This window comes from Eretmochelys imbricata, chromosome 9 (assembly GCF_965152235.1).
Source record: "Eretmochelys imbricata isolate rEreImb1 chromosome 9, rEreImb1.hap1, whole genome shotgun sequence".
Lineage (NCBI taxonomy): Eukaryota > Metazoa > Chordata > Testudines > Cheloniidae > Eretmochelys > Eretmochelys imbricata.
This window is the reverse complement of record NC_135580.1, coordinates 57,849,621-57,974,789: the sequence shown is the minus strand read 5'-3', so window position 1 is coordinate 57,974,789 and position 125,169 is coordinate 57,849,621. Positions and strand designations below refer to the sequence as shown.

Genomic DNA, 125,169 nt, shown 5'->3' with positions numbered 1-125,169 from the left:
GAGGAGATTATATACACACAGACCATGCAAAAAATGGATGTTTACCATACACATTGTAAGGAGAGTGATCACTTAAGATGAGCTATTACCAGCAGGAGAGTGGGGTGGGGGGAGAGAAAACCTTTTGAAGTGATAATCAATGTGGGATAACCTTTTGAAGTGATAATCAAGCTGAATGAGGGAGCCAACCTAGTGACAGAGGATGTGGAAAAAGCTAATGTACTCAATGCTTTTTTTGCCTCTGTCTTCACTAACAAGGTCAGCTCCCAGACTGCTGCGCTGGACATCACAGCATGGGGAATAGATGGCCAGCCCTCTGAGGAGAAAGAGGTGGTTATGAACTATTTAGAAAAGCTGGACATGCACAAGTCCATGGGGCCGGACGAGTTGCATCTGAGAGTGCTAAAGGAATTGGCGGCTGTGATTCCAGAGCCATTGGCCATTATCTTTGAAAACTCGTGGCGAACGGAGGAAGTCCCAGATGACTGAAAAAAGGCTAATGTAGTGCCAATCTTTAAAAAAGGGAAGAAGGAGGATCCTGGGAACTACAGGCCTGTCAGCCTCACCTCAGTCCCCGGAAAAATCATGGAACAGGTCCTCAAAGAATCAATCCTGAAGCAGTTACATGAGAGGAAAGTGATCAGGAACAGTCAGCATGGATTCACCAAGGGAAAGTCATGCCTGACTAATCTAATCGCCTTCTATGATGAGATTACTGGTTTTGTGGATGAAGGGAAAGCAGTGGATATATTGTTTCTTGACTTTAGCAAAGCTTTTGACACGGTCTCCCACAGTATTCTTGTCAGCAAGTTAAAGAAGTATGGGCTGGATGAATGCACTATAAGGTGGGTAGAAAGTTGGCTAGATTGTCGGGCTCAATGGGTAGTGATCAATGGCTCCATGTCTAGTTGGCAGCCAGTGTCAAGTGGAATACCCCAGGGGTCGGTCCTGGGACCGGTTTTGTTCAATATCTTCATAAATGATCTGGAGGATAATGTGGATTGCACTCTCAGCAAATTTGCAGATGATACTAAACTAGGAGGAGTGGTAGATACGCTGGAGGGCAGGGATAGGATACAGAGGGACCTAGACAAATTGGAGGATTGGGCCAAAAGAAATCTGATGAGGTTCAATAAGGATAAGTGCAGGGTCCTGCACTTAGGACGGAAGAACCCAATGCACCGCTACAGACTAGGGACCGAATGGCTAGGCAGCAGTTCTGTGGAAAAGGACCTAGGGGTGACAGTGGACGAGAAGCTGGATATGAGTCAGCAGTGTGCCCTTGTTGCCAAGGCGGCCAATGGCATTTTGGGATGTATAAGTAGGGGCATAGTGAGCAGATCGAGGGACGTGATCGTTCCCCTCTATTCGACATTGGTGAGGCCTCATCTGGAGTACTGTGTCCAGTTTTGGGCCCCACACTACAAGAAGGATGTGGATAAATTGGAGAGAGTCCAGCAAAGGGCAACAAAAATGATTAGGGGTCTGGAACACATGACTTACTGGGAGAGGCTGAGGGAACTGGGATTGTTTAGTCTGCAGAAGAGAAGAATGAGGGGGGATTTGATAGCTGCTTTCAACTACCTGAGAGGTGGTTCCAGAGAGGATGGTTCTAGACTATTCTCAGTGGTAGAAGAGGACAGGACAAGGAGTAATGGTCTCAAGTTGCAGTGGGGGAGGTTTAGGTTGGATATTAGGAAAAACTTTTTCACTAGGAGGGTGGTAAAACATTGGAATGCGTTACCTAGGGAGGTGGTAGAATCTCCTTCCTTAGAAGTTTTTAAGGTCAGGCTTGACAAAGCCCTGGCTGGGATGATTTAATTGGGGATTGGTCCTGCTTTGAGCAGGGGGTTGGACTAGATGACCTCCTGAGGTCCCTTCCAACCCTGATATTCTATGATTCTATGGGCCATTTCCAGCACATTTCCAGGAGTTAACAAGAACTACTGAGGAACAGTGTGGGAGTGTGTGTGGAGGGGAAAGGAATAAACAAGGGGAAATAGTTTTACTTTGTATAATGACTCAACCACTCCCAGTCTCTATTCAAGCCTAAGTTATTTTATCCAATTTGCAAATTGATTCCAATTCAGCAGTCTCTCGTTGGAGTCTATTTTCGAAGTTTTTTTGTTGAAGAATAGTCAGTTTTAGATCAGAAATCGAGTGACCAGAGAGATTTAAGTGTTCTCCGACTGGTTTATGAATGTTATAATTCTTGACATCTGATTTGTGTCCATTTATTCTTTTACGTAGAGACTGTCCAGTTTGACCAACGTATATGGCAGAGGGGCATTGCTGGCACATGATGGCATACATTGGTAGATGTGCAGGTGAACGAGCCTCTGATAGTGTGGCTGATGTTATTAGGCCCTATGATGGTGTCCCCTGAATAGATATGTGGGCACAGTTGGCAATGGGCTTTGTTGCAAGGATAGGTTCCTGGGTTAGTGGTTCTGTTGTGTGGTATGTGATTGCTGGTGAGTATTTGCTTCAGGTTGGGGGGCTGTCTGTAGGCAAGGGCTGGCCTGCCTCCCAAGATTTGTGAGAGTGATGGGTCGTCCTTCAGGATAGGTTGTAGATCCCTGATAATGTGCTGGAGAGGTTTTAGTTGGGGGCTGAAGGTGACGGCTAGTGGCGTTCTGTTATTTTCTTTGTTGGGCCTGTCCTGTAGTAGGTGGCTTCTGGGTACTCTTCTGGCTCTGTCAATCTGTTTCTTCACTTCCGCAGGTGGGTATTGTACTTGTAAGAATGCTTGACAGAGATCTTGTAGGTGTTTGTCTCTGTCTGAGGGGTTGGAGCAAATGCAGTTGTATCGTAGAGCTTGGCTGTAGACAATGGATCATGTGGTGTGGTCTGGGTGAAAGCTGGAGGCATGTAGGTAGGAATAACGGTCAGTAGGTTTCCGGTATAGGGTGGTGTTTATGTGACCATCGCTTATTAGCACTGTAGTGTCCAGGAAGTGGATCTCTTGTGTGGACTGGACCAGGCTGAGGTTGATGGTGGGATGGAAATTGTTGAAATCATGGTGGAATTCCTCAAGGGCTTTTTTTCATGGGTCCAGATGATGAAGATGTCATCAATATAGCGCAAGTAGAGTAGGGGCATTAGGGATGAGAGCTGAGGAAGCGTTGTTCTAAGTCAGCCATAAAAATGTTGGCATACTCTGTGGCCATGCAAATACCCATAGCAGTGCCACTGATTTGAAGGTATACATTGACCCCAAATGTGAAATAGTTATGGGTGAGGACAAAGTCACAAAGTTCAGCCACCAGGTTAGCCATGACATTATCGGGGATAGTGTTCCTGACGGCTTGTAGTCCATCTTTGTGTGGAATGTTGGTGTAGAGGGCTTCTACATCCATAGTGGCCAGGATGGTGTTTTCAGGAAGATCACCGATGGATTGTAGTTTCCTCAGGAAGTCAGTGGTGTCTCAAAGATAGCAGGGAGTGCTGGTAGCGTAAGGCCTGAGGAGGGAGACTACATAGCCAGATAATCCTGCTGTCAGGGTGCCAATGCCTGAGATGATGGGGCGCCCAGGATTTCCAGGTTTATGGATCTTGGGTAGCAGATAGAATACCCCAGATCAGGGTTCCTGCGGTGTGTCTTTGCAGATTTGTTCTTGTGCTTTTTCAAGGAGTTTCTTGAGCAAATGCTGTAGTTTCTTTTGGTAACCCTCAGTGGGATCAGAGGGTAATGGCTTGTAGAAAGTGGTGTTGGAGAGCTGCCGAGCAGCCTCTTGTTCATATTCCAACCTATTCATGATGACAACAGCACCTCCTTTGTCAGCCTTTTTGATTATGATGTCAGAGTTGTTTCTAAGGCTGTGGATGGCATTGTGTTCTGCACGGCTGAGGTTATGGGGCAAGTGATGCTGCTTTTCCACAATTTCAGCCCGTTCATGTTGGCGGAAGCAGTCTATGTAGAAGTCCAGTATGCTGTTTTGACCTTCAGGAGGAGTCCACCTAGAATCCCTCTTTTTGTAATGCTGGTAGGAAGGTCTCTGTGGATTAGTATGTTGTTCAGAGGTGTGTTGGAAATATTTCTTGAGTCAGAGACGTCGAAAATAGGATTCTAGGTCACCACAGAACTGTATCATGTTCGTGGGGGTGGAGGGGCAGAAGGAGAGGCCCCGAGATTGGACAGATTCTTCTGCTGGGCTAAGAGTATAGTTGGATAGATTAACAATATTGCTAGGTAGGTTAAGGGAACCATTGCTGTGGCCCCTTGTGGCATGTAGTAGTTTAGATAATTTAGTGTCCTTTTTCTTTTGTAGAGAAGCAAAGTGTGTGTTGTAAATGGCTTGTCTAGTTTTAGTAAAGTCCAGCCACGAGGAAGTTTGTGTGGAAGGTTGGTTTTTTATGAGAGTATCCAGTTTTGAGAGCTCATTCTTAATCTTTCCCCGTTTGCTGTAGAGGATGTTGATCAGGTGGTTCCGCAGTTTCTTTGAGAGCATGTGGCACAAGTTGTCAGCATTGTCTGTGTGGTATGTAGATTGTAATGGATTTTTTACCTTCAGTACTTTTTTACCTACAGGACAGGCCCAACAAAGAAAATAACAGAACGCCACTAGCCATCACCTTCAGCCCCCAACTAAAACCTCTCCAACGCATTATCAAGGATCTACAACCTATCCTGAAGGATGACCCATCACTCTCACAAATCTTGGGAGACAGGCCAGTCCTTGCCTACAGACTGCCCCCCCAACCTGAAGCAAATACTCACCAGCAACCACATACCACACAACAGAACCACTAACCCAGGAACCTATCCTTGCAACAAAGCCCATTGCCAACTGTGCCCACATATCTATTCAGGGGACACCATCATAGGGCCTAATCACACCAGCCACACTATCAGAGGCTCGTTCACCTGCACATCTACCAATGTGATATATGCCATCATGTGCCAGCAATGCCCCTCTGCCATGTACGTTGGTCAAACTGGACAGTCTCTACGTAAAAGAATAAATGGACACAAATCAGATGTCAAGAATTATAACGTTCATCAACCAGTCGGAGAACACTTCAATCTCTCTGGTCACGCAATTTCTGATCTAAAAGTGACTATTCTTCAACAAAAAAACTTCGAAAACAGACTCCAACGAGAGACTGCTGAATTGGAATCAATTTGCAAATTGGATACAATTAACTTAGGCTTGAATAGAGACTGGGAGTGGTTGAGTCATTATACAAAGTAAAACTATTTCCCCTTGTTTATTCCTTTCCCCTCCACACACCCCCTCCACACACACCCCCACACTGTTCCTCAGTCGTTCTTGTTAACTCCTGGAAATGTGCTGGAAATGGCCCACCTTGATTATCACTTCAAAAGGTTTTCTCTCCCCCCACCCCACACTCCTGTTGGTAATAGCTCATCTTAAGTGATCACTCTCCTTACAATGTGTATGGTAAACATCCATTTTTGCATGGTCTATGTGTATATAAATCTCCTCACTGTATTTTCCACTTTATGCATCTGATGAAGTGAGCTGTAGCTCACAAAAGCTTATGCTCAAATAAACTGGTTAGTCTCTAAGGTGCCACAAGTACTCCTTTTCTTTTTGCGAATACAGAGTAACACGGCTGCTCCTCTGAAACCTGAAAATATTTTTAGTCACCAATCGACTTAGAGTGGAAATATTGAAGCAGAGAGCTCCTCTGATGAGGATGCTGACTCCGAATTTGCTTCATGGGTCCTTGATTGACTGATCCCAGATGACCTTATTTCTTCTTATACCAGGGTTGATTCAAGGGTTAGACAGTGCACATTTCTCTGCTGGAGGGCAGGGATAGGATACAGAGGGACCTAGACAAATTGGAGGGTTGGGCCAAAGGAAATCTGATGAGGTTCAATAAGGATAAGTGCAGGGTCCTGCACTTAGGACGGAAGAACCCAATGCACCGCTACAGACTAGGGACCGAATGGCTAGGCAGCAGTTCTGCGGAAAAGGACCTAGGGGTGACAGTGGACGAGAAGCTGGATATGAGTCAGCAGTGTGCCCTTGTTGCCAAGAAGGCCAATGGCATTTTGGGACGTATAAGTAGGGGCATAGCGAGCAGATCGAGGGACGTGATCGTTCCCCTCTATTCGACATTGGTGAGGCCTCATCTGGAGTACTGTGTCCAGTTTTGGGCCCCACACTACAAGAAGGATGTGGATAAATTGGAGAGAGTCCAGCGAAGGGCAACAAAAATGATTAGGGGTCTGGAACACATGACTTATGAGGAGAGGCTGAGGGAACTGGGATTGTTTAGTCTGCAGAAGAGAAGAATGAGGGGGGATTTGATAGCTGCTTTCAACTACCTGAGAGGTGGTTCCAGAGAGGATGGTTCTAGACTATTCTCAGTGGTAGAAGAGGACAGGACAAGGAGTAATGGTCTCAAGTTGCAGCGGGGGAGGTTTAGGTTGGATATTAGGAAAAACTTTTTCACAAGGAGGGTGGTGAAACACTGGAATGCGTTACCTAGGGAGGTGGTGGAATCTCCTTCCTTAGAAGTTTTTAAGGTCAGGCTTGACAAAGCCCTGGCTGGGATGATTTAATTGGGGATTGGTCCTGCTTTTGAGCAGGGGGTTGGACTAGATGACCTCCTGAGGTCCCTTCCAACCCTGATATTCTATGATTCTATGATTCTCATCAGCTCCAATGGGCATTCAGAGTGCGCTGTACTAGAACTAGTCAGAAAATCATTTTTTCCCCGCTGCAAAAAATGTCAAAAATGTGGGTTTTGTTTGAAAATTTTCTTTGCAATTTTTTAGATTTTTGTTGAAAAACTAAAAGCTGTGTGTGGGGGGCAGGAGAGAAATCACAAAACCAGAAACAAGTTCCTTTACACCAACAATTTTTTACAAAAGTGGACTTTCATTTTTGGTGAAAATATCTGTTTCACCGAGAAGCCTAAAAAGACTTCTCTCCCCTTTTAAATACCATCCAGCTTGAGACCCAGGGTCTGCTGCATTCCGGCAGGTCAGAGCGTGAAACTTTTAGAGAGTCTGGCAGAGGATAGAGGCTGCAGCGATAAGAACCTAGTGAGATTAGATGAGCTAATGTTGAGGCGTTGGGGAAGGAAGTGGGTCCCTCTCTCTCGAAAAGTGATCCACCGTGTGGAAAAGCACCCAGCGTCCCTTAACCAAATGCAGTGATTCAGGGGAAACAGGTGATGGTTCACCAGCTAAACTTCCATAATCAGCCTGCTCTTTGGGGATCACTGCAGACTCTGTCCAGCTGCCAAGGATTCGGGATGAAGGGGGTGCAGGGGTGAGAGTACAGGGCAGCGAGATGGAGGGGGAGCTCCCCCTCCTCTCCCTGGCTTGCAGCTCCCTGTCACGTTAGGCCTCAGGCTGGCCATTTGGGTGAGGGTGGGCGCCTGGCTCACCTCCTACATAGTTCTCTGGTGCGGTTCTGAGGTGCCCCCTTCCATTGGTGTCATGTAAGCAGGCCTGCCCCCTGCCAGGGGATGGCAAGCAGGCCAGACAAAAGAAAACTAGTTCCACGGTCCTTGCCTCATGCATAGGAGAGGGGAGCAGGCTTTCAGCACTGCAGGCTGTTGCGGCTCCCACTCTCCTGGGTGGCTAAACAGGGTCTCAACAGCAATAACAGCCCAGCCCATCTTCGTCCTCAGAGGGCTGAAGCAAGCGGTGCGTGCACACCATACACCAGCTAATAACAACACAGTGCCCCAGTCTGGTTTGGGTGGCACCCCAATTTGTTGCATTCCTCCCTTTCATAGACCCTTGTCGGGATCTGACAAGCCTCATAGATGCTTGGGTGGGGGCTGATCCTTAACCCCCTCTTGACTGATGTGTGTATGGGGGGGGTCAACTCAACTCCCTCCCTCCACAGCTGGATAGTGACATGAGAGCTCCCCCGTTTGTTTCAATCTACTTTAACCAAGGCAGGTATGGGGAAGAGAAGGGGGGCGGGGGTGATGTCATAAAGACAGCAGAGTTCCACGTGGCAGCTTTAGAACCCCGAATGGAAGACTCCGAGATCAGATGTGATCAGGTGTGTGCGTGTGCACGCGCACACGAGCATGTCCTCTGGGGCTGGCACTCTGCAGTTTGGCCATCACCTGGAACCAGCAGCCTGGTTTGTTCCCCCGGGGTTTGGCCTCACTGCCCTAGGGCTGCCTCTGACAGTGAGTACCTGGTAATTTGCTCTCTACAAAAACCTTTTTACGGACCTGATGGCCTGACAGCAAGAGGATCTCAGTCCTTGCTCTGTAATGTGGCACCTTTGTATTGCTCTGGTAAAAGATGAGAATACAGCCTTGACATTCTGGAGTGTGTCTGTATATGCATGTGCAGATACAGATGTGCGTGCCTGTGTACGTGTGGGACAGTGATTTTCCTGGGGACTGTAATAACAGCTCTTTGCATGGGCGGTGTAGCGAGATTCCGAGACATTGCTGGCCAGCCAGGACAACCACTCCCTTGGAGGAAAGCAACACGAAGCCTGAAGCAGGTTGGTCTCAGTGGAGGAATGTCTCTCCGTGCCACTGGGTGACTAGCTGGGCTGTAATAGACAGTGATAAATGCATCCCTCAGCAGTGCTAGCTCAATGGCACAAGGCAGCAGGACAGTAAAAGAGTATCTTCAGTGGGTCCTAGACACCCTAACAAGGATGACAGGCCTGAAGACAAGGCCTGCCAGCTGGTGGAGGCACATGGAACACCCTTTCTCTGTGCCCTAACACTTGTGAGCGGTCAGCTGTGGATCGAAACACACAAGCATCCTGCTTTTACAGTGCTGCACAGGGCAGGATTCCTGTGCGTTTCAATGGGCATGAAGGATGTGCCATCGCATAGGCCATCAGTGCATCCCCCTGGTAATCCACATTCAGCAGCAGCCAATATCTGACACTTCAGCTGACAGGAGGATTCAAACATAATGCCACCAGGTGGTGCTGCATTGCTGTATGTGAGTGGCCAGAGGATCCCCTCCTCGTTGGCCGCTGCAGTGACTTATTGCCCAGAGTAGGAGATCCGATTACCCTTCAGTCCAACTGCATCATAACAATAACAACCTGCTCACAGGAACAGAGTGACCAGACTGAAGGACGGCTCCTCATGCTCATCAGAGCAAGGAACTCCTGCCTGTGTGGCTGGTGACGTGGATCTTAACAGGGTCATTGCCCTCATTAGGGGAAACAAAGAGCACTTCAAACTCAGGGCTGGAAACCTAAGGATTCCCAGGGCTCGGAACGTCTGTCTCTCAGTGGCTTGCAAGCTGATCTTATCTTTTATTTTAGGAACAGGAGACCAAACAATGTCCCTTTCCAAGGTGATCTTTCCAGAACCCAGAGCAGCTGCAGGATATACACTGAATCTAGGTACTCCAACTCACTCAGTGTCAGAACACAGCTGGCTAGGCCACTGCACCACTCAGTGATTTTTGCTCCATGATACCATTTCATGATGGACCACCCTCCTCATATCAACCAGCAGCTCACAAGCTAGTGCCAAAGAAACCCTGGGTGCCATCTGACATGCCCTGCAGGGATCCATCTTGCACTGGCAGAGAGATGGACCAGATGGCTAGGCAGCTCTGTAGTTCCTGTCATACTAAGCCACCCTGTGGGGAAAGTGGGGTTGGGTCCCCTGGGAGGTGTGGCCTACAGTGACAGGTACCTCCTCCAATGATAAGCCTGCCCTTGCCAGCTGTGTTCTGAAGCTGTTAGACTAGGGCCTGGGCTCCCTATTCCATATAGTCACTGCAGCTTCCTTGGCATTGGTAAAATCAGCAGGAAAGGGGTCAGGAGGCCAAAATGGTTGGTCTTGGCTTGGAAGGTGGCAGTGGCCAGAATAAAGGTGCAAGGGGGGTATAATCAGGGGCACCTGTGGAGAATGGACCAATCCACTCAATCGCACCAGCCTCCACCACTGGCACATCCCAGAGCCTCTCTTTTGTATCTGCCTCTCTTTTGTGAGGCCAGGGTCTCTTGGGCTGCAGGGCTAGTGAGATGCATTGAAAGGATGGTGGTGCTCTCTCACCAGCTTCAATTCATCCTGCTCAAAGCAGGAGTTGCGACTTAGAATCATAGAATATCAGGGTTGGAAGGGACCCCTGAAGGTCATCTAGTCCAACCCCCTGCTCGAAGCAGGACCAATTCCCAGTTAAATCATCCCAGCCAGGGCTTTGTCAAGCCTGACCTTAAAAACCTCTAAGGAAGGAGATTCTACCACCTCCCTAGGTAACGCATTCCAGTGTTTCACCACCCTCTTAGTGAAAAAGTTTTTCCTAATATCCAATCTAAACCTCCCCCACTGCAACTTGAGACCATTACTCCTCGTTCTGTCATCTGCTACCATTGAGAACAGTCTAGAGCCATCCTCTTTGGAACCCCCTTTCAGGTACTTGAAAGCAGCTATCAAATCCCCCCTCATTCTTCTCTTCTGCAGGCTAAACAATCCCAGCTCCCTCAGCCTCTCCTCATAAGTCATGTGTTCTAGACCCCTAATCATTTTTGTTGCCCTTCGCTGGACTCTCTCCAATTTATCCACATCCTTCTTGTAGTGTGGGGCCCAAAACTGGACACAGTACTCCAGATGAGGCCTCACCAATGTCGAATAGAGGGGAACGATCACGTCCCTCGATCTGCTCGCTATGCCCCTACTTATACATCCCAAAATGCCATTGGCCTTCTTGGCAACAAGGGCACACTGCTGACTCATATCCAGCTTCTCGTCCACTGTCACCCCTAGGTCCTTTTCCGCAGAACTGCTGCCTAGCCATTCGGTCCCTAGTCTGTAGCGGTGCATTGGATTCTTCCGTCCTAAGTGCAGGACCCTGCACTTATCCTTATTGAACCTCATCAGATTTCTTTTGGCCCAATCCTCCAATTTGTCTAGGTCCTTCTGTATCCTATCCCTCCCCTCCAGCGTATCTACCACTCCTCCCAGTTTAGTATCATCCGCAAATTTGCTGAGAGTGCAATCCACACCATCCTCCAGATCATTTATGAAGATATTGAACAAAACCGGCCCCAGGACCGACCCTTGGGGCACTCCACTTGATACCGGCTGCCAACTAGACATGGAGCCATTGATCACTACCCGTTGAGCCCGACAATCTAGCCAGCTTTCTACCCACCTTATAGTGCATTCATCCAGCCCATACTTCCTTAACTTGCTGACAAGAATACTGTGGGAGACCGTGTCAAAAGCTTTGCTAAAGTCAAGAAACAATACATCCACTGCTTTCCCTTCATCCACAGACTTGCTGCCCTAATCCCAGATGCTGAGTTTTTAAAATATAGTGATAAAGAGATTTAAAAGAATCAATCAATTGGACAGAAGGTCCACCCAGAAAGTGTCCAATCTGGAGTGTTCCCAAAGTATGAAGCCAGCCTTGAAATTCCAGGCACCAGGGTATGAACAGGGAAACTACACTACACCTGCAGTCCGTGGGCAAAGTCACAAGTCCCTTGCGGCAACTCCAGCTGCCCAGAAGTCATGTGACGCAGTAATGGCTGTGGAGTGCTGGATTGTGGGCGGTGGATTTGTAAAGCCTGACAGGCTCCTGAACTAGTTTCCAGAACGGTCTTGTTAAATGTATCTTCTTCTTGGGAATGGAAACAAGAGCTGGTTTCCCCTTGCCATATGAGTCAGAGCTCCCCAAATCCCCGGCCCCCATGTCATCTCGAAACAAGAATTCAAAGGTTCTGCAGAGTTAAAGGGCCCGATCCTCAGCTAATGTAAATTGTCGTAGCTTTGTTGCCTTCAGTAGAATGGTGCCACACAGTTTACACCAGCTGAGGATCTGACCCAAAGTGCTTGCATGGTGTAAACTGGTAGCAAGTGCTAACAGTGCAATTAGGTTGATTTGGGGATAGAGGATCTTTCCTGCAATAGCATCTCAGGATTACAGAAACCTACTCAGTTTAGGGTCAGGGGAGTCTGATAAACTGTGTTATGAAATAAACCCTGGTCATTCTTTCAAGAAACAGCATGGAGGGATTATCCATCACCCGGAAGCTTCTCTGAGATATCTCACTGATGGTTTCATCCCCCTCCCCCACAAAGCCATACCTCAGGTTATCCATTTTCCTCTTTTCTAGCCTCTCTCTGTCTTTCTGCCTTTTCTTCCTCTCTTCTCACTCTCTCCTTTTTTCTTGTGGCTGATCTTGCTTAGACTTCAGGTATCCATGTGAGTAACTTGGTTCCAAACAGCAAACCCAAACCCTTTGCTGCTTTGTGCTGCACTGCTGGTGGATTTTGGGTCCACAGGAGTATCACATAGGGCTCATCAGTGGCATAGAGCTGGTATATTGGCTCCTACATCACCCCTACTCCTACCTGTCAGCACAGGGGGCATAAGAGGTATTTTGTACACCCTGTATTGTTTACAACTGCCTTCAGGCTATTCTAAATTATGCCAGGGAATTGGCTTGTCAACGCAGCTAGCCCAGGATTGGGAGAGCGCAAAGACCACCTTTGCAACCACCTCTTGAGCTGAAACAGCCACAGCTTGAGGATCTGGGTCACAGAGTCACTCATGTGACACAGAACTACCCTGTCTATTGCTTATGTACAGGCTACCCTGGATCCTGCCAAGAGGCCAGTGACGTTTTTGTGGGTGTCTTTGCTTTGGACTTCTATTCCTGTCCCTAGATACATTTTAATTTCTTAAAGCATTTAAAAAGAAAAATATTTCCCCCACACTGAAAGGCACCAGAATAAACATTTGTTACAATGTCAAAATGCTGGCTAAAAAGCGCTTTTTCCCCAAATAAAATGGCAAATGACAAGAGAATCAGGGCAAATAATGGGACTCTAGAAACAGCAGAATCCAGACCCAGCCATCTCTGGGAGCCCCTGATATTGAGCACATGGGGTACATCCGGGGGCCCTGCAGGCCCAGGAAATTGACCAGGTGAGGGACACTTATCTGATCCTAACAGACAGACCCTCAATACTCCCAGGAAGGCATAACCCACCCCCAAGGTCCTTCCTGCTATATCCCAAAAGGGAATTATTTTTCAATCCAAAATGTGCTGCTCTTTTCAATCCTGTGCATGAGCAGGAAGCACACTGTCCAGGGGAGACACTTGATACTGGTAATGTCAGACCCTGCTGCTGTAATAGTGGGTTCTCAACACCAATTCTATGAAAACAGATATGGGAGACTGATATAAGGGGACAGTTAACATTAATTAGCAACAATTTGTTATTGTCAGAATGAATCCCATGCTGCATAAAATCGATCACTTGATGATTACCTCTTCTGTTCATTCCCTCTGAAGCACCTGGCATTGGCCACTGTTGGAAGACAGGACACTGGGTTAGATGGACCGTTGGTCTGACCCAGTTTGGCTAGTCTTATGTTTTTACAAAATACAGGACCAGACCCAAAAATGGGAAACAACCCAGAGGGAGGGGGCAGTGTAGCCTAGTGTATAGGGCACTGAACTAGGAGCTGGGGTCAATTCCCACCTACACTGATCTGCTGGGTGACCTTGGGCAAATCATGTCCCCACTCCGTGCCTCAGTCTCCTTTTCTGTAAAACGGGGATTATGGCATTGCCCTCCTGTGTAGAGTACAGCTGAAAAGCGCTATAGAAGAGCTCAGGATTATTATTATTACATGTATTCAGGTACTTACAAGCCCCATCTGAGCCCCTCCCAAGTATTCATTCTCACAAAACCTCCATCAGGTGGGGCAGTGCTATTATCTCTGCTTTACAGGGGGTGGGGAACTATGGCAGAGAGAGATAAAGTGACCTATCCAAGCCTATGGCAGAGCCAGGAATTGAACCCAGCTCAGTACTTTAACTACATGATCAGCCTTCTTCTTGCATGGGCTGAATCAGAGGGCTATTAATTACACTGAAGATCCCCCATGCTGTCTGAACGTATTTAATGCCCCCATGAGTGTCAGATATCTGACAAGTCATTGTCAGTTGTATCTTCCATGCAGGATCTGAAGCTTGTGGGGGACAGGGTAAAGAGGACACACTGCTGTTGTATGGCAATCTATGTCCCCCAGGAATATTTGTAATGCTCAGATGCAGTGTCAATTTAATATCAGATATATTCTCTGGTGGGGGACTCCATTTGCCTCTGGCAGGGGTGTGGACTCGCTGATTCAATAGGGTCTTTTCTATCTTGGCTATGATCCTAAATGGTTCTCTTCATATTTCAGAGTAATTCTCCTCTTCCCTGCTGTTTATACCGTGGTTAGCTGCAGGATTGTAGTTTGCTCTCTGCATTTGTAGGCTCCCACGGTAGCATTTTCATTGTTATGAGCCTGTCTCATGCACTATTAGGATAAGGGAAGCATGAATCCAAACAGCCCTGCTTCTCCTAGGGATGCACAAGAGAGTCTTTATAATAATTGCTCATAACAGCACAGTTCCTAGCTATGCCTGCAATCAGATGACAAAGTGTGATTCCATGGATCATCCTGGATCCAGACTTCCTCAAATGATGGGGATGTTGGAATCCCAGCTTTATAGCTCAGGCCTTGCCTCTATATTTATAAATTCAGAATCTTTCTTAGTGAGATGCTCTTTCTAGCAAGAAATACACTTAAGAGCCCGTCTGACTGGCTAGAGAATTAAGGGACTACTTTCAAATGTGGGCTGCAATTTGCATCCACTTAAGCCTGCATGAGCACATCCAAACAGGCACTACGGCACAGTTGTGCATTATTTGGGCCTGTTCCAAAGGCCACTGAAATCAGTGGAAAGGTTCCCATTGACATCACTGGGCTTTGGATCAGGCCCTGTGTGGACAGTTACTCACCAGCATGTTGGGTTCATACCAATTTTTCTGCTGTAATAAAGGGAATTGGTCTGGGAAATTTTCCCCTTAGTAACTGACAAGTCTTTTCTCAGAATAACAAATCCCTAACCCCTTTTACACTTTTCAGTCTTCTTGTGGTCAAAGGATCCCTAAAGATCAAGACTAGGGCAAGGGCAAGCGTGTGAGGGGCCAGGTGGAACCAGGTGAGGAGAATCCAGCCCTGTGAGAAGTCCCCTGGCAGGAAGAAGCCATGGCACTGCTGTTGCACAAGGCTGTGTTTCCTCTGCTGGTCTGGCTGATTGCCTCTGCCTCCTGCTACCAGCCCACCTCCAAGCCTGAGGCCATCTCCCATCCACGCAGGCACCTCTTCAGGATCAGAGAGTGGGGAGCCCAGAAACCAGTCCCAGGAAGACTTCTGGCTTGGCAGAAGGGGAAAGTTTACCCCTTTGCTGTGGGAGAGAGAGGAGACCCAGGCCAGGAAATCCAACGTAAGTAGCAAAAGCAGCAGCTAAAGAGAGACAGGCCCCATGCCTCCAGCTCAATGGGGTGGAAGTAGAGAATGGTACTGCCAGATCCATTGGTAATGCTCGTAGATGACATATTTTTAAACCTCTCTCCCAGTGTCTGGAATCTGCAGGGTGAGGTACAGGATGGATGTGAGGCTTATTATTCCCTAGGAGTCAGTTCAGTGCTGGAGAAATGGATAGGATTTGCAGCCCTGAAACTATAAATTCTCCGTGTATCCCTAAGAGCATCTACAGCACTGGCCCTAGCTATGTACCCCAACTTGGGCCTAGGAGGAACCCAGTTTTAGAGACAAGAGAGGAGTTCAGGCACCATGACCCATTCAGTTCTTGGTCACTCTGCTAAAACTGCTGCCAAGGGGGAAGGTTAGTGCCAACTGGGAGGGGGATGTGTGATGAAACTGTCATAGCTAGTTCCTCCACCCCGCTCCCGTGCCAAAGGGGTACGTGGATGTTTCAAGAGGGCAGAATATGATTTGTTTACCCTGCCACCAAATGACCCTCCATTTCCTTTGTAGGAAGGGCTAGGGGTTCAGGGTTGTCTCTCTGATTGCAGATTATTTTTTACTTTTATACAAAGCATCGAGGGCACTGACACTAGACTTATCTCCTCCTCGAGCTCTTGTGCCTTACAATGGCAAAGGACAGGAAGGTGAGGCAAGTGAAGAGATAAGTGTATTCTTAGTTCTAATAGTTGATCCTACATATCTCATAGTGTTTAACAGGGGCAAATGGAACAGGAACTGAATTATTATACTATTCATGCTTCAGAATAAATTCTGATTTATTGGTCCTTTTCTAAATCTACTTTTATGAAAAATCTCACTAAGACTGAAACTCCTTGGGTCAGTTAAAATGGGTCCTCTTGGTCTCTGTTCAAATAACTATGAGAAAACTCAAACATTTAACAATTAATATTGGGGTCTGTCTACATGGGAACACTCAGGAAAGTTAATCTGAATTACCTAAAGGTGTGGATTTAAAGTGGATTAGTTAAACTGCATTAAATTCCTGTGTAGACTCTCTCATTCAGAATTGAAGTGACTTTAATTCCATTTTGCTTAATTCACAGAATTAAATTAAACCAAATTAAAGCCACATTAATTCTGAATGAGAGAGTTTTAATGAAGTTTAACTCATTGACTTTAAAAATTAATTTGAATTAACTTTCCTGAGTGTCCCCAGGCAGATGAGCCCTTAGAGATGTTCCAGTCTTTCTGAAGGCTATTCAGGCTGTTTCAGCTTTCCCCAAACCTGCCTTTCAGGTTCCAAAACCTAATGAGATAGAGCCCACCTTCTCCCAAGTGTCTATGTTCAGCCCAGGGTCCAATCCTCATGTGACTCTGGGACCCAGGAGTCTGCCAAGAAAAGACACACGGGATCTGGATCTCTATTGCTTCACAGATGTCAGGAGAATGTGTCTATAGGTTCTACTGTACCAAGTTAGAACCTTCTTATATTACCAGACAACCAGCTTGTTTCATGTAGGCTACTAACAAGCCATCAGGTGGGCACTACCAGCCTGGTCTGCACTGAGACAAGCGACCTAGAGATGCAAATTGCCCTGGACCCTATTCTGTTCCCATGGAGGTCAACTGTGTTCACTGGGAGCACAGACAGGTGCTATATTCCATCACCAGTCCTCAGAGCTATCCATTCCTCACTCTCTGGGCTATGGAGAGACAAGGTGGGTGAGATAACTGGCTGGGCATGTGGGGAGGCAGCAGGGACTCGCCAATGTGATACTTTACTGGCTCTCCCACAGACAGAAATGCATGTAAAGGATCAGGTGCCACATACCTTCTTCCCCTGTGGTGCTTTTAATGAAGGACATCCCTGTAGCAGATTTTTTATTCTATCCCTCCAGCACATTGCTCCTTTTGCTGACTAGAATGTGTCACCTCTGCAGGAGTCCGCAGGTCCTGGCTGGCAGACTACATGGATGATCTCTGGACCCACATCCGTGGATCCTTCCCCCGGGCAGCTCTGTATGCCTTCCCTTTTGCCTTGGGGATCATGCTCCTTCTCTGCTGCATCACGTAAGTGTGCGCATAGCCTCGTGCTCAGTGCATATTACACATCCCCCCTCTGTGCCCCAATACTGTAGGGCTGATGGTTGTATAAAAATCAGGTAGTCTTCTCTTGGAAGAAAAGACTAGCTTCCTCTTGTCTAGAGCTCTGGGATGAAGACCATGGTTGACAGCTTCATTCCTCTACAGAGGTTCTCAGACTGGGGGCACGCCGCCCTGCAGGGCATGAGAAGCTTTAGGAGAGTGGTGACTGCTGGCCAGGTGCCTGGCTTTGAAGGCAGTGCCGCCACCAGCAGCAGCACAGAAGTCAGGGTAGCAATCATGCCACCCTGACTTCTGCCTTGCTGCTGGAGGTGGTGCTACCTTCAGAGCTGGGTGCCTAGCCAGCCATCGCTGCTATCCGCTCTGCCTTCAGAACTGAGCACCAGTATATGTACTTGTGTGGTGGGAGGGGCATAAACGACTACAGACTCAAAGAAGGGGGGTGTGATCAAATAAGTATGAGAACCACAGCTCTGGCACAATGGAACTCTCAACAACAACGGTTAAGTTCATCTGTGCGGGAGAGAGCTTTCTTGGGGGGCTGGTCAGACTGTGGAATGAATTCCCCCAGGAACCACAGACCTCCCTGTGGTGGGTTGGATCACAGAAACCCCCTTGGGGCTGCCAATTGATGTGCCAAGACTACTTCTGCCCCTGCTTTCCCTGCCAGCTTGGGACTTCAGTGCCCTGCCTGGTTTGTACCAGACCCGCTAGACTGCTGCAAACCCAGACCCAGGTCTGAACCACATCTCCTAACATCTGTAGACTTAAACAGAAAGCAGCTTAAGAAGCGTTCCTGTCTTTAACACTCAGATGCCCAAACAAATCCATTTTACCCTGTATAAAGCTTATACAGGGTAAACTCATAAATTGTTCGCCCTCATTTAGCGTCTACTGCATTTCCCATTTCTTTGTGCCCCCGGTAGGCACTCTGATGCAGATTCTTCTGTCTCTTTGAAGAAGGCTTTTAATTCAGGCCTGGGTTTGAGGCTATGGCAAGGAAAGGGTGCACTGCAATTACGCCTGCCCTCGGCCCCTCCCTCTGGAATTTCTCTGGGCTGGACCCCACTCCCTTGTGAAGTTTCACCCATACAGAGATTTTTTCCCTCCTGCCTTGAAAAGACAGTTTTACCTCTTACAAGCGTAGCAAGAACAACATCTTTCAGTGGGGTGCTTTGGATTGGTAAGACTCCTTTGGGCACCCCACTTTCTGTTCCCAAAAGGTTAGCTGGGGGGGGTCACCCCCTTCCGAGAGATCTGACCCCCCAGTCTTCCCTTAAACCCTGATCCACAGGAGAGGGGTCTGACATTTTAAATACAGATTCTTCACCCTCCTCCTGGGAAAGATCCTCCCTAAAAAAGGTGGGCAGACTCTCCGACCCCCCCTTCACCTTCCATCTGGGCTTCCCTCTCGGTCAGCCATTCCTGTGTCCCCCAAAAGGACTCACAGCTACCAGCTATGACAGACCCTTCACTGGCCAGCAAATTCCCCCCCTTTCACTCAGGTTGGGCTTGCTTCCGGCTACAGAGTCCTTGGGGTCTGTTCCCACCGCAGCGGTCACTAGGACCCCAAATTCCACCTTCAGGACATGTCTCTGTGCACCCCAGTGCAGGCCCTGCCCCCTGCTGACCTGCAACTTCCTGGCAGTCAGCGGCTGGTGTGGCCCCCCTGCTACAAGGTGGTGCATCCCCCTCCCCTGGGGAGATGATTAAGGGACAGGAGCTGGCTTTGTGCAGCCCCTCCCTCTGGAACTTGCCTTGAGCTCCCGGGCTACAGGAACTGTCCACAACCATCCCTGCCCCCAAAGCTGCATTCTTTACTACTACCGAAGAGACACCCTCCTAATCCCCAGCAATCCATGTGACTTTCCCCCCCAGCCCCGTGGCTTTTAGCCAAGATTCCTGCTCACTGCTAACCAACCCTGGGACAGATTCTGCCACATTAAAGAAATCATTCCCCAGTAGAAACGGTGCAGAATTGTGTGCCACTGTTGCAACGGTCAGCTCAGCCTGCAAATCCCTAGTTTGCATGTGTACTTTAGCTAAAGGGGCAAGGACTTTGTGACCCCCTACCAGCTCCAATTCTGCCAGTTTCCCTGGCAATAAATCCTTCTCCTGGATCAGGTCCCTCCTGACCATAGAAATCTCGGCCCCTGTGTCCCTCAATCCAAGAAGCTTGTTACCATTCAGTTTACCAGCACGCATATGCTCACTACTTGGTTGTGTGGAAGCAAGCTTTATAAATCCTGTGTGGAAAGAGGCAGCAGCTGGGCTCTTAGGAGCAGCAGCTTCATGTGTTACTTGCTGCCTGTTTCCACTCAGCAAGGGACACTTATTCCTCAGGTGCTCAGTGGACTTACAATGGTAGCACCTCTTGGGCTCCTCTGCTTGTCCAGGAGACTTGGGACGAGTAACAGGGGAATGGGGACGTGAATACCCAGCCTCCTTTTCCCCAGGCGTAAAACGGTGATTCTGCTTTCCCCCAACCTTGCATCCCTCTGCCAGTGGTTTGTGTTTAATTGCAGCTTGTGATTGCTCATAAGAGTCTGCAAACCCAGCTAATTCACCCATCTTTTTGTCCCACAAATACTGTTTTACATCATCACTGCACATATTTAGGAATTGTTCCTGAGTAACCAAATCACACATTCCTTCTAAGCTTGTAATGCCTTTCCCCCTCACCCATTTATCTACCAAATCTCTCATTTCATTTACATAAGCCACGTTATTCAATCCAGATCCCCTCTTAAGACTCCTGAATTTAAGCCTGTAGGTTTCAGGTGTAACCTGAAACTGTTTCAAAACCAGTTCCTTAAATTTACCATAGTTTGAAGTATCATCAATAGGCATCTTATTGAATATGTCCAGGGCTCTGCCAGTCAATTTTGCAACCACAGTGGTCACCTTTTGATCTTCAGGGATCGCATGGAGGAGGTACAGTCTCAAAGATGATGAAATATTCGGCAATATTGCTGGATTCATCATACTGTGGACGTAGTCACTCCCATTTGTGGATTTTTGGGGAAGTGGAGCCAGCAGCTGGAGGGTTTTTCTCTTCAACTCCATAACAGCCAGTTCATGCCTCTGGGCCTCCATAGCTCTCTTGTGGGCAGCCTCCTCCCTGGCTGTTTCTGCCTCCATAGCCTTTCTGTGTTCAGTTGCCTCTGCTTCTTTGTGTTTCAGTTGAAACTCCTGGTCCTTTACCTTCTCTTCTGCTTCCAGTCTAGCCAGCACTAGTTTAGTAGCTGCTTCACTGGTAGTCATTTTCCTGCTTTCTTGTGCTGGGCCACGCCCCCTGTGCAGTTCACTGAAACTGGGATGTACTCAGCTCAGTGGCTTCTTAGGTAACAGAGACTTTCCCAGCACCCTGTGTTCAGGCTTTCTGGGTAATTTGCAAACTGTGCAGTTCTAGCTTCTTCTGATCCTCACTCTCATTTATTTTGCTTCCTTTTCTGTCCCTATTTCCTTTACGCGAAATAAGCAAACAGAAAATAAGAAACCAGTAACCACTTTGTCTGTTCTCCAGCCACCACATTTAAAACTCACTTAAAATCACTACCAGTGTCTCAAAGCAATCAGCTGTACACAGATCCTGTTCGCGATGCCACTGTGACAGGTTGGATCACAGAAACCCCCTTGGGGCTGCCAACTGATGTGCCAAGACTACTTCTACCCCTGCTGCCCCTGCCCTCCCAGCTTGGGACTTCAGTGCCCTGCCTTGTTGAGCCAGACATGCCAGTCTGTTCCAACACAGACCCAGGGTCTGAACCACGTGCCCCAAACCTACAGACTTAACTGAAAGCAGCTAAAGAAATGTTCCTGTCTGACACTCAGATGCCCAACTCCCAATGGGGTCCAAACCCCAAATAAATCCATTTTACCCTGTATAAAGCTTATACAGGGTAAACTCATAAATTGTTCACCCTCTATAACACTGATAGAGAGATATGCACAACTGTTTGCCCCCCCTTTCCCTCCAGGTAGTAATACATACTCTGGGTTAATTAATAAGTAAAAAGTGATTTTACAAAATACAGAAAGTAGGATTTAAGTGGTTCCAAATAGTAACAGAGAGAACAAAGTGAATTACCAAGCAAAATAAAATAGAACACGCAAGTCTATGTCTAAGAAAACTGAATACAGATAAAAACCTCACCCTTAGAGGAACTCCAGTAAGCTTTCTTTTACAGACTAGTCTCCTTCTAGTCTGGGTCCAGCAATCACTCACACCCCCTGTAGTTACTATCCTTCGTTCCAGTTTCTTTCAGGTATCCTTGGGAGTGGAGAGGCTATCTCTTGAGCAAGCTGAAGACAAAATGAAGGGGTTTCCCAGGGGTTTAAATAGGCTCTCTCTTGTGGGTGGACACCCCTCCCTCTCCATGTGTAGAATCCAGCTACAAAATGGAGTTTTGGAGTCACATGGGCCAGTCACATGTCCATGCATGACTCAGAACTTACAGGTAGCAGCCATGGGTCACATGCTACCTTGAACATCCTCAAGTAGACTTCTTATGTGGATTGGAGCATTCCAAGATCCATTGTCCCTTAAATGCTTCTTGATTGGGCACTTAATTTGCACATTCCTTTCTCAAGAAGCTGACCAAATGCTTTCCAAAGGCTACTTATAAATCAAGCCAGTACACACCCAATATTCATGACTTTGAATACAAAAATGATACATGCATACAAATAGGATTAATAGATTCAGTAGATCATAACCTTTACAGAGATAAGTTACATGGGCTATGTAGCATAAAACATATTCTAGTTATGTCATATATACATTCATAAGCATATTTCCATAAAGCCTTATGGGGGGCACTGTCACACTCCTCACCTACCTTCTGCTCCAAGTGGAAGGTGAACTTCTTTGACCTGCCTCTCTAACATAAATACATCACCCCCCCAAACCACCCCACCCTAACAAGACACTCCACTGCACACACTTTGCCCCCTGGGAAGAGGCTGAGAGAATCAACACCAAGTGCCAGGTGTTAGTCACCCTGCTGAATGTGCTACTCAAGGTATTCAGCTATTACAGGGAGGAGTGTGATATAAGAACCTCCACAGAACAGCAATGGCTGATGCATCCCCCCCACTCTCTATGGAGTATGTTTCCAGTGAGATGGTTTGATTGGGGCAGGGAGAACAATTAATTTCCTTTCGTTGAAAAACAGCATTTGCAGAGCCAGGGCATTGGATGCCTTGTTGTGGAGAAGCCCTACACTTGGTCCCTTAAGCAGTCTTGCTTTATTCCATTCAGGAGGTGTGACCGGTGGCCCCCGCTGCGGACCTGGCCCATCCTCTGAGAGATTTATGGTTCTAGTCACCTAGAACAGGCCTTCTCTTCTTCGTCCCCACCCCCCACAACTCACACTACTTTCTGGCTTTTAAATGCCACGGCCAGAAGCCTTATTCCATCAAGCAGGAGAAAGTTGTAGTTACAGCAAGTTGAGTCTTATTTTCATTACCCTTCATTACCCTTATTTACCTTCCCCTTCCTGCCTCCTCCTCCTCCTCTTCTCCCCGTTTCCTTTCTTCGGTGACTTACATTCTTCTCCTCTCTCCTTTGGTTTCTCAGGGTTCTTTTGGACTGAAGAGTCAGAGGAACTTCCAGACGTGTCTATGTCCTCTCAGTCCAGCGACGAGCTGCCAGTTGGGCCGAGGTGCACATGGCCCCACTGAAGGAAGCCTCCCCAGGAAGTTCTAGGTGTTTGTGTTCCACAGATAGAAGATTAGCCTGTGCTGTTACTTATTTCCTTTTCACAGTGGTGGTTTTATCTTAATGAAAAACATTTTCCCAACACCCACATTGAATTTCATATTTCCAAATAACTCTTAGAAAAGCTAATCTGAAAGTATGTCTACACTAGGAACACTATACTGGCATAGCTACATCACTGTACCTATGCCAGTATAATTTCACAGTGTAGACACAGCCTACACCAAGAGAAGGGTTTTTTCAGTCCGAGTCAGACCACCACCTCCCCACACAAGGGCAGCTATGTCAAATGAAGCTGCATGTACACTGGGACTGAGGTTGGCCTAGCTCTGTCGGTCAGAGGAGTGGAGACCTGTGGTGACATCAACTGTAAGTGTAGACCAGGCCTGAGAAAAGTTTAAAGTGGATTAGTTAAATTGCATTAAGCCCCTCTGTGGATGTTTTTATTCAGAATTAAAATGACTTTAATTCAGTTTAGCTTAATTCACTTGAGGTTAATTAATTCACTTGAGGGGAATTAAACTAAACTGAATTAAGGTCATTTTAATTCTGAATAAGAGCATCCACACAGAAGTTTAATGTGATTTAACTAATTCACTTTAAATTCACACCTTGAGTTAATTCAGATTAATTTTTCTGAGGGTCTCTGTATAGATAAATCCATAGATCTTCAGTTTCTACTTTCTGATAGTCTGTTATTAATAGGGATCACATTAAATGAGCAAAATGGTTTGTCAGCTCATCTTCCTCTGGTGCCATTACCAGTACATAGATCTTCAAACCCTGCTCGTGTCCAATGCCTTCATCTGTGGGCAAGCACACTGACAGATTTGTCTTCTGTCAGTCGGGACATGGCTCTGCTACATAAAGGGGAGGGTTTCTTACCACACATTGCTCAAAGGCACTGATTGTGAGCCCTACAAAACTGTATACAAAAGCTTTGATTAATTCTTGTTTAAAATATTTATTTTTAAAAGATGCCATTTAAATGGGATTAAACCTTCCTGGCTGCAGTTTTGAGTCTTGCTGCTTGTCCCTCCCAAGCAGGCTGCACTGTGACATGAGGGACTTTTAGCAGCTAGAGGTCCCAGCCAAAATCAAGGTCTCCTTGTACTAGGCACTGTAAGCTCTTCAGGGTATCAGCTGTCTCCTACTATCTAAGCAGACAAAACAGACAAAGAGTGGGAGCGGGAACAGGGGGAAATGACTTGCACAAGGTCAGTGGAGGGCTGAGAATAGAAGCTAGGTCTTCTTACTCTCCATTCAACTCCCACTCTCCCGGACCAAATGCCTCTCAGCATTGAGCAAGGTGACACATGTGACCAAAGAGGCATGAAAGCCCTATCAGCTTGCAGGGAGATGGTGCAAGCACAGACTTGCTGACTTTGCATCTAGAGATGAGCGTGAACCAAAACACCAGATCTGAATACCTCCAGACTTCAGGAAAGCTGGGCTTAGCATCCAGACCTCATGGCTGGGCCTGTCTGTGGGATGGGTGGGCAAATCTCAACACCCTCAGACTTTGCGTTCCAGTTTTACAGTTGATTCCTATCTATGGCCATACATCACGCATGTCCATATCACGTGCCTGAAGGGTACAGAGCAGTGGGCTTGTTTTGTTCGGGTCTCTTAGCCTGAGGGTTGAAATGGTAAGACCGTTGTGACTCTCATTTCAGAGGCTGTAGCTTTTTCATTTAGTGCTGGGCAAAAATTTTCAAACTAAACTTTTTTCCAATCAGAAAATGCAGGTTCGGACCTATGGAAACATTTCACAAATTCATGGCTAATTTCCCAACTGTTTTGGTGAAAAAAAATCCAGAAAGATTGAAGGGCTCATTTTGACATTTTCAGAATAAAAAGCTTTGATTTTTTCCATTCAAAACAAATGGAATTTTGAATTTTACTTCAGTTTAAAAAAAAAAAAAGGTTAAAACACCCTCAAAAATTAAATGAAACATTTCATTCGACCCAAAGTAGTGATGGGGCTGGGCTGGGAGTGCAGTCAAAAAGTGGCTGCAGACAAGGGGTTTAGACACTCCCACAAGGGGTGAGCTGGACTCCTGCTGCCCAGGCCCTGTGCTTCATGTGTCAGTGCGAGCACCCAAATATCTGCTGCTTGTGGAAAGGTTTTAGCACGGTAGGGGGTGAGCCAAGCATATCCCAAGGGAGTGGGACCTCACATTTCTGGGCAGGTTATTAGATTGATCTCACCTCGTGATCTCCTCCCATTTGATGAGACATGTAGTGGGAGACTGCAGGCCCAACACACAGGTTCTGCATCAAAGGAGCAAGAGAGATCCAAGTGTCATTCACCAAAGAGCAGAGCACAGCCTGGGGCTTAGTGCCAGAGGGACTAGGGCCAGGTAGTAGTGGCGAGCCCAGGACCACGAGCCCAGGACCACACTGCGTTAAGGGGTTGTACGAACACAGAGGCAGTTCCTTCCCCAAGGAGCTCACAGCCTAAGTAACTTACTGTTGTCTTGCTTCCTCCTCCCCCCCCCACCCCCCAGCTCCCATCTAATCCCCTCTTGCACAGTACATCCGTCTCCCTGCTCGCACTGGAGCACCCACTTACCCCAGCTCTCTCTCTTTCTCCCATCCCCCCATCATTTTCTTTCTTTCTCTGGCACACAGAGCTGGGGACTGTTTTGTGTCTTCCTTCCCCTCCGGGAGGGAGTGGAGGTAGATGACTGGATTTGGGGGGTATTTGGAGATATGGATGGATTGATATTTTTGGGGAATTGGATGTTGGAGGAGTAGATATTATCTGAGCTGTGGTGATGGTTTTTGTGGGGGGCACCTGGCTGACTTGGGGGCACATGGGTTTTGGAGGAGCAATATTCAGGTGGCAGTGGTTGGATTTACGGGTGCAATAGCTGGGGGATTGGGGATATGAATGAATGTCTGCAGGGTGGAAGGATTTCAGGGTGCATTTTGTGAGACTAGAGGGGGGATGTCTGGGAATAGAGGGCAGTAGCAGTGGGTTTGTGGATGGGACTTGGGGGGTGCATGGCTGTGCAGGGGATGAGGGAGATGGGGCTGGAGGAATGGGGATTGGAGGGGGTGCATGATTGTTTGGGGGTGCAGGGGATGGGGATTGGAGGGGGTGCATGGCTGTTTGGGGTGGGGGAGACGGGGCAGAAGGGTTTGGGATTGGAGGGGGTGCGTGGCTGTTAGGGGGTGGGGGGAAGCTGTGCGTCCCCATTTGCCTCTCCCTGCCCGTTTGTTTGTTTTCCTTCCCCTCTGGGGCACGGAGGAGGAGCGCAGGGAGGGGAGCCATTGCGTGGGAAGAGCGGGCATCCCCTACCAGCCGCCTCTCTCCGGGTTCCTGGGGTCTGTCTCTCCGCCCGCAGCAGGAGCAGGGGCCGCGGCCTCCCCCGCCTGGACACTCCTCCTGTAGGGCGGGGAGGGGGAGTGACAGTGACAGCTCGCCAGCTCCCTGCAGCCCGGCGCTTCCTTTCCCCGCCAACTCGGCTCCGCACGCTGCCCGGCTGGCTGCAGCACCCCGAACCCGCAGGCAGGGAGCGCAGCCGCCCGGCCAGCCCCAGAGCCCGCCCCCCGCAGCAGCTTTACAGGCACCAGTCGGCTCGAATGAATTAATGTCCCGGCGCTAGGCGGCCGGGGTGGGCAGGGGCTGCACCCAGGAGCTTGCGCACGGACTGGAGTCGGCCCTGGAGCCGTTGCTGCAGCGGGGAGCCGGCCCGCTCTGCTGGAGCCAGGGGAACCGGCTCAGGTGGCTGGAGTCGGCGTGGGAGCGGCCGCTGCGCAAAGGAGGCGGCTCGGGTGGCAACAGAGAGCTCGGCATGACCCTCAAGTCGAGCCGGGGCCACAGTGTGAACAGCATGCGGACGGCGCTCTCCGACCTGTACCTGGAGCACCTGCTGCAGAGCCGGCCCAAGCCTGAGGTAAGAGGGTCGCTTCCCGGGGGACAGGGAAAGCAGCAGGCAGCCGCGATAGGGTAGCATGGCCCGGGGTGCTGCGGCAGCCAGGGAGCAAGCAGCCGGGCACAGTGCCTAGGGCTGCTAGCAGCCAGGTCTCATACAGTGCGGGGTGATTGCCCCAGGACACTTTATGTTTGGGGGCTCCCTTCACCCGGACACACTATTTCAAGGGGGGAGAGGGAGATCAGTACACAAAGCAACTGGGCACAACAGGATCTGTGCCCCTCATCCCAAGGCCTTTGGGAAGGCGGTAGAAGTTGCCACAAATGTTTCCCTCTCCCAAATGTTCAAACCCCTATTTAGGAAAGATGCAATTAAAATGCTTATTTTGGATATAATTTTAGTCTGTTATGGGGGGTACCTTCCAAGGGTTGGGGACCCTCAGCCTATAGCATCATACATTTCCCCAATTTACTAGAGGGGCGGGCACTTATTGAACAGTGAGGGGAGATGGGCCAATTGTACTGCCAGGATGTTTAGAGGAGGGGTTCTCAAACTGAGTGTCGGGACCCCTGAGGGGGTTGAGAGGTTATTAAATGGGGGGTCCTGAGCTGTCAGCCTCCACCCCAAACCCCGCTTCATCTCCAGCATTTATAATAGTGTTAAATATATAAAAATGTGTTTTTAATTTATAAGGGGGGTTGCATTCAGTGGCTTGCTATGTGAAAGGGGTCACCAGTACAAAAGATTGAGAACCACTGGTTTAGAGGGAGGGTTTTATGCCACCCCTAGCTCCCTTGTGTGACCCAGTCTGCTATGAGAGGGGTGGGTTTGTGGGGACTTGAGATTCCAGAGCGTCTGTGTCCCAGCAGAGGAGCTGTGTGCAATGGCACTTCAGCATGCCCTGAGCAGCACCAGTCAGAAGTATAGTGAGGGAAAGCAAACAGCAGTGACCGAACAAATAAAGCAGATGCCACTTTCCACAGCTTCTCCTGCAAACAGGGACTCTCCTGAGCTTTGTAGGCTGGGCTCTGGCATTCTCCTTAGGCAAAAATCATGGAGAGAGCAGAGGACATGGAGAGAGCACAGGTCCCTGCAGGCTGAAGGTGTCACCAGGCAAAGACGCTAACAGCTTCCCTGTGGGGCATGTCTAGTGCTTGTTAACCTCGCTGGTGCTTCCATTGCCTTCACTTTGGACTGGATGCTGGTGGTGCTGGCTGGCTGACTTTTTCAAGATAGGAATTTATTGTACTGGAGAAGCCAATGTATTTATTACAGTTCCAGCCCAAATGACCCCACAGCAGAAGGCATCTCGGCCTTAGCTACTGTGTTCTGAATCAGGTGTGTAGATGGTGCACTAACTACTAAGTTCCCTAGGGTAGAATTGACGTGACCAAGCAGTTTGATGTACATTTGTGGTACAGCACCAATCACATTTCACTTCCCTCCCTACAGCTGGCAAAGCAGGGGCATGGGGAGCTAAGAGGTCTGGATCTCCCAGTCTGAATTTGGGCAAGTCTCTGCACCGCTCCATTTCTCAGTGTCTACATCTGCAAAATGGGGATAACGATCCCTCTCCCGGTTCAAGATCCACAGATGGGAGGTGCTTATTGCAAAGTCTCTGGGTTCTTATTCACTCCAGTCTCTGGCCCTTGGGCATGTGTAGCCTTTTCTGTGAGGTCACTGAAGGGTTGAGGCTGGCTTTAGTGAAGCTGCTCTTCACAACACCAAGGATATCGGTGTTTAGGAATTCAGTTCACTTGCCTCCCCACCCCATTCCATCCCTGGGGCTGGCAGAGATTGTGGCCCTCATCCTGCTCTTGCTTGCTCTGATTTGACTCCGAAGTGACTCCCTTGAAGACAGTGGCATTAGAGCAGTGTAAAACGGGTGTGAGTGGGATCAGGGTTAGAGCTGGGGCGTGCTGTGGCTGAAGATCTGGGAGCAGGGAGGGAGGGAGTGCTCGCTCTGTGTTACTCCTACGCTACCTCCCTGGCTGACATGGGGGCAGCATTGATTGGTTCTGGAGCCCCCAGCCCAGGGTACAGTGAGGAAACCCTAATCTGAGGGTAGGGAGAGCTGCAGATGCAAAAGCAGGGTGTGAGGGAAGGAGATGGTATTCACTGCCCTTAGATGGGGCTGGGGGACAGCTGAGGGGCTGACAGCTGTATTTGAATCTGTAATGAACTGTCCTGCTCTGTTTCCTTGTTGTCATCACACTGCAGCATTTCATGGGTGTTTCTCCTCTCTGGGTGGATAGGAATGGGGCCCGGGGGGGGGGGGGGGGGCATGTGAAGCTAGTTTGGAAGAGGATTTGCCATTTTGCCCTGGGTAGGGAACGGGTAGCTGAGTGGGAGGAGGAAAGCTGCAGCTCCAGGCTAAAATGAGGCTCTTTCTTGTTTTTGCTGCAAAGTTGTAGCTGGTCTGAACTGGAACTGCTTGTCACATGAGCTGATTTAGCTGCTGAGCAACCTCAGTTAAGCAGGTCCACACATCAGGCTGAAGGAGATGTGGCAATGGATTTTAGCCCTGGGAAACTGGGGCAGGCCAATCTTGCACATGCCTCCTAATTCCTGCTCCTGAGACAATGATCATTGTGTGGCAGGCTTCACACACAACTAGCGTGACCAGATGTCCCAATTTTATAGGGACAGTCCCGATTTTTTGGGTCTTTTTCTTATATAGACTCCTATTACCCCCCACCCCCGGTCCTGATTTTTCACATTTTCTGCCTGGTCACCCTACACACAACAGCACTGGCTGAATGGCAGTGGCATTGGTTAAGAAAACATCTGCAGTGTGCCCTCCTGCTTCAGGGCCACATTATCAGCTGGTGTAAATTGGGGTATCTCCAGTGCAGTCAATGGAGCTATGACAATTTACCTCAGCTGAGGATCTGGCCCGTTATCCCCAGAAATGCTCAGAAATCTCAGCACTCTTAGGGTGTGTAGCTTTCAGGCTGTAAAGCCGCACAGTTGAGCAATGACTGCTTCTCTTTTTAAACCCACAGAAGCAGGGAGGAAATTGGAGACCAAACTGAAACTTTATCCTTAACCCACCCTGTTGTTCAATAAAGCAATAGAAAGAAACACAACCACCCATCATGAGTGAGTTAAATGTGAGCTTTCATCCAGAACTCTGGATTCTCTCTCTTTTTGGTGGCTGAAATCTGGCACCATGAGGAAAGCTGAATGATCTTGTATGGAAAGAGGGGTTTTGGTACTTCAGTCAAACCAAAGAAACGGTTTCACATTTCGTGCTCCCCATCTCACCAGTCTGGAATCCCACAGCCAGCTCCACAGCAGGTATAAATTGTTGTGGCCTCAGAGACTTCATTGGAGCTGTGACAGTTTATACCCACTATGAGTCTGCTCCCAGTCTTTCCTTTTTATGCCCTGTTCTGCATCAGAGTGTCTTTAACCCTTTAACCCAGGAACCTATCCTTGCAACAAAGCCCATTGCCAACAGTGTCCACATATCTATTCAGGGGACACCATCATAGGGCCTAATCACATCAACCACACTATCAGAGGCTCGTTCACCTGCACATCTACCAATGTGATATATGCCATCATGTGCTAGCAATGCCCCTCTGCCATGTACATTGGGCAAACTGGACAGTCTCTACGTAAAAGAATAAATGGACACAAATCAGATGTCAAGAATTATAACATTCATAAACCAGTCGGAGAACACTTCAATCTCTCTGGTCACTCAATCTCAGACCTAAAGGTCGCAATATTACAGCAAAAAGACTTCAAAAACAGACTCCAACGAGAGACTGCTGGGAATGGATGTGTCATTACACAAAGTAAAACTATTTCCCCTGGTTTATTTTCCCCACCGCTCCTCAGAGGTTCCTGTTATCTGCTGGAAATGGCCCACCTTGATTATCACTACAAAAGGTTTTCTCTCCCCCCCACCCCACTCTCCTGCTGGTAATAGCTCATCTTAAGTGATCACTCTCCTTACAGTTTCAGAGTAACAGCCGTGTTAGTCTGCATTTGCAAAAAGAAAAGGAGTACTTGTGGCACCTTAGAGACTAACCAATTTATTTGAGCATAAGCTTTCGTGAGCTACAGCTCACTTCATCGGATGCATACTGTGGAAAGTGTAGAAGATCTTTTTATACACACACAAAGCATGAAAAAATACCTCCCCCCACCCCACTCTCCTGCTGGTGGGGTGGGGGAGGTATTTTTTCATGCTTTGTGTGTGTATAAAAAGATCTTCTACACTTTCCACAGTATGCATCCGATGAAGTGAGCTGTAGCTCACGAAAGCTTATGCGCAAATAAATTTGTTAGTCTGTAAGGTGCCACAGGTACTCCTTTTCTTTTTGTAAAATGCTAATAACAGATCCAACCTCAAATGCATTCAACGGTCTCATCCTGCTTCCACTTAAGCCAATGTCAAAGCTCTTAGGCCAGAAGTTCTGAGGTTGGGTGCTGGGTAGGGCTGTGGAGAAACTGGGTACGTCAAGGGGAGTTTCGTGATTTCAAAATGTCTTCTCTTCTGGATCGAAAATAAAAATAACAATCTAAATTCCTTGTGAGCTGAAATGCTGAAAAAAAAATCACTTTGAGTCTATCAGAATGTTTTGTTTTGACAAAATCAAAGCATTCCAATTTTGCATCTTTAAAAATTTCATACTATTTTTCAGAATAAAAGGAAATTGCAATGAAAAGTCATTTTGAAAACGAAAATCAAAATGTTCTGCTCCAAAAAGGTCAAAATGGGCAGTTTTGCCCTCATTGCAACACTTTTTTAAATTGAAAGTGCTTTAAATAATAATTCAATCGCAATGGGCTCCCTGATGGATCCCAGTACTGGTGGTGAAGGGAGCGGGTCCTTGGCCCCTCATACACTGATGCTTAACCCTTTCACCTGTGCTTACTGCTGTGGGCATATTGGTGTGGTCTCCATGGTTTCTCCTGGCTCCATGCTACCTCTTCTTCTCTCTCTAGCTACTGGATCGTGCATTGCAGCCAGGTGCTCTTCCCACCTCTCGACCCGTGAAACCACGAGCTCTCTGTCCCAGTCTGCCAAAGCCCTCCTGCTGCAGTCACATGCAGACACAGGAGATGGCTGTGGAGCACTGGCCCTTTGGAAGGGTCCTATGCCTCCAAGTAACCCCTTGTTATCAGTAACCAGATGGCAGGGTAAGGTGTGGGGAGGTTCTACTGTCTTTGCGCACAGATAGCGGGTGCCACGGGGATGTTGGGGAGGGGCAGGAGAGACTGGCTGGGTTGTCCTATTGTGGATTGCTTGGTCACAGCAGGTGGTGGGGGCAGCCCGTGCTCTTGACACTAAGCTTTTGAGGCTGGGCTGGTCCAGTGGTCCTCTGTTAGAGGGAGTGGAGGTTGGTGTTGGGGCTCTCCCCTTGCCCTCTGTCCCAGGTGGAGGCCGGGATTCTGGGATGAGTGGCTGTTGGGCTGTGTCTCTTGTTGGAGAAAGGTGCCAGGCTGGCAGCCCAGGGGACCATCCTCCTGCCTGGGATCTGAGTGGCTCCCCAAGAGGATTATTTGTATCCTGTAGAAGGCAAGAGGAGGTCCCTGGAGACAGAATGCCTTTCCTAATTCACTAGGGTAAGCACAGTGGTCAGGCTTCCCCTACCTGCCTTGCCCTGCCAGCATGCCTCAGCCCTGAGCCAGGGGGCTCCAGCAAGAGGGAGTTCTGTCTCCATTGCCCATTTGTTCCTTGGCATCTGCTGGGGCTTCTGTGAAGGGGGCATGTGTGGAGGATAGGTCCCTCAATGGCTATTAGCTAGGATGGGCAGGGACACAGCCCCATGCTCTGGTCTGGGTGTTCCTAAGTCTCTGACTGCCAGAAGCTGGGACTGAATGACAGGGGATGGATCATTCGATTGCCTATTTTGTTCATTCGCGCTGAAGCACCTGGCATTGGCTGCTGTCGGCAGACAGGTTACTGGGCTAGATGGACCATTGGTCTGACCCAGCGTGGTTGTTCTTATGGTCTGATGTGCCAATGGTGTTGCTGGTTTGTAGGGTGCTTGGTCATGTGGCCCTGGGCTGGGATCCACAAAACACCCCTGGCAGCAGCTTCCAGCCTCCGCTGGCCTGGGCTGGGTTTGAACTGGGGAGCTTAGTGCGAAGGGCTCTGTGTCCCTTTAACCATCCCCTGAGCAACACCATCCATCCCCCGCATGGCAGTTTAATTCCCAGTGCCTGATAGGGCTGCTGGCTGACAGCTGTGGTGTCTGTGTGTGGCCACGGCCCGTTGCAATGAGGCAGCAGTGAGGGTGCTGTGAAGGGAGTAGACACTGTGCAATGGAGCCTGCTTCCTGTCCGCAGCTGGCTGTGCAGTGATCCCTGCCTGGAGGTGAATCCAAGAGAGACCTAGGCCTGTGTGTGTCTTTGACCTCATTTGTTGCTGCACAGCTGTTTCCTTGGGTCCCTGTGCCAGCCTGGAGTGGGTAGCGGGCCAGCATCACCTTTGGGTTTCTGCTGGGTGACTTTATATCTGCCCTTGTTAGTCAGGGCTTCCTCTGGGAGTCCAGTTCTTTCAAAGTTGACCTGAAGAAGTAACTGAGAGCGAAGCAGGTAGTGGAGGCAGATGGCCCTTATCCCCTTTCGTGGAGTAGGGGCATTAGCAAAGTGTACCATTCTCTGGTTGATCTTTGGACAAGGATGATGGCTGTTCAAATTATCTAATTGCTGTGAAGTTAATGTTTGATTGCCTGCTAGCGTGTTTGTTCCCTGCCTGCTGCAGCAAGGGTGGCAGCATTTGGCTGGAGGAGCTTGGCCTCCTTTGCTAAGCTGGGGCTGCTTACGCCTCCCCTCCCCCAGGACCCGTGTGAGCTGGAGGGGTGAGAGTTCTTTGGCCTTTCCAAGGAATATCCCCTCTCCAGCCTGGGATCTGGGTTCAGCCCATTTTAGAAATGGGAGGCCCACTGCAAAATTCAGGTCTGGATTTCAGACACTCCAGCGCTTGGGTCCAGATCCAGAGGGTGATCTGGTTGGTCTCAGTGAGGTGCTGGGGGCAGGGTTGGTATATTTAGTGGCTGAGTAGATGCACTGCTCCCCCCATCCCTTGGAACATGTGGTCCTAGCAGGGCACTTTTCCACCAGCGTGCCCAATGCAACATGGCCCATCTGCAAAGCACTATCAAGGCCACTTTGTACAGAGTAGCGGCTCCTGGTGCCCCCTCCTTTGCCACCCATTACACAGCTATTCCATTCACCTCAGGAGCTGTCGTCCCAGAGGAATTGAGCCTGAATCTCCAATGTGGGACAAGGTGACCCTGGGCTCTGACCTGACCTGGATCCCATTTCCAGCGAGGTACAGAAGTAACCCTTGTTCCCTCTGCCTGGATTCTGCTGAGCTGGCGTTCAGTCTGTATTTTCACTTCAGCTGGCTCCTCACAGTGCTCCTGAACTCTGAGCCCTCCTGCAGATGTTTCCTCTCCCTCAAAGGGATTTGAGAGCCCTGCATTAAGCAGCCGTCATTGCCCTGACTCTCGAAGGGTCGAGAGGTCACAAGCTACACAAGGCCAAAGCTTAAGAACAACAATGTTGCGTGTGTGTGCTAGGCAGGAGGTTTACACTGAGCAGGCTGTGGCACTGTCCCTATGGTCAACATCCCCCTAACCCAGTCAGGCCTGGTAAGGCCATTACACACGATCCCTTAGTGCTTCTGTTTCATTGCTAGCACCAACTCGGAACAGAGGCTGTTTGTAACGCTGAACAAAACATTCTGGTTCTTTCCAAAGTTTACAACTGAACAGTGACTTAACACAGCTTTGAAACTTTACTCTGCAGGAGAAAAATGCTGCTCGTAACCATCTTAATTTAAATGAAACAATCACAGAAACAGTTTTCTTACCTTTTTGGAGTAACAGCCGTGTTAGTCTGTATTCGCAAAAAGAAAAGGAGTACTTGTGGCACCTTAGAGACTAACCAATTTATTTGCGCATAAGCTTTCGTGAGCTACAGCTCACTTCATTGGATGCATACTGTGGAAAATACAGAAGATGTTTTTATACACACAGACCATGAAAAAAATGGGTGTTTATCACTACAAAAGGATTTCTCTCCCCCCACCCCATTCTTCTGCTGGTAATAGCTTATCTAAAGTGATCACTCTCCTTACAATGTGTATGATAATCAAGGTGGGCCATTTCCAGCACAAATCCAGGGTTTAACAAGAACGTCTGAGGAACAGTCGAGGGGGGGAAGGAATAAACAAGGGGAAATAGGTTACTTTTTATAATGAATCAACCATTCCCAGTCTCTATTCAAGCCTAAGTTAATTGTATCCAATTTGCAAATTGATTCCAATTCAGCAGTCTCTCGTTGGAGTCTGTTTTCGAAGTTTTTTTGTTGTTGAAGGAGTGTCACTTTTAGATCAGAAATCGAGTGACCAGAGAGATTGAAGTGTTCTCTGACTGGTTTATGAATGTTATAATTCTTGACATCTGATTTGTGTCCATTTATTCTTTTACGTAGAGACTGTCCAGTGTGATCAACGTACATGGCAGAGGGGCATTGCTGGCACATGATGGCATATATCACATTGGTAGATGTGCAGGTGAATGAGCCTCTGATAGTGTGGCTGATGTTATTTGGCCCTGCAATGGTGTCCCCTGAATAGATATGTGGGCACAGTTGGCAACGGGCTTTGTTGCAAGGATAGGTTCCTGGGTTAGTGGTTCTGTTGTGTGGTATGTGGTTGCTGGTGAGTATTCGCTTCAGGTTGGAGGTCTGTCTGTAGGCAAGGACTGGCCTGCCTCCCAAGATTTGTGAGAGTGTGGGGTCGTCCTTCAGGATAGGCTGTAGATCCTTGATAATGCGTTGGAGGGGTTTTAGTTGGGGGCTGAAGGTGGCGGCTAGTGGCGTTCTGTTATTTTCTTTGTTAGGCCTGTCCTGTAGTAGGTGACTTCTGGGAACTCTTCTGGCTCTATCAGTCTGTTTCTTCACTTCCGCAGGCGGGTATTGTAATTGTAAGAATGCTTGATAGAGATCTTGTAGGTGTTTGTCTCTGTCTGAGGGGTTGGAGCAAATGCAGTTGTATCGCAGAGCTTGGCTGTAGACAATGGATCGTGTGGTGTGGTCAGGGTGAAAGCTGGAGGCATGTAGATAGGAATAGCGGCCAGTAGGTTTCCGATATAGGGTGGTGTTTATGTGACCATCGTTTATTAGCACTGTAGTGTCCAGGAAGTGGATCTCTTGCGGTGGACTGGACCAGGCTGAGGTTGATGGTGGGATGGAAATTGTTGAAATCATGGTGGAATTCCTCAAGGGCTTTTTTTCATGGGTCCAGATGATGAAGATGTCATCAATATAGCGCAAGTAGAGTAGGGGCATTAGGGGACAAGAGCTGAGGAAGTGTTGTTCTAAGTCAGCCATAAAAGTGTTGGCATACTGTGGGGCCATGCGGGTACCCATAGCAGTGCTGCTGATTTGAAGGTATACATTGTCCCCAAATGTGAAATAGTTATGGGTAAGGACAAAGTCACAAAGTTCAGCCACCAGGTTAGCCGTGACGTTATCGGGGATAGTGTTCTTGACGGCTTGTAATCCATCTTTGTGTGGAATGTTGGTGTAGAGGGCTTCTACATCCATAGTGGCCAGGATGGTGTTATCAGGAAGATCACCGATGGATTGTAGTTTCCTCAGGAAGTCAGTGGTGTCTCGAAGGTAGCTGGGAGTGCTGGTAGCATAGGGCCTGAGGAGGGAGTCTACATGGTCTGTGTGTATAAAAACATCTTCTGTATTTTCCACAGTATGCATCCGATGAAGTGAGCTGTAGCTCATGGAAGCTTATGCTCAAATAAATTGGTTAGTCTCTAAGGTGCCACAAATACTCCTTTTCTTTTTCCTTACCTTGTCAATCTTTTTGAAACTTTCCCTTTATTTATTTAGTAGTGTACATTTAACACAGCACTGTAATGTATTTGCCTTTTTTTTTTTTTTGGGTCTCTGCTGCTGCCTGATTGTATACTCCCAGTTCCAAATGAGGTGTGTGGTTGACCGGTCAGATCATAACTCTGGTGTTCCTAATTCTGAGGTTACTGGATTGCCAACCCCAGGGCACCCAAAATACAGGAGCCAGGCCCTGAAAAATCAGGAGATTGGCTTCAAAATAATGAGATTTAAAAAAAATAACACCTTTGGGGTCTTTATTTGCTTCTGGGTTTTAAGCCTTTATGAGATCACTTTTCCAAACCCTTCTCAGGGACCACCAGGGCTAGAAATGTTCTTAGCTGACATTCTCATGGAACTCCAGGAACTGGGGCTTTAAGAAACACACTGAATATTGCAAGACTCATGAAAGCTTTGAGAGTTGGCAACACAGTAACTGCTTTGCATTACAGGTCTCTTTATTAACCCACAGCTCCTATTGCTTTTACCTCTGCTGATACTTGGGCATCGACTTATTTAATGCCAATGCTTAAGGTAGAAACAAGCTGGCCTAGTGGTTTAGAAAGGTTAGTGCTCCTGTTTAACCCCAACATGGCTGGTCCTGGCTGTGGCAGCCCCTTGGAGTGCTGATGTTAGTAAAGAGGATGTATCTGGGGCTGTATTAGCCCCATCTGCCAGCAGTAGAGCAGTTAGCATGCCTGTTTCATCTTCCCTCTCTATCCTGGTGCCTTGGCCTCTCTTGTAACTTTTCCTTGTTTGACTGTGGTTTCAACAGGCGGCGGTTAGAGTCTAGGACAGGGGTTGGCAAGCTTTCAGAAGTGGTGTGCCGAGTCTTCATTTATTCACTTTAATTTACGGTTTCATGTGCCAGTAATACATTTTAACCTTTTTTAGAAGGTCTCGCTCTATAAGTCTACATACAACAATAGTTTAGTTATATAATATATAAAATAAACAAGGTTTTCAAAATGTTTAAGAAGCTTCATTTAAAATTAAATTAAAATGCTGATCTTATGCTACCGGCCCGCTCAGCCTGCTGCCGGCCTGGGGTTCTGTTCACCTAGGCTGGCAGCAGGCTGAGTGGGGCCTGCGGCCGGGACCCCGGCTGGCAAGGGGCTGGCAGCCAGAACCCCAGACGGGCAGCGGACTGAGTGGGGCTGTCCGCCAGCTCCTGCCAGCCAGGGTCCCGGCTGCCAGCCCCACTCAGCCCGCTGCCGGTCTGGGATCCCGGCCCTGTCCACATAGTGCGTACCTACCTTCTCCCTGGTTCTAGCCCATTCTCTTCCTCTCTCTCTGCACTGAGCTGAGGGTGGGAGTGCACTGAGCACAGGGCTGGGGGTGAAGGAGCAGGCTGTGGGTTGGGATGTAGGGTCTGGCCAGGAGCTAGAATAAGGGAGGGGGCTCAGGGTTGGGGCAGGAGGCTTGGATGTGGAGTGCTTACCAGGGCAACTCCCATTTGCAAGGGGTGCAGGTGGGAATGTGTGTGGGGGGGTGTGTGTGCAGGAGCTCCCGTTTGGTGCTCAGGATGGGGGTGGAAATGTGGGGGGTGCAAGAGTCAGGGCAGGGGGTGTGGGGGGGCTGGGTGTGTGGGGGGGTGCAAGAGTCAGGGCAGGGGGTGTGGGGGGGCTGGGTGTGTGGGGGGGTGCAAGAGTCAGGGCAGGGGGTGTGGGGGGGTGCAAGAGTCAGGGCAGGGGGTGTGGGGGGGCTGGGTGTGTGTGGGGGGGCACAGGGGTCAGGGCTGGGGTCGTGGGGGGGCACAGGGGTCAGGGCAGGAGGCTGGGTGTGTATGAGGGGGGTGCAGGGGTCAGGGCATGGGGGGACTGAGTATGTGTGGGGGGTGCTGGAGTCAGGGCAGGGGGCTGGGGTGTGTGGGGAGGTGCAGGGGTCAGGGCAGAGGGCTGGGTGTTTGTGGGGAGATGTAGGGGTCAGGACAGATGGCTGGGGGTGTGGGCTAGGGTCCTGGGGGTGCTTCCAGCCCCCTGCCCAGAGCGGCTCATGGCAGGGGGCTGGAGGGGATATGCCCCGATTCCACCCCCCTTCCCCACAGCCCCATCCCCGGAGCAGAAGAGCAGAGCGGGCTCCGCTTCTCCCCCTCCCTTGCAAGGGCCATCAGCTGATTGGTGGCAGGGAAGGAGAGGAGGAGGGGCAGGAACGCAGCATGCCAGCAGAAGAGGCTGGGGAGGGGGAAGCTTGCCTGCCCTGCAGCAGGAGTCTGCAGAACCAAGCTTCTTCACCCTGCCCCCATAGGGGAGGGTGGGGGAGGAGAAGAGTGGCCCGGGATGGGCAGGATTTTTAATGGCATGCTGCTGCCTGCTGGGTTCTTGGCCTGGGTTCGGCAGTGGGCTGAGTGGGGCCGGCGGCTGCGACCTGGCAGGGAGCAGCGTGCCATCTTTGGCACGCGTGCCATAGGTTGCCGAACCCTGGTCTAGGAAGACGATGAGAGGTTTGGAACAGGTGTGCCAACCTCCTGCAGCTGGCTCATCATCAGCTGCTTCTGCCCCTCACTGCCCACTCCTGTCTCTGCTCCCTCCATTCATCTAGCACTAACCTCCCCAGGGATCTCTTGCACATTCCCACTGTGCCTTCTCCTTTGCAGCCCCGTGGTCCAGCACAGCCTCCCTGTGTGTCTCTGCCTCATCACTTCTCTGTCTCTCTTTAGATTTCAGCTGAAATCCTTTTTTTCTCTCACCTATATGCTCGTGCCATCAATGGAGCAGTAACAAAGAGGAATGTACAAACAGCAGCTTAATTCTTCTGAGATGGGACCCAACTCTCCCACAATGCATCTGTGCACCAGCTGTAAAAGACCCGTGGTCACTCCTGCCTCTTTTGTCTCAGTCTCTATTGTCACTAATGGGCAGGTGGGAGCTGTAATCAGAGTGGGGTGCTCCCTTGTCCTGGCCATAATACCAGCTGTGCACTTTCTTATGTCCTAATGCTCCCCCTGTAGAGTCCACTGATGTTCACTTCTCAACCAAAGCTGTTGTGCAGTGTTGCAGTGTTCTGTGAAACAGCTGCTGAGCTCCACCCCCGAGGTGGCTGCATTTCAGGAGGAAGGTGAAGTGATCCACTGTATTTGAGTGTTCGTAAAGTTTCATAGATTCCAAGGTGAGAAGGGATCATTATGATCACCTAGTCTGACCTCCTGTATAGTATGGGCTAGAGAACTTCCTCAAAATAATTTCTAATGCAGATCTTTTAGAAGATCCCATCTTGATTGAACAATTGGCAGTGCTGGAGAATCCACCACAACCCTAGGTAAATTGTTCCCATGTTTAATTACTCTCGTTGTTAAAAACGTACCCCTTATTTGCAGCCTGAATTTGTCTAGCTTCAGCTTCCTGCCATTGGATTGCCTAGACTGAAGAGCCCATGATTAAACATTTGTCCCCCATGTAGGTACTCATGGATAAGGTTATGATTTAGCCATGAGTATTTTTAGTAAAAGTCACTGACCTGTCTGTGACTTTTACCAAGAATACCCCTAACTAAATCTTACCTGCTTGGGGTGGGGTGGCGGTACTCCAGCGGACGCTGCTGCTCCTGGGGATGGGGGACAACCCAGGGCCCCACTGCCGCCGCTGCTTCTAGGGTGTGGGGGCAGCCTGTGGCCCCACTACTACCACCGCTCCAGCCAGGGCAGGGAGGCCTGTGGCCCCACTACCACCACTCTGGGCCCAGGGCCCTGGTGCCACTTCAGGTGGGGGGGTGGCCTGGGGCACCGCTGCTTCTGCTCTCAGACCGCTGCTCCAGGGCAATAGGCCCAGGACCAGTTGCCTGGGGCCACTGGAGCAGCGACGGTGCAGCTGGCCCCAGGGCTGCCCCAGCTGCTTGGGCAGCCCTGGGGTCAACCTCTGGAAGTCACGGGATCTGTGACTTTCGTGACCTCCATGAAAGATTCGCAGCCTTACTCATAGACTGTGATCAAGTCACCTCTTCATCTTTTCTTTAAGCTGAACAGATTGAGCTCCTTGAGTCACTGTATGGCTTGATTTCTCATCCTTTAATTGTTCTCGTAGCTCTTCTCTGATCCCGCTCCCATTAATCTACATCCCTCTTGAATTGTGGGCACCAGAACTGGACACAGGATTCCAGCAACGGTCATACCAGGGCCAAATACAGGGGTAAAATAACCTCCGTGCTCCTACTTGAGATTCCTGTGTTGATGCATCCCAGGCTAGCATTAGCCCTTTTGGCCACTGTAACAGGGCACAGACTCACCCAGTGGCACCTCCTGCTGGCTGTCTGGGAATTAGCCCTTTTTAACAGCTCCGGGGCACCCTCTGCTGGTGTCTCGCTGTTGCTTGCCCCCATGTCCCTCCCTGACCCTGGTGCCCTTTTACCTGGGTTGCTGCCCCTCCGGGCAATACCCCACAGATCTGGGTCTCCCTTCCCCGGAGAACCCGCACCCTCTATCCCCACCTTGCCTCAGCCTATGGGCTACTGCCAGTCACATCTAGCCTCCTTTCACTGGGGCTAACTGCAGTGTGTATAAGCCAGTCATCATAGGCAAGGGGGGTTTGGACCTGCTGCCTTCCCCTGCAACCCGGTACCTCCAGGGGCCTTGTACAAGGCCCTGTAGCCTGGGGAGTTGCTGGCCCGGAGCTCTGCAGCTCCTCTGGCCTTTCCCCAGCCCTGCTTCACTCCAGTACCCTTTAGCACTCAGGCAGCTAGGCCCATCTGCCTCCTCAGATAGAGGGAGACTCTGCTCCTGGCCCACTGCCCTCTTATAAGGGCCAGCTGGGGCCTGATTAAGCCAGCTGGGGCCTGATTGGGGCGTGGCCCCCAGCTGAGGCTGCTTCTTCCAATCAGCCCTGCTTTTCCTTTCGTGCCACAGCCCTCTCCGCTGGCTGTTTTAAGCCTTTTAAGGCAGGAATGGGTGACCACCCCTCTACAGCCACCGTGTCACACTGGGAGCTCCTGTTCAGCTGATTGTCCACCAAGACCCCCAGATCTTTTTTAGAGTTACTGCTTCCCAGGATAGAGTCCCCCAGCCTGTAAGTGTGGCCTGCATGCTTTGTTCCTAGGCATAGACATTTTCATTGAGCTGTATTCAAATGCGTGTTTTGTCCCTTCCTCAGCTGAAAGCAAAGGTTAGGGTTGGGGAGGGGCCGAGGTTCCTAGGCTGTCCCAACCTTCGTGACAGCGCCTGTGCTCTGCTGACTGGAATGTGCTGCTTTGCTGAGCCTGGCGTTTGAGGGTTGCTGATGTGCTGGAATCCTGCTGTGTCATATATGCTGAGGAAGGCAAGGAGAGATAAGAGGGGAAGCCATGCTGACTCTGTTCCCCTGGAGGTACTTTGAACTCTGACTGGGGCCACAGTGAGACTTCCTCCAGCTTCCCAAAGGTTCCTGCTGGCTCTGCTGGAGAAGGCAAACAGGGAACAGCATGTCTGCTTGCTGCCTCAGAATGGTTCCGTTCCCCCTCCTCTGTCCAGTGGCCCAGGGCAATTTCACCGTGTGTCTTTCCTCATCTCCCGCCATCTGTCTGCTCCCTGAATCTAGAAGCATCTGCATGGGCGGCGGGTATTGTAGGCCAGGGGAGGCTAAGTCTCCCCTAACCCAGGCTGTGGCCTCACCCATGCTCCACCCCGAGGCCCCTCCCCTGAAGCTAGCGGGGGCTCTTCCGGCCATGGGGGGGGCCCTTGGGGCTCTGGCAAGCGGTGCCTCAGGCGGAAGGGGCGAGGCTGGGGGCTTGCCTCCCCAAAGGGGAGGTTCACCCACCGCCCCTGAGCATCTAGTTGTCCCTCTGTCTCCCCAGTCTGGATTGCAGACCCGGCCCCCTACCTGATATTCTAGCTATTCTCCCTTTCACCATAAGCCAGGCTTTCCTGGGGCTTGTAACAGCAATGTGCACGACCTGGGGCTGAGGCTTGGCTTCAGGATCTGTAGTCTGAACGTATTTAACAAATTTGGCAGGAGCAACCTGTTCAGCTCTTTTTAATTTCTTGGAGATTTTTTGGGCTTTCAAAGATGGCTTTTTTCAATAAGTCTGGTGTCCTCCCTAGCTCTGCCGTTGCCCTGCAATCCTGACCGCAGCGCTCTCTGGGAGTCCAGGCCTGGCATCTGCACAGCTCTCCCAATGCACCATAGTCCTGATTTGCAGCACTGCCTGCTATTCCAGTGATGGATTCTGCCCCCAGTTGTGCCAGAGCATTGTATTCCCCTCGGTTCCAGTCTGGGGGTCCCCACATGGCTCTGCTGATGCACCCTAGACCTGATCTGCAGCATCACCCCTCAGTAACTCCCCCAGTGTACTTCAGTCCTGAAATGTGTCCTGTCCCACCCCACCCAGCTATGCCAGCCCTAGACACCTCATCCAGCTCTGCCCATGCAGCACAGCCAACCCCAAATGTTCAGAAATCATAAGTCAGGTTCCCTCCCTGAGTCACAGGACTGGTGTAAAATTCATGAGATTTGTTTTTAAAAACAATACCCTTTGGCTTCATTTTCTTGCATTTAGTTTCTGAGCCTTTACGAAAAAGAAAAGGAGTACTTGCGGCACCTTAGAGACTAACCAATTTATTTGAGCATAAGCTTTCGTGAGCTAGAGCTCACTTCATCGGATGCATACTGTTGAAAGCGTAGAAGATCTTTTTATACACACAAAGCATGAAAAAATACCTCCCCCCCACCCCACTCTCCTGCTGGTAATAGCTTCTCTAAAGTGACCACTCTCCTTACAATGTGTATGATAATCAAGGTGGGCCATTTCCAGCACAAATCCAGGGTTTAACAAGAACATCTGGGGGGGGGCGGGGGGTAGGAAAAAAACAAGGGGAAATAGGTTACCTTGCATAATGACTTAGCCCCTTGTTTTTTCCTACCCCCCCGCCCAGACGTTCTTGTTAAACCCTGGATTTGTGCTGGAAATGGCCCACCTTGATTATCATACACATTGTAAGGAGAGTGGTCACTTTAGAGAAGCTATTACCAGCAGGAGAGTGGGGTGGGGGGGAGGTATTTTTTCATGCTTTGTGTGTATAAAAAGATCTTCTACGCTTTCAACAGTATGCATCCGATGAAGTGAGCTCTAGCTCACGAAAGCTTATGCTCAAATAAATTGGTTAGTCTCTAAGGTGCCGCAAGTACTCCTTTTCTTTTTGTGAATACAGACTAACATGGCTGCTACTCTGAAACCTGAGCCTTTAGGGTTCATTCAGATTCGATTTTCAAGCTCTTCTCTTTGACCATGGGGGTTAGAAACGTCCATTCTTTTTTAAATTAAACCTCAGATTCTCACCTAAGCACAGGACTCCAGGAGCTAGGACTTTGAATAAGGCACCCAGTATCACCAGGCTCGTGGTAAATGTTGAAACGTGATTGAGAGTTGGCAACACGCCTCAAACCTGACCCACAGCCATTCTCCTCCACTTTCCCTCCCCCACCATTCCAGTCCTGGCACCCAAAACAGCTCTGCCAATGTCCATCAAACCTGACCTGCGGCCCCCATCTCCCACTAGAGCTCTGGGCTCCCCACACAGCTTTGCCAGTGCACTGTAGGCCTGCAGTTTTCCCCCCTCCGCCCCTTTGCTATTGCAGCCCCTAGCTCCTTTTGTCCAGCATCTGCCAGCGCATGCTGAATTGCATTGTGGTTTTGTGGTGGAGATGAATGTGAAGTGTGTGTGTTTGGTGGGGGGAGAGAAGTTGCTACATCCCCACACACATCCTCTTAAAGACAGGAAGCTGCACCCAGCTGATTCTGCATTCTCTATGTACAAGGCTGGTTCCAAAACAGGTCTGGTCCACACTAAACACTCTTGATGGTATGGCAATGCCGGTTCAAGTGTGATTTATGATTCTAACTGGCAGAAGCCCTAATGTGTAGGTAGGTTAAAAAAAATGCTTCTGCTGGTATTGCTTATTTCATTCACCAACCATAAGTAAGGCTCCGTGATTGTCACAGAGGTTGCAGAAGTCATGGAATCCGTGACTTTCAGCGACCTCTGTGACTTCTGCAGTGGCTCCTGTGGCTGATCACAGGGCCACCCAAGCAGCTGCCCTGGGAACAGCTCCTCGGGCGGCGCTGGGGACAACCACACCGGCTGCTGCTGGAATGGCTCTGCAGCCAGCTGCACCAGCCACTGCTCTGTCAGCCCTGGGCAGCGGGCCCCTGTAACTGCCCGAGCAGCACCTGATGTGACTTGTCCTGGGGACCGCCTGAGCAGCAGTCCCAGGAGGTAGTGGGAACAGCCACAGCTCAACGGCTCCCAGCAACGATCTTGGGGCGGCCAGAGCACTGGCTGGCCCCGGGGCTTCCCCCCCCTGCAGTGGTGGCCAGATTGGCAGCAGGCTTCCCGGGGCTCCCACCAAGGCAGCGGTGGGAGCGGCAGCACACCCTCCACAGTGCTCCCCCCTCACAGCGTCCCTCCCCCTCTAAGATTCAGTCAAGGTATTTATGGTATAAGTCATGGACAGGTCGTGGCCTGTGACTTTTTATTTCTTGCCCGTGACCTGTCCATGACTTTTACTAAAAATACCGATGACTAAATCATACCCTTAAACATAAGGGTTACCAGAAATGGCACTTTGATGCTGGTATAAGCTGCAAACCTCTCCCTGCGTAGACATGTCCTTAGTGTTTACCTGTAAGGTGAAAGGAGGGGAGGGTGCAGGCAAGGTGTCAGATAAGTTGCAGAAGGAATCCAAGGTCAGTTGAAAAACAAAGAACAAAATAAGCAAAAATCAAGGAAACTAGAGAAGAACAATTTCCCACCAGAGTCTGATCCTGTGTTTTCTGAATGTGCTCCGCAGCTGGGACTGAGGGTGGAGTGGAGCAGAGCAGTCGTGATGGCTGAATCAGCTGGTTGAAGAGACATTTTGAGTTCAGAGCAGAAATGTCCTAAAACAAATTGATATAAGAGCAGGGGTCTCAAAGACGCGGCCCATGGGTTGCATGTGGCCCGCAGGGTTATTTTCTGCAGCCTGTCAGCTCCCCATGGCCCCCCGCCCCCCCAGCATTTACCTAGAGTGGCTCTGGCCCAGCGCGCACGGGGGGGCAGGGAAGGCTCCCTGCCTGCCTGCCCTGCCCCCGCACCACTCCGGGAAGTGGCCGGAACCTGGGGGGGAGGGCACAGGGGTCTGTGCAGTGATCAGTGGACTAATATCTAATCTGGAACAGCTGGGGGTGTTCGCTTTACCCTAGCGAGTGCTGGGAGCTGGCTAAAGGGGAGGTTGTGTAGTGCCAGCTGTGGGGGAGAGATGTCTGACAAGCTCACAACCAATGGATGTGTCATTGGGGCCCAACATGGGATAGCAGGGGCTGCAGGTCTGCAGTGAGCTGCCCAAGCAGGGATATGGACTGGAGTAGCAGGGGGAGCTGTGGGTCAGGACTGAGGAGCGTTGACGGGGCTGAGTGGGGCCCAAGACTGGAACTGAGAAGGGGCTGCAGTGCTGAAATGAGGTGCCACTGGCCCCTGGCACTTGCAAGTGCCAGGGGCCAGTGGCACCTCATTTCAGCACTCTGGGTGAACTGCACTCTGGTGAACTCATTTCAGCACTCTGGGTGAACTGCACTCTGGTGAAATCCTGGGTTCCTAGCTTATTTCCCAGCATCCCTCACCATGCTGGCCAGGGGCCTAAGTGGTGTCATTGCATCAACTTCGGTGGAGTTAGGCTCACTTTGTCCCAGGAGGAATCTGGCCCTCTATATACTGTTTACAGATTTCTGCTGATGCTTTGTGTAACATCCTCCAGCCAAGGGGAGATTAAGTCTCCAGAGCTTCACACACATGATCTGCAACCTGGCTTTGGAATGGTTCCTCTTCTCATCTGCTTATTGGCCAGTGGAAAGCATCATTGTACTGGGACCAGGTCGGCCATGGGGAGTGAGAATGCTGTTGAGAATATCTCCACCTTTCCAATATCCTGCTGCAGATCTCTCTCTCTCTCGCACACACACTCTTGCACACACACACAGCCGTCTGACAGCCAGCTCATTTGTAACTATTGTTAAATTGGGAAAATCAAGTGTTTCTGGCTGGTGTTGGGGTTTAAACCCTCTCTTCTGCGCTGCCTGGACAGGACATGTTTCTGTCCCGCCTCTTCTTTATCCAATGTGCTGTTCACAGCTTTCAGCACCTGCAACTGTGACATCCATGGATCATAGTCAGAATGGTACCAAGAGTCCTGGAGCTGCGAGGGCCTGACAAGCAACCCCAAAAGCCCGAGGTGAGGCAGGTCTGGTCCTTTCATGAAGCAGGACCCAGCCGACAGGCAGGGGAGATGTTAGATTGCTCTGTGGGGTACGTTTGCAAAAGCTGGCCTTGTGGGAACTAGTTCAGTGGTTCCCATGGTTCCTACTGACCAGGTATCAGTTCTTTAACTATTTATGTGCTGCCGAGTACTGCTCGAGAAATATCCTCCATCTAGTCCTATTAATTTGTGATACTGAGGCGGTTGTATAACCCTCCCGGCTGGATATGCCATCATGGGTGGCACAGCAGGAGTTACAGGCGAGCACTAGGACTTGCAGTGTGTGTGAACAACTCTGGGTACACAGGTTCATGCTTCCTTGGAAATCCTTGGAGTGAGTTTTGGAAGGCCTGCTCTTGATGTGGTAGTTGCTACATGGGGTTGCTGCGTCTATGGGTGGAGAGAGAGCTATGATTTGTGTCAGTGATCCATCAGTTTTATCCCACAAAGTTTAGTGCTTAAAACCCTGTGGGACGCTGGGGAGAATGGGCACTGTGAGGAGCTTAGCCTGCAGACAGCTGCGTTGCTTGGATCAGAGGTGAGAGTTGGTTCAAACTAATGGAAACCAGAGTCCAAGTTCTGCTCCTAGTTACATTTGTGTGGATCCAGAGTAACTCCATTTATTTTAGTGAAGTTACTCTGGAGTGATTCTTATGTGAGAAAAAGTAACATTTAACTCTAGATTTGTAATATTCTGCTGCGCCATCTTATTAAGCTTTGGAACTCCTTGCAGCAGGCTCCTGGGAACCCTTTGGCCACCGTGACCATTTCATTTTTCCTTTCTCAAGTATTGCCAGACCACCAGTGCTGTTTGCACGCTAGACATTTGGATCAAGCTCGTCTTTCTCTCTGGTTGAAGCCCTTCATGTTTCTTTTTCTTTCTTTTTACTTTCCCATCTCTCTTGGACACAGGCCCCACCTGCTGTCTGGGCTAGAATGAGCTCCACTGATGTTTACTACTGAGCTGGCCAGCAGGGATCACTGTGGAGCTTCCTCCTGAGAGCTGGGAGTGCCGTTTTCCCAGCACTCCTGGACCTTGCCTCCCCAAGGGCAGTGATGTTCAGCAATCCCAGCTCTCCAGCTTGGTGCTGGCTCTCCGACCAGCTCTGTTCACAGGAGAGGCATCAATAGCGTGGCCAGAAAGTGTATCTTGAGGCTGAGGGGTTCAGCAGAACACAGCAAGAGCCACCAACAGTCCCTGAGCACATAGGGGATCATCATGGATACACTAGGAAGTTCCAGATGGGCTCATCTCCCACAGAAGGGCATGTTGCAGGGCCTCCAATGCTGTCCCTAACCCTGGTCTGTGCTTTGCCCTGATAGGCCGTCGTGTATCCATCAAACACTGTGACCGAGGACATCTACACAAACGGCTCAGCCATGCTGGGCAGCCCGGCTCACATGAACAGCCGGGAGGTGCGCAAGATCCGGCTGGTCCAGTTTGAGAAGGTCACCGAGGAACCCATGGTGAGCTGGCAAGAGTTTGGTAACCCTTAAGGCCCCAGGGGTCAGGGTGAGTCCCACCAGTGCATTGGCATGCATAGTGGGAGTGACAATCCAGTCCAGCTCCCAGGTCTCTGGGTGGGGTAGGGACGATCTTGAATTTTGCAGACTTCAACCAGACTATTGCCTGTTCCACTGGGACAAAGGTGCTGCTTTGTCCAGTGCCCCACTAGGAGCCTGAGGGGAGCTGCACAGGGCATAGTGGGACCGGGAGGAAGCTGCATCGGCTGTTGATTTATTCTGCCAAGAGGAAATTAACCTCGCTGGAATTGAGCCAGGAGAGGACTCTGAGAAGTGAGACAGACCATCTTGGATACCGGCCAGGCAAGGCCTTTACCTGGAGAAGTGGGTGTCTACCCTAGATATGTAATAGTCACAGATTTTCCTGTTTTCCAGGGAATCACACTGAAATTGAATGAGAAGCAGAGCTGCATGGTGGCCAGGATTCTCCATGGAGGCATGATACATAGACAAGGTAACAGCAAATGGCAGGAATGTGAAGTCATCTTTGACTGAGACCTAGACACACAAGGCTTCTGTTTAGTCAGAGATTTTAGCCCTTTCCTTCCACCCTGGTGCTGGGTAGGGCCTGTTAGTTTCATCTTTGGAGCTGGGCAATTTCAGTGCAAAGGGATTAAACAGTTCCATGGTGCCGGTGAATTTTCCCTTTGATGTATATCATCGGTGCCCTTCCTGTACCTCTTGTATCCCCTCCATCTGCTCTTTACATGTGGCTGCTGCATTAACGCCCTGGAGGTTTCAGGATGTTCTCTGCTGGGAAAAGTGGGAGGGGAGATGGAGCAGGAGCAGTCACTAAGCTCATGCCTGCAAACAGAACCAGAAATCATTTGTGTTCATCTCACTGGATTCTTTGCCACTCCATGTGGATCAGATCCTACAAATTTTGAAGGACATTTTTTTCCATTGCTAAAATGCACAAACAAGGCAGAATTTCTGTGCCAATGACCTGCAAACAAAAAGAAGTTGCCAAAATAAATGAACTTGCACCATTTCCTTTTTTTTTTTTTTTTCCTGGCACCTGCAGATGGTGTGGTGGCTACATGCAAAATAGATGTCCTGTATGTACAAAAGGAGTGCCCTTCGATGGCCTTGGGTCCAGTTAGAGGGCTTTATAGGTCCATGTTGAAAACAAGAGCCTGATCCTGATCTAGCACCAGAATAAGTCAAGACCAACTCCAGTGATGTCACTGGAGTGCTGGCTTATCCCTGTGTATCTGAGATCAGAATCCAGCCTTCGTTACCTGTACAGACATCTAAAACGAGTATCTAAACGAGACATCTAAAACGAGTAGCTGGGTTAATCTGTATCCCCAAAACAACAGGGAGTCTGGTGGCACTTTAAAAACTAACAGATTTATTTGGGCATAAGCTTTCGTGAGTAAAAAACCCACCACTTCTGCATCTGAAGAAGTGGGTTTTTTACCCACAAAAACTTATGCCCAAATAAATCTGTTAGTCTTTAAGGTGCCACTGGACTCCCTGTTATCTAAAAAGAGAGCACTTAAGGTAGAGAATGTTTATATACTTGGTTCTGTAATGAGGTTACCATTCAGCTTTACATTACATATTGGCTAACATTGTGGATACCACTAAAATAGAGTGCTTTTACTGCAAACTAAACTACAGAATGCAAGATCAAAGGCTAGTATTAATGGCTTTAGTTTTTGATCAATTTTTAAAAAATATAACAGAAAGGAGTGTGCATGGAGGGAGCGAAGCTGTGTTCCCCTCATGTATGTATTTCACATGTATGTGCACTGATACACACCATGACTCCCTGGTAGAATCATGCTAAATGAGCCAATCTGTATGTAAAATGGCAGGAGATGGTTGCATGCTGCAAAGCAACTATGCCTATGCATTGTGAATGCAAAAGCCATTTGGTCTGAGATTCGCAAACAGGCTTGCGATCCAGAATTTTTGGGGGGTTGTATTTTGCCTGCTTGTGCATTTCATGGGTTCGTTTCTCCTGTCACCGGCAGGCTCCCTTCATGTGGGTGATGAGATCATAGAAATCAATGGGCAAAGTGTGAGCAACCACTCGGTCGACCAGCTGCAGAAGATGCTGGTAGGTATTTTGGGAGGCTGCTCCTGAGAAATGACCCATTTGGCCACATAACACACATGTTGCCTGATTTGATTGTATTCATTCTTAATATGCAAATCACGACAGATCTTGCAACACCTCCTGCACTACGAGGAACTATTGTTGTTCCCCTTTCTACTGGAGCCTCATCAAAGGCCAGGCCACTTCTCAAGTGCAGGCCATCTCCGCTCAGAGCACTGGACGGGGCTGTGCATGCTGAGCCCATGGTGGGGCTCGGGTTGCTCGGTTGTCTTTTTAATTTAAAATTGCCCCCATGCAGTAAAACCAGAATCCGCCCTCTGCCATGGGAGCTAGGGGGATGGTGCTCAGTCAGGCTCTGATTTCCAGCTGCTAGGGCCACAATTGTCCTCTTGCACCATTCAGTAGATGGTCACCTAGCTTCAGAGAAGGACCTCTCTCAGGGTACCCTGAGCACTCACTTTGTCCATGGTTAAAACTCTAGCCTGTCAGACCTGTTAGAGGTGCTAAGGAGTCACTCATCCCCTTCCTGGAAGGAGCAGGAAAGGGCTGTCTGGAGTTTGTAGATTATTCGAACACCACCAGTCTCAGCCTCTGATCCACAGAAGCTCCCATCCCTCTCCCTGCTCTCCTGAACTGGTTCATAAGGCAATGGCAATACGGAGGGTGGGCAGGTCTCAAGGGTTGGGAGAAGAATTAGTTCAAATTGCCCTCCTCTCCCCAGGCTGGTCTGTCAGTGCCCCATAGCCCCGAACCCTCTCTGTGGCTGGAGAGAGGGGGTGAATTTAATTCTCTCTCCTAATTCATTCTGGTGACCCTTTTAAAGCTACAAGAGGATCAAAACCCCACTCTGTGTGGCCACCTAGATGCAGCTCTAGGCCCGAGTTAGTTAAGTTAGCCACTGTGGCTTCAACAGTGCAAAAGCCTTTAGCCACAGTGATTCTGGCTCTGGTGAGCTCCCATCAGCTCTTCGCTCCCCTGTTGCTTATTGCCACCATGGCTCCAGATTCCCAGCTCTCTGTAGGTTTCCCGGCACCAGTGGGGAGTGCCTGTGCACCCGGAGGTTAACGATACACTGGGGGCCTTGAGCTGGTTTCTGGGTTGATCTAGAAGCCACATTCTCCAACTCTTCTCTCTTCCCCTTCCTTCTATCCACTAGAGAGAAGCCAAGGGGACGGTCTCAATAAAAGTCATCCCCAACCAGCAAAGCCGCCTCCCTGCTCTACAGGTAGGTGCAGCTGTGTTCTCTCAGTGGCCCTGCAGACCAGATGTCTTTGAGCTGGTGAAAAGTCACCGGGGTGTCACGGGGTTGGGGTGCGGGTTCAGTGGGCTGAACTGCTCTGCTACACTGATGTAAACCCCACACAGGTAAATAGAGCTGTTCTGCATTTACATGGGGGAAAGGAGAGCAGCATTTACCCAGTCTGAGGGTCTGTCTGCCCTGCAAAGTGAAGATGTGATGGTAGCACAGGTGGGCATACCTGTGCCAGCTTAAATCTATCTAGCGCGGGTAACTTTAGCCGTGTAGACGTGGTCACACAGGCTGCAGCCCCACACCCTGAGGACAAGACGGTCAGGGAGCCTGGTTTGTACTCTGGCTGCTAGCCCACTCTGAGCCTGTGTCACTGTGGCTATGCGATCATTGTTACCCATGGCTGCTACATTAAAGTGTCACCGTGGCTACGCGATCATTGTTACCCATGGCTGCTACATTAAAGCCAACCCGTGCTACAATCACACCTTGTCTTGCAGTGTAGACAGACTCTGTATAACACTGCGCAGCATGGCCCCTCTCTGTGCCTCAGTTTCCCCATCTCTAAAAAGGGGACAGCAATATTTACTTCCTGTGTTAAGCGGTTTGAAAGGGGGCTCGGTAGGTACCAAGGGCTGGACTCCACTCTCAATTCCATGGACGCGATTCCCATTGGCCTCAGTGGTGGTGGGGCTAGACTGCAAAGACCCTTTGCAGACATGGGCTCCTGAGCCTGCAGGATCCAGTCTGCTCTTTGGCTGGAGGAGAGAGTGACAGACTCTGCCCTGTGTTGTAATGCCTTAGCCTCCTTGGTGAAATGCTGTCACTCTGCAGTCAGGCTGGGTCGCAGCATTTCTGCCACCACGGGGGTGCTGATGTGATAGTCGGAAGGAAACGGGGGTGGCGGGAAAGCAGAGCAGAACACCCCAGCTCTTGGCTATGCAACCACACTGCCATTGCCATATCAACAGAAGTGCATGTTTTTATGAGGCTCCTGTGCTCAGTACAGGGATTCAGAAGCCAGGGCTGGTCCATTCATCTCGCTCATTTGGCTTCTGGAGATGAATGAGGCCAGAGGGAAGAGGGTGCTGGCTAGGACTGATGGGTCCCAACTCATTCCAAGAGGATACAGTTTCCTCCCTTCTCATAGCTACTTGAGCTTTTCTTGTGGCTTAATCTAGGAGCAGCTCACTACCCCCCAATATCTCTAGGGCATGAAACCTGTCACAGATGGCACCAATCATACATGTGTGATACCAGCTATACAGGCTAACAGAATCTATCTAGTTACAGATGGCAAAAGTGTATCTCTTCTATGCAAAGAGTCTAAACTAATTCATCCCAGCAGAGTGCTAGTTATTCCACACAAAAACTGCTTTTCGAGGTGGCGATTGTGTCTCCAGTGATTCGATCTCTTTCACATCCCATACGTTTAAATTGCAGGAGTTAACATAACATTTTCCCTCTCTCTGATCTCAAGTTAGTTCAGTAAAACTAGCAACATGAAACACCCTGATCTGACTCTATGCCACCATTTCCACGGAGCCAAATATTCTGCTCAGGCAGATTCTCCTTAAAAAGGATGATTGGGTGAAGTTAATTTAAAAAAATAACATATGTGGCCCTGGAGCCATTCTGCCCCCCTTTTCTGTATTTCATCTTTATTCTTCCTTTATCACATATCTCCCATTGGAGTTGGTTTCTCTAAGCAATGAGGTGAAAGACGAATATCTCCTCCTCCCCATCATCTCTGTTGCTACCAGGATGAGCTCTGATCTCTGCTTATTTATTAAGCTCTGTCCTCTTTTCCCTTCTCTAGCTAGAGACTTACCCTAGCTGACGCTGTGGAAACCAGCTGTAGTGCCACTGACTTAATAACAGACATGTGCAGGCACCTCTGCTGAGAGGGGACACCAGGGCAGTGTCTTGCACGTGCTAGCCGGTGTCAAGGACCCAAACCCTCCTCACTGAGGCATTGTTCCCCAGAAGACTGAAATTTTCTTCCCTCTGTGTGAGGTTGAAAGCGTGGCTCTTTCACCAACAAGTTGCTCAAATAAAAGATATTCCCTCCCCCCCCCCCCCCCCGTTTCTCTCATTTCTCCCTTATATCATTTTGGCTAGGTTCTGGAGCAGTCTATGCCAATAAACGGCCATGCACACATGCTCTTGCTGCCTTTCCTTGTGACATTTCAGTGCTAGGAAGCCTAATGACTTCCAATTTTGCCTGCCCATTGTGATCAATCTCTCTGTCCTTCACGGTTGCTATCACTTCACAGATAGGGTTACAAAGTGTGAAGCAAATCCCATCACTTTTTCTGGAGCTAAACCATCCCTTCCCAGCCCCTGCCCAAGCTCCTCCCCCACATCTTGTAAACAGCCAACCCCAAGCAGAGCAATTAGTTTGCACCAATTAGACTGCTGTTTAGAGATTGCGAGGGTGGTTCCATTCTGAACTAAACCACCATGAATGATCTGAATGGGAGGATAAGAGCAAACAGGTCCCACCTGTTGTAACCTCATAACCAGAGCTAGAGGCAAGCTCTGAAATTCAGACTTGGCTTAGATTTCAAACTCCACCACTGGGATTTGGGTTACACCTCTGGGGGAGACAGGACCAACATGCAGTTCAAATCTGGATTTCACTTCCTAGATTCCAAGGACAGAAGAGACTATGTGATCGTCTACTCTGACCTCCTGCATAATGCAGGCCAGAGAACTGCCCCAAAACAATTCCTGTTTGAACAAGGGCCCTGATAATGTTTGAGGTGTTTAGATCCAGTGCTCTGATTTAGGCCCACTTTGCAATTCGGTTATTTCAAAAGCAGAATTAAATATCTCTCCACACACACCCCACTCCCTCATCTTTGGACAACTGGGAGTTCTGAGAGCTGGGAGGTTCAGCCCCATGTGACATTCCCCATGGTACAATTTGGACTGCTGAAATGCTGTGTCCCCGTAACTTTTTAGCCTGAGTTGCCTTTTACACAGCCACTCCTCACCTGCTCATGCATAGCCACTGGCATGTAAAATCACTCCCAGATGTATATCTGACTGCTCTCCCACCATCCATGAGTAAATACAGGGTGATACTGCATATCTCCCCAGAACTGTGCATTTTATGCTGCTTGGTAGACCCCTGGATAGTATAAGCTCATAGATAGTCTGACATTCTAACAAAGGGTAATATTTATGCACCAGCCTTTGTTATCCCAAGTAGAGGTTTCCCAAACACTTCAAACAAACACACTGGCTTAGATAAAAAAATTAAATATGTTTATTTAACTAGAGAAATATTTTAAGTGATTATAAGTGATAAGGGATAAAAGTTAGAATTGGTTACAAAAGAAATAAAAAGTTAAAATTAAGCTAATTTCCCTAAACTTTACCAAGGTAAATAAGATTAGAGGCAAATATCATTCTCATTGCGCCAGATGCTGCAAGTAATTCTCAGTTCACAGACTTGATTTCCTTTCAGCCTGGGACCACTTCCCTTAATTCAGTGTTCTTCAGGTATCCATTGTTGTTATGAGCAGAGAGATGTAAGGTGACAAAGAAAGGTAATTTGTGTGTTGTTTGGTCTCCTATCCTCCAAAGTACTTGCAACCCCTCTCAGCTTGGTATCATCTGCAAACTTTTTCCCCTTCTTTGAGGATTGCCCCCAGCTGGGAGTCAGGCGACAATCTGTTTACGCGGGACCTCCAATTGTTTTCCAGTGCTAATATGTAAAGTTCTTGCTTATACCTTCCTTCCTGCCAAAGGATGGCTGCTTATCTAGGTGACAGTCCCTGATGGTTCATTTGATTATGATGATACTTCAGTGTGTCTTTCTCTCTCAGAAACTAGTTTGTAGGCATTACCCAGAACTACAACATATTTCAGTAATAATCCACAGAGCAAAATCTCATAATTTGACATGCAGTGATGTTACACATATTTCAAAGAGATGATAATATTCAGCAGATTGAGTTTTCAAACAAGGTATACTTTGTACAAAATATTTTATAGCCATATAAAAGTAGTGAACATGGGGTACAGGGTGTCATAACCCGCTGAGCTCTTATATTAACAAGAGATTGGCCAATGTCACTGGTATTTCACAGGCTCTTCTCAGGTTGGTCCATCCAAATTTTGACAAATGGAAGGGGCTGCACTAGCGAATCTGGAGTCTGGGAGCCTCACTTGCAGGGGCAGTTGTACCCTTTATGGTCTTTAATGCTGAGATGTGGCTCACACAAGTCCCAGCATGCAATACTCCATCTTGATCCCCAGCATTCTGGCCTTCTGGCAACAAAGGGATACTGTTTACTACATGCTGGGACCTGTTATCTCACAGGCCACAGCTCCATAGTAAAAGTGAGGACAGTCATGGACAGTACTTTGCCAACCCCTATTTTAATATGTTGCAAAGAAAGTCTGGTTTATCCTGCTCAGGAAGAAAGATCTCCAAGGCCCTGCTTGTCAAGAGCTCTGATCTGGCAGGGTCTAAAGATGGGACAAAAAAGAATATTTTACTCCAGACATCATGTGGGAGTAGTTTCTTTTCCAAGCATGAATTGCACTGTTCTCTGCTTCCACATCAGAGAATCGTAGAAGTGTAGGACTGGAAGGGACCTCATAGGTCTAGTCCAGTCTCCTGCACTCAAGGCAGGACTTCGTAATAACTAGGTCATCCCTGACAGGTGTATCTGTTCTTAAAAAGCTCCAGTGATGGAGATTCCACAACCTCCCTAGGCAATTTGTTCCAGTGCTTAACTATCCTGACAGTTAGGAAGTTTTCCTAATGTCCAACCTAAACCTTCCTTGCTACAATTTAAGCCCTTTGCTGCTTCTCCTGTCCTTGCTGGATAAGGAGAACAATTTATCACCCTCCTCCTTATAACAACCTTTTATGTACTTGAAACTGTTATCATGTCTCCCCTCAGTCTTGTCTTCTCCAGAATAAACAAATCCTTTTTTTTTTCCCCCCAGTCTTCCCTCAGAGGTCGTGTTTTCTAAACCTTTAATCATTTTTGTTGCTCTTCTCTGGACTATATCCAATTTGTCCACATCTTTCCTGAAATGTGGTGCCCAGAGATGGACACATTACTCCAGCTGAGGCCTAATCAGCACGGAGTAGAGCAGAAGAATTACTTCTCGCGACTTGCTTACAACTCTCCTGCTGATACATCATAGAATGATGTTCACATTTTTTGCAACAGTGTAACACTTTGACTCATATTTAGCTTGTGATCCACTATGACCCCTAGGTCCCTTTCCTCAGTACTCCTTTATAGGCAGTCATTTCCCATTTTGTATGTGTACAGCTGATTGTGCCTTCCTAAATGGAGTACTTTGCATTTGTCCTTATTGAATTTCATTCCGTTTCCTTCAAAATGCGTCTCCAATTTGTCCAAATAATTTTGAATTTTAATCCTATCCTCCAAAGTACTTGCAACCCTTCCAGCTTGGTATCATCCGCAAACTTTCTAAGTGTCATGGCTTTGCACTTCCAGGGCAAATAACTTGCAGCAATAACAGTTGAGTGAACTCCACACTTGTGTGGAATGGAGGTAAATTTCATCTCAAACAAGCGTCCTCCCTTGGACAGTAGAGATCTCCTACTCATGGCTTTGCTGCTCAGAGATGATCATCTCTACATGCAAGCTGTGATTTATGGGGTATGCTATCACACACTTCAGGTTTTCCATGGGTTGTAGATTTAGCTACCACCACCCTTCAGCACGGTGATCAAATGTTTGGTGCCTGCAAAGCTGCCCCTCAACTGCAAAATCCCAGCTGTGCTCAGCTTCCTCTCTCAGCCAGAAAGCCCCCGTGGGTTGAGCTTACCAATGATATTGCTAAAGATGTACTTCCTCATCTGCAGTTGCTCTGGGCTCTGCAATGCTCACAGAACAGACATGCCACAGGAGAGATGCAGGGAGCTGGTATGGACAACGGTATAGGACTGTACTCCCAGATGGAGCCCTTTCTATCTGTAAAGGTCCCCAGTGCTGAGCCCTCTGGGTTGCCCTGCCTGCTAAAGCCGATGTGATGGGTTTGCAAAGCTTAGGTGTGAGTTTCCTAGATGTGGCCAGGGAGCAGCTGGAGAAGTTTACTCAGCAAAGGTAAAATCCCAGGCAAACCGCTGCTCCTGGCGAGGTGTGGACACAAAAACCCAGCCTCTGAGACCTGCTGTCTTGGGCAGAAGATGGGAGAAGATATCTGGTCATGAGGGATCAGGTCATCCCCTTCTCTGGAAACTTTTCCACTCCAGCCCCCACTCCCCAAATCAATGCTCATGCAGAGACCTTTGTGCTCAAAGACGTTCCCTGTCTGTTCTGTGGCTTCTGGCACCTGACTTCTAAGCCAGTTCCCCTGCCCCCTTGGTTCAGATAGCTGAGTCAGTGCCTGCTAGAGAGCTCTGTATGTTTGGTATATAGAGGAATTCCCCTGGTCCTGCCTGTTGTTGGCTTACTGCACTTTATCTGGCTGGCTCCAGGCCAAGTAACCCTGTCTAGGCCCTGCTCTCAGTGTCTTGCATTTAGGTTTTGGACTAGCTCTGATTGATAGTGAGAGTCTTTGCGTTGGGAGAGGGGAAATAGCGTGTGTGGAGGGACTGACCAGTGGCAGGGTGAGAACCTGAGACAACTAGACCACAAGGTCCTGATCTGCTCCAGCTCGTCCCGTATTGGAGGGACTAGAAATGGGAAGGAGAATTGGTCCTGTTTTGAAGCAATGGCTGTAGCAGTTAATGTTCAGTTCAGGACTCTGTCTTCCCTCTGCCCCGCTCATCCCACCTTTAACTACCTGTTCACCACAGTTCACCCCCAGGAGATGGTTTCTTTCCCCATTTCTGCCCCGACCTCTGGCAGCGCTTGCCTCACACTTGCTGTCTGGATTCTTAGCTTTCCCCAAGGATGATGCCATTCCTCCTTCCCCAGGAGATTCCCAGAGTCAGAGGACACGCAGTTTGCTAGGATGGCCGGGGAAGGCATGGAGTTAGATTTTGGGTGGATCTTCAGGTAGAATTAAAGCCCCTCAGACTGACTGTTGGGTTGGCAGTTGGGGGAGTGTGTACGTAATCTAATGACTGGCATTTCTAAATGCCTGGGCCCCTTCATCTCTAGGTTGTGGCATCTCTTCTAGCTCATCAGGTCTGCAGATAAGACCTGAAAAGGGGGTCATGGACAGGGGAGACAAGATGGGGATGTGCCCTACACTTGCAGCTTAGGTTTGGGGCAGTTAATCTCTTATCCCATCTTGTATGGTCACTGCTGGGGGACGTCGCAGGAGCCGCGTAGCAGAAATGGCAGAGCCAAAAACACGTGGCATTGACTGACTGACCTTCGGCTTCTTCTCCAGATGTTCATGAGGGCCCAGTTTGACTATGACCCCAAGATGGACAGCCTGATCCCCTGCAAGGAGGCAGGGCTGAAGTTCAAGACAGGGGACATCATCCAGATCATCAACAAGGATGACAGCAACTGGTGGCAGGGCCGGGTAGAAGGGTCCTCCACGGAGTCAGCAGGGCTGATCCCCTCCCCTGAACTACAAGAATGGTACGTTCCAGAGTTGCTGGTGAAAGCAGCTCGGGGGGCCGGGGGACTCCAGGCTCTGTGCACAGCTCCAAGTGCTGCATCTCCAGTATGGGAGCTGCCCAGGGGCTCGTGGCTCAGAATCCCTGCCTTGCATCCATGTGGAATATGCTTCAGAGATGAAACTGGTGTAGGTGCTGCTCCTTGGAGAAGCTGGGCCCAGCTGCTCAGTGCAGAGAGCTAGGTAGACTGTGTCTTTTGGGATGGGCTGTTGGCACCCTCTGACCTTGGCCACAGTGACCCATGGGTCTAGCCCGGTGCTACCCTGATCACCTTGGTGTGGACACTAGATCTGGCAAGGAGATACTCTCTGACCCCTTTGGTGTGAGCCCTGACTATCCTTTCCTTACTCTTGTGCATTGAGGAAATCCTGATGCTTCTGGGGGTCACTAGGTTTGGACCAAAACCTAACCTTACCTGATCTGACTCCCTCCGTCGCTCGTGTGTTTTCCCCCTTATAGGCGTGTGGCTAGTATAACCCAGTCCAGTCAGAGTGAAGCCCAGAGCTGCAGCCCCTTTGGGAAAAAGAAGAAGTGCAAAGACAAATACCTGGCCAAGCACAGCTCAAGTAAGCAGCCCCCTTCCTTGTCACAAGCCCCTGTTCGTTGCTGCTCAGGATCAGCCCTGGCAGCTGTCGCTGCAATGCACCTTCCCATCGGGCAGCAGGACAGGGGTGCTCGCAGGACTCTGGTGCTTAGAACAAGCACTGGACTCTGAGGTTGTTTCACTGGTTGGACAGCGTACGCAGGATGCCGCAGCCTGGTGACGGGGCTGTGATCCACATGTCCTCTGCAACAGGCTCCCTGGTCATGTGAAAACTGCCTTTCCTGTGGTCTCTTAAATTCCCCCTCCTAGGAACAATGCAGTCAGAGCTGCACAGCATGGCAGTGTGCTCTCTGGTAGCTGTCTCCTTATTGGAGGCTACCACAACTACCTCCAGTGGAGCATGAGGAAAGGCATCTTGCCCCGCGCCTGGTGTTGGCTTTCTTGGAAGAGTCCCATCATGTACAAATCAGTCAGATGACCTCGAGTCATCTGGTAAATGACTCTCCATTATTTTCCCCTCTGGGAATCTCTTTACATTGTCTCCTCCTGTTTGCAAAGCAGCTTGCAAAGAGCCCGACCTGCTGGCTTTGTTTACATTGCTGCTGTGGAGTCACAACAGGTGTGGACTTGGGGTGCACACAGGAAGGAGAGAGGATTAAACACGCTGTGTTCCCCGCCTGACTGGAAGGAAAGAGCTATGTAGGAACAGCTCTGCCAGCAGCTGGTGCCAGGGGAGGCGGGGGTGCTGCCACTAGGCATTCAGCTTTGTAAGAGCCATCTGTGTTTTTTTTTTTTTACAGCTGTTCTAGGCCCAAGTGTGTTAGCTGGGAATGGGTGCAGAGTTAAATCCCATTTCAGGAGGGATGGGCAGAGACCCATAACTAAAGATAATGTAAAGCCTGTTGTCCTGCCAGAGGGATGGTCCCCAGCCCAGTCCTTCCTGCAGGCTCCCCCACCTGGTCTCTGCCCACTTTGCTCCCTCTGCCCTGGGATTTTGCTCTCCCAGAAGTGTAGCTCTCTGCTCTGCATTAGGAATTATGGGCCCAATTCTCCCCTGCACTGTGTGTCGTCGTTTACGCTGTGCATAGTGACATCTGAGCATTGCCATGGTGCCCCAGTGACGTGTTGCACCGGGAAGCAGCTCTCTGGCTGGAATGCTCAAGAAGGGCTCAGCACCCACAGCCAGGGCCAGAGTTTGGCACAGTGGGTACATAATGAGTGCTGAGCTCCTTTAAAATCTTGGTCCTTATTTGGTGCTGAAATGTGTGCTGAGCTGCCTCAACTGTAGGAGCTGAGACCTTGGAAATCTGGCCCTGAGCTAATTTATGGCCCTCATCATCAGATGCATCAGGACAAACACAGACTCTGCACTCAGGTCCTGGCAAGTCAGAGGTTTTCAGTTCACCTCTTAAAACTTTTAACAGATCAAAAATCTGTTCCTCGATTAGGGAGAATCCTCCCTATTCACCACCTTCATCCAGGGGCCCAGCCAAGCAAATAAACCCTGCTGGTTAAATGATTGTACTATTGAGGTTTTAATGCACCAGGACCTGAAACTGACCCATAATAAGCCAGTGCCAACAATGCACCAGAGAACTGAGTGATGGGGGGGTGGAGAGTTGTGTGACCAGAGCCTGGGGACATGCTGGCACCTGGCCTGGCCTGTAGTCTGGGAGACAGTGACAAACAGGGCAGTAAATCAAGGGGATAAATAAAGATCCTCACTATTCCCTCAGGAAAATAAACCAAGATCCCCATAACTCCTTCAGCTAAGAGTTAGTCTTGCAGCTTCCAATTTGGCTCCTCTGGGGTCCAGACTCCTGGGCAGAACTGAATGGGGAGAGGAGCCATTTATTTCACACCTTGTCACTACAGTTTCCCCATATTAATCCCCAAAGTATGTTACCATTTGCTGATTTCTCTCTGCGGCTGAGTTTGTAAGGGATGCAGTGTGACCTAGGAGCGAGCCTCAGGAGCAGAGCTGGGTAATTGATTTTTTTGGTACATGGGCCAAATAGAAAAATCTAAAAAAAAAATCAGATTTGTTTGAAGCAAGCCTGATTTTCTTTTTTTCTTGCCAAAACAAAAATGGGGGAAAAAATCCTTCTGGGTTCATTGCTTTGGGGTGTTTTTCATTCTTGCTCTCTCGTGCGCATGCTCTTTTTATTTATTTATTTATTTATTTATTTATTTATGGTTTAAAAAATTAGCTAAATATTGAACTGAAATGCCATTTTGGAAGGAAAAGTCCAATTATTTCATTTTCACTTTAAAAAACCTCCATTTTTTTTTCAGCCCAGACTATTCACTGAATTTGCAAATAGTTTGGTGCCCTCCAAAAGGCAAGTCACTTCCCCTCTCTGTGCCTCAGTTTCACCATATTTAAAAGGGGGCTAATGATACTGACCTTTGTAAAGTGGTTTGAGATCTACTGAAGCAAAGTGCAATATGAGAGCGATGTGTTGGTGGCGGTATTATATACCGATGCCAATATGTCCCAGTGGCCTTGGACAGGGATGTGCCCTGATTTTGCATCTGGACTGATTCTGATCCTCTCTTGGATCCATTTCCCTTCTCTCCCCCCAGTTTTTGACCAGTTGGATGTGATTTCATATGAGGAGGTGGTGAGGCTGCCAGCCTTCAAGAGGAAGACCCTGGTGCTGATAGGTATGGCCCTGCCCTCTATGTACATGTTGTGCTTTTCTGGCCATTGTCCCTCTCCACCCTGACAACGGCCTGGACAGAATGGAACCTGATAGAGCATTTCCACTGGGGAACGCTGCCAGCTGAGGGTTAGGTCTGTTACTTCTTTAACACGGGTTTGATCCCAAGGCAATGGGAGTGTTTCCATCAACTTTAGTGGACTTTGGATCAAGCCCTTGATCCTTAAAACAACATCAGCTGGTGGATTTATGACCTACATCTGGCCTGAATAAAATGTATTCTCCTCGGATTGAGAGTCCTACTGGATTCTAGAGAGATTTGTGTGGGGGCTTGGGGTGCTGCAAGAGTCACCCCAAGCTCCCGCTCTCCCTGTGTTTTGAGCTGCCCCTGCTGGCTGTGCAGTAGAAGTTCAGAAGAGCTGAACTGGCATCCTCAGGCACAGCTGTGTTGGCCGGCTTGGGCATTTAGAAACTCGCACGGTTAGCAGTACCCGAGTCATGGTGTGAACTGTGCTGCAGAGGGAACCTGGAGGAGGAGCAGTCAGCCCTAGGTGGGAGGGGATGGGTTTTCAAAAACAATGCAGTGGTTTTTTTTTTTTAAAAGAATGATAAAGCTGCCTTTTGTTTAAACCTAAGGGTGGGAATCAACCCCTGTCCTGAGCCTTGCACGGCACAGACCCCTTGGTATGAGACTCAGGGCATGTCTGCATGGGGACACTCAGGAAAGTTATTCTAAATTAGTTTTTAAAGTGGGTTAGTTAAACCACATTAACTCCCTGTGTGGACACACACGTTCAGAATTAAAGTGGCCTTTAATTTGGTTTATCTTAATTCACTTTAAACAAAACCTAATTAAGACCACTCTAATTCTGAATGAGTCCACATGGGGATTTATTTTAATTCATTTTAAATTAATTCCTTTTGGTAATTTGGATTAATGTTGCTGAGTGCCACTGTGTAGACACTAAGGTCAAGATCCTGAAAGGTATTTTGGTGCCTAACTTCTATTGGTTTCACTGGGCGTTAGACGCATAGGAGGATCCAGACCTAACTCAGTAGTGCCAAGGCTGTGCCTTGCCCAGTCCATGGAGAAGCAGTGGGCTGGCTCTGGGACTGGAAGTGCATTGCCCTGCATTATGGCCATATTGAAAAGAACAGGGTCTCCCATTTTGCAGAGTCTGGTCCATTCCAAAGGGGCGAAGAGGCTCCACTATCTGGTCTGGGCAGCAGTTATCCCATTCCTTCTGGGGGATGGGCTCAGTGACCCAACAGGGATGGAATTTCCTTGGCTAGGTCATCCTGCTCCATCCCTACTCGCTCTCTCTGCCAGAGCTCCTTCCTCTGAAGAGGGGTTCTTCTCTTACTCCTCCCGCATGGCTCTTGTGATTCCCCTCTCCCCTTCTCCAGTACAGGAAAGGCCTCTCTTGGGGGGCACTGATTTCCCATCCCTCTCTCATCCTCTTTGCACAGGTGCAAGCGGGGTAGGTCGTAGCCACATTAAGAATGCCCTGCTCAGCAAGAACCCGGAGAAGTTTGGGTATCCAGCTCCATGTAAGTAGTCACCCATAGTGGGGTCGAGCTCTACCCACCCCCAGTGCCTGTGTCAGCAACCAGAACTAGCCATTTTAAAGCCCTAGGAAGGCCAGCTTCCCAGCACTCACTCCTAGCCTTACCTGCATAGAGCTGGGGGAGGGTTAGGTGCAGAAAAGCTGTTTCAGAGAATGTTCAGAGATTGTTCCAACTCCCTCTGAGCCCTGCACAGTTTGGGTTCATGGTCACTGAGCACCTGGCATTACCGGGGGAGGGTTACCAAAAATAGTCCCTGTTTTAAAAAAAAAAAAAAAAAGATAGGGAAGCTCTAAGCCATTCTGTACTGTCCGTGGTGCATGCAGAACCCCTGTGGGGATGAGGTGGCAGGAAGATGTGATAGATGCTCCTTTGGAGTGACTCACGAGAGTAACGGGACCACCCCAAATGCCGTCAGAGAATGTCACAGCCCCATGTGTTCATAGATACAGGAGTGCACAACCTCAGTTCAATCAGCCTTGAAATCAGACCCGAGCTCCTGCCACTGGACATTTCAGTGACCCACCACATTGGGCGAGGTTTTTTTGGTCTGTTTTGCTAGTGTTGCTAAAGTGGCTCTGGAGGTTGCCCAAAGTCATGTTTAGGGAAGATGTTGTAGTCCCACAGGGTGCATGCTGGGTAAATGGGGCCTGCCTCGACCAAGGCAGCAGTGTCTCCAGCACACTTGTACTTTCCAGCAAGATGGCAGCTTGTCTGTCCTGGAGGCATGTTTCCTTGCCATCGGTGAATGCAATTGGGCTCAGATTACCCCATGTTCCTGCCAAAACTCCTGAGCAGCGCCAGTGCTGAAAACATGGCAAGGCCAGCTGGAGAAGAGCACATCCAGCCAAGCCCATGCTGGGAATGGCCTGGTGTGCACGCAAAGGCTGGTGGAGGTTGCTTTCATTGGGGTATCTTGGCTTTTCGGAGCCTCCTGCCAGCGGCGGAGAAATAGAAGAAGAGGTGCCAGGAGCCTGGCCTCAGAGCTGGTAGATCAGTGTTTTCCCTTGGCTTTAAAGGACACCATCAACATGAAACCTAGTCAGTTTCAAAGCAGGCCTCATAGGTCTTGCTGGGCCTGATTTTTGTTGCCAAAACTGTTTTGGGCTGGCAAAGAGTTTACAGTCCAGTCCAGGCTCTAATGTGAGCCCTTGTTCCCAAGTGATGCTGCTTTCAGTGACCTTGGCTGGCCATACTCATCACTAGGGGCAGGGCTTGGTGGCCCTTGACATAGGCAAGGAGGTCGAGAGGCAGGAATGCTCCAGATCCCCTCACCTGAGCAACAGTCAAGGCACTACAGGCAGCAAATCCATGCTCTGCCCACCCTTGTTCTGAGCAGCAAAGGGTTAAAGCTGATGGAGGCTCTGCCTCTCTTCACCAAGTGCTCACTTCTTCTGACTCCCCCCTCCTGGCATTACTAGGGCCCAGCTTGGGAACACGTGAGGGCTTCCTATGGTGCAGAGTGGCACAGCAGCCACTCTCTCCACAGCCTTCCTGCTCAGTGGTCATGTTGGCCCAAGCTAGCTGGCCCCTTTGGTTCCCTTGTGAGGTGGCAGCACAGGTCAGTCACCCAGCTCTCTCGCCCATTCAGACACCACACGTCCCCAGAAGAAGAACGAAGTGGACGGGAAGGACTATCACTTCATCTCCACTGAGGAGATGACCAGGGACATCTCCACCAATGAGTTCCTGGAGTTTGGGAGCTACCAGGGAAACATATTTGGCACCAAGTTTGAAACAGTGCATCAGATCCACCAGCAGGATAAAATCGCCATCCTGGACATTGAGCCCCAGGTGAGGGTGAGGGATGGGGGCAGCGTGTTAGGGGTCAGAGTTGGAAAAAGTACCTCTAAAATTTTCGGGGGCAGCTTTGCACCCACATTTAACTGCACTTGCATTTGGGGGTGCAAAGGAGGATTTATCCCTCTGTCTTCCCAACTGTGCCCACCAGTTGCGCAGGCAGAACGCTGGGGCCCGTCACTCGCGGGCATGATGTTAGTGGCTGGGTGCAAAATGTATCCTTTAAAGCATAACCCAAGCTGGGGCTGGGTGAAAAGGCAAGGCAGTGAAAGAGCAGGCCATTTGGCTAGGAGAGTGGGGCACTGTAGAGGGCAACTGAGCTGGACTGAGCTATGCACCTGCCAGTAGCCAGGGGGAAAGGGCACGGAGGGAGGAAAATTAAACACAAGAGATAAAACCAATGGATGGACTCCACCTAGTGCCCCCGTACTGGGCAGATACCTTGGGCGAGACTGCTGCTGATGGCCCCACACCTTCCTGCTGCACAGGTATTCCAGAGAGCACCCGCCTCCTAGAAGGAGAGCATAAAGGCAGATGGCAAAGCTGCCACGGGATTGGCATATCCATCCCCCAGGGCGCCCGTGGAAAGGGCAGGGAAGTCTGCGCCCCAACTTGGCGACTTACTGCCTTCAGCTAATGACGAGGGTATGGAGGCAAACCTCTCCCCTCAGTGAGAGCTGACCGTCCCAGCCCTTAATGATGATGGCTGTTCTGTGGGTCCCTTAGAACTTTCCAATGGGATGAGAGAGGATAATTACAGCTGCGGAGGTCACCAGCTGCTGGCCTGCAGCGGTAGATTGCACTAGTTCTGATCTGCCTTCAGGTGTCACTATTTCAGATCGGCACTGTCTAGCTAGCAGAACATCAGCTGCTCCTGCAGCCAAGGGCCAGCATCCCCGTGGCAGCTTCTGAAAGGGTGCAGCTGGAATCCTTTGCTGCATCCCAAGCTAAGGATTTTTAAAGTGAATTTATACTTAGCTGATGTGACAGGCCTGAAGCCCAAAGACCTCTGGCAGCAGCAGTGCAAGCTGTCCGCAGCCCCACAGAGCCAGCCTTTGACCCACCTCTGTGTGAGGCTGTGACATGGGCCTGTCCCTGGCAGACACCCAGGGTGTGATTTTCGGGGATCCTGGCCTCCAGCCGGGACCCAGCAGAACTGGCAGCCCTCTGGAAGGCAGGAAGGGCCTTGCACTCTGCTCCTGAGCCCTCTCTCTCCCTGACTCCCATCTGCAGACCCTGAAGATTGTGCGCACTGCCGAGCTGTCCCCATTCATTGTCTTCATCGCGCCAACAGACCAGGCCAATCAGGTGGGTGCCATGGTGTGGCGGGAGATGGAGCGATTACACAGGCGTGTTCTCCCATATTCACTTTGCAAAAGGAATTCCTTAGGAGGTGAGATGAGGCAAACCTGCCCCTCCTCCAAGGCTGCTTCCCCTGCCCTTAGAGGGATTGTGGTGGCTGGAGGAAGTGAAACTGTCTAGCATGTGTGCTCTTCCATAGCTAGCGCCTGGCTGCCTCCAAGCCTATAGGAATAGCGAAGGCAGCAAGACCTTCACCCCAGACAGCAGCATAGCTGGGGAGGGTGCCCCCTGCTACTTCATTCCCCTCCCGCACCAGAACTAGGGAGGGGAGGGCTGTCTCAGGACTGGAATTACAGGGGATGTGGCAGTGTGGGTGGGGGGGACTTTGCCAGCAGCTTCTCCCCAGCAACCCCTCTCCATTCATGTATGAATCCCAGCTAAGCTGCTGAGTTTCCAATAGGCAAGGACACAAACCACCCCACAAATGGCTCCTTAAGGGGCCCAGTCCCTGGCATTCATGGATTCTGACTTTGCCCTGCCTGGGGCTCGCCCTGCACAGGTCATTTCACTTCCCAGAGCCAAAGCGCTGTCAACTTGCAGCAGTTTCAAGCTGCAGAGACCTTCCTGCTGTCAGTGTGGCTCACGCTGATTAGATGGCAGCCAGCCAGCCCGAAACAGTAACACCTGGATCAGCTCCCCTCTCCAGTCTCTGGTGCTGTGCAGCAGCCAAGTGACTGGTATTGTACGAGAGACTGGCTTAGGTGTGCCGCTGGATGGGTCCCTTTGTCCTGCCCTTGAATAGTCTTGTCTATGCAAATAGCACATGGCAACAGCAGATGTTCTCTTGATTATTTAGCTAACTGAGCTGCTGCCCTTTACCACTGAAGATGAAAGGGGGGTTTATGCAGCAATCTGTTCAGAAAGCGCTGGGATCCTAGGCTGCAGCTTGCAGCAGGCGCATGTCTTTCTAACCCACTTGGTTCACTCGTGGCCTGGCTAAGCTAACCCTTTGCTAAGCAGGGTGCCTGCATGGCAATGGCAGAGTAGAGCTGAGAAATTCCACACAGCTGGACATTGAAACCAGGGGGCGAGAGGAGCAGGGTGACCACATGTCTCATTTTGGCCAGGACAGGCCCCTTTTTAAACCCTGTCCCAGCCATCCCAACTTTTTTGGCAAAACTGGGCATTTGTCCCATTTGCTCTTGCCAACTGATCAAACTGGACAAATGCAATTTTTGCCAAAAAGGTGGGGTGTGACCCCCTAGCGGGGAATGGAGGAACATACAGGGGGTGAGTGGTAATGCCAGCCCTGCGCGGTAGGGGGGACTCAGGCTGGCCCTGTGTGGGGGATGGGGAGTGAAGGGGGCCCTTGGGGTAGCCCTGTGGGGTGTCCCATTTTCCCTTTGTTTACTCCCTAGAGGAGTAAACAAGCCCTGGAAGCCCTGCCTGAACTCAGTCTTGGCCAGGACCCCTGCTCCATGCTCTTGGACAGGGCTGGCTCAGTCAGTCAACCTGTAGCTGGGGATTAGGTTGCAGACAATTTGATCAGGAGGCTGTAACAGGTGGAGGGTTTATGTAGCCTTTGAATGAAGTGCCACCCGCAAACTGATTAGTCTGTGTTTATGAGGTGCTGTCCAATGGAAGGTGTTATGTAAGGGCTAACTATTGTGCTATCTGAAAAAGTTGTGGGCCAGCTGGCTCCATGGGCCTGCAACCCACTGCAGTTGCTGAAGGTGCCAGTGTGAAGCAAGGCTGAGCTACTATTGATAAAAACTGTCTTCTGCCACAGGGGACAGGCCCGGGTGGTGAAGCAAATGCTATATTTAGCCTGCTTTCACAGTTCAGGTAACTGCTTAGTAAGTCAAGGGCAATGGCCAAAACATGACCTCCAGCAGCTCAGAGAGCAGGGGTATTTTTCCCCTCTAAATACGCTCTGGCTGCTGAACGCCACACAGAGAGCGGGGTGCAGGCTGCAGCAATTCACTGTTGCCCAGAGCTGAGCTCATGATGCTGGTAAACAGAACAGCCATGTTCATTTCAAGTGCTACTGGGGACAGAGATGAAAAAACAATGTTAGAGCGACTCAGAAAAACAACAAGGAGTCCGGTGGCACCTTAAAGACTAACAGATTTATTTGGGCATACGCTTTCGTGGGTAAAAAAGAGGAAGTTACTCACCTTGTGCAGTAATGATGATTCTTCGAGATGTGTGTCCCTATGGGTGCTTCACTTTAGGTGTGCCCCTTCACCTCTAATCGGAGATTTTTGGTAGCAGTGTTCCATTGAGCCTGCGCATGTGCTCTCCATCCCTAGCACGGGCGAACCTCCCTCACTTCCTTCTCTACCACAGAGCCCTATAGAGAACTCCGAAGTAGAGGGGAGGAGGGTGGGTTGTGGAGCACCCATACAGGGACACATCTCAAAGAACCATTGTTACTGCACAAGGTGAGTAACTTCCTCTTCTTCGAGTAGTGTCCCTATGGGTGCTCCACTTCAGGTGACTCCCGAGCAGTACCCACCACTGGACGCTGGGACTTCAGAGTCGAGTCTTTTACTACAGAGAGTACTGTGGAGTCGAAGATGGTGTCAGTGGCCAAATCTTCAATGATCGCATAATGTTCTGTGAAAGTATGGGCAGAGGCCCAAGTCATTGCTCTATAGATTGCTGAGATAGGGGTATCCCTAAGGAATGTGATTGAGGTAGAAACTGACCTCGTGGAGTGCATATGGACTCTGGACGGAAGCAAGTTGTGTCCTTGATAAGTGATTAATGCAACTAGAGACCCATTTGGATAGTCTTTGAGGCAATATCACAGAACTTTTGGATCTTTCTGTGGACAAAAGGAAGAGTTTAGGGGATTTCCTGAAGTCCTGAGTCCTGTCCAAGTAGAATGCTAATGTCTTTCTAATATCTAGTATATGCACAATTGTCTCCCAGTTGTCGCTATGTGGTTTTGGGAAAAAACAGGGAGATGGATCTGTTGATTGTTCACGTCCATTCCACATTAGGTGTGCGCATGCTGCGTGCACGAGCGTCGGAAACTTTTTCTCTTAGCGGCTCCCGGCGGGGCTCCCCAAGTGGCACCACTGCGCCGTTCATATATACCCCTGCCGGCCTGACCCCCTCCAGTTCCTTCTTATCGTCCATGGCAGCGTTGGAACAACCTCTCTCTCTCAGAAGAGCAGTCCCTTAGCCTTTTCAGAGTAGCTGTTATCAGTTAGTTAACATACCTTGATGGTGGACACTTAAGTGATTTAGGTGCTTGGAGGTTTCCAGCACCCGCCGCAGGGCATGCCGCAGGCCCATGGCTTCAAGGCTTGCGCCACATGCCACAAACCTATGCCAGTTAGTGACCCCCATGACTCGTGTCTATGTTGCCTGGGGGACGAACATCAAACTGAGCGGTGTAGGATTTGCAAGGCGTTTAAGCCAAGAACAAGGAAAGAAAGAGACTTTCATTTAAAGCAGCTGTTGATGGAGGCTGCATTGCAGCCACCGGGCCCGAAGCACCCGACTCTAGCTCAGGCTTCCTCGGTGCGTAGTGCCCCGGAGCTGTCGAGAGACCTGGCACTGGCTATGCACTGTAAACTGTCAGCCCCAGAGCGCCAGACTAGGCCCCGGCACTGCTCGTCCTCTCCGGTGCGGCCCCTGGCACAGCCAAAAGCAAGGTGCGGTCATTCCCCTCACAGGAGGCCAGCGCCTCCCAAGGCCCCGAGCGCTGATAAGAGCGGGAAGGCCGCGGTACTGGTGCTGACACTGGCGTTCCCAGCAGCACAAGCCCCACCAAGCCCAGACCTAAGTGAGCTCAGTGCAGACGATGGGCTCGAGGGCATAACGGATCAGCCCTCCACGCCTGGCCCCTTTGAGGCTGCAAAGGATCTCATTGAGCTGTCGGTGGCGAGCCCACTCCCGCATAGAGAGAACCCTCCAGCACCCATGCCGCGGATGCCATTGAGGGGTAAGCTGGCAATAGTGTGCCACTTGAGGACACTGTCCCAGCACCGCTCCCAGAGTTGGTCCCGGTCGAGCTCCGACTCCGTGGACTCATTTACCAGCAGCCTAGAAGGAAGTCGCGGCACTGGGAGTGGTTCGCGCGAGGAAGCACCGGAAAGGGCACACCGCTCTCTGGCACCACCCAGAGACTGGCACCGGGAGGAATTGAAACGGCCCTCGCCAGAGGACTCCCACAGACAGTCCCGGTTCAGGGAACGCCGGCACTGGCACTGGTCCTGGTCCCGGGGATACCGGTACTGCTCCCGCTCAGCCAGGAGCTGCTCGTTCTCCTGCCGGCGCAGATCGTTGGCACCGCTATGGTCGTCGAAATTGGCATCGCTACAGTCTGGCGCCGACTCAGGCCGCTATAGCTACCACACCGGGCCCTGGACAGCAGGGACCCTCAGGTGGGCTAGCAATCCCAATGGGGGCCGCCAGGCCATTGGCCCTTCTGGACCCCCTGGGCCTATCAGGGGCACCAAGGGGCCCCGTTCAGGGCAAGTTACTCGGTGCAGTGATCCCGGTCCCTGCACCGACGCCAGACGGTGTCAGAGGCTACAGTATCCAAGCCTCCAGCATCCCCCCAGGATAAACCGGAGAGACCGGCACCGAGTCCAGTGCTGTCCCATGGACTCCTGCCCCGGCCGGAGCCAGAGGCCCCTCCCACGGGAGAAGGGGAACAGGAGGACCAGCCAGAGGGGGTCGAGCAGCAGCTAACCTCCTCGTCATCCCTGGATGAGGCGTTGGTGGGTACAGCGGTGTCCGGCCCTCCACCGATAGACTATAGAGCCCACCATGAGTTGCTGTGCAGGGTCCCCCAGAACTTGGGGTTGCAGGCCAAGGAGATGGTTGAGCAGGAAGACCCCATGGTGGACATTTTGAGCCCCAAAGGTCCATCCAGAATAGTGCTCCCGCTCATTAAGACCATTCTGTCCAAATATAAGACCATATGGCAGACCCCAGCCTCCAGCGCTCCAACGGCCAAAGGAGTGGAGCGTAAATACTTTGCCCCATCTAAGGGCTATGAGTTCCTGTTCTGAGTCCATGCTCCCTAGTGATCTCAGCGGTAAATGAAAGAGAGTGCCATGGACAGCAGGCCCCGGCCCCTAAGGCCAAGGAGGCGAAACGTCTGGACCTTTTTGGAAGAAATGTGAACTCATCTGGGGGCCTTCAGTTGAGGATTGCGAACCAGCAGGCCATCCTCAACAGGCATAATTTCAACTCCTGGGCGGCGGTGGGGAAGTTTAAGGACAACCTCCTGCAAGGTTCCCAACAGGAGTTTACGGTCCTGGTGGACAAGGGTAAGCCAGTAGCTAAGACCTCTCTCCAGGCCTCCTTGGATTTGGCAGACGCGGCGGCCAGAACAATCATGTTGGGGGTGGTCATGAGGCGCTTGGCATGGCTGCAGGACTCAGGCCAGCCGCCTGAGGTCCAGAGTACACTCCAGGACCTCCCCTTCGAAGGGTCCGGGCTCTTCTCAGACCAGATAGACACGAGGCTGCACAGCCTTAAGGACTTGCGAGCTACGCTTAAGTCGCTGGGTGTGCACACCCCGGGGACCCAGAGGAAGCCCTTTAAGCCGCAGCCTCCCCCTCAACGCCAGTACCAGCCTCACCATAGGCATGAGCCTTACCGTAGGCGAGGCAGGGATAACAGGCAACGGTGCAACAACAGTAACAATAATGCACCGGGCCAGAAACAAGGCCAGCACATACCCCAGCCAGGAAGTAAGCCAGGCTTTTGAAGGTGTGCTCGAAGACAGCATACCAAACCAGTCACCAGAACCGTCCCTTTGTTTCCTGAACTGCCTGCCCTGTTTCTCCCGTGCGTGGTCCACCATTACCTCAGACCTTTGGGTCTTATGCACGGTGCAGAACGGGTACCGCGCTGCAATTCTCTTCCTTCCCTCCCTCCCCACCCCACTTCCCTGTCCCTCTTCAGAGACCTCTCTCACCAGCATCTCCTAGAGAAGGAGGTTCGCTCGCTGCTAGAGGCGGGGGTGGTAGAGGTGGTGCCGCACGATCTAAGGGGGAAAGGGTTCTACTCCTGGTACTTCCTCATCCCCAAGGCCAAAAGGGGCCTTCGCCCCATCCTAGACCTATGCAGCCTTGACAAGTTCCTGGTCAAGGCCCAGTTCCGCATGGTCTCTCTGGGCACCATCATCCCTTCCCTGGATCTGGGGGACTGGTTCACTGCCCTCGACATGAAGGACACATACTTTCATATCGCCGTCCACCCAACACATCGGCAGTTTCTGCGCTTCACCGTGGGCCAAGAACATTACCAGTTTGCGGTTCCCCCGTTTGGTCTAGCCGCGGCCCCACAAGTGTTCACGAAGTTCATGGTGGTGGTGGTGGCCTTCTTACAGAGGCAGAGAATCCGGGTGTACCCATACCTTGACGACTGGCTCCTGGTGGGTCGATCCGAGGCAGAAATGGGGGGTCATGTGGAGGTGGCCCTGAGATTGTTCCGCGAGCTGGGGCTCCTGATCAACTTCCCCAAGTCCATGCTCGTACCCACGCAGAGAGGAGAATTCATAGGAGTGGTCCTGGATGTGGTGCAGGCCAGAGCAAGACTTCCAGTATCCCGATTCCAGTCTATCCAGCAAGTGATGGCCTCCTTGCGCCAGTCTCTAACGACAACGGCCAGGTGCTGCCTGTGGCTGCTGGACCACATGGCAGATTGCACGCACGTGGTCAGGCATGCTAAACGGAGACTCAGGACTCTGCAGGCATGGCTCGCTCGGATGTACCACCAGGCAGGGATCCCCTGGACTTGGTAGTGACAGCCCCAAGGGACGTGCTGGACTCCCTGCGGTGGTGGCAGTCCCAGCCCGTGGTTTGCGAAGGCATCCCCTTTGCCGCCCCACAACCGGATCTGACGCTGGTGACGGACGCGTCAGACCACGGATGGAGGGTTCACTTGGGGAACTTCACGACGCAGGGGTTGTGCTCCGGAGCAGAGCAGTTGCTCCATATCAATGTGAAGAGCTCGGGGCGATTTGTCTCGCCTGCCAGACCTTTCAAGCCATTCTGAGTGGTCATAGCATGACAGTTCCGACAGACAATACTACTGCCATATTTTATATAAACAAACAGGGCGGGGCCCGTTCCTTGCCACTCTGTTTTGAGGCTGCTGTCCTCTGTGACCTTTGCATAGCCCATGCAATTCACCTCAAGGCGTCCTGTCTCCCGGGGGTACGAAATGAGCTGGTGGACTCCTTCAGCAGGTCATACTGCATACATGAGCGGAAGCTCAGAGCGGACGTCGTGTTTTCGCTCTTCCACAGGTGGAGGTTTTCCCGGGTAGACCTGTTTGCCACCATGGTCAATGCCCAGTGCCCACGGTTCTGCTCGTTCCAGGGCCACAGCCCAGGCTCGCTCACGTACGCGTTTGCGATCCCGTGGAGAGGGGGCTTGATGTATGTTTTTCTCCCGCTCCCCTTAGTGCATAAGGTCCTACTCAAGGTGTGCAGGGTCAGGGTGGTGGTGATACACTGGTACAGCACTGGTACACATCGCTCCTAGAGCTGTCAGTGGAGGCCCCAGTAGTCCTGCCCCTACACCGGGACCTCATTACACAGGACGGCTGCCAGCTTCTCCACCCCGACCTGCAGTCACTGCACCTGAGGCTCTGTGGCTAAACACCCTGGAGAGCCAGTGCTCCCTTCCTGTGCAGCAGATTCTGCTTGGAAGTAGAAAGCCCTGTACCAGGGCGACCTATATGGCCAAGTGGAAAAGGTTCTCATGTTGGTGTGAACCCCAACAGGTGCGGCCATGCCAGGCCCCGGTGCAGGCCATCCTGGAGTACCTCCTGCACCTCAAGCAGCAAGGGCTAGCCCCCGTCCTCACTCAGAGTACACCTGGCGGCCATCTCCACCTTCCATCCGGGGTTCTCGGGGGGCTCAGTGTTTTCCCACCAATGGTGGGACGGTTCCTTAAAGGGTTGGAGAGGATGTTTCCGTACTCACGCCCCCCAGTCTCTCCATGGAACCTTAAGCTGGTCCTCTCTAAACTCATGGGACCCCCGTTTGAGCCTCGCTTCCTGTTCTCTCCTCCACCTTTCCTGGAAGGTGGCATTTCTGGTTGCCATTACCTTGGCCAGAAGGGTGTCCGAACTGAGGGCCCTCACCTCTGAGCCACCGTATACAGTATTTCACAAGGACAAGGTGCAGCTCCGACTGCACCCCAAGTTCCTCCCTAAGGTGGTCTCCCAATTCCATTTGGGCCAGCACATTTGTCTGCTGGTGTTCTTTCCGAAACCCCATACAGACCCGAGTCACTGCAGCTTGTACACCCTGGATGTGCGTTGAGCGCTGGCGTTCTATTTGGAGCGCACCAGGCCCTTTCGTAAATCCGCGCAGCTGTTTGTGGCTGTAGCGGAGAGGATGAAAGGCCTCCCAGTGTTGGCGCAGCGGATGTTGTCTTGGATTACAAGCTGCATCTGGGCATGCTGTGAGGTCGCAGGTGTTTCGGCCCCGGCAGTCACTGCCCATTCGACCAGGGCGCAAGCGACTTCCGCGGCGTTCCTGCCACAGGTCCCGATCCAGGAGATCTGCAGAGCAGCCACCTGGTCCTCAGTGTGCACCTTCACAACCCACTACGCAGTCAACAAGCAGGCCAGAGCGGATTCGGCAGCTGGCAGAGCGGTCCTCTGAGCAGTTGTTCCATGACTCCTACCCTCCTTTGGAGGTAAGCTTGTAATTCACCTAATGTGGAATGGACATGAACAAGCACTCGAAGAAGAAAAAACGGTTACTTACTTTCTCGTAACTGTTGTTCTTCGAGATGTTGTTCACGTCCATTCCACCACCCACCCTCCTACCCCTCTGTTGGAGTCGCCAGCAAGAAGGACCCTCCGGGGGTCAGGGCGGCAGGGGTATATATGCACAGCGCAGTGGCGCCACTTGGGGGGCCCGCCGGCCCGACAGGAGCCGCTAAGGGAAAAAGTTTCCAACGCTCGCGTGCACGCCTAATGTGGAATGGACGTGAACAACACATCTCGAAGAACAACAGTTACGAGAAAGTAAGTAACCGTTTTTTCACATGGAAAGTGCAGAGAAAGTAGGGAGAAACTTGGGACATGGCCTTAGAGTTACTTTGTCCTAAAAAAAAAAAAAAAAGCTGTGAATGATGGATGTGCCATCAGGGCCACTATTTCTCCTATGTGCCTAGCTGAGGTGATGGCAATTAGAAATGCTGTCGTCATGGACAGGTGTAAGAGAGAACAAGTTGCCCTGGACTCGGAGAAAGGTCTAGTCAACCACCGCTGCCACCATGTCAAGGTTCCTCCCCCACTCTGAACTCTAGGGTACAGATGTGGGGACCTGCATGAAAGACCTCCTAAGTTTATCTTTACCAGCTTAGGTCAAAACTTCCCCAAGGTACAAAATATTCCACCCGTTGTCCTTGGACTGGCCACTACCACCACCAAACTAATACTGGTTACTGGGGAAGAGCTGTTTGGACGCGTCCTTCCCCCCAAAATACTTCCCAAAACCTTGCACCCCACTTCCTGGACAAGGTTTGGTAAAAAGCCTCACCAATTTGCCTAGGTGACTACAGACCCAGACCCTTGGATCTTAAGAACAATGAACAATCCTCCCAACACTTGCACCCTCCCTTTCCTGGGAAATGTTGGATAAAAAGCCTCACCAATTTGCATAGGTGACCACAGACCCAAACCCTTGGATCTGAGAACAATGAAAAAGCATTCAGTTTTCTTACAAGAAGACTTTTAATAAAAATAGAAGTAAATAGAAATAAAGAAATCCCCCCTGTAAAATCAGGATGGTAGATATCTTACAGGGTAATTAGATTCAAAAACATAGAGAACCCCTCTAGGCAAAACCTTAAGTTACAAAAAAGATACACAGACAGAAATAGTTATTCTATTCAGCACAATTCTTTTCTCAGCCATTTAAAGAAATCATAATCTAACACGTACCTAGCTAGATTACTTACTAAAAGTTCTAAGACTCCATTCCTGGTCTATCCCTGACAAAGACCAGCATATAGACAGACACACAGACCCTTTGTTTCTCTCCCTCCTCCCAGCTTTTGAAAGTATCTTGTCTCCTCATTGGTCATTTTGGTCAGGTGCCAGCGAGGTTACCTTTAGCTTCTTAACCCTTTACAGGTGAGAGGAGCTTTCCCCTGGCCAGGAGGGATTTCAAAGGGGTTTACCCTTCCCTTTATATTTATGACACGCCCCCCAAATCTCAGCTAGGGTGAAACACTGGCTGGGATTTCTTCCTGGAGCTCTAGGAAAAACAGAGTTAATAAGACACATGCATCTCTAAATATACTACCAAGTACATAAAGACTAACAATATTTTCCACATCTCAAGGACGATTTTAACCAGTTGATTCTGGGAAACTTTCACAGGAGAGTGCATCAGCCACTTTGTTAGAAGCTCCTGAGATGTGTTGGATGTCGAAATCAAAATCTTGGAGAGCTAAACTCCACCGAAGAAGTTTTTTGTTAGTTTCCTTGACGGTGTGAAGCCACTTCAGTGCAGCATGGTCGGTTTGCAGGTGGAAACGCCGTCCCCAAACATATGGGCGTAGCTTTTCCAGAGCGTAGACAATGGCGTAACATTCTTTTTCAGTGACTGATCAGTTGCTTTCCCTCTCAGACAGTTTTTTGCTGAGAAACACTACAGGGTGGAATTCTTGATCAGGTCCTTTCTGCATTAAAACTGCTCCCACACCACGCTCGGACGCATCTGTGGTTACTAGGAACGGTTTGTCAAAGTCTGGGGCCCTTAGTACAGGGTCAGACATGAGTGTCGCTTTAAGCTTGTTAAAGGCCTTCTGACACTTCTCGGTCCACTGAACAGCATTTGGCTGTTTCTTTTTGGTTAGGTCTGTCAGTGGGGCGGCGATTTGGCTGTAGTGCGGTACAAATCGTCTGTAATAACCGGCCAAGCCTAAGAAGGATTGAACCTGTTTCTTTGACTTTGGGACAGGCCACTTTTGGATAGCATCCACTTTGGCCTGTAGGGGGCTGATAGTTCCTTGACCCACCTGGTGTCCAAGGTAAGTCACTCTGTTTAGGCCTATTTGACACTTCTTAGCCTTAACAGTTAGTCCTGCCTCCCTTATGCGCTCAAGGACTTTTTGTAGATGTTCCAGGTGGTCTGCTTAGGAATCCGAAAATATGGCCACATCGTCAAGGTAGGCGACTGCATATTCTCCTAATCCCGCTAGGAGACCATCTACAAGTCTTTGGAAAGTGGCGGGTGCATTTCGCAGCCCAAAAGGGAGTACATTAAATTCATATAGCCCGAGATGTGTGATGAAGGCTGACCTTTCCTTGGCAGATTCATCTAGCGGTACCTGCCAGTACCCCTTGGTTAAGTCCGAGGTAGAGATGAACTGGGCCCGTCCCAGTTTCTCTAATAGTTCATCTGTGCGTGGCATTGGATAGTTGTCTGGGCGAGTTACAGCATTTAGCTTACGGTAGTCCATGCAAAAATGTATTTCCCCATCTGGTTTGGGAACTAAAACCACTGGAGATGCCCATGCACTTTCAGAGGGGCGGATTACACCCATCTGTAACATATCCTGGATCTCCCGTTCTATAGCAGTTTTAGCTTGAGGAGACACCCGGTAAGGTTGGACCCTAATTGGGTGAGCATTACCTGTGTCAATGGAGTGGTATGCCCGTTCAGTCAGTCCTGGGGTGGCTGAGAACGTTGGCACATAGCTAGTGCACAGCTCCTGGATCTGCTGTCGCTGCATACACCCAAGGGTCATGGAGAGGTTCACCTCTTCCACACCACCACCACATTTCCCTTCGTAGTAGACACCTTCGGGCCACTCAGCGTCGTCTCCTCCGTGGGCTGTAAACTGACAAACCTTTAATTCTCTGGAATAAAAGGGCTTTAGAGAATTAATATGGTACACCTTAGGCTTTCGGTTGGAGGTGGGGAATGCTATGAGATAATTAACAGCTCCCAGGCGCTCCTGGACTGTGAATGGCCCTTCCCATGATGCTTCCATTTTATGGGCCTGGAGCACCCTTAAGACCATGACCTGGTCTCCTACTTTGAAGGAACGCTCTCTGGCATGTTTATCATACCAGGCTTTTTGCTCTTTTTGAGCATCCTGTAAGTTTTCTCTAGCAAGGGCTAAAGAGGTTCGGAGGGTGTTTTGTAGGTTGGCTACAAAGTCCAGAATGTTAGTTCCTGGAGAAGGTGTAAATCCCTCCCATTGCTGCTTCACCAACTGCAATGGCCTCTTAACCTCACGGCCATATACAAGTTCAAATGGGGAAAACCCTAAACTGGGATGTGGTACAGCTCTGTAGGCAAAGAGCAACTGCTGCAACACTAGGTCCCAATCATTGGAGTGCTCATTTATGAATTTACGTATCATGGCCCCCAAAGTTCCATTAAACTTCTCAACCATGCCATTTGTTTGATGGTGGTAAGGAGTGGCAACCAAGTGATTTACCCCATGAGCTTCCTAAAGGTTTTTCATAGTTCCTGCCAGGAAATTAGTCCCTGCATCTGTGAGGATCAAGTGGGAAGCCGTTTTCGCCACAAAATGTACCTTAAGGGAGCTGAGTGAGCGTTTAAAAAGTAACGCAAAATCAAAGGGAGGAAAGATGAGGTTGGGTCTGTGTGTTTGGAATAACACAAACTTGGAGTCATTTCCATTTTGTAGATCAGTATGTTGCGTGGTCAACTTGTGGTCTTGTTGCAACCCGTCTTTCAGCTCGTCATTCTGCCTCTAAGCCTTGGAACTAAGAAGGAACCAAACCTGGAGGCAGAGGACCTGCAGTTTGGGGTGAAGGGTCAGCCCATTGTTTTGAGGGAGCAGGTGAGGAATAGGCTGAATAGAAACAGAAGGGCATATAGTGTGATGGTGGGCAACAATGAGGGGCCAGGGAATGATCTCCTCCTGGCCAGTGTCAATTGGTAAGGGTGCTGCTGACTGGGGTATTGGCAGTAGACAGCCCGGTGCCAAGAGCAATTCTGGGTGTAGGGATGTGCTCAGTACCGGGGTCCTGGTACCAAGTAATGGGGATTGTGGTTCTTCCCCAATCATCAGGTCTCCAGGGTACCAGAGCTCGTGCATCACCATGGGTTCATTTGGTACCACATAGGAGTGTCCGTGGTACGTTGTCAGTACCGATAGATGGGCAGAGCACTCCCTAAATGAATGTTGTTGTCCCCAGTATAGAAAGTTTGTTGGTGCCACTATATTTTAGAGATGGTACAGTAATTGTCCCTCCCTGGGTACTGAGACCACAGGTTTCCAGAGCACGTGTGTTACCATGGGCTTATGTGGTACCACAGAGGAGTGTCTGTAGTATGTTGTCAGTATTGATGGCTGGGAAGGTGCAGAACACTTCCTAGATGGGAGTTTTGTTACACTTGATACCAAAGGGTTTCTTGGTGCTGCTCTTTTAGAGATGGTATGGTAATTGTCCCCTCTCTCATCTCAGAGTATGACTGGAAGCCCCTGGCGCAAGACAGTGCCATGGGGACTGTGCTGCAGGGCAGCACTTACAGCAGAAAGCCCCTTTCAGGTGCCTGCTTCAGAGCTGCCATAGCAGAGCTCACAGCAGGAGGTCCCTCTGCTGGTGTCTTACCGAGGTGGCCGCTCTGGGGAGCCCCGCTGGCTGGCCAGTTGCTCAGAGGAGCTCTTTTTACAAGCCTTTCTGGGGGGAGTCTGCTGGTGGCTTTTCTTTCTTTCCCCTCTCTCCTCCTCTTCACCACTTGACCCCTTTTGAATTGAGGGCTCCGGGGATGATCGGTGGGTGCTGACCCGGGGAGTCCCCTGTAGACTGAAGTGTTTTCTCTACAGGGAGGAGTTTTAACTTCAGCTCCTGCGAGACTGCTGTTTTAGCTGTGGCAGGTAAAGCACCTCTATGAGGCTCTCCCAGGCACAGAGAGTGTCTGGCCATTACAGGAACTGACTCCTGGCAGGAGAGGCACCGCTTGGAGCAGAGAGAGCCAGGCAAGCTCCTGGGCAGGGAGGAATGCAGAAGAGCGTTGTCTTTTATTTTCATAATTTTTTTTTCCAGTTTAAAAAAAAAGTCTACTAGATGCCTGGGGGGGTGGGGGAGGAGGAGGAGGAATGTCCCTGGAGAGGGCAGAAAACTGAAGTTCTTTTCCCTTTTTTTTTTTTAACCCCAAAGGAATAAAATAAAGAAACACTAGCTTAACAAAACAAACACTACTTATGCTAATGACATAGATAAGGAAGAGGCTGCTTGTTCCCTCAGAGGCCAAAGGTGGAAGAGAAAGAAGAGAGGGGGGTTTGCCCATGCAGTGCTAAATAGCCTCTAGGCAGACCATGAGGGAGGGAGAGTACATGCGTGAGCTCAATGGGGACACTGCTACCAAAAAATCTCCGATTAGAGGTGCAGGGGCACACAGACACCTAAAGTGGAGCACCCATAGGGCCACTACTCAAAGAACCACCCCACTTCTTCAGATGCATCCACAAAAGCTTATGCCCAAATAAATGTCAGTCTTTAAGGTGCCACCAGACTCCTTGTTGTTTTTGTGGATACAGACTAAGGTGGCTACCCCTCTGATAGAGAGAATCAGGAAGGAAGTTGTAGTGGAGTTCCTATTTACAATATTTATTGGATGCTGGAGCAGGCTCCTGTGGGCCTGCAATACCTTCAGGAGCTAGGTGTGCAGCAGAGTGCCATGTAGCCATCTCTGATGTCTGCCATTACCAAAGGTAACCCTCAGCAGTAGAGGTACAAGGAAAGTGTGAACAGAGACTGAGACTCGAGCCTGCTGTCTGAATAAACCGAGGAAGGGAGGGGAAGTAACTTCCCTGAGCGCATGCCGCTGGCTGGCAGCTGGATTGGGAACAGAACTTTTATCCAGAGTCCCAGGCCAGCACCCTCATCCCTCAACCCCCTGTCTTTGGGGCTCTGCTCCAGAGGCAGGTTGAGGAAGTTTGTCTCCCTAGGGAAATTTACCAGCAGAACTGTATGGGTGTAATCTCCCTGCCAAGGGCCACCTACGGTCAAGATAGTATGCCTTCTTCTGCTGTAGCTGATAGCACATTCAAAGTGTCGTAGGGAAGAGGCACAGGTTATTCTTAAGTGCCCACCTGGGGAGTTAAACCAGTATAACGCTGCTGGGAAAGTGTCCCACTAGCCCAGCCCAAAGAGATTTCTTTTCACAGGGCTAGAGTTAATCTTAAAGATACTCTGCAACTTTTTAGGGTAGAGTCAGTAGGAATTGCAACCTGCAGTGAGGTGTATAGGTCCTCTGCAGGCCAGCCTAGGGAGCTGGCACCTATGCACTCTACTGGGACTGCCACGAGCCTATTGTGTGTGGGAAACATAAAACAGAGCTAGCTTTCTCAAGTAGGGAGTGATGCTGTATGCAGCAGCCCCTGTGCTGCTTTGGGTATTCAGCACCCAGAATTTTAGGAAGCACCTGCGAGTCCCTAAATAAGCTGCTATCATTTCAGTTCGCACAGCAATAAGGGCACACTGCAGTATCCCCGTGAGGGCCATTATGGCAACATGCTGTAAGAGTAGGGGGTGCTGCCTAGTGAGACCAGTACTCGGTACAAACCACTGCACTAAGAAATGGGTGCAATGTCTCATCTGGGCCAGAGGCCCTCCTGCAGTGCATCATGTACTTCCCAAACCAACAGGGGCAATCCACCAGCCTCAACCTCCTTGGCCTGGGGGTTCTGTATGGACACACTACCCCTCGCACAAGCCCCAGCTCACTGGCTCTCTTCTGTTGCAGTCGGAGGCCTTGCAGCAGCTACGCCAGGAGTCGGAGACCATTTGCAGCCGCTACGCACACTACTTTGACCTGTCACTAGTCAACAACGGTGTGGATGAAAGCCTCAAGCTGCTACAAGAAGCTTTTGAGCAGGCCTGCAGCTCACCCCAGTGGGTGCCTGTCTCCTGGGTCTACTGAGCAGTTGTCCAACCCTGGCAGCTTCCTGTTACTCCCATCCTGCAGAATGGAATGGTGGGAAACCCCTGATCTACATAGTGCAACACCCAGTCCCCTTTCCTTTTAACGTTCTATGGCCCCAATCTCACTTGGTCTATTATGCACAGGGTAAGTGCAGGGATCTCCAAGCTCAAGCCACCAGTCCTTGTGCATCAGCACTACTGTAGTGTGAAGCCTTCTCCCTGGCATGTTGTTTGGGGGAGAAATTCTATTTTATCTTAGGGTTTGCATCCTAGTGCTACACAGGTGGGGCTATATAGCATCCCTCCACTCAGCAACACTCCTATTGATCACACAGGGATGCTTTCCCAGTGACTGAGGGGGAAAATAGGGGCCTGCTCCAGTAGCTATTTTGCACTGTGCTTCACTCTTGAGGAAGACAGGATGAAGGCACTTCTAACACCATGAGCTCGGAATCTTATTTGGCCATTTGCACATTATCTGATGCAGCTGGGCAGAATGCACTGTTTGAAAATCCTGGCCCTAGGCTTCAGAGTCTGCACATGCTTGAGCCAAGGGGGCAGTTCAGATTACACAGAGCTGTTCTTTCAGGCTAAGCCAGTGCTACCACAGCTTGTATTCCAGGGGTTTTCTTCACAACCAGAAGGGCTAATTATTTTTAACTGTGAGCTGGAGTTGTTCACCCCAGGGGCTGGTCTTCCATGCTGGATGTGTGGAGTTCCTAACTCAGCCTGTGCAGTTATAACTTGACACCTCTGACCATAGACACCACTAAGGCAACAATGATTAAAATAACCCCTGGAGTCAGTAAATTAGATTGTCTGGACCCAATCATCTATCCATTACATAGCAACAAGAGAGACTATCCAGGCACATTCACTGTGTCCAAGGAGTGCACCTACTCCATGCACATACCCCAACCTCCACTTGTGGGGCTGCTTAAGCCCAAGACCCCATCTGGTGCCAGAACTAAGTGTTGCCAGCAGGATAGTGCTAGGGGCCCCTTTGGAGCAGCAATTCTTCAAACCATAATCAATGTCTAGCTCAAAGGACCTTTTTGGGTGCTTTATTGTCAGGAAGGGTAGAGGGAAAGGGGATTAACATGTCTGAAATCTACAATTTTTAAGAATGCCAAAAAACCTGATGATGTGCAATAGGGACCTTTATTCTAGTCCACTGCAGGGAAACACCACATAGCAATAAAAGTGTTGAAGTGTTTGCTTGGTTTCATAGTTTGTACTGAGCTCAATAGGTCACTGCAGCATCTGTCCAATGAACTGCTCCCCAAGGAAACAGCTGAACTACAGTGAGGTATTCCCTGCCCTTAGGACACTGCCGTCTGAGCTGCACACCTCTCTGCCCTTCAAGAGCAGAAAAGCTACAGGACTGCTCCACACTGGCCCTTAAAGGGGCAGGGAATCACTGCTCAATTTATTCTCTGACACAGGACCAGCACAAGCTGGCTTTACTCCCTACACTTAACAAGAGCACTCACCCCTGCCCCTTTCCCTCCCACCAAACAGCAAAAGTCAGCCTTATTATGAAGGAAGTTAGGGCAAAGCCAGCAATATGCATGTGTGGGTTGGTTCACAAACAGTCTCAGTGCCCTTTTAAAGGAATAGGGCCTTCCAATGCAAAAATCCCATGTTCCAAGCTGGCCAAGGTAGGTGCTGACCAAAACAAATTGGTAATTTAGTCAGTTCCTATTAGAAGATTCCAGAGCAGTACCATCATTACCTTTGCAATCAGCCCTAGCAGCCAGCACCAACCATCCTCTCCCCTGCAGCTCCTTCTCCCTGGGAAAGGAGGCACAACTAAGGACAGAATGGGGAAGAGGCCTGTCTCCTAGTAGCCCCCACCTCAATGCAGAGGTGGCCAATTAACTGAAGCACTGCCTCCTACCCAGCTTGAACAGCAACAAGTCAACACTTGAAAAATAGTTTATTTGTTACGTTTTTTTTTTAATAAAAAGTAAATAAAAATCACAACTTTCTTTTCCCTTAAATCCCTGACAGCCCCCAGCTGTGCTCACCACATGTGTGTCTCCCTAGTACTGGAGAAGGGGAAAAAAGAGCAACACACAGTTAGGCAACTTTAGGCCTTTACTTCAGATGGTATTTGCTCAATGCAGAGCATCCTACCCCTCCCTGAAGGGGTTAAAATAGGTATAGGGATAAATCCAGTCACCCAGTAGCACCAGCAACCCACCACCTCCTGCCCGTGAGGCACCCCAGCAAGAGAACCTCGGTGCTTTGTTTGGAACAGACCATCTGCTGCCCACAGCACATTCAGCTTCAGCCAGCCGAGGGCTGGTGCCAAAGGCCTCCAATCGCCATACGCACTACCATTTAGAGAACACATGACCAGCCGACATTTTCCAGATCATACAGGGCCTCTGGCCCCAGAGATCTGTCCTGTCTCTCCATTCCAACCCCCAGAATTGATTACGTGCCAATACTGGGAAGGAGGGTTGAGGCAGTGGTGGACATGGCCGTCAGAACATGTAAATGGGAGTTTGATGAACAGCAAATGGAGCCAGGTCCCTGCACTTTGAAACAAAATGGGAGAAACCTCAAATACAAATTCTAAGCCTACACAAACTGAAAACATGTACCTAAAACATCTACCCTCCTGGGGGAGACACTGGGACTTGGCTAGTCGAGACTCAAGCCAAGCACTGCAATTTAAAACCAAAGAACTTAAAATAGCCAGTGTGATCATCCAGACCCCGGACGCTGCTCCAAGAGGGCGAGTTGCTCAGGCCAATTCCTTCAGCTGTAAGAACATTCTCTGACTGTCAGGGTAATGGCTCCCGGACCCACGAACAGAAGGAAAGGCAGGACTAGGAAGGGAGGCATTATCTCCATTTGTGGAAATAGCTCAAAACACTGGAGGTTAGGAGGGCCCATTTTTAGCAGAAGCTGCTGGTTCCCTGAGAAGAGTTTTATACGTATTGAGGCAACCAGCTTAGCAGAGCAGAGTCCAGTGCAGTGGGTAAGTTTTACACTCTTCCCTCCAGCCACCCTTAAAACAGGATGAGGAGAGGCTTATGGTGAGCTTGCTGAGCCACACTGCAGACATGCTTTTGTTTGTGTAAGCAACGGATTAGAAGCCTCATCACCCTTCTGCAGGCAGTGTTTCTGCATTGCTGGGGAATAGCTTTTGTTATTTCTGTCTTCCATCCAAAGCAGATGGCCTTGTCTGGCTGGGAGGGATCTAGCCACTTACTCCGAGCTCTCTTCAGCTTGCTTTTGTTTCTTCTTCTTCTTCTTCTTCTTGGTGCTGGTGTCACTGGCCTGCAGAGAAGATGGATCTCAGGAAGGGTGTCTGGGAAGGAATCACTGCTGATTTGTGACACCTTTCAGCAAGGACTAATGAGGTATTTATATAAGGATTCATCTTAACTACCCCCCAGGAGCTCTCATCCATGAGGGAAGAGTGACATACCATGCTGACACTCCCCCATCCAAGGCTCCCCAAAACAAAATCTGCCTGGCAGGGTGCATTGCATGTTGGTAATTACCAAGTCCAGGAGCATGTACACTGGAGAAGCAATTGCCACTCCACATGAATAGGCATCTAGCCTGGTGCCCTATCTCCAACTGTGCACTACTCCAGAGGCACCAGAAGAAGGCATAATAATCTCTGCCAGACAATTGTGAAAAAGCTACCCCAGGAGCAGATTATTCCTAACCCATTAAACAAGGGCAGTCTGTAACAGCCCCTTCCACACCCTGCCCTACAGATTAATCTGTTTATCCATGGCAGGCCAGCCCCCAGGGACAGACAATGGTGCCAACTAAGCTTAGCTATATTGAGGCGGCTTGCAGTGATGTAACTCTATACTGATGGGGGAAAGCAGCGACCTACATGGACAAATTAAATAGGTGTCTCAGGGTTTGTAAGTATCACTAAGAGAGGTGTACAAGTAATGCAGTGCAGCCACACTCCTAGCTCTGCAGCACCATCAAGTTACCTACCACTTCCATTAGCTCCCCTCCGCTCTCTGCAGCTTCTTTGGCCTTCTTCTCTTTTTTCTTCTTTTTCTTTTCCTTCCTGCTCTGCTCCTCTGGTTGCGGAGTGGCCGGAGAGGATGGAGCCACTGATGCCTCATTTTCACTCTCTGTCTCCCGCTTTCTCTGTTTAAGATTAAAGCCAGCATCAGATCAGCTCTCTGTAACAGGAGGCCTGTCTCAAGTTCAGATGACAGACCCCACATACAGCTTAGGGCTCCACATTCTTCCAGTCTCTGCTATGTCATCTGTACGCAAAGTGACAGAGCCCAAAAACAGGTCCAGGGTTGGCTCCCCAAAGATAACCTGCTTCCTTTGGTAACACGCACATGCTGGTTGGGCTTTTTCAACTGGGATGAACTGCATCAGACTAGGATGGGGGCTAGTGACCCTGGCCTCTGGAATCCCATGAGCGCAGCTCTGCATTCAGATTCTGGGCCATGGTCTTGAGCCATCTTAGGGCTCTTGTTCCCAGATCTTGTCCCCCAATGAATTCAAAGCCTGGCGACATAACACTAACCACACAGGTGAATATGGATAACATATGAAAGTCCACTCTGCTGGACAAATTGAAGGAGACTCCACATGTTAACTCTGCCTCCCCCAAAGAAAACAACATAGGAAAGCATAATTCATGGGATCAATCTGCCAAGGCAGAGATGTTCATTTGACAATACACAGGTCTGAAATGGATGTTACACGAAAGCAGCCTGTGGTACTTACTTTTGGTACTCTCTCAGCCATTGTTGCTGGGGCTTCTGCCTCTTTCTTCACAGCAACACTGAAAGGAGGAAAACACCTCTGAGTTGAATGTGTGAATACTGCCAATCAATCCTATACGTTCAGATTTACTGTCCTCCCTCCTAGATGCTTGCTGCAAACCAAGCTACATCCCTCAGCCTCCTGCTGCTACACAGTTGACACACTACAGCTCCTTTTTCTGATTGCTATGTTATACAACACTCGGCAGTGTACGGAAAGCCTGCAGCCCACATCAGTGCCTAACTGTGCTGGACAAAGGCAGAGCCTCCCCTGTTTAATTTGGCAGACTGACTCCCTCTAGAGCCACAGGTATCAAGCTAGAAAGGGATAACTGTCTGCTCACTTGGTTTGTCTGGAATAGCACCTCCCGTTATTCCTCCAGGGCAGTGCTCCCTAGGGATGGCAAATAACTGCATTGCAATTAACATACTTTGAAAAGCTATTATGTTGCTTGACAGTATTTTTAACATGCTATATTCAACCCCCGTGACCTTTTATACCCCAAACTGACATTTTCCAGCAGAAGTCAGCAATATGCCCTAAGGAAGTGGCACTCTAAGATGCCACAGCAGAGACTGAACACATGCAATTCACCCCTCTGCCCTGTCCCTCAAACAGGTCTCTGGAGCGCTGTGCATTACCTGTAGTCCACATACTCCTTCTTCCAGGAATCTGGCGTGCTCTCATTGGGCTTGCCATGCTTGCTCAACAGGCCCTGCTTGATCATCATCATCTTTTGACTTGCCTGGCGTGAAAATGCAGAGAGAAAAGGTCACATTCTAGCTTCAAAGGAGCTATCATTTCTAGTTGGAGAAGTCACTTGGCATGTGATGACACACTGTGGAAGAGAACCAAGTTCATGATGAAACCTTTACCAGGTCAGAGAGAGAGACAAATATGTCCTCAAAGAGCCTCTGATAGCACATCGCAAATTATCATTGTTACTTAGGAGTTTATTTCTTGGCTGATGTCATTCTTCTATTTGCAACACCGGTTAATTAAAGTAGTAGTATTCCAGAAAAGATTATTTTACCCTCCCACTGTGTCACTGCATGAGAAGGAACTGCAAGCAAATTGGAGCAAGTCTTCTACTGTTACAGACCCAGCTATACATAAATGCTAATCATATGTGCATCAGGCACATGGGTAAGTGGAATTGTGCAAGAGAGATGGAAGTGGTATTTCTGCTGCTCCTGGAGCCCCTTTCAACAGACTTTAGTACTCTGCCACATGGCCACGATATACTGCGTCTCTAATGCTATTTTGAATTTCAATGGCACCTTTCATTAGAGCACTTGAAGCATTCTTACAGACACTACTTCAGCCTCTCAAGAGTGGGGGGCATGGAGCATCTTCTAATTCTTCCACGAGCCATCAGTATTGGGTGATAGATTTAAGTCATCTTTGCACACAGTGCTAACGTCAGCTACATCACATCATTTGGCTCTTCCTGGAAGAATTTGCAGCACAGACTAAAATCAGTCTGATCCTGGCTTAGCCTAGTCAAGATCTAGTCTACACCACCAACTGGAACCAGACTTTTAACCAGGTTAGGGACATCCCAGTCCTCGGACATGGTTATAGCTGTGCAGACATAGCCCAAAGAGCCCTACAGTCTCACAGCAGGAGCAAAACTGATCAAGCCTTTTTCATCTTCTTGGCTTCAGAGGGTTTAGACAAACTACATATGTTTGTAAATGGTGGTGACAAACTGGAAGCCTTTATCTAGGACCTGCAACTTTGTAAGAGGCTGCTTTGAACCAATTTCCAACACCACACAGCCTCCCACCCTTAGTCTCACCTTGGGACCAAGACCCCATTTGCGGGGGTAAGTGTCTCTTTCCATAATCACCCTCTTGATCTTTGCCACTATACCGTGGTCACAGGTAGAAATCACTGCAGTGGTCATCAAGGCAACAGCTGCATTAGTGGAAATGAAAAGAATGAACATTTAGGCACAAAAGAGCAATACTGGCCAGCTATTGGATTCAGTCTCCTATGACTCAGCGTTATGGTGGTGCAGAGATGGGCTACAAAGATGGTATTCCCAAGACTGACATCCAAAGGGATGCAATTTTCATCAGCCCCCTACACAATTACCCAAGAAGTCCATCCAACTCACGCCCTGGACAGGCTTCCACTTGTAACTCACTCCCTGTCTGGTTCATCATCAGGGAAGTACAAACTGGGGAACTCTAGATCTAAAAGCAGGAACATCTACTGCCTGAGCTAAAAGACTCAGATCTCGTAGCTAAGATGGTAGCAGGTTTACCAACCACTATGTGGCTCAGCCCCCAGCAGAGCAACGGATGCGGGTTCACAGACTAGCTAGGAGTGAATTGTTACGCCACCCAGTGGTGTCCTGTATTGGATACAGGGCATAAGCAACACACACACACACCACTGCTCATTGCCAGACGTGCGCCCAATCAGGATGGCACTTTAGTCCTTATTACCTAGGCAAATTCTTTGCTGCAAGTATCTGGTAATAAAAAAGACATTAGTACAAAATAACAGTGCACACCCATTCAGCAGCCATCCAAGATGCATCATTTCTTTATACTAGATTTGTTAGGAGAGAGAAGTTCACAGGCAGCAGTATGTGATCAGAGAGCATCACTCTTCTTGGTCGAGATGGAGCCCCCATGGAGAGGGGCTCCAGCTCTGCTGGCTCTGTCCCGCTCCTGCAGGCAGCCAGCCACACCCTCAAGCAGCCCCCAGTAGAACACTGAAAGGCTGGAGGGTATTTGGAGACTGCACAGCACAGAGACCCTAGAACAGGAATCTAGGTGCTGCAGGGAGGGCAGTGCAGCAGTACTCAGAGAATGGATAAACTTCATCATCATTTCACATACAGTGGTGTGCTTGAAAGCCCAGGACACAGGAATGGAGTGATATAGCTAGGCTTGGAAGCATTAGACTTTTACTGCTAAGTGTCGATAATTGTCAATTTCACTGTATACAAACTAACCAAAATATATTTCCATTGATTTCTTTCTTTGCCTAAGAACTTAAGAATTTGATTTAAAGATATTTATTTTGTACATTTTGACATATAATGTTGACAATGTGTTTTAACAGTTGTAACACTAACTTTTTGAATCTTAACGTGTCATTAAATTATCTGCCCTACCACAATTTCGCACAACTGGGAAAATTTAAATTGATAAAAATAGAAAAAACACATTATAGAGCAATAAAATCTGTTACTGTACCAGATACCAGAGTTATAACTAGGCCATTATTTCTCAGCTGGTATCACTGACCTCTCTAAGCAATGTTGTTCTCACACTTCTAAGGGTAGCAAGTCAGTTATTCCAGTGACAGCATCCCATCATTTCCCACCACGAAACACAGATGAAAGATTCCAGCCATGGCGAGTGCCATCCCGCCCCCCATGAAATGCTCAAGCCACCCATGTTTGTTACAAGCTTCTGAAGATGTTCTATTGCTCTGGCTTTACGGCCAAGTAGCTAGCTCAGTGGCTGGAGGAAGAACATTGACCTCTTCTTACCCATGCAGATGGCCTCCCCTTTAGTGGTGATGACGACAATCTCCTGATTAATCTCAATGCCATCTTCATACCTCAGAACACCAGGAAGCATGATCTTGGCGCCGTAGCAGATGGCATTAACCTGGAAAGGTGTAAGACGAAGGCTGAAAAATCTGGTTGAGAATGTAAAGTTACATGGTCTTAACCAATGCATAACATTGACTCTGCAAATTTATTCAGCCACTAAATACCAATTGGTGCTGCCCCACTGATAAAATAATATTTTTTCATGTATGACTTAAGAGCACCTCCTCCCACGCTCCAGGATTTGGCCATTGCTCCTCTACGCCGATTCAAAGCACCCCCTGCTATTCAGACCTGCACACTGCCTCCTTGAAAGAGATGCTGGTGGTTGTTTATAAGGATCTGGATCACCACCACTAAAATTATTTGTTACTTGTTGTCCAAGCTGGAGGTGAAGTTAGGGTGAAATGCATTAGTGTCACCCCACTGTCCCACCACCTGCTGATATTTTCCAAAGCCATTCAGGAACTCACCGCACTGTCCTTCATAACCAGCCGTTTGTGTGAAGTCAGCAGCTTCTCCAAGGGGAAGATAACCCGCCTCAGATAACTCTCATCCTTGTTGTTGTCATACTGCCACTGGGCATCCAGTACATCGTGCATTGTCACCATGTGGTCCTGCAGAGAGAAATGCCCACAAAGTTTACCCTTGGCCCAGCCACCCAATCAAATCAGACCGAGAAAAACTGGCTAAAACAACGGTGAGAAATACATTGCAGAAAAAGCAGTGATGAATTCTAGGGTTCCCAAAAGGGGTTGAAGATAAAGTTACCGAGAGCTATGAACAAGGCAGGTAAGTGCAACTTAAAGTCCCCCCACATAACTCTGCTAGCACCCCTCTGCTCTGACCTCTGCTGTTCCAGTCCTGGGACCCTCCTGACCACAAATTGCCACGTTTGTATATAATGTTTACCACAAAAACTCATTTGTGACCTGACCCACGAATGAACTTAGCTTCCCACACATGAAACATCAACACGTGAAAGGCTGAGCTACCTAGCGCCCCAAATCGCACACACAACAACGCTGTCTGCAATGGCAGCAAGCACCCTGTCAGAAACCTCAGTACTCTGGATGCAGTGTATCAGGCACTAAGATCACAGGCTCTTAGGAAAAGTGGCTGCATCAAGAGCCTCCATGCTATGAAAAGAGCAAAGAATTTGTTCCACAAATGAAGTGTTTCTCCAAAACTCCAGGACCATCTCGGCCCATGCTGGAAAGTCTATCTAGGCTTTTATACCACCCCCAGCACAGCAGTAGCCAAGGACTTTACACAGAGGTGCTCATTTTAATCCAAGTATGTTTCCTACATTAGATACCTTGAAGAGCCCAAAGCCAGAGTGCAAGAAGAAAGCAGTTAAGCTCTTTCAGTACATGGACGTTTTGTGGGCTGAGTGACGGAAGTGGCAGAAAGCGAAGCTTCCCATCATCTTGACATGACTCCCAGCCACTCACTGTCCCAAAGTTTAATTACCAGAACAGGGACAGCAGCCCTGAACTGAACTCAACACTCTGGGTTAAGATAACTTACAGCAAGGGCCTTTCAAAAGAAAGCCAGGCGTACCCTCCTACCTTCTCTCCCATGATCCCCGAGCGCACTCGCCGGAGCTCTTGCATCTGACCTCCAACCCCCAGCAGCAGGCCCAAGTGGACACACAGAGTACGGATGTAGGTGCCAGCTTCACAACTCACCCAGAAGATACCTGGAATGCAATATAGGGAGGGGAGAGAAGAATTTTGAGCTATCCAGCAGTACCATAATTTAACACACTTGCCTGTGGGGATTAAAGTGAGCCCTGTGATTGGCTCCACGTTCAGTGCCTCCAATGAGCCATCAGTATTGGGTGATAGATGTAAGTCATCTTTGCACAGAGTGCTAATGTCATCTACTTTGCATCATTTGGCTCTTCATGGAAGAGTTCAGCAACTTTTATCATGGGGAAAATATGCAAGACAATTTCAGCTCTTGCAGAGGGTGGGGACTGGCAGTCTCAGGGTATTTCTCTGTACTGGGAAGAAGCTCATCCCACATGGAAGTAGGTGGGATTTCGTCAGTCATCACAGATCACCATAATGAGGAATTCATCACATTTCCCCAGGAACATCAACAGAGGGCACTTTTCCTTTCCTTAGATGGCTGCAGTGCAGTGCATCCCCTTTGGAGTTCAGCCTGGAACACAGACCTCTCTTTTAAACCAGTTTCAATTAACAAGTTAAAGCCTGGATTTTAAAATGGGACCATCAAGTGTCTGCACATCACTGCACTTGGAAGAGGAACAGCAAGTCCCCTCTAGTGGTATGTTCACTAGATCCTCACAGGGAGAGCCCATAACAGCACTTTCATGCTTTGAAGTGCTAGCGGAGAACCTATGAGGCGTTTTACCTAATCTCCTCTCAGGGTCGTATTCTACCAGTTTGCTCTCATAGATGGTTCGGACCCTCAGCTGCCTCTTGACAGCTGCAATGAGGGGAGGTCGCTGAAACAGGGCACCGGTCAGAGTTTCTATTGCCTAGGGGGAAAAGCAGAAGAGCTGTCAGCCTTCACCTTTACAGAGCCCACACCATCCCATCAGCACATCTCGACAAAAAAGCATGCTGCTATTTGGACAATAAAAATCATTTTCCTATTGTATATCACATGTTGTATCTGATCATACAACATTAAAGCAAGCCCCTCTGAGCCACTCACGCACCCCCTAGATAGAAATTACTCCCCCAGCTACCAATGGGGCTACTTTACCAGGCAGCAGCATGTGATCAGACAGCATCACTCATCTTGGCTGAGACAGAGCCCTATGAAGAGGGGCTCCCGCCCTGCTGGCTCTGCCCCTCTCCTGCACAGAGTTGGCCAAACCAGCGGCTCCCAATAAAACAATGAAAGGCTGGAGGGTATTTGGAGGCTGCACAGCACGGGGACCCAAGAACAGGAATCTGCATGCTGAAGTGAGGGCAATGCAGTAGCACTCTGAGAATGGATTCATCATCACTTCACATACACTGCATACCTGCCAGGAGGAGACTTAAGGTCTTTTTTAAAATGCACAATCACAGCATTTGTGAAATAGCAAGGGCATGTCAACATCTCAAGGCCTGAGGGAAAATTGCAATTGTTATGGACAATCCTACTAACACACAGACAGCAAATATACAGTGAACCAATGCAAATTAAGCATCTGATTAAGTAACATGATGTCATGCTGCACAATTTTGATTTTATTAGGGGCAGTTTATTCTATTACCTCTACCGCAACAAAATGCTCTCAATGGCTCTTTAAGGAATGCTCTTACCCACATCTCTAACGTACACTGATAAGACAACACAGCAGGAAGCGAACGTGGGTTCAAGCATGCAGAGACTTACCCTGGAAAGCTGAATCTCGCTTTCAATAGCATTGTGCAGCCGAATGATTCCCACATACTCTTTGCCTGAAAGAATGACAGAAGAGTAGTCAGGAGCGGCCACTTGCATTTTATTGTTCACCGCCATGTCGGTGTTATTACAATTCAAACATCTATAGAGGCCAGTCTTCTTAACAGCCACTGACTTTTAGAAACGGCTCAAGCACAAAAAGCTCTAACCCCTTGAATCTCTCAACAAAGAAACACAAGCTGCAGGTTTATTTATGGAGCAAGGCAGCGCAGCACAGCACAAGGCTGAATAAAAGCAATGGTAACCTCTTGTGTGTAAATTAAAATTTGCAGTTCTGAGACCTGATCAGCTAAAAATGGTGACACCACAAAGCTCAGGAAAACAATAACTTGCCAGGCCTCCAGTTCATCCCAACTTTGTATTCTGCTATAATGGACAGCAAACCTTAGTTAGAAATAGGCAGGCTTTAGAGGCCTGGAACTGGAATCCTCTGCTCATCATTAAAATGCAGACAGTCAGTCAGTCTTTCATCTGACCACTTAAAAGAACTAGAGAATAAACTACCCCAAAGCAGTAAATGACATGCCTGCACTCTGCTGAGACTTGACCAGCCGTGTTGCTCGTTCGATGCACACAATCAAACATCCCGTCACTTTGGGGTCAAGCGTCCCACTGTGCCCTGTCTTCTCAACCCGGAGGATGCGCCGGATCCAGGCAACCACCTCATGGGAAGAAGGGTTGGATGGCTTGTCGAGGTTAATGAAGCCTGTCCTGGAACACAGCACACAGATGATTAGAACCTTCAATGCCATTTGATAACCTGGCTTCTAAAGAGAGAGATGTTTTGCAGCCAAGAAAAACTACATCCAAGATTTTTAAGAATAGGAGCTCCTCTTAATATGGAGCATTTTCAAAAGTGCTGAGCAACCAACAGCTCCCATTTAAGTCAAATGAGCTGTTAGGTGCTCTATATTTAAAACAGGACTTTTATTAAACAGCTTAACTCTAAACTCCTGTTTTTGAAAATCTTGGCCTTACCGCCACCTTGGCCTGACTGCATCAAATTTAATAATTTTATTAAGATAATGTTGAAATAAGAAACGGTACAGAGTTCAAGCATAGAAGTTTCTGGTTGTCAGGAGATAAGGTACAGATTATCAAGGGGTGCAAAATTCGATTTAGGAGCTGGTGGAGCAAGGATGACATAAAAATCTGCAATCTCCCCGACTGGGGGAAAAGTTTAACCAGTCAGGGTACAGACATCGAGATATGGGGTAAGTTATCCACACAACGGCTATGTTCAGTATGCTGGGTATAGTGAGTGAATACGGGGGTGGGGATGGGTCTACCCTCATTTGGTGGGGTTTAATGTTCAGTGGGTTTATGGTTCCAGTTCATACGGTCCGATGGGGAAGGCCTCTCAGTCTCCTTCCCACTACTACAAGAGAAAACTCCCCCAGCCTGGCAAAACATCTCCACTAAAGTCTTCACATTGGATGTACATTTACTTGTGCCTTTTTATCAATACCCACTAAACAATGACAGAAAGTGAACCATGCTGGGAAAGGGATGTTAGGATATAGATATTCAGGCCTGCCTGTAAAGGCCTGTACTTTAAGAATTTAGGTGTATTCTTATCACTTGGCTAGTTAGAGGTATAAAAGAAAGAATCAAAATCACTGTCTGCCAATGTAAGGTCCTTCTCTTACTGTGACAGTCTGGGGCCCTGTTCTTAGGCTAAGGCCTTTGGCTAAGCAGCAGAGGCAGCCATAAGCTGGGAAGTGAACAGTCACATCCTTACATTCCAAACTAGTCACATTGAAATAAGGTGCTATTGGGCTGTTAGGTACTATCAGGACAAGATTGTATTCCTATCACCTCCAGAGAAAGGGAAGTGCCTAGAAAATGTAAAAGAAAACTTAGTTTGATAGCATCCTGTCTGGCAAGAACTCACTTATCAATACTGGGATGTGAAATCCTCACTTCTGTATTGTCTTGCCATTATAGTTCCCACTTTGCTATTGTTTGTCTGTATAATCTCTGTCTGGTTCTGTGATTGTTCCTGTCTGCTGTATAATTAATTTTGCTGGGTGTAAATTAATTAAGGTGGTGGGATATAATTGGTTACATAATCATGTTACAATATGTTAGGATTGGTTAGTTAAATTTTAGTAGAATGATTGGTTAAGGTATAGCTAAGAATATTACTATATAAATTAGAGGCAAACAGGAAGTAAGTTGGGATTCGGAAATAAGGAAAAGGAACTTGTATTTAAGCTTGCTGGAAGTTCACCCCAATAAACATCGAATTGTTTGCATCTTCGGACTTCGGGTATTGTTGCTCTCTGTTCGTGTGAGAAGGACCAGGGAAGTGGGAGAGTGAAGGAATAAGCTCTCTAACAAGGGAAGCTATATTGCTTTCAGACACCATAACATTACTCTACTTTTCATTTCTAAATCTACCCCAAAAGAATCTGACTAGAATAAATTGAAATGTAGGCGACTGGTAACCAAATTTAAAGACGAATTTTGTATAGCCAACAACAGTGAAGAAAAAGTAACTGTTTCCAGACCTACTTAAACTGGGAGAGTCACCAAACTCTTTGAGGATGTAAGCTGTGACAGAAGTTACAATTTTCCCCAACAAACATACCTAACATACTCAGCGATGTCTCTCTTCAGGGGATTGCAGCCAGAGGGAAGGGGTGTGTAGTGTGTTGTCCTCACATTTAGCTTGTCAAAGTTCTACAAAATTCAAACAAAATGTACTATAAACAAAAATACTCTAAGTCTTTAGAAACGAATCCCATTTTACCTGGAATTTTTGATCCCCATGGAGATCTGCAATCACATAATCTGACCTAGTTTAAATTACAATTAACTGAAAATGCCTCTCCCATACTGGCAGCTCTAGAAACAGACTTTCTACAGCAAGAAAAGGCCAACGCTATGCAAAGAAGGTTAAAAGCTCTGTAGAACAACAGAGCTTTACAAAGTAGAGCAAACCCAGTGTGTCTGTGTACAGAACTAGGGTCTCTGTGGAGACTTATGCAAACATTATCCCTGCACAGAAAGAAGGGATGGGTGTAAATCCTGTAGGGATGGTTATACGGCAGGTCAAGATCATATGCAGTTTGACAGATCAGGCACACAATGAGTGAAAGCCCTTTTCAACATTTGGGTCATAGAGCCTGGTGCGAGATTGGTTGCCCTCTGCCTTAGGTTCCCATCTAGGGTATTTCTTTACAGGCAGGCTAAGGAACACATGTGAATCAAGGAGTAATGTTTTTATATCTGTACACACAGACGGAATCCTATAATCCTCTTTACCTTCAGCAGCAAGGGCCACTGAGATGTGTCCAGCTGAGCCACTCGGGATTCAGGTTTGATGAAGAATTCCTCTGTGTGCTGTATGTCCTGGGGAGAGAAATCACAGATCAGAGAAGTGGAGTTGACATGCAAAGTGTCTTATCTCTTTTTTACAACTGAAAGTCTTTTGTATTCTATTGCTAACATTCACAAATTATTGCTAACACATCTTACACAATTCCCTTCAATGACAGCTACACCAAAGCAACATATACCCACAGCACCACAAATTCACTGCAAAACGATCATTGTCCAGAGAGATAATGGCTATAACACCAAGTAAAACTGAAGACTTCTGGAACTGAATTAATGAACCATGACGTGAAACAGCCCCCCAGAGCTCCATGGCAAGTCTAAAGGATACTAAAGGATGGCTACATGTTTGAATGCAGAATAATGATCCCAGTCTGCTCCCTTCACTCACTAAAACAGTAGCAAAGTTTCAGTTCCAAAAGACCATAGGAGGCAGAATCTCTTTGGTGCATTGCAAAAGAGCAAAAGCTAGACTTAGACTATGTCTACACTAGCACTTTTGTTGGTCAGAGGAGCCAAAGAAACCACATCCCAACCAGCATAAATTTCACCATTGGAAGTGTTGGTGTAGACAGCGCTATGTTGGCAAGAGCCCTTCTCCCAGCAACATAGCTATTGCTGCTCGTTGAGGGTGGTTTAATTATGTTGATGGGAGAGCTCACTCCCATCAGCATAGAGTGGCTACACGGAAGACCTTAGAGCGGCGCAGCTGCTGCAGTACAGCTGTGCAAGGTCTTTAGTATAGACATGATCTTAGTTAAGCAACTTCTCCAAAAAACAAACCAAAACACCGGCTGATCACGTCTTAATGCATGCATCACAATTTGAAAGGAAAGAAGTGCTATTTTGCTCCTCTCAACTTCAGGTGACTCAGTGAATGGGTGAAAAAAGACTAAATCCCAATCCAATAATGGATTATTTCTATTTAAAAATGAATAAAGGCCAATTTAGGACAGATTCTCTTTTAAATGACACATTCTAAGCACAAGCATCTCCCTCCACCCCTTACCTACCAGAATAATTAATTAAGCTGATAAGAACAGATTTAAAAAATGTATTAAAGCTAATGTTAAAATTATACAATATACAGGTTGAGAAAAGACTGTTTGTACACCTGGATATAGTGCTTAGATTATCCCCAATACAAAGTTTGTTTTTAAAGTCATAAGATACACAGTGCATAACCAGCAGTAATCCAAATTTAAGTGAATGAATTTAAGAATACAGTTTAGATATTTAGCATCCAAGTATTCAGGTACATTACTCATGAAAAAATTTATACAGAGTTGGTGGCGGAAGGCGATATACTAAACCTTTAGTCAGTTGTAGTGCAAATACATCACTCCATTGGATTCTAAACAGCCATTTTAGTCTCAAGAGATTTATTAGGAAAAAAAAAGTAGTTTTACTCCGAGAGACACCGACACTCTAAATTCTTGGGGATCAAAGCTGATAAAGAACTTAAAAATCTGCTAAAATGTGTTTATTATTAAAGAAATTCACAGTTTTTTGCCCCCAGTCAGGGCAATTCTATTTTTCTATGGATACTTGGAGCAAGGAGAGGTGCTGATTCAGGACAAAGACTTCAACTGTCTTTCATTCTAAGCCATAACACTGTCCCATCTTAAGTCTCTGAGCTCCCATGGACAGCATTCACCAAAACCAAGGCAGGAAACAACACCGCTTGCCTTCTGTCCTGCTGCTTCTCTCCCATCCACCCCCCAACTAAAGACCTAAAATTGCAGGTGAGTAACATTGTTAAACCATTACTCAAACAGTAAAAGATTCCAGAAGTGGGCCATTGAGTCCTTTTCTTGAGATACTTAAAACAGGTGAAGGTTCCAAGATCTTCCCAAACAAGAGTTTTGCTCAACTTGAAATCAAGTCAAGGCACCAAGCTAGCCTGGAGGCAAACTCAGTCAGACAAATGGAAAAACAACTTCACTCACAGCAACATCTGCATCTGGTAGAAGTTTCTTATCCTTTTTCTTCTTCTGCTTCTTAGCTATACAGCCTATATTTGAAACAGAGGTACGTTAAATATTTTTCATACCAGAACTCATCCAAATCCAAACTGGCAGCACTACAGAATTTTATACACAAGCAAGATGTATCTCCTAAAAAATTAGATTCTTTAGTTCAATATCAGGTTCAAAAGCAACTTAATTGTTATTTGTTCAGTACTTTGTTACATTCAATATCAGAGGCAACATATGATATTTAAGAGCAACTATTTCCACACTGCAGTTTTCTTCCTTCTCCATTGTCTTTTCTCTTTTTCTCCCCTCCCCATCTGTCTCTTTCCTACTTTTAACCTCTCTGCATTTTCTTCTCTACAGCAACGCCCAATTCCAGGAGCTTCACTCCTCCCCCTCTCCTGACAAAAACTGACAAAGAAATGACCATTGTTGACATGAAAACTATCTTCATTAGGCTTTAGACTCAGTGCTGAAGTGAGATTAACGGGGCAGGAGCGGGAGGAAGCTTACACCTCCCTGTCTCCGAGCCACGTGCCAGGATGCCCACAGTCAGGCACACGCCACACTGGCGGACAGGTTTCCAGCACAGATCGGGTGACTGGAGCGTTTGCAAACGAAAGCCGAGAGGCTGCGGAGCTGGCACACGCCGGGGCGCGCCCACATCCCGCTGGGCCTGGGTACGGGGAAGCGGGTGTTGCCACCACGGCACCAGGTATTTGGCCCCGAGGTAATTCCAGGAGCTCCCGGGTTTCTGAAGGGCAGCAGGAGCCACGTGTACGCGGAGCGGCCCCGTTGGTGGCAAGGCTCGGATCGCGGCCCAGGCGGCGGAGCAGGGCCGCGCCCGGGACAGCCGGAGAGACCGAGACCTGCCCCAGGCCACGTGCTCAGGCCGGACAGAACCACCCCCCGGCCGGGACAAGCTCCCCACCTTCCCGGTCAGCCATCTTCGCCCCGCGCGCTCCAGGAGCCGCGTGCTGCCGCCACCCGCCGCCGCGCAGAAAGAGAGACTCGAAGGCCGCCCCTGTCCCGAGATGCACCGCGCGCAGGGCCCTTCCCCGTCACGTGCTCAAGGACCCGCCCAGGGAAGGGGGGGCGCTGCTTCTCCGCCACCTGACAAGGCGGCGTGCGGCCCGCTCCCCATCACGTGACGGACTACACCCCCCCCCCGCGCTCACTGGGGGGCCCGGCCGCCGCAGCCCGCTAGCCCCGCGGCAGGCCCTCATGACTAGCTCCTGCGGGGCGCTGGGCACCCCCACAAACTTCCCGGGCCAGGATGCGACACTGAACGTGCCTCCCCCGCAGTAAGCGCACGCCACGGGGATGGCCGTAACTGGAGCGTAGGGGGCACAGCGACCCTGCCAAGCGCTAACGCCAGACCTCCTCCTAAGGCAAGCAAAGACTATTTGACTCTTGGGCACATGGGAAGCAATCACACCCTTTTAAAAAAAGTTACTGCTACAGGAAAGCTGTGCCAGAGTCCGTAATTACACTGCATATGCTCATTCCGCTTTCTTAGGGGAAAGGAGTACCACAGCCACAGAAACGCCTCAGCCCCTCTAAACAGCGATGTGATTGCCAGTTCATAGGGCTATTACAAGCATGCTGCTGCAGGTAGTAGTGTACTCCAGTGAAGAAGAGCGAGCTGTGGCCGAGGTACGCAGGCTCCAGAAGGCCTGTCAAAACTCAAAACCGTTCACCCAACAGATGTGGAACGGAGGAAGGAGGTAATGAGTAGTTTTCCTTTTTTAAAAGGTCATAATACTGATTAAAAGATTAGAAAGAAAAAGGTATGAGTATTTTACAGAATCAGACACCATGGAAAGTATGGAATAAGCAATCTCTAACCAGGGACAGAGTTTTCTATGTTTAGAATAGCCCTTAAACATTTTCAGCCCTAGTAGGATAGTTCAGAAGGCTAAGCTTTCTTTTTGAAGCACTCTGTTCCCACCCATCACCAGTTCAGTACATGGTTATGAGTCTTCCCCCCAGGAGGAAGACCTGGAGCTTTGTTTTTGCACAGTTTTATCTTAAAGATGTAACATACAATAGTAGCTCCCTTCAATATTTTTTTCCCTGTATCCTGCCCTCTGGCACTGCACCTAGGCTCAAGCCCTGCAGCACATACACAAGCTTAGAGAGCTGAAGACTACTTCAGGACAATAAAGACAGGAAACTCCATTCTGAGTTCCAGTACATAGATGCTTCATTAGTCATACATCAGTGAATGAACTGATGATTTCAAAACTTGCCAGTAAAAATTACGTTTCAAAACATTTAAGAAATAATGTAAAGTTCACTTTTATATGTATAAATCAGTTTGCAGTTGCACATAAAGCAAAATACCCATCAATTTCCCATGTTTTACAGGGATGTTTCGTCTCCACTTACTACAGTATAGGCTTGAAGTATTTTTATGCAACTTCCAAAACAGCCTCACTTTTATTCACCCAGAAGACCATGTTAAGTAGGAACACTACTTAGCTTAAGGTCCACAAGGTTCTATTTGTGTAAAAGGTAATCCCACTCGCAAAAAGAAAAAAACATCGTATTTATGCATCCTAAAGAAACAATTAAAGGGAACCCACCCCAAAAAGGGGCAACTAAAGTTTATCCTCAGCAGGAAAACATTCTTTCCAGAAGATGGCCAGCAACATGCTCTTCTCAGGGCATTATCATTTTTCAGCACATAAGAAGTGCCATACAAACATTAAATTTACATCAGCAATTTGTAAAATGGAAATAGAAATTCAAGTAGGAAAGCTGGCCCACAAAGATTAAATGATTTGTCAGACTACAGAGTCACAGTGCAGAACTCTATGGCTTCTAGGCCCAGGTTTAGTTCATTAGACCACAGAAAGGGTCTTATCAATTCTCTTTATCATTAAAATGGAAAAATTAATGTTAAAAGTATTAAACTAATCAAAGTTCACGTGCTTTTCAGATATACATCAAGGCTCAATTTTGCACAACTCCTATACACCTTAGAAGGAGTTGCAAAAACATATCTGAGGGCCAAAGTTATAGGTAAATGTTCCCCCTACACCAATACAATCCTTTTAAACTGCTGTAACAGGCCTGATATGTAAAGTAATACAGTATCCATAGCAAATGCTAAAATTAAACATATTACATCCATCTTTACCTACTTGTTGAATGAAACCAACAAGGTAGTGAAGCTAAAGAGCCAGCAGCAATGACTCCCCACATTGCCTAGGTTGTAGCTAGTGATATTTGCTTTGAGCAGTAAACAATTTTAAAAGTCTACAATATTTACTGAATTACATCTTAAAGAACTAGAAGGCTTCAGGATACATTGGTGTCTCCAGAGTTCTAGCTACAGCATCATATTAACAGAGGAAGAGCGAGGACCGAGAGCCAGGTAGTTAGAAAGTACAACTCTTAGGCAACAGCTGCCAACATTGAAACAGAACCAGGAGCAGAAGGTACAGAATAAAATTTTAGCTTCCAATTTAGTTTTTAAATGGAAAGAGTTGAGTTTAGTTACTTTTTTTGAATTAGCATCTTAAAGAGAAACTGGTATTTTTACCAGCTTGCTCACATGTCAATTACACTGATACAAAACCAGTCTCATTTTGAAACAGATACAGAAAAAATGCACTAGTCATTACATCTCCAAATGCGAGAATTTTAAACTAAAAGACTGAATCCTGGCGTTTGTGGACTGTTTAGAAAATGAGTGCCATTTGTAGTATCTTCATAAAAAATGGCAAGAATCCAGCCTCTTACTACCTTAAACTGTAGTAGTTTACATACACAGTTTCTAATGGATCAGGTCATCTCCTGCAGTAGCAGGTGTCTCAAATCTGTGAATGAGAGGAGAATGGCAAAGAGGCTGCACTGGGGCTGAGAAAGGAAAGGTCTCTATAACGAGAAGTAGTTAATAGGAAGTGCTGGCATGTCCAAGTTCCTTGTCCCCAATAGGAAAATAGTCTTTAGTTCACATAGTCCTTTCCTACATGCGGATAGTAGCAGGGAGATGAACCAAGGCTTTGTAGTGGTGATGAGCCAAAATGGAACAACCCTCTATGTGGCTACTGTGGGAAACAGAATCCCATGGTGGGTGAAACAAGTCATGTTGGTGGTGATCCTATTGGGATTAGACTCCTGTGGCTGGCAGCACAGGGGAAAGGCCATTCCTCAGCGTAGCAGATGGGTCTCATCTCTCCTGTGGATGGTTGGAGTAGGTGTACAAGGTTAATTTCTCTGGTGATGCTTGGTGGGGGTTTCAGGCTATATGAGGGAGATAGCAACAGATCAGTGAAGATGCAGTTAATCTCTGTGGAGATGGCAGATAGTGCCATAGAGATGGCAGCTGAAGATGGACAAGGCCTATCTCTCTAGTCCCACTAAGGCAGCAGCAGGTGGGTGGGGCAGGCCTCTCTTTCTGGTGGGAGACTGACTCCCCTATGGAAGTGGCAGCAGGCAACTGAAGCCAGTCTGCCTGGGGGGACTCAGGCCCCCTGCCCAGAGGGGCTGATCATCTCTTGAAGCACCAGGTGGAGCAGGTGGTTCTGTTCAGGGCTGAGCAGCGGCCAGAGCTCTGCCTGCAGCACCTTGAGCGCCTCCAGGTCCTTCTCCTGACAGGCCATGACAGTGGACTGCAGCAGGAGGAAGAGGCCAGGGGGCAGGTACCCTGCCTGGGGGAGCTGCCCAGCCCCCGCCCCACTCTCGAAGGCCTCCCAGCAGTATTTCTCCAGGGTCTGGGCATGCTCGGGCAGCAGCTTGGGCGGTGGCGGCTGGAGCAGCAGGAGGAGCAGCACCCGGGACACCTCGCAGCGCACCAACACCTCCAGAAAGGCACCACTGGGCGGGCTGGGCCCGGCCTGGGCCAGCAGCTGCGCCTGGGTGAGCGCTGCTAGGGCCCCGTCGTAGTCGCGGGTGAGCAGCAGGCAGGAGGCCAGCTCGCCCAGGCAGCGCAGCGCCTCCAGGGGCAGCTCGGCGGCTGCCAGCAGCTCGGCAGCGCGCTGGAAGTGCGGGGCGGCCTGGCCAGGTTGCTCCATGTCCCGTAGCGCCGAGCCCAGCTCCAGGCAAAGGCCTGCCGCCAGCGCCGGCTGCCCCAGTTCCAGGTGCAGGCGGGCGGCGAAGGCGAAGCAGCTGTGCGAGGCCTGCAGATGCTCGGCGAAGCCGCCGCTCAGGCTCAGCCGCTGCTGCAAGTCCCGCTCCTGGCGCAGGAAGAGGCGAGCGGCCTCGGTCAGGGCCTGCGCCTCGCCGGGCCCGTGGAAGAGGCTCTGGGCGCAGCGGGCCACGGCCAGCTGGCACCAGGCGGCGTAGGGCAGGCTCTCCTGGGCCCGCAGCTCCCGGGCCAGCACCCCGAACTGCTCCGCCGCCTCCGACACGTTCGGCTTCCGCAGGAACCTCTTCCGCAGCTTGGCCGACACCAGCCGGTACCGCGCCAGGAAGTCCCCGTCCCAGCCCCCGCCGGGGCCGGCCGCCCCCAGTCCCCCGGGGCCAGCTGGGCCCGAGCCACCCGCCGCCGCCATCCGCGCACCGGCTGCCGCCTGGAAGTGAAACCGTCGCGTGCCAGCCAATGGGCAGCCGCCTGATCGGAAGAGGCTGCGCACGACTCCTGCAGAGAAGGGGCGTGGCTAACGGGACTGTGATGCCCCCCGGGAGCAGGCAAGAGGCGGGGTTGAGGTTTCCGCCGCTTCGTGAGAAGGGAGGGGGGAGTCGGTCCCCCGTCTGTTGAGAGGGGATGCACGGGGGGAGTTGGCTCGGGTCCCCAAAGCCCTGGGAGGCTGAGGGGTAGCGGCTCCCTGGGGAGTGGGGTGGAGTAGGGGTGTGGTGCCCCAGCTTGTGAGGGGAACAGCCCTAGATCCTTGCAGCCCAGCTCATCAGGCCTGAAACCCCGTCATGGGGCCATGACGCAGGCCCCCCCGTCCCCCGGGCTACGGCATCACCGTTACACAGTGACACAGGCAGCCCACGGGCACGACGCTGGGCAAGCCCCACAAACCAGGGGCAGGCTCCATCTGGGAAAAGGGCTAGCTCCCCAAACCCGCCCTCCACCTGGCAGCATGGTCAGCAGCACATCCAGCCCTCCCTGCCTCACCTCAGAGCCTTCATTAGTGTGTATCCATTCACAGAGTCCAAGCATAGGCTAGTGGCCTCCCAGTGACATAAAAATGGTCCAAAGAGACTACCAGCTCCCAACACAACAAAACAAGAGGGTAACAAACAACAGAGTGGAAGGGATGGGGGGGAAAAAGGACACAATTACATGCTCGTTCAGTATTGTGTGCTGCATCTTGGAGTTAAGTTACATAGAGTAACAGTTTGCCAGAACCCGCAACCTTATTTTTAGCGCTTCTGTAGAATTAACCCTAGCACCACTGCACCATGGCACTCGCTGCTGTAGGTGATCCTCTGTATGGCTCAGCCTACCCAGATCCAGCGATGGGATAGAGTAGGCAACACAAGAAATATCTAATATGCTGTAATTCAGGAATCTGAAACTGATGTGGGGTGAATTTCTCTGAAGAAAAGTTCTGTTTTTTAAGAATCTGATTGGGTTTTTTGGGTCTTAAAAATCCAAGGCTGGTTTGTGCTCATCTTGTTTATTCTCAAGCCTCCCCAGGAAAAGGGGTGTAAGGGCTTGGGGGGCTATTTTGGGGAAATAGGAACTCCAAGTGGTCCTTTCCCTGTTCTTTGTCTAAATCACTTGGTGGTGGCAGCATACTGTTCAAATACAAGGTGAAATTTGTGCCTTGGGAAAGTTTTTAACCTAAGCTGGTAAAAATAAGCTTAGGGGGTTTTTCATGCAGGTCCCCACATCTGTACCCTAGAGTTCAGAGTGGGGAGGGAATCCTGACAAGGTGGACTTGTGTTTGTTGTCCAGGAGACCTAGGTTCCTGAAAGTGGATTGTACGAAGTCTATGTGCCCTTCCACTAGTTCTTTGGACTGACCCCTGACCAACCAGTCGTCCAGGTATGGGAAGACCTTCACTCCTCATTTCCTGACGGAGGCTGCTACCACTGCCATGCATTTCGTGAATACTTTCAGGACTGCTGGCAGGCCAAAAGGCAGCTCCATGAACTGATAGTGATTCTGGTTTACTACAAATTGAAGGTATTTTCTGTGGCCTGGGAAGATGGCTATGTGAATGTACACGTCCTTCAAGTTGAGGGCAGCATGCCTGTCCCCTGGATCTAAGGAAGGAATAATCGAGGCTAGGGAGACCATGCGGAACTTCAGCTTCTTCATGAACTTGCTGAGGTTTTGAAGGTCTAGGATGGGTCTGAAATTCCCATTGGACTTTGGGATCAGGAAGTAGCGGGAGTAAAACCCCTGGCCTCTTAGCTGTTAGAACCTCCTCCACTGCCCCTACCCTTAGGAGTGACTGCACCTCCTGGGCCAGGAGATTTTTGTGAAGGGTCGGTCCTCAGGGGGACAGGGAGGGGAAGTGGAAAGGAAGGGAAGAAATAAACTGCAGGGTATATCCCACTTCTACCATATGAAGCACCCATCGGTCTGAAGTGATGTTGGCTCGTGCCCAGTAAAAGCTGGACAAACGGTCCACAAACATAGAGGTGACATCAGGGGTGAAAGTAAGATAAAAGACTTATCTGAGGCAGGGCCTCAGGTGAAAAGGGTGGGGGTCAGCCTTCCGCAGCCAGCTTTTCCATGCTGCCCGGCCTGTGCTGGCCGGGGCTCCAGCAGCGATTTAAAGGGTCTGGGGCCCACTTTCACCTCTGGATGACATCCAAGTTATGGACTGGTGCACAGTCCTCGGGCGCACCCTCAAAAGTTTGCTTATTGCCCTTTGGTTGTCTCTTTCTGAAGCCTTTATTCCTTCGTCGACCGAAGTCGTGTCTCTGCTGGTGGTGAGGCGGGTAAAAATGGCACATGGGCTGAGGTTAGTAATGCTTCCAGGATTGGGATGGAGGGGAGGGGAGGGGAGGGGCTGGAGTGTGATGGCCAAACAACTTCAGCGTCGCCCTCAAATCTTTTAGGCTATGAAGCCGGGCATCCATTTGTTCTGAGAAAAGGGACTGTCCCTCAGATGGTATGTCCTGCACTGTCTGTTGGACCTCATGGGGTAGGCCAGACAACTGAATCCAGGAGTTTTGTCTCGTTACCATGCCTGTGGCTATCACCTGGGCTGCCACATCCATGGCATCTGAGGCCACCTGGAGGGATGCCTTGGCTATGGCCTTGCCTTCATCTGCCATGGCAGTAAACTCTGATCTAGAGTCCGATGGTAGGAGCTCCTTAAACTTCTGCATGGCTGACCAGGAATTAAAGTCATACCTGCTGAACAGCGCCTGGTGGTTCTTAACTGGAGAACTCCCGTGGAGTATATTTTCCTCCCTAAAAGGTCTAGTTTCCTGGCCTCTTTTGCCTTGGGTGATGGTCCCTGTTCCCCTTGCCTTTCCCTCTTGTTGGCTGCAGCAACAACCAGAGAACCCGGTGCAGGATGAGTGTACAGGTATTCATATCCCTTGTGGAGTGCGAAGTATTTCCTCTCCACTTGTTTAGCTGTGGGTTGAAGAGAGGCCATGGTGTGACAAAGTGCCCTTATGGGTCACAAGACAGCCTTATTCAGGGGCAAGGCTACTTTCGCTGGTCGTGAAGGGGTCACTATGTCTACCAAAGCCAGGGCTGACTCCATTATCTCCTCTACTTGGAGGTTGAGGTTCTGAGCCATCCGACGCAAGAGCTCCTGGTGAGCCTTGTAATCATTTTGCATCAGGGCTATGGTCATATTTGCTACTGCCTCATCAGGCGAAGATGACAAAGAGGCTTGTACAGTTACCAGATTGTAGGCTTATTTTTCAGGTTTTTGTTTTGTAATGTGAATCCTTATGCTATAATGGGTTAATGTTATGATGTTTGCGTGCTGCTTATGCACATTGCTGGTTTTGGATGCCATCTTGTTGGTATTGCCATATTGAATAGGGCTAAACAACAGCCTTTCTCTACAGAACTTTTGCATCATAGAGGTTATATGTATAAGGATGCTGCGCCCAGCAATGGTGGCTGTCTGCCATAGAGGCAGCCTGTGAACCCATCACTTTGCACACACTTTGAGAGTCAACTTCACTCACCTGCAAACAATCCAGGAGGATCCTGAGCATGTCCTGAGCCATACCATCTGCTCCATCTCAGCCAGGTTCCGTGTTCCTCCTGCAAACTCCATCTTAAGGCAGTGGAAGGTTCGGAGACCAACAGCGGCTGCAGGGACTAGGTTCCTGGGAAACTGTCCGCTGTCCACTTGTCAGTCATTGCCATCACCCTGCAAGTACAAAAAGGGCTCTCATTAGGGATACCCATGATTTGCCAAGGGTTAGTTGGGAGCCGGGCTTCAGGCCCAACTGGTTCCGACCACTATGCTGTTTTGCTCTGTTTATTGTTTCTCCCCCTTAACTGCGTTCACTTTCCCCAAATAAATAACACTTTGTTTGCACCTTAAACTTGAGTTAAGTTTTACTTACCTGGGGTGCTGGGTCGGGTGTGAGGGATTTTGTTTTACCAGGTGATAGATACTGGATGCTGGGGCCAAATCACAATCTTCTAATTTAGTTTAACTTTTGTGATAACTTCTTCAGTACAACAGGACCTTGTACATCCTCCGGTGCCGGCGGATCACCTGCAAGTGTGACCTGAGAGTCCCAGACTTCTGCCCTGGACAAGGAACCCATCTCCAACAAGGATGGCGGGGGTGCCCTTGTCTCTGAGGCTACTGAATGTGAGCATCCCGCATGGGAGCCCTGGGCCATGTCAGTCGTCCAAGAGGTTCATATCAGTCACTGGAGTGGCATCTGCCACTGGCCAGGAGGCCATGCTGCCGGAACGAGCCCCTGGGCCATGGCAGTAGAGCACATATGCTCCGTCCAGAGTCTGCTCCCTCACAAGATGTATGAATCCACCTGTGATTCGGAGCCTGAGGACCCGCTCCTAAGCGATCATTGCGATGCTGTGCTCTTCGGTGCCAAATAATGGTGCTGAAATGGAGAGCGATGTCACTGTGGGAGCGGTGATGGGGAGTGGCGTGGTGATCATAGAATCATAGAAGATTAGGGTTGGAAGAGACCTCAGTCATCTAGTCCAACCCCCTGCTCAAAGCAGGACCAGCGCCAACTAAACCATCTCAGCCAGGGCTTTGTCAAGCTCGGCCTTAAAAACCTCTAAGGGTGGAGATTCCACTACCTCCCTAGGTAACCCATTCCAGTTCTTCACTACCCTCCTAGTGAAATAGTGTTTCCTAATATCCAACCTAGACCTCCCCCCACTGCAACTTGAGACCATTGCTCCTTGTTCTGTCATCTACCATCACTGAGAACAGCTTAACTCCATCCTCTTTGTAACCCCCTTCAGGTAGTTGAAGGCTGCTATCAAATCCCCCCTCACTCTTCTCTTCTGCAGACTAAACAATCCCAGTTCCTTCAGCCTCTCCTCGTAAATAATGTGCCCCAGCCCCCTGATCATTTTCGTTGCCCTCTGCTGGACTATCTCCAATTTTTCCACATCCTTTCTGAAGTGGGGGGCCCAAAACTGGACACAATACTCCAGATGTGGCCTCACCAGCGCCAAATAGAAATAATCACTTCCCTTGATCTGCTAGCAATACTCCTACTAATACAGTCCAATATGCCGTTAGCCTTCTTGGCAATAAGGGCACACTGCTGACTCATATCCAGCTTCTCATCCACTGTAATCCCCAGGTCCTTTTCTGCAGAACTGCTGCTTAGCCAGTCAGTCCCCAGCCTGTAGCGGTGCATGGGATTCTTCTATCCTAAGTGCAGGACTCTGCACTTGTCCTTGTTGAACCTCATCAGATTTCTTTTGGCCCAATCCTCCAATTTGTCTAGGTCACTCTGGACCCTATCCCTACCCTCCAGGGTATCTACTTCTCCCCCTACCTTAGTGTCCTCCACGAACTTGCAGAGGGTGCAATCTATCCCATCATCCAGATCATTAATAAAGATGTTGAACAAAACCGTCCCCAGGACCAACCCCTCAGGCACTCCGCTTGATACCGGCTGCCAAATAGACATGATGGGGAGCAGTGCTATGATTCAGAGTGGTGGCAGGATCATGAGCTGTGCCACAATTGCAACTGATGCTGGGAGTGCGACCAGCACTGCGAATGAGATCGGTGCTGGGACTGTGACCGGTGCTGAGGTGAGGAGTGATGTGGCTGTGGTGACCGCGGCCACAGTGTTGAGCCTCTCGAAGATGAGCAAGACTGGGGGCGGTGCCTCACCATCATTGCTGGCTTGCCCAAGAACGGTGCTTGTCTTCTTGGAACCAGGCCCTGCGGTGCCTGAGCCCAGGGAACAGAGGCTCTGCGCCACCTCACATGCCTCTCGCGTCGATGGTGCTCCTAGGGACGAATTTAATATAGGTGATTTATTGATCCCCTCAGCACTACACAGCCTTGGTTCATCTCATGGTGAATGATGAAGGACCTGCTCCAGTGGTCCACAAGCCTAAGAGGGGAGTCCATCGGCACAAGACTCGACAGGTCCCCCACTGGGGCTGGAGTCAGCAGCACCAGCTGAGTTGTGACCGCATGGCCTGATGCGGGTCTTTCTTGTGGGGGAATGCCCCCAGTCTGACTTTTTTGTCCTCTTCTTCGGCACCAGAGACAGACAGCGGTGTCGTGCTGTCGGTGCTGCCTTCCTGGGTTCCAGAAAGGTGTGTCGGTGCCAGGAGGTGGTTGGTACTGGGGAACGCAGGCCACGCTGTGTTTCTCTAATAGATGCTGGTGCGTTCCTGGTCAAAGAAGTGCTCAGTGCCGGGTCAGGTTGTCGCTCCGAAGAGGGGCACAGCGCCACCTCTATGAGGAGGAATTTCAACCAACTGTCTCTCTCCTTAGTTTTAGGTTTGAAAATCTGGCACTTTTCTTGGATTTGACCATCTCCCAGGCACTTCAAATAACTGTCGTGGGGATTACTTATTGGCATATGTCATAAACATTCAGCTAAGGGTAGCATAAAATCCCTCCTTTACCTGTAAAGGGTTAAGAAGGTCAAATAAAAGGGGAGAACATACTTTCAAATCTGTAGGGAAAGGTTTTTGCTTTGTCTCTTTGTGGGGGTTCTCTCGGAGCTAGAGAGGAACCAGGGGCAGGAAAAACCATCTCTTAAAACCCTGCCTGAAATAAAATCGAGGATTACAAAAATTGTAAGTAAAGCAAGGAAAGGCGTTAGATTATCTTTTATTTTAGCTTTTGAATTTTCCCTGTGCTAAGAGAGAGGTTTATCCCTGTTTTTTGTAACTTTAAAGTTTTGCCTAGAGGGGAATCCTCTCTGTTTTGAATCTGATTACCCTGTAAAGTTACCTTCCATCCTGATTTTACAGAGGTGCTTCTTTTACTTTTTTTTCTTTATAATGAAGTTCTGTTTTTAAGAATCTGGTTTATCTATTTGGTTGGTATATTATTCTCAAGCCTACCCAGGAAAGGGAGTGAAAGGCTTGGGGGGATATTTTAGGGAAACAGGAACTCCAAGTGGTCCTTTTCCTGAATCTTTGTCTAACTCACTTTGTGGTGGTAGCAGTACCCATCCAAGGACAAGGAAGGATTTGTACCTTGGGGAAGTTTTTAACCTAAGCTGGTAGAACCTAAGCTTAGGGGGTCCTTCATGCGGGTCCCCACATCTGTACCCCAGAGTTCAGAGTGGGGAGTGAACCCTGACAGCATGTGTTTGCAGCACGCCACACGCGGTTTGAAGCCCTGGGAACGAGGCATGCACTGGAGTCCGGGCATGCTAGCCCCGCAGGGCAGGAGTTTACAAGTATTCTATTAACTACCTTACTAACTTATTCTAACTAACTATTTGTACTTATTTACAATTTATTTGCAGGAAAAAGATCACTATGGGGTATTGCTTCCTGAGCAAGAGATAAGAGCATTCCAGCGACAGCCACGGAGGGAAAGAAAGAACTGAGGAGGCAATGGGCAAGTGCCTATATACTGCACCATGGAGGCACCACTCCAGAATCAACCTGATGGATACCACTAGGGGAAAAATGTCCTGCAATGGTGAACACAATGTGCACACTCCTCTATTGGAATGGACATGAGCAAACACTTAAAGAAGAATCATGAGTAATATCAGTCATTTTGCCAGTATCCCAGAGGGAACTCTAGAGAACAGCTTTTCTCATTAGCCAGGGAGAGTCAGTTCCAAACCTTTAATAGTTATAAACCTGCCTTATATCATCTCATTTCCTGTTCTCAGAACCCAGCTCTTATTCCTAACTGCCATGGACCCCTTCCTTCCAGCTTTCCATCCTTTTCCTGTTTCAAGGCATGTCAGCCAAAACAATCTCCTTTGCAGTTTGAATAGCACTGAAGAGGAAAAGAATAATTGCTCTGGGCCAGACTGTCAACCCCCTATTCACAAGGGTGACCTAATTCCAATGGGATTACTCAGACACATACGGCTAGGTCCACACTTAAAAATTAGCTTTACCTAGCTACATCATTCAGGGCTGTGAAAAATGTTGCACTCTGTGCAATGTAATGAGGGGCACCTAATCCACACTGTAGAAGCAGCTAGGTGAATGGGAAGATTCTTCCACCTCTCAGAGAGGTGCTGGTTCCAGGACCCCTTGCTATTCTGTCCATTTTAAGCACTGGCTGACTCCAGGTAATGCTGAACGGAGTTCTCAAGACAGTAGTGTCTGCTATTTGGCTGGAGATAGTGGGCAGCCCTCTCTTCACAGTGAGCAGTGCAAGGCTGACTAGGTTTGCTGCACTAGGGCAGGAAATTCTGGGACATTGGGCCAAATATTGCTCGGGCATGTAGGAATGAAATCAGGAGGGCCAAATCGCACCTGGAGCTGCAGCTAGCGAGAGATGTCAAGAGTAACAAGAAGGGGTTCTTCAGGTATGTTGGCAACAAGAAGAAAGCCAAGGAAAGTGTGGGCCCCTTACTGAATGAGGGAGGCAACCTAGTGACAGAGGATGTGGAAAAAGCTAATGTACTCAATGCTTTTTTTGCCTCTGTCTTCACTAACAAGGTCAGCTCCCAGACTGCTACGCTGGGCATCACAAAATGGGGAAGAGATGGCCAGCCCTCTGTGGAGATAGAGGTGGTTAGGGACTATTTAGAAAAGCTGGACGTGCACAAGTCCATGGGGCCGGACGAGTTGCATCCGAGAGTGCTGAAGGAATTGGCGGCTGTGATTGCAGAGCCATTGGCCATTATCTTTGAAAACTCGTGGCGAACCGGGGAAGTCCCGGATGACTGGAAAAAGGCTAATGTAGTGCCAATCTTTAAAAAAGGGAAGAAGGAGGATCCTGGGAACTACAGGCCAGTCAGCCTCACCTCAGTCCCTGGAAAAATCATGGAGCAGGTCCTCAAAGAATCAATCTTGAAGTACTTGCATGAGAGGAAAGTGATCAGGAACAGCCAGCATGGATTCACCAAGGGAAGGTCATGCCTGACTAATCTAATCGCCTTTTATCATGAGATTACTGGTTCTGTGGATGAAGGGAAAGCAGTGGATGTATTGTTTCTTGACTTTAGCAAAGCTTTTGACACGGTCTCCCACAGTATTCTTGTCAGCAAGTTAAGGAAGTATGGGCTGGATGAATGCACTATAGGGTGGGTAGAAAGCTGGCTAGATTGTCGGGCTCAACGGGTAGTGATCAATGGCTCCATGTCTAGTTGGCAGCCGGTGTCAAGTGGAGTGCCCCAGGGGTCAGTCCTGGGGCCGGTTTTGTTCAATATCTTCATAAATGATCTGGAGGATGGTGTGGATTGCACTCTCAGCAAATTTGCGGATGATACTAAACTGGGAGGAGTGGTAGATACGCTGGAGGGGAGGGATAGGATACAGAAGGACCTAGACAAATTGGAGGATTGGGCCAAAAGAAATCTGATGAGGTTCAATAAGGATAAGTGCAGGGTCCTGCACTTAGGACGGAAGAATCCAATGCACCGCTACAGACTAGGGACCGAATGGCTAGGCAGCAGTTCTGCGGAAAAGGACCTAGGGGTGACAGTGGACGAGAAGCTGGATATGAGTCAGCAGTGTGCCCTTGTTGCCAAGAAGGCCAATGGCATTTTGGGATGTATAAGTAGGGGCATAGCGAGCAGATCGAGGGACGTGATCGTCCCCCTCTATTCGACATTGGTGAGGCCTCATCTGGAGTACTGTGTCCAGTTTTGGGCCCCACACTACAAGAAGGATGTGGATAAATTGGAGAGAGTCCAGCGAAGGGCAACAAAAATGATTAGGGGTCTAGAACACATGACTTATGAGGAGAGGCTGAGGGAGCTGGGATTGTTTAGCCTGCAGAAGAGAAGAATGAGGGGGGATTTGATAGCTGCTTTCAACTACCTGAAAGGGGGTTCCAAAGAGGATGGCTCTAGTCTGTTCTCAATGGTAGCAGATGACAGAACGAGGAGTAATGGCCTCAAGTTGCAGTGGGGGAGGTTTAGATTGGATATTAGGAAAAACTTTTTCACTAAGAGGGTGGTGAAACACTGGAATGCGTTGCCTAGGGAGGTGGTGGAATCTCCTTCCTTGGAAGTTTTTAAGGTCAGGCTTGACAAAGCCCTGGCTGGGATGATTTAACTGGGAATTGGTCCTGCTTCGAGCAGGGGGTTGGACTAGATGACCTTCAGGGGTCCCTTCCAACCCTGATATTCTATGAAATGGCTGAAGTGGCTGGGTAGGTTTTGTAGATTGGCTGGAGGGAAAATCATTCAGGGAGGTTTCCTCGACCTGGGATTTCTCGTGGTGATACAGCAACTTGCGATGGAAACAAGATTGTTTCTTTGGTGACATTTAGCCTGCTCACGGGAAGGACTTGGCTATGCTGAATGCAGTTTGTGCTGACACACCCCAAGAGGTGGCCCAGAGGTCTACCCACAGGCTTCCTCAGCTTGTCTTCCCAAATGCTAGAAATGCTGCTATGAACAAGTGTGGTTTCCATGCTGGCCATCGCATGTGCTAACTTGACCTAGTTTTGGGGGACTATTAATACAAATAGATAAAAAGACTAACTGAGAGAGAAGGGGTGGGGTGGGGCAGGGGAGCAATTATAACATTAAAGACCAAGTTTTCAAAATCGCACACACAAATTTCAGGGCACTCAAAGTTGCAAGCAATACACGGGGCACACAGAGAGCTGGTGTGGCTGATATTGCAGGCTCCTGGATAGCTTCAGCACACCCAGATTTCAGAGCTGGGAAGTTTTCAACAATACATTTATCTGTTGAGTTTCCACCACAGTCAGTGCAGAAATCAGGCTTCACTCAGTGTTTAGACTTTCTCTGAGCTTTATCTTTAAGTTTTTTTATCTCTGTGGGGTTTTCATTTGATCTGAAGAGCAGGAGCCAGCACTGATATTGACCAGTGAAGACTGGCCTGCAGATTACAGAACGAGTGGGGACAACACCCTTACACCACAGAGAGACAGGATGCAACTGTGGGGACTCTGTTACAGAGAGAGGGGTGGAGGAGTGGCACTGGGCAATCCTATTGCAGAGAGAGAGCGAGAGCGCTCCATTGAACCTATCACAGAGACAGGTCAGCATTTGATACCAGCACCCTATAGTACAGAAAGGGAAGTCAGGGTATGGCATTGTTAGCCATACACTACAGAGAGCGATGGGTAGGGTATGGCAGCAGGGAGATCAGACAAGTCATGACGCTATCACTGAGTGTCAGGTTCAGGGTAGGCACGAAGGAATCAAATGCAACATAGAGCTCATGGACTTCTAGTGTGTTGGCAACACTTGGGTCTGTCCTCTCCTTCCATCATGTTGAGCTCTGTTCTCAAAAATTTTGGAATCCAGCACTCATGACCTTTGATCACCCACCAGTGATCTCACAGTAACCGACAAGCAGAAAGGGGCTAAAAGCAGAGGCTTTGGGTATATCTGCACTACGAAATCAGGTTGAATTTATAGAAGTCGATTTTTTATAAATCAGTTTTATACAGTCAATTGTGTGTCCCCACTTAAGATCATTAAGTCAGCAGAGTGCTTCCACAGTATTGAGGCTAGTGTCAACTTCCGGAGCATTGCACTGTAGGTAGTTATCCCACAGTTCCCGCAGTCTCCGCCACCCATTGGAATTCTGGGTTGAGATCCCAATGCCTGATGGGGCAAAAACATTGTTGCGGGTGGTTCCCTGGTACATGTCGTCAGCCCTCCCTACCCCCCCCCCCGGTGAAAACAATGGCAGACTATCGTTTCGCGCCTTTTTTCCTGGGTTACCCATGCAGACGCCATACCATGGCAAGCCCACTCAGCTCACCGTCACTGTACATGTCCTGGGTGCTGGCAGACGCAGTACTGCATTGCTACACTGCAGCAGCTCATTGCCTTGTGGCAGCAGACAGTGCAGTACGACTGGTAGCCATTGTCATCGTCATCATCATCTCCTGGGTGCTCTTGGCTGACCTCGGTGAGGTCGGTTGGGGGCGTCTGGGCAGACATGGGAGTGACTCCAGGTCATTCTCTTCTTAAGTTTCGTCTCATGGAGATTCAGTATGCCTGGAAATGATGACGGCTACAGTCGTAGTGCACCATCTGCTGGCGAGCACCCAGGAGTACACCGTCTGCTCCCAGCCTTCCCCTTGCTTCCCCCTCCCTCCCTCCTTCCGTGAAAGCAATGGCTGACAATAGTTTCGCGCCTTTTTCCGTGCGGGCGCCATATTGCTGTCAGCATCATCATCCACCCGCTGCTTCTGCTGCCACTCTGCTCTCCTATAGACGCCATACCACAGCAAGCATGGAGCCCGCTCAGATCACAACGGCAGTTATGAGCGTTGTAAACACCACGTATGTTATCCAGCAGTATATGCAAAACCAGAACCTGCAAAAGCAGGCAAGTAGGTGACGGCAGTGCAGTGACAAGTGTGATGAGGAGATGGACACAGACTTCTCTCAAAGTATGGGCCCCGGCAATTTGGACATCCTGGTGGCAATGGGACAGGCTCATGTCATGGAACGCTGATTCTGGGCCCGTGAAACAACCACAGACTGGAGGGACCACATAGTGTTGCAGGTCTGGGATGACTCCCAGTGGCTGCGAAACTTTTGCATGCGTAAGGGCATTTTCATGGAATTTTGTGACTTGCTTTCCCCTGCCCTGAAGCGCCAGAATATCAAGATGAGAGCAGCCCTCACAGTTGACAAGCGAGTGGTGATAGCCCTGTGGAAGCTTGCAACGCCAGACAGCTATCGGTCAGTCGGGAATCAATTTGGAGTGGGCAAATCTACTGTGGGGGCTGTTGTGATCCAAGTAGCCAATGCAATCACTGAGCCACTGCTATCAAGGGTAGTGACTCTGGGATATGTGCAGGTCATAGTGGATGGCTTTGCTGCAATGGGATTCCCTAACTGTGGTGGGGCGATAGACAGAACCCATATCCCTATCTTGGCACCGGTCCACCAAGGCAGCCAGTACATAAACCGAAAGGGGTACTTTTCAGTGGTGCTGCAAGCAATGGTGGATCACAAGGGACATTTCACCAACATCAATGTGGAATGACCGGGAAAGGTACATGGCACTTGCATCTTTAGGAACTCTGGTCTGTGGGAACAGCTGCAGCAATCGACTTTATTCCCAGACGAGAAGACAACCGCTGGGGATGTTGAAATGCCTGTAGTTATCCTTGGGGACCCCGCCTACCCCTTGCTCCCATGGCTCATGAAGCCATACACAGGCAGTCTGGACAGTAGTCAGGAGCTGTTCAACTGTAGGCTGAGCAAGTGCAGAATGGTGGTAGAATGTGCATTTGGATGTTTAAAAGCATGCTGGTGGAGTTTACTGACTCGGTTAGACCTCAGCGAAACCAATATTCCCATTGTTATTACTGCTTGCTGTGCACTCCACAGTATCTGTGAGAGTAAATGGGAGACGTTTATGACGGGGGTGGGAAGTTGAGGCAAATCACCTGGCCGCTGATTATGCACAGCCACACACCAGGGTGGTTAGAAGAGTACAGGAGGGTATAGTGTGCATCAGAGAAGCTTTGAAAACCAGTTTCATGACTGGCCAGGCTATGGTGTGACAGTTCTGTTTGTTTCTCCTTGATGAAATCCCCCGCCCCTTGGTTCACTCTACTTCCCTGTAAGCCAACCGCCCTCCCCACCCCCCTTCGATCACCGCTTGCAGAGGCAATAAAGTCATTGTTGTTTCAAATTCATGCATTCTTTATTAATTCATCACACAAATAGGGGGATAACTGCCAAGGTAGCCCAGGAGTGGTGGGGGAGGAGGGAAGGACAAGGCCACACTGCACTTTAAAACTTATTGAATGCCAGCTTTCTGTTGCTTGGGCAGTCCTCTGGGGTGGAGTGCTTGGGTGCCTGGAAGGGCCCCCCCACCACCATGTTGTTGGGCATCTGGGTGAGGAGGCTATGGAACTTCGGGAGGAGGGTGGTTGGTTACACAGGGGCTGTAGCGGCAGTCTGTGCTCCTGCCTTTCCTTAAGCTCAACCATACGCCGGAGCATATCAGTTTGATCCTCCAGTAGCCTCAGCATTGCTTCCTGCCTTCTGTCAGCAAGCTGACACCACCTATCGTCTTCAACCCACCACCTATCATTTTCAACCTGCCAGCTGTCCTCACATTCATATTGTGCTTTCCTGGACTCTGACATTGCTTGCCTCCATGCATTCTGCTGGGATCTTTCAGTGTGGGATGACTGCATGAGCTCAGAGAAGATTTCATCGCGAGTGCGTTTTTTTCACCTTCTAATATTTGCTAGCCTCTGGGATGGAGATGATAGTGTGAGCATTGAAACATTTGCAGCTGCGGGAGGGAAAAAAGGGAGAGTAGTAGTTAAAAAGACACATTTTAGAGAACAATGGGTAGACTCTTTCACGATGAACCTTGCTGTTAACATTACATAACACATGTGCTTTTGGTACAAGGTTGCATTTTGCCTCTTATATTGAGGGTCTACTGTTTTGGTGTGAGAGATCACACACCCAGGGCCGGGCAACAGAATTCGGTTTGCAGGCAGCCATGGTAAGCCACAGTCTTTTGGCTTCTTTAATTTTCATAATATGTGGGAATGGTTTCAAACAGCGGCGGCCCCATTTCCCACACCAAGCAGCCATTGGGTTGCCCATTTAAAATGGGTTGGCAATTTAAAAGGAGGGGCTGTGGTTTTCAGGTTAACGTGCAGCACAAACCCAACTAACCCCACACACACACCCAATTCTCTGGGATAATCGCTTCACCCCTCCCCCCAGAGCGTGGCTAACAGCAGGGAAGATTTCTGTTCAGCCACAGGCACACAGCCCAGCAGGAATGGCCACCCCAACCCCCCAATTCTCTGGGATGATTGCTTCACCCCCTCCCCCCACCATGTGGATAACAGCGGGGAATATTTCTTTTCAGCCACAGGCACACAGCCCAGCAGGAACGGACACCTCTGAAAGTCCCCTTAATAAAATTACCCTATTTCAACTAGGTGACCATGAGGAGTGACCATCCAGGAGAGCTTTATGGAGATGTCCCTGGAGAATTTCTGCTCCATCTCCAGGCACATTAACAGACTTTTCCAGTAGCTGTACTGGCCGCGAATGCATCCCAAGTCTTCAGGGCAAATTAATCATTAAACACGCTTGCTTTTAAACCATGCATTTTATTTATCAAGGTACACTCACCAGAGCTGCCTTCTTCCCATGGCGGGTCTGGGAGCCTTGAAACCCCACTATTCACCACTGCCATATAATTATGATCTGTTTGGTACAAAGTATCCCTTGAGGTATCATTTTAAAAGGCTTGATCTGTTGACCATTAATATCCTGTTGGATAGCATGTGCTATCATTGTATGGGACGTTATACAGTTTTGCTTTGTGTGTGTTACTGAAATATGTTGTAAGGTTGGAAACACCCACAACCAGCCTTTCAGCTGCAACAATGGAGAAGCCAGACATGCTGATGGCCCATTAAAGGAATACACACTCCCAGGAACTATCCCAGGAACCGTATTCAAAAGCGACTTCTCAGAGTTAGCACTTACACCAGGAGTGACCAAGGTGTTTTCCCCAGGAATTGAAATTAGGAGGGGTGTTCAAATATACAGGGTGGGGTGAAGGCCAAAGAAGGATGAGACCATAAGGCCTTGGCTTCACTTGCAAGTTAGAGCACATTAAATCAGCCCCGGGTGCCCTAACTCATGATGCTTCCACACTGGCAAGGCACATAGAGCACCTAGACTCTGCAGCTGGAGGGCCCCTGGAATCCACCTCCACGAGAAGCATAGAGCTTGTTGCGCCCCGGCTGGAGCACCATAGTGCCAATGTGGATGCCCTGGTCTATTAATGTGCTCTGATCAGCCTCCAGAAGTGTCCCACTGTCAAGGTTCCTTCCCCACTCTGAACTCTAGGGTACAGATGTGGGGACCTGCATGAAAGACCCCCTAAGCTTATTCTTACCAGCTTAAGTTAAAAACTTCTCCAAAGCACAAACTTTGCCTTGTCCTTGAACCATATGCTGCCACCACCAAGTGTTTTAAACAAAGAACAGGGAAAGAGCCCACTTGGAGACATCTTCCCCCAAAATACCCCCCAAATCCTACACCCCCTTTCCTGGGGAAGGCTTGATAAGAATCCTCACCAATTTGTACAGGTGAACACAGACCCAAACCCTTGGATCTTAAGAACAATGAAAAGTCAATCAGGTTCTTAAAAGAAGAATTTTAATTAAAGAAAGGGTAAAAGAATCACCTCTGTAAAATCAGGATGGTAAATAGCTTACAGGGTAATCAGATTCAAAACACAGAGAATCCCTCTAGGCAAAACCTTAAGTTACAAAAAGACACAAAAACAGGAATATACATTCCCTCCAGCACAGCTTATTTTACCAGCCATTAAACAAAAGGAAATCTAACGCATTTCTAGCTAGATTACTTACTAATTTAACAGGAGTTGCAAGGCTGCATTCCTGATCTGTTCCCGGCAAAAGCATCACACAGACAGACGAACCCTTTGTTCTCCCGCCTCCAGATTTGAAAGTATCTTGTCCCCTCATTGGTCATTTTGGGTCAGGTGCCAGTGAGATTATCTTAGCTTCTTAACCCTGTACAGGTGAAAGGGTTTTGCCTCTGGACAGGAGCGATTTTATAGCACTGTATACAGAAAGGTTGTTACCCTTCCCTTTATATTTATGACACCCACAATGCCTGTTCTAGCCACTCTGGTCATCACTTTGAACTCTACTGCCCTGCCCTCAGGTGACCAACCGTCAGACCCGCCCTTTAAATTCTCTGAGAATTTTGAAAATCGCCTTCCTGTTTGCTCAGCCAGGCATGGAGTGCTCTCAGCGCATCTTTCCAGGTGACCATTCCTCCATGCGCCAGGCGATTCCCTGTATGGAGCAATGGCGAGGTGCTGGACCTCATCAGTGTTTGGGGGGAGGGAGCTGTCCAGCCCCTACTGCGCTGCAGCCATAGGAATTATAATACCTTTGGGCAGATATCAAGGGACATGATGGAAAGGGGCCATGACTGGGACTGGGTTAAAGTGAAGGAGCTGCAGAATGCCTACCGCAAAGCCCTTGAGGCAAACAGCCACTCCAGTGCTGCCCCCGCGACCTGCCATTTTTACAAAGAGCTGGATTGATACTTGGGGGTGACCCCACCTCCACTCTGAAGACCACCATGGACACTTCAGAGGCCGTAGCAGCACAGAGTTCAACAAGGTAGGAGGAGGAAAGTGGGAGCGAGGGTGCTGAGGAGGACGGGAGCCCAGAGCCAGAGGATGCATGCAGCCAGGAGCTGTTTTCAAGCCAAGAGGAAGGTAGCCAGTTGCAGCAGACGGTGCTTGGAGAAGAACAAACAGCAGAGGAGGTGCCCAGTAAGTGGCTTTTATTTTGGGAAGGTAGTTGTTCAGTGCGGGCTCTTGGGGAGAGGAGGGTTCCAGAAAGAAGGGATAGGGCTGCGTGCATGCCTAGATGCAGAATAGTGCGTTGATATGCTCTCTCACAGCACGGTAATTGGCCTCAGTGATCTCTTTGAAGGTCTCACGCAGAAGCTGGGCAATCTGCTTGCGCATGTTCCTTGGCAGAGCAACTGTACTCCTTGTCCCACTAAGGCTAACATGTCCGTGCCACTGTGCCGTGAGGGGTGGCGGGACAATTGCTGCACACAGGCAAGCAGCATATGGGCCAGGGCGGAATCTGCATTGAAGTAGAAGACCCTCCCTTGCTTCCCCGGTTACCCTCAGCAGCAAGATATCTTCCAGGACAAACTCACCCTGTGGAAAATGTGGGGACAGTGTTCAGTATAGGGGCCCCTGCAGCTGTTGGCTCTCCCCAAGGCACATAACCAACCCCAGAGGACAGTACGGCCCTGAAACAATCAGTCCCCCTTGCCCCTGTGCTTACCATTTTGGGGCTCCTGTGGGTTATGAGCGCTCGCTTTGGGATGGGCACTTTCTGCTATTGTGTACACTGTACTTTAAGTACGGCCAAATCATTGCTCTGTCTAGTGTGAACAGTGCTCCCTCTGTTAACTGTTGCATTTTGGCTTTACAGATGCAACCCTGAGATCCCAGTCATCCTTGTTATCAACAGCTGAAAGACTGCAAAGACTCAGGAAGCAGCTGTGAAGAACCAAAGAGGACCTACTGCATGAAGTCATGCAGCAGTCCCTTACTGAAAATCAAAAAACACAGGAGTGGCGGGAGACTGAAAGAAGGCAGAATGCGGATCACTGGCACCAAAGCACGAAGCGACTCATAAGCATTCTGAGCACCAAGCGGACTCGATACAGGCACTCATAGCACTGCAGATGGAGCAGATCTGCACCTGCCCCCCCCCACAGCCCTTGTCCCAAAACTCTTTCCCTTGTGCCCCCATGTCACCACCAATCCACTTCCCCCAACATCCGGTTTCTTTTCACCACCAGCTGCCTCCAAAATCTGTAGGTTCACCACCCAGCCCTGCAATCTACGACCCTTACCCACAGCACTCAACCCCCATCACCATGCAGTATAGCCATCCTGAAGTGCAGTACTCATTGCACGGCACTCCAGACAGGAAGGCTGAATATGATAACAGGACATATGGAAAGCTGTGATTGTCCCGTTCCCCACCCCACCTCCTTCCCTCCTCCCACACAGCACAGAAGTGTCATGCCCTTTCTGTTTCCCAAGCAGTTGTATTTCTTTTCAATAAATGAATTTTTTTGGCTTTGAAAACATTCTTTATTGCATTAAGTAAAAGATACCGTAGCCCAGGAAAGCAACAAGCACTGCAAGTCAGTGCATCATACGTAGCAAACCCAGATGCCTACAAGCACAGGAACAACTGCACTTCACTCCCGTGCAGGGCACCAAACATTACTCGTGGCTTTCAGCATCAAATTGCTCCCTCACAGCTTCCCAAATCCTTAAGGTCCTGCGCTGGGCCCCTCTAATAGCTCTGCTCTTTGGCTATTCAAATTCAGCTTCTAGGTGTTGAACCTCTGTGGTCCATGTCTGAGTGAAGCTTTCACCCTTCCCTTCATAAATGTTATGGAGGGTACAGCACAAGGCTATAACTGTGGGGATGTTGGCCAGGTCCAGCTTCCCATACAGACAGCGCTAGAGGCCATTTAAACAGCCAAAAGCACGCTCAACAGTAATTCTGCACTGACTCAGCCTGTTGTTGAACCACTCCTTACTGCTGTCAAGGCTCCCTGTGTAGGGTTTCATGAGCCACGGCATTAAAGGGTAAGCGGGGTCTCCAAGGATCACAATGGGCATTTTGACTTCCCCTATGGTGATCTTCTGGTCTGGGAAGAAAGTCCCAGCTTGCAGCTTCCTGAACAGACCAGTGTTCCGAAAGATGCATGCGTAATGCACCTTTTCGGGCCAGCCTGCGCTAATGTCCATGAAACGCCCACTGTGATCCACAAGCGCCT

General features: G+C 49.3%; 3 protein-coding genes and 6 non-coding genes across 13 annotated transcripts; 1 reads left to right on the top strand and 8 right to left on the bottom strand.

Moving 5' to 3' along the window:
- The first annotated feature begins 26,568 nt into the window (after window positions 1-26,568).
- On the top strand, window positions 26,569-84,433 carry MPP1 (MAGUK p55 scaffold protein 1). 4 transcript variants are annotated; one of them, XM_077826145.1, is made up of 12 exons: window positions 26,569-26,962; window positions 48,337-48,480; window positions 48,913-48,991; window positions 50,520-50,605; window positions 51,762-51,830; window positions 59,196-59,392; window positions 59,890-59,996; window positions 62,561-62,641; window positions 64,108-64,188; window positions 65,795-65,997; window positions 67,237-67,311; window positions 83,039-84,433. In XM_077826145.1, exons 1-12 carry the CDS (start codon window positions 26,861-26,863, stop codon window positions 83,213-83,215), a joined length of 1,401 nt encoding a protein of 466 aa, XP_077682271.1. In that variant the 5' UTR covers window positions 26,569-26,860; the 3' UTR covers window positions 83,216-84,433. The 4 variants fall into 4 exon arrangements, with proteins under 4 accessions (XP_077682271.1, XP_077682273.1, XP_077682274.1 ...); XM_077826147.1 differs by lacking the exon at window positions 26,569-26,962 and adding an exon at window positions 32,237-32,524; XM_077826148.1 differs by lacking the exon at window positions 26,569-26,962 and adding an exon at window positions 41,675-41,817.
- Window positions 84,434-85,137: 704 nt separating this feature from the next.
- Window positions 85,138-101,369, bottom strand: DKC1 (dyskerin pseudouridine synthase 1). Of its 2 annotated transcripts, XM_077826143.1 has the most exons (15): window positions 101,246-101,369; window positions 100,288-100,352; window positions 98,267-98,353; window positions 97,590-97,681; window positions 95,523-95,707; window positions 94,928-94,992; window positions 93,950-94,076; window positions 93,139-93,269; window positions 92,041-92,184; window positions 91,505-91,625; window positions 89,792-89,910; window positions 88,632-88,735; window positions 87,952-88,009; window positions 87,196-87,354; window positions 85,138-86,511 (listed from the first exon to the last, which is right to left on the bottom strand). In XM_077826143.1, the coding sequence occupies exons 1-15, from the start codon at window positions 101,259-101,261 to the stop codon at window positions 86,440-86,442; spliced, it is 1,545 nt and encodes a 514-aa protein (XP_077682269.1). In that variant the 5' UTR covers window positions 101,262-101,369; the 3' UTR covers window positions 85,138-86,439. The 2 variants fall into 2 exon arrangements, with proteins under 2 accessions (XP_077682269.1, XP_077682270.1); XM_077826144.1 differs by lacking the exons at window positions 85,138-86,511; window positions 87,196-87,354; window positions 87,952-88,009 and having other exon boundaries at window positions 88,628-88,735.
- Window positions 88,196-88,331, bottom strand: LOC144270710 (small nucleolar RNA SNORA56). Its single transcript, XR_013347216.1, has one exon. It is a non-coding gene; the product is annotated as a small nucleolar RNA SNORA56 (small nucleolar RNA).
- On the bottom strand, window positions 89,360-89,435 carry LOC144270701 (small nucleolar RNA SNORD83). The gene has a single exon (XR_013347207.1). It is a non-coding gene; the product is annotated as a small nucleolar RNA SNORD83 (small nucleolar RNA).
- LOC144270712 (small nucleolar RNA SNORD17) lies at window positions 90,593-90,841 on the bottom strand. Its single transcript, XR_013347218.1, has one exon. It is a non-coding gene; the product is annotated as a small nucleolar RNA SNORD17 (small nucleolar RNA).
- Window positions 92,948-93,084, bottom strand: LOC144270708 (small nucleolar RNA SNORA36 family). Its single transcript, XR_013347214.1, has one exon. It is a non-coding gene; the product is annotated as a small nucleolar RNA SNORA36 family (small nucleolar RNA).
- On the bottom strand, window positions 93,396-93,471 carry LOC144270702 (small nucleolar RNA SNORD83). Its single transcript, XR_013347208.1, has one exon. It is a non-coding gene; the product is annotated as a small nucleolar RNA SNORD83 (small nucleolar RNA).
- Window positions 94,320-94,558, bottom strand: LOC144270713 (small nucleolar RNA SNORD17). The gene has a single exon (XR_013347219.1). It is a non-coding gene; the product is annotated as a small nucleolar RNA SNORD17 (small nucleolar RNA).
- A 1,133-nt stretch (window positions 101,370-102,502) lies between the features above and the next one.
- On the bottom strand, window positions 102,503-105,848 carry LOC144270263 (40-kDa huntingtin-associated protein-like). The gene has a single exon (XM_077826618.1). The coding sequence runs from the start codon at window positions 105,816-105,818 to the stop codon at window positions 104,790-104,792; it is 1,029 nt and encodes a 342-aa protein (XP_077682744.1). The 5' UTR covers window positions 105,819-105,848; the 3' UTR covers window positions 102,503-104,789.
- Window positions 105,849-125,169: the final 19,321 nt, after the last annotated feature.

Bases quoted from the DNA above. Each gene is read 5' to 3' on its own strand.
- MPP1 (XM_077826145.1), top strand. From the start codon at position 26,861: ATGACCCTCAAGTCGAGCCGGGGCCACAGTGTGAACAGCATGCGGACG. The intron at 50,606-51,761 runs GTAGGTATTTTG...TCTATCCACTAG, and splicing joins ACCAGCTGCAGAAGATGCTG to AGAGAAGCCAAGGGGACGGT. The intron at 64,189-65,794 runs GTAAGTAGTCAC...TCGCCCATTCAG, and splicing joins GTTTGGGTATCCAGCTCCAT to ACACCACACGTCCCCAGAAG.
- DKC1 (XM_077826143.1), bottom strand. The intron at 95,708-97,589 runs GTATGTTTGTTG...GCTGTGTTCCAG, and splicing joins GACATCGCTGAGTATGTTAG to GACAGGCTTCATTAACCTCG. The intron at 89,911-91,504 runs GTAAGAAGAGGT...CCACTAATGCAG, and splicing joins AGGGGAGGCCATCTGCATGG to CTGTTGCCTTGATGACCACT.
- LOC144270263 (XM_077826618.1), bottom strand. From the start codon at position 105,818: ATGGCGGCGGCGGGTGGCTCGGGCCCAGCTGGCCCCGGGGGACTGGGG.